This window comes from Arvicanthis niloticus, chromosome X, assembly GCF_011762505.2.
Source record: "Arvicanthis niloticus isolate mArvNil1 chromosome X, mArvNil1.pat.X, whole genome shotgun sequence".
In the NCBI taxonomy this organism is placed as follows: Eukaryota; Metazoa; Chordata; class Mammalia; order Rodentia; family Muridae; genus Arvicanthis; species Arvicanthis niloticus.
Window position 1 is genome coordinate 2,042,092 of NC_047679.1, and position 136,839 is coordinate 2,178,930.

Consider the following 136,839-nt stretch of genomic DNA (forward strand, 5'->3'; position numbering starts at 1 on the left):
TGATTAACTGTTGAAATGTGTGGATTATCTAAAAAAGATGTTTCTAAAAGTCTTTTTGACTTAGTCTTACTGTCTTGGGACTTTTTTTGGGCTTCTTTTAAAAATCTTATTTCATTCTAGGGATAGTCTGAAGTGAAGATTACAGGCTTCTTTGAGTATGCTATGAAGGGAAACATCCATGGATGAGATAGTTGCTACAAGAAGGGGTTCCCAGTGGAGGAGTTAGATAGAAGACTGAAGGAGCAGAAAGGGTTTGTGGCCCCATGAGAAGAGCAACAATACCAACCAACCAGAGCTCCCCAGGGTCTAAACCACCAGCCTGGGAGCACATAGGGAGGGACCCATGACTCCAGCTGTATATGTAGGGGAGGATGGCCTTGTCAGGCATAGGTGGGAAAGGTTATCCTTGGTCCCATGAAGGCTGGATACCCACTGGGGGGGGGGAATTCGAGATTGGGGAGGTGGGAGTGGGGGAGTAGGTGAGGGAACATCCTCATAGAAGCAGGAGGAGAGGGGATGGGGTGGGGGGTTCCTGGGCAGGCGGGGGTGGGGGGGGAATGGGGTAAGGGAATAACATCTGAAATGCAAATATATTATCCAATAAAAAAAATTTAAAAAGGCTATTTACTAATAAAAACTCAAAGTGATAATAAACATTAGTATTTATATATAGCACCATATCATGTAGAAAATTCATTTATACTATGTATTCCTCTAATCTGAGAGGTAGAAAAAGTATAATTACCATTCACAGTTTATAGGGAAAGATAAGAAGGAAAAGAGATACTAATAGATAATAAGAAAGAAACAAACAGATAGACAGGGGTGGGGGAGGGAAAGGGAGAGAATATCCTTAGTTACTAAATCCAAAATCTAAAATGAAACCACATTAAAAACTGTTGAGCTTCAATAAGATGCTACAAGTGTAAGATCCATGCGATGAACCTATTCATACAAAATACTATATAAAATCGCCTTTAGGTTATATGGACAAGGTACATGTAATACATATTAATTTCATGTTTAGACTTGGAATGCATCTAAAAATATTCCTTTATGCATGTGTGAATATTCCAAAATTTAAAAATTCTAAAATCTAAAATGTATCTTGCCTCAAACTTCTCAGATAAGAAATATTCAGGTTGTAATGTTTTATTTTTCAGTTGTTATGGAAATAAATTTCACATTAATGCAAACTCTGGTTGCATGTTCCCTCATTGCAAAAGGTAACTTCCTTCAGTGTTACTGATACAAATGTTGCAAGTTAATTTCACACATTTTTTATATGAAACAACCTCTACCAAGATTGTCATCTAAACCAGTGACTTGGGACATACATACATCCCCTGGTGGTTACTAATCTTATGGAGTACAGATTATTCCCAGTTTATTGTCTTTTTATGTGCTATTTTGAACATGATAATATTTTGAAAGAGTAGTGCTGGCCACTGAAATATGAATTTATCTGTATTAATTTGTCCTGTCTTCCAATGACACAATTTGTATTGAACACCACGTCTTGGTAGTACAGACCTTCAGTCTTAGCACTTGGGAGGCTGAGGCAAGAAAATGGCAAGTTCAAGTACAGCCTCAACCACCTAATGAGCTCCAGTACAGCCTGGGGGTACATGTTGAGACCCCAGTACTTTTTTCTTTAATATATTAAGTACTTTGCTATTATGCCAAGAAATGTCTGAGCCATAGAAAATTTAGAGTGTATTAGAAGTAGACCTGGGTTGTAAAAATTTAGACAATGCTAAGAATTTAGTTTCTCTCAAGACCAACTGTTTTGTGGTAGCAGTGACTGTTTAAGATTTTAAAGCCTTTTCAATTTATTTGAGACAAAAATGTTATCTTTTAATTTGAAAGACTCACATCCAGTGACTTCCAACTTTAGTACAGTAAAAAAAACTGTTCCTATGAGATGTCTAACTCTACCCTGAGATATTCTGATTTTAAATCTGGGCTGATGAATTTGACTTTTTGACAACTTCCTTATCCCCTAACGCAGTGGTTCTCAACCTGTAGGTCGTAACCCTTTTTGCACTATCTCCAAATATATGTGTGTGTGTGTGTGTGTGTGTGTGTGTGTGTATGTATGTATGTATGTATGTAATGATTAATAACAGTTGTCAAGTTATAGTTATTAGGTAGCAACAATTTTATGGTTGGAGTCACCACAGCATGAGGAACTATATTAAAGGGTCACAGCATTAGGAAAGTTGAAAACCACTGCAGTAATTCCATATATTCAGAGAGAATTCATTTGTGAGGTTCACATTATTCTCAGAATGGTTGGCAAGGAAGTGTCCTTTACTTATGGGCCTTGTAGGTCTAGTCATATCCTTTTAGAGGATGGGGGCCCTAAATAGTCCAAATGCCTTGAGTACTATCATTTGGCTGATCAATGAATAACTCCTTTCTATTTACAATGCAATTTTCCATCTTTTCTCTTTTCCCTTTTCTTGATGCACTGCTGTTAGAGATGGAATCCAGGGCCTGAACTCTGAGTTCTCAGCCCTCCATCTGTTTTCTGAATGGATGTGCTATTTGCCTTCCTTAGAGAGATGAAGCGTCTGCCCCACAGCTGGGATCCGTCTGTCCTTTCCTTGCACTTGTTTATGAGGTTCAGATGATGAAGACTTCATAGTCTACTATCTCTTCCTTTTTCCTTTATCTCTTCCTTTTGTTATCTTACATATAAGATATTTGTAGCAAATGTTCGTTTTATTGAATTAAGTGAAGAGAAACTTTAAAAATTAGAAGTGTATGTGCTTTTCTATTTCAAGAATTGCTTGGAACTGCCTAAAGATGATTTACCTCCATTAGGAAGTAATAAACGGAGGGCTCCTAGGAAACGTTCTTTCTACCCTCCAAAGAGGCACATGGAAAACTGCAGCTTTAAAAGACTCCTTCCTATTTTACAGGCTTCTCTTGGGCCTACTTTAACCACAAACTCTTGCTTTTGTTAAAAAAAAAAAAAAAAAAGCCTTTGTGCCAAATTCGTAAGGAGCAGCTAATTTACTGAACCCATATTTTCCAAAACACACTTTCCTCTTGAGTGTAAGTCATTTTTCTGAACCCATTGTAAAGGTTTTTTGGTGAGGTTCCTGCAAAAGTTTCCTGGACTCAGTTTTGAGCATTAAGCACAAACTAACACACACAGCTGCAACAGCTACAAAAATGTCCATGTACACCAGCCCAACACACCACACAAAAACACAGAAGAAAATGAGTTAAATAAAAACACGCAGCAGTGAATGTGTCTGCTGGGAGTGCTTCCTTGTGTTCTACATTATCACAGCTAAACATTAAGTCAGCCCCTTAACTTTATTTTAATGTATTTAAGCAATAACCATCAAGGCACAGGGCATTTTCTGGGAATTAATGAGCAGCAAGAAGGCTTGATGGTCTAAAGTCGAACCAAGGACGGTTAACCCCAGCTGGCTGTTAATTTCCCGGGAAATAGCCAGTACTGAGCTTGGTATTCCGATTTATAAGGCCTTTGTATATGAAGAAAAGAATTACATCTATTCCCCCTGCTGTGCCTTCATTTCACACAGTGCTGTGGGAAAGCAGGGAGCTGAATCACGCTGTTGTTGCCACATCAAGCCTTTTCTACTAAATTAAAAGTAATTACCAAAATGACGGCTTTGGTCTACGATCAGACACATGTAAAAGCCTCTGTATTGCTCTCATCTTCCTTGTCTCCACCAGCAGCAAATTAAAGGGAGGGAGTAATGGAAGCACCTTCCTGGGATGTTTGTTGTTAATGAGATTCAGTGCACATGCAGGAGAGTGCATGAGTATAGTGCGCTCCAGTTTTCAAATACATATATATCCAGATCAAGGTTTAGAACATTTCCAGTACTCCCAAAGCCTTCCTCATTTCCTTTTTTAGGCAGCACCCCATCAAAGAAAATCACAATTATGCTTGAGTTGCCATAGTGTTTTGCCTTTCCCCAAATGTTCTATGAATGAAATCACACAGTACATATTCTTTTGTAATAATTTTTTTTCTCCCCACTCAACATTATATCTGTAAGAAATGCACTAAAGATTTTTAAAAGTCAAGGAAAGCCTGAAAGCTTGAATTTCTAGATGCTGTTCTTGCTGGGAAAGCAAACACATGTTCATGGGTCCTAACACAGCAAAAGCCAACAACACTGTGTGTGAGGGACATAAATAATTCCACCAGCAGACCTGGGCTCAGTGGTAGAGCATGTGTTTACCATGTAAAGAAGGCTGTCAGGTCCATCTCTAACATCAAAAATCAAACAAAAATAGTCTATCTGTGGTAAATTGAGTATGCAGGGCTAGGAATGCAGCTTATTGGTAGAACATTTGCCCATCATGTCCTCAATAACTCAAGAATATTTTAATTGTCCATAAATAAGCATTTATAAAAATGTAGTTAAAGTATCTTCTCTAATCTCCCTTCCCATGCCATCTTGAAAGGAACTGTTATCAAGTGTTATTATGGTAGATTCTTTATTTCTTTCACTCTCACAATACTCCATAAATGTAGGTATTGTTTTATCAGTGTGACCATGGAGAAATGACAAGTCCTGCTCGGCAGTGTGGGAGGGAAGGTGTGACATGGTTTCCTGTCCCTGGAATAGAGCCTGCAGGGCATGGGCTTCCAGGAGTATTGAAGGTTGCTGGGAGTGAGGCTTGTTTATATGCATTTCTTTAGGAAATGTTCTCCCTGCTAAGGTTATTGAGAACTATTCTCCTTACCGAGGTTATCACAATGTCTTCTCTGCCAAAGTTAATGACCCCATGATAATCAGAGACTCAAGGGTGTGTTTAATGTCTCAGCAAAATGGTGAATGCTGAGACCTTCAAGACAGCCCTTAAAGTGGTGAGAAGGAATTATGAAAACATGAGTATATATATATATATATATATATATATATATATATATATATATATGTATGTGTGTGTGTACATATATATACACATATATACATATATGTGTATATATATGTATATATATGTATAATTTCTCAATCATACAAAATATAAGGATGCAGTATGAATTAAATGAGTTTCACAGATTTAGAACAGAAGCAGCTGCACTGGCGAGTCAGTCTGTCAGAAAGATACAAAGGCAGGCAGATACAAAGGCAGGCAGATTCCTGAGTTCAAGGTCAGCCTGGGACAGAATGAAGTTAGTCCCAGGCATGGTAGGAATGGTGATTTCAGAGTGAGATCCCACCCAGCTAGCTTATTGTCTGTGCTTACAAAAGCAGGCAGATCTCTGAATTCATTTGCAATGTTAAGAAAGAAAAAAAGAATGTGCTCCCTGTTGTTTTCTAAGAATCAGGAGGCTGGGGTCTGGGGATGCTGATTCATGGGATAATCAAAAGGGAACCTGGAGTAAATAACAGAATTGACATGCATATAAAAGACTGGGCCTTGGTCTGTGAGAGCTGAGCTATCTGGAGAAGCTGTCTGGAGATCTCCAGACAAAGCTGTCTTGAGTAGAACACAAGCCATTTAACTTTGAGGCATTCTTTTGTCACTCTCAGAAACCTCTTCCTCAGAAGCCCTCTCCAAGCCAAGGCTGTTCCTTGGCAGGAAAACTAGAAACCTAGCTAATTTATGAAGAATATTTGTGGGCATAAGTGACAAGATTAAGACTCATTCATCTTTTTGATTTCAGAACTAAAATGCTTCTATCACACCCATGAGATGAAAGACTTTAGTATGTGTACTTTATGCTTGTCTCATGTAATCCCCATAATCTCCCTCTAAGAAGATAATACTGATGGTCTCATTTTTCAGATGAGAAGACAGAGGTATAAAGTCATTAAGTAGTTCACTTAAAGACATACAACTAAAGGGGAAGGTGTCTGAGTTTAAATGTTGGGTCTGAGCTGCACTGTGCTTATGAATATAGTGCCTTACTACCTAAAGCTAGGTTGGTTGTTTTCTGAAAAGAAATTTGTCTTTGTCTTGTACTTTGCTGCTTGTGATATTAGCTGGCTCTCAAAGTCATTGACTCTTCTGATGTGGATTCATTTGGGGGAATAAGGTCCATGACAGATAACAGCAATCTTACCTCTGAAGCATGTTTGGGGAACACTCTGAGAGCAAAGATTTGTTTTAAAAAAATTTTAAATATAGAATATCTTATATGAGTATAATTAGTAAGCCACATTTGTTGGTTAATATTCTGATTATCTATTTCTATGAAATATATTAGTCATACCTAATAAAAACAATAAACATTTTATTATGTTCATGACTCGATGGATTGGTAAGTCACTCTGATGTATGGGAGTGGTGAAGATAGTTGTAAGTAGAACAATTATATTCTAGAAAGTTCTAAACTTACATGCCTGACACTCAGTCTGAGAGGACTTGGAAATGGAAATGAGCTAGAACGAATAACTGGAACAAATATCCATTGCCACATCATATGACTTGGACCTTCTCAGAACCAGATATCTCATAATATTCTGACAGCTTAGGTGATGGCTAAGAGCCCCAAGAGAGAAAGTTCCTGTAGACAGAGTACAAGCTGTATCACCACTTTGGATCTATTCCTGAAAGCCACATAGAACCACTCCTGATTCTAACAGTTCAATCAATCATTTGCTTGCAAGATCATAAAATTTAAAGGTACCTCTACCTTTAAACAATAAATACAACACAACACATCTATATTAATGGAGGTGCTTAATCGGTCTGGGTGAATTCTCTGGATATCTAAGATACTCATACGCACAAGTTCTTCTGCTTGAGTTAAACAACACATGGATTCATGAACATAGTAGAATATTCATTGCCTTTGCTAGGTTTGCCTTATAATACATTACACAGAAATAGACGATCAGAATATCAACTAACAAATGTGACATCTGACAATGGGAACGTCAAAAAACATTCCGTCCTTTTCTTAAAACTACTAGAGTTAAGGGCCAGAGAGATAGCACAAAGGTTCCAGGAGACTTGAGGTTCCCAGCAAACACATTCAGCAGCTCACATATGCATGTAACTCCAACTCCAGAAGATCTGATCATGGTAATTGTCTGGCTTCTGCAAGTATTACACTTATGTGCACAATCCCTGACCTCCTCATATTCACACATTTTTTTTAAATTACCAAAGTTATTTTTTTACTTAAAACCTTCACTGAGTTTCAGAAAATCTGCACTGTTGAAGAAAGCTAAGACTGTTGGCTTCAACAAGGTAACTGTTATCAACGAGGTAACTGTACCACTGTGGTGCCCAATGATATAAAAGTTTGTTCTCTTTGAACATCTTAGATATTCAGAGAATCTCCCCAGATTAAGTATCTCCATTAATACAGATGTGTTGACTTTTAATTATTTTTCATGAAAGTGGAGACTACTCAACTGACAGCTTCCTCTACCCTGTTTCTTCACCTCTTTCTAAGCATCACCGTAATCGCGTAATTGAAAGTTTTTACATACTTCTTTGGCTGCTGAAAGAAGAGTTTCTTATTTTCTGTGTGAGAAATAAATAAGCCTTGCCCTATAATTTCTTATTGTCCAGGAAGCAGAGATCTAACTAAGGAGATAAATGAGGGGACATTTCTTAGGATAGAGTTGAAGACCCCCATACTCGGGAGACCCTTCCTCAAGCCTCCGGAATCGTGACCACCCAAAGATCACAAGAAACCATACCTGGATGCAATCAGCAGAGGTTTATTAGGGAAAGAGCTGGCAGCCAGCGGTTTGACCAGGTACTCGCGCTGGAGTCAAGGTCCGACCCCCTCGGCCAGTCCTTGGAGGGTTTTAAAGGGAAAAACCACAAACCAGGGGAGTGGGATGGGGTTGTTAAAGATACAAAACATGAAAACAGTGGAACAATTCAGAGGTATTCACTCTAAATGATTAGTGTCATGTGGAAATCGCCCTGCATTCTTCTCAAAAATGTGGTTTTTACCATGCCATTGTGCCCTATCCGGCCATTTCAGATTGCTATCTTTACTTTTTCCGGCTATAGGGCTAGGGCCCCACCTAGGTGGTAGCATCTTTATCTGTAATCAGGAATGTCTTCCTGCCTTGGGCGAGGCTTGAGGAATGTAATCCAGCAAGTGTCCTTCACCTGGAATGTGAAGGCCTGAAATCTTATTTTCAGTTCTGTAAGGCAAAAAATCTACACATATTTCATAAAATGGCCTTTATAATTTTTCACTCTACAGAGTAAATCAATATGTAATGTTACAACCTAGGTTGATAACCTAGCAATAAATGTGACTGGTTATCTAGTAAACAGTTAGGCAGGGTATTTACATTTGCTATCTGGCAGATTTGTCATTTTGTAACCATCTAGCTTACTTTTCTTTTTATTTCTCTTCTTTTTTCTCTTCTGAGACAGGTTGTGACTAAGTAGCTCAGGCTGGCTTCAAACTCGGGATTGTAGTGCCTCAGTTTCTCAAATGTTTGGAATATGGGTCTGTGTCACCTCAAGAGGCCTTCAATTAATCTTTCTGTATGTTTAGTTATTCTAATTTTTCAATTTAATTTTATTTATATTTTTACTTATTCCCTCTACATCCTGCTCATTGACACCCCCCCCCACCCAGTCACCCTCCCCCACAATCCCTCCCACGTCCCTCGTCTTCTGTGAGCGTGTGGGGTACCCTTGGGCATATCCCCACCCTAGCACCCCAGGGAAGAATTCTAACTTCTAATCATAGTGCTCCAAATGTAAAACGGTCCTTGGTATTTATTATCTCAGGTGAAATTCACATAACACTGTCCATAAAAGGCCGGTCTACAATGGCCCCTTACGGCAGAAGAACAAAGAACTTTTCCTTTTGTTTTCTTGAATTCCCTTTCCTTCATTAGATTGAAAGTAAGATTTCTGGTAGGAAGAAAGAACTGGAAGGGTTTTTGGTCTTGGGTGGCACTTTTCTGGGTTTTTAACAAACTGTATTAAGTCTTTTTGCATGGAAATATATTTAGAACAACAGATAGCTTCTGCTTAGAAATCTCTCAAAGGACCCGAGAAGCACCATGGCAAGATTGAGAGGACAAACTCAGCTTTGGGTTTTCTTAAGACTCTTAGGTCTAAGTTTATGGCAGCCTCACATATTCCAAATTTTCCTTAAGCCACTTGATTTTTATTATCTGGAGTAATTGTTGAGTTATGCATCCTCTGATGGATCCTCTACGAAAACAGAATTCTCAACAAACCAACAAGAAAATAACGTGTATGAAAATTCTATGATCAAGATCATACCTAACTGTGGAATGCTGAACACTAATGTCAACAACAAGAACAAAGGAAAGATACCTGCTTTCATCATTTGTATTCAGCATTAAACATTTCTAAGTTGGTTGTGGTAGCACACAGTCAGAATCTATCTAAAGGAATTTGATAGTAGATGGCAGAGGATTGCTGCAAGTTCAAGGCCATCTTGGGCTATATAGTGAAATGTTATCAGATACACACACACACACACACACACACACACACACACACACACTACACACTCCATGCATCTGGTTGTACCTTTTCTATCTAACAAATGACTTCACTTAGCTATCCAACTTGTTTTTATTTCTTATACAAAGTAAAATAAAAGATTTTACTTTATTAAATGAAAACCAACTACATCTTTCTATTTAAAATGATTATTTTAATAGTGTGTATTTTCATTTCTAGGTAGATGGAGTTTATTAAGTTCTCAAGAAGCAAAATCATGGAGCATTATGAACAATCATTTTTACTGATTCTGACAGATAAGTAACTCAAGTAAGGCTAAAGAGCAGATAAAGTATATTTAAAATGAAGCTCCCATATCTAAATAAGCAGGGAAATAACTAAAATACTGTATCAGGGAATTGAGCTCTAAGTGGGAGAGCTGTAGAAAAATTAAAAAAAAAACCCTATTTTCCTAGAGTATGGTAGTGCAGATCTGTATCTCACAAGCTTAGCCCATCATGGTAGTAAAAATGAGTACTTTATCTAGGTCCAGAAAAAGTAAGTCTTACTGCAGTCTGCCTAGAGTGGACATTGCAGCACTTACAAAGGAAGGGACCACCTGCTAAGTTTCATGTGGATACACCAGAGAGCTGCTAAGTGCAGTTCAGGGCCATTTGAGAACATGCTTTTTAAAACCTAGAAAGACAGTAAACCTGGTCATACCACAATGTGGTAACACAGTGTGGTAGCACTAATGGGACTCATGAGTTGCTTACTCTTTTGAGTTCAGAAGTTTTCTGTCTTTTCTTCCTTCCGTTCCTCCTTGCAGGAAGGGACAAGAGCAATAGGACTAAATCTGAACATCTGTTATATGAGCGGGGGGAGTTTTTCACTCTCAGATATTTCCTGGACCAAAAGCCCACAACATTGTCCTGATTATAGCAATATGTTCAAAACAAGATTTGATTTCAAAGATACTCAGAATTTTATGAGAACTGGGATCATAAAATCTTTTTAAAATTGTGGACAATGCATTGCATTTAGGTAAGAGAATGTCATTGTTTTTGGAAGCATCCTCATGATGAGAGCTAATATTATCAACTTATTCTAATGGGGTTCAGCAAACAATCACGAGAAATATATAGATGTACATAAACATACATAGAGAATGGTAAAACAAATCATACAAAAATGTAAGCCATTGTAGATGTCTGTGATAACGTCTAGTGCAGTGGTTCTCAACTTTCCTAATGCTGTGACCTTTTACTACAGTTTCTCATGTTGTGGTGACCCCCAACCATAAAATTACTTTTGTTGCTAATTCATAGCTGTAATTTTGCTACTGTTATGATTGTAATGTAAATATCGGTGTTTCTAATGGTCTTAGGTAACTCCTGTGAAAGGGTTGTTTGACCCTCTCCAAAGGAGTCTCGACCCACAGTTTGAGAACCACTGCTCTGCGTGCCAGCCATGTATGTGGAAAAGGATGGCCTTATTGGGCGTCAGTGGGAGGAGTGGTCCTTGGTCCTGTGGGGATTTGATGCCCCAGTGTAGGGGAATGCCAGGGAGGGAAGGTGAGAGTAGGAGGGTGGGTGGGGGAATACCCTTATAGAGGCAGGGGGAGGTGCAATGGGATAGGGGTTCCCCCCCCCCCAGGGGAGACCTGGAGAGGGGATAATATTTGAAATGTAAATAAAAACTATCCAATAAAAGAAAAAAAGGGAAAAATACGGTATAAATCATGTTTTAGTCAAATTTATAGGTTTTAAATGTATGTATTTATGATGAATGTATGCATATATGAAATAACAGTGAAAAAGAGGCTGTAGATTTGAAAGAGAGTAGGAAAGGGCATATATATGTATATATATATATGTCATATATATACACACACATATATATGCATTTAAAAGGAGGAAAGGCAAAAAGAGAGAGAGGGAGAGAGACACAGAGAGAGAGAGAGAGAGAGAGACAGAGAGTGAGAACAACTGCTCTATTGCCTTTGAGCACACTTCTTAAATATTCATAGGATTAAAGAGTTCTTCTCTACCTAACATCTTCATTCTTTTCCAGTGGGAAGCAATCATGTTTTGTGGGCCCATTTAGCCATACAGATCAAAATTATTTCCAAAATTAATTCCAAATTATTTTTGATGACGTGTTCAATTTTGCTTAACTGAAGAAATGAGCTTTGCTTGGAGCTTCATGGAAAAAAAAAATGTGTTTCTGTGGCTCTGAAAAAGAAAAAGTTACCTGAACTGTCATGAGTTTCAGAAACCTCCAAATGTGACATCAACAGATCATTTAAAACAGTGAATACCAAAAGGGATTATGATTTAGATAGATTTTTGAAATGTTAAATTTTGATATAATTTCAAACTTCAGTGTCATATATGCTTGACTTGGATGTGCTTTTTAGTAAAATCATATATTTTGTCCTGTTTGCTTAGTTTGTTCTCTCTCTCTCATGTGTGTGAGTATGCATGCACATTTGTTTGTTGTTTTTATTACTATTGTTTTCTGAAACATTTTAGATGATCTCATCTGGATGATGAGAACACACAGAAATAATAATTTAACAACTCATCATTGCTAGAGACAACCTTGAATACTAAATTCAGAATTATAGAGTGGAAAGTATGCTGCGCCTTTGGCATAACAAATGAAGGGCATCATGCTCAAAATCTTGTCACATAAAAGTAGCAAAACATGGGGTGAAAGGAAGGAGTATGTCCAAAACTGGTAAAAGTAAATGGGCCCAAATACTGGTACAATGTCTTATAATAAGAAAATTTCCAATAATTTATTTGAATTTTTATATTAAACTCAATGCAGCTCAATTTCCTTCTCCATAATAAAACACATTTTGTTCATACTGGTACTTTCTTTAAAAGATCTGATTGTCCACCAAATTACATATGCAGAATCAAAGAGAACAGAACAGTCATGTTTCTCACTTTAGAAACTGTGGCTTTCTGTGACTTAGCTTCAAACATCATAGACCAGCATTTCTAAATTGTAGGAGTCAAAAAGGTCCAGAAGGAATGTGGCCCACATTCTGAGACAGGGCACACAGTCCATGCCCCTCAAAGGTAGGTCTTATGACCATTTCTAAACTTGTCACACTGCACAATTGTGCCTCAGCATTTCCTTGGGGCCTTCTGTGACCGTAGTCACCACCCATTCAGTCATGTTCTTTGTTACTTCCCATGAACACTTCTCAGATATCCTTTGTGTTAATTTCACAACTAGCAACTTTAAACATGCAGTTATGGCAGTCTGAAATTACTTCAAGACCTTATAGGGCTAAAGTCAAGCTATGGGTAAAGATGTTTCCCTTTGGGGGTTTCCATTTATTGTCTACATTCTTTGGTTCCTAACTCCCTTAGTCTGTCAAGTTGGCTGCATTTCATCTTCAACTAGTTCTACCTCTCTATCTTCCTCTTTTTCTTAAAAGAACCCTTGTAATTACAATGAATCCTCCTAGATGATCTAGTAAAAAACAAGCTTACTATTTTAAAAGCATTGCAAGAGTAATACATTCCTAGGTTGAGGCATGAGATGTGGACATCTTTGGGTTTGTCATTCTACTTTCAGGGTAATGTTTTGAGGAGTGTGGATTGCCTGGCTTTAGAACTTCAGAACTTTCTGGTTATTTTGTACTGCATTTTATAATGGGGGGGGGTGCTTGTGATTTGTTGGCCAAGAAGAAACTCTTAAACAACATAAAATTCTCTTTCTCTCTCTCCTATATCAGTCTTCAGTGTATATATATGTGTACATAGGTCAAAGGGAAGGTGCAGGGAATTGAATGAGCTCAGTTTTACAGGATTGGTGACAAATTCCTTTAACTACTGAGTCATCTCACCAGCCGTGTGTGTGTGTGTGTGTGTGTGTGTGTGTGTCCCCGTGTGTGTGTGTGTACATGCTCGCACACACACACACACACACACACACACACACACACACACACACATGCCCATTAGCACCTTGGAGGTCAGATCCCCAGGACTGGTGGCTGTAAGATTATAAGACACCTGACATAAATAATGGAACCCAACCTCTGGTTCTCTGCAAGAGCATCAGGCATTCTAAATTACTGAGCAATGCCCCATGATTCTTATTAAAAAATTGCATGCTATTATCCTTCCCATGACTATCAGTTTAATTTTGGTTTTAGTATAGCTTGGTACAAATTCGAATTGCCAGGCTTGTGCGAGATCCCTGTTCTGAATTCTTAATTCTTCATAGCAATTTTCTAGGACAATTTTATTTTACAGCTCAGTGCCTGTCACAGAGTAAAATTTCAAATAATGTGTGTTAAATGAGTTAAATCTCTGGATGACTTCCAAAAACATCAGCTATAAATCCCTTTTGGATCAGGTGATGTCTCTATGCTGCAAATAGCAACCTGTAACATGTTTTCTTGAGAAAGTATTTGCTTTCTGTGCACAACCATATGGTTAGTGAAATTGTTGGATGGTGTTTGTTAATACTGATAAATAAACAAAAGAGATTTACGGACAATTGGTGGAAATCAGCCACTGACCTCCTATTGACAGAAAACTGTTTACACTTCTGTGTCACAAATAATAAAACTAGCTGCACATAAGAGGACTTTCCCAAATTTTAGTTTATTTTTTGACAAAGTAAAATATAACAAAATGAAACAGAAACTATCATATCAAAGTTGAACATGGCATCTCAAGAGGAGGATGGAGTCCCAAAGAGCAGGTACAAAGGACAGAGCCCTATTCATCCTCACAGTCAGGAGTCCTTATAAAAATACCAAGCTAATAGCTATAATATATACACAAGGCAACTGGTGTAGACCCACCTAGGCTCTGTGCTTGCTGCTTTAGTCTCAGGGAGCTCATGTGTGCCTTGCTTAGCTGATTCAGAGGGCCTTGTTCTGGTGTCCTCCATCCCCTCTGACTCTTACACTCTTTCTGCCTCCTGTTCTTTAGGATTCCCTGAACTCTGAGGGCAGTGATTTAATGGAGACCTCAAATCAGGAGATACATGCTGGAGTTGGAGGAAGGGAAACAGACAGGAAGGAGGGGAAGGAAGATAGGAGGGGATGGATGTTTGTGAGGTCTATAGGAGATAAGGGCAGTAAGGAAGGAAGGCTGCTGCTGGTTTTCTGTTGAAATTCTAGGTACAGGACTACGGGTTGGGTCTGGGGAAACACATGGAGAGGAGAAGGTCTGTGGACCAGCCTTCCTGGTTTTCTGGAAGGTGTGTTAATTTTTTTTTAAAGGATTGTAGATATCTCATGCCATGGTTCTGATGTGACTTTTGCCAAAACCTCACTGAAATCCTTGACCAGGACAGGCTAGAGTCATTCCTTCTCTTCTGATTTTTGTTTGTCTTTAACTTTCTTTCCAGCAACTAACAATAGTAGACAGTTCCTGTCTCACCTTATGTTGAGCCATGTTGCAGGATTCCATTCCCCCTTTCATATAATAGGGGATAAGTGTAGTACAGAATTACATATAGCTTATAAGTGAGTTACACTTTTCTCGTTGCCATTACACAAAGTTAACAATTCATTTCTCAACAGCCACATGATGGAGGGTTCTGTAGCTATCTATTCCCATTTCCTACTGGAGGGATACATGCAAAAAAAAAGTATTGTTTTCATTATTTTGCCCTTTAGAAAAGTCAGACCCATTTTCTGCCTACATAGAAAAGAAGTTTATTGATTAGTCTATTTCCACTAGAAAGACACAAAACTTAGGCCAAGTTCTTTCTAATAGATGACCCTCTTAAAAGCTAAGAATCCTCTAAGTTTGTGCACATGCACCATATCAAAGGCATGTCTTAAGTTGGTCTACTGTGACTATAAAAATGTCCCATTATTTTGAATACTAAATTTTTAGCAATTGGACAACTGACTACAGAGTGGTGGGGGTATGGCACCACAAAGCTGAATCAACTGTGAGAAGATTTCTCCCAGAAACTTCCAGAACCAGAAACACAAAATGAGAGTTGCTCATAGAAATCCAGTAAGCCACTGGCAACTGAAGTGCAATAAACTGGGAAAAATACAAACATGGGCCTCTGAGAGAAATGGCTTTCATTTTTATCAGATTAACTGAGCCTGTTTGCAAGAGATCATCAAGAGTGGGCATGTTGACTGTCAATGTTTCCACAGTAGTAGGTGGAGATGGAAGGGGCTTTAAACCTTCACCTCAGATTCAAGTTCATCTCTTCTGCATCTCCCAGACATGTTTGTGTAAGTGTGCCCTAATTGTACATGGGCAGTATTTTCTGGAGATGCTGGGGTATATGGACCAAGGGAAGGTAACTGGGGGCGAAGAGTCTTCATCTCTGTGGCTATGAGGAAGCCATCATTCACAGGCGAAAACTTCCCTGTGCAGCAGCCATAGGCAAACCTTTAGCTGTGCTCTTTAAATAAATCCAATAAATTCATAGGTTTCTGAGAGTGAACTTCAGTGGAATAGTACTTTAATTTGTCATTGGGACCTGATAAAAAAGGGATAAACATGGGAACGGGATTCTGAAATAATGTCAGGTCTGGAAGCAAGAGGAGGTACGCAGCTAGGAACCTAAACTACAGAGAGATAGGTAGGAAGGGGAACGGATGGGAAATAGTAAATATGAAACAAGAACTTAGGCCAAGGCAAATTGCTATAACAATAGCTATCATTATCTATGGTTTGCTTATAACTGGGGTCAAGTGTCATGCATAGTGTAGGGTTTGAGTTATTTTTTTTTTCAATGTTAAGGTTATTTTTCACTTGCCTTTCCAAATCATATTTGGACTATTTTCAATTGCAACATTCAAGTCTCCTTATCGTGTGTCTTTTAGTGTTTGTCCAAGGCAAACCCAAGGCAAGGAAGAGATCTGAGAGTAGAAGGGAGAAACACCATAGTGTTTATTTGTTTGCATTTTCATTATATTGGCAGTGATATTCTACTGGAATCCTTGGCCCCTGTCTAGCAGCACCTTCTAGATTATGGGTTCCCATGTTTTCTCTTTCCTCCCCCTCCCTTCCCCTAGACCTAAGAATAATAGCAGCTCCTTTCACACTTAAGGGTTCTGAAGTGCTCACCTTTATTGCTGATCTTCATTTCCACACTTCCACCTGTGTAAAGATTCCTTTGTTAAAGTTTCTCCAGAATTTTATGCACCCCTGTCTTCTGCTTTCTGTTGCTAAAACCCCAAATGGTAGTAAGTGAGATGAATATTTTCTAGATTTGGTGAAAGTTCTAAACATTTCTCAATGGTGTTATGGCCTAGTATATAAACTGTGTTCTGTTCTGTAAGCCATCCTATTGTATAAGGCCTTGTGATTCAGGGAGAAATGCTTTGTATCTGTCTTTAGTGCCTTACAATTAGCCAAGATGACAATAACCACTGAGCATAAAAAATTTTAAAACATCATTGTCTTAGTCAATACTCTATTGCTGTGAAGAGATACCATGACCACCTCAGTGCTTAAAAAAGGAAGGCTTTTTTTTTTTTTTTTTAAATAAAGAATGGGGCTGGCTTACAGTTTCAAAGGTTTATGCCATTATCATCATACTGGGAAGCATGGCATCACACAGGCTCACATGGGAGGGAGAGGTAGCTGAGAGTTCTACATCTGGATGCCCAGGCAGGAAGAGAGAGACATGGGCCTGGCTTGAGCATTTGAGACCTTCCAAAGCCCATCCCCAGTGATGTACTTCCTCTAACAAGGCCACACACATCCAAATCTATGAGCCAATAGGAACCATTCTTTTCCAAACCACCACAACCACAAAGAAATTGCCCTAGTGTTGATTCACTTGGGGCTTAAGGAATATTCTGTTCTAGCAACAGGAGGAAGGAATCACTACTGGATTGATGATCTATTATCATTCTATGACTTTGGAAAGTTGGGTGACGTTTTTCCTCCTCAGCAGACTACGGTAAGAGTCAGCTTACTTACCAGTGTTTACCATCATTACATACACCTTTCCTGAAGCAAGCCCATGTTAGGTCAAGTGCTTCAGAGCATAGACAAGGATGAAAACTAATTTTGGTACAAGGTAATTATGAAGAGTGTGTACGGAAACTAGTAGTCTGGAGAAGCCAATGCTGGTGAGTTTAGGTGGTGTCCCAATCCCTGTCCCATTCACTGGTACATTATTTTCCTGATTCCAGTGTCAAAATATTGGACAGGAGTAATTCCAGGAAGGAGAGGTTTATTTGACGTGTATTTTCAGAAAGACTCCAGTCTATCATAGCAAGGGGGTCCTGGTGGAACAGGGCATGGAAGCTGGAACCTGGGGCTCCTCACATTGTGCTTAACTAGGAAATAGAGACTTCAAGCTAGAACCAGACCTGGGTAGAAGTTTCAAGGGTTGGCCAGCTCCTAGTGGCTGACTACCTACATCAGGTTCCATATCCTAAAGGCCTCATAGCCTCGCCCAATAGAACCACCATCTAGGGAAGAAGCATTCACACACAAACCTATAGGGAATATTTTAAAGTGAAACCTTAGCATTGTTAGAATAGAAACATTAATTTTTACCTGAGTTTGTTTCTCTTGGGATAAAGGTTTGGAGTTTTTCTAATTCTGTACCAGCTACCTATTTCTTAAGTTTCTAAGGACAAGAGGGGGTATAGGTATGAAAATATACCCATCAAGTCTTTCACAGGTTCAGGGAAATGAAGTAGTCCAGTAGCCCAATGGTAGTTCCTCAAAGACAGCTACAGGTGTGGGGTGTTAGGAGCAAAAGAAAAGGTACACAGAACACATAAAGGAACATCTAGGGCAGTGGTTCTCAACCTCTGGGGGTCGAACGACCTTTTCACAGGGGTCTCATATCAAATATTTACATTATGAATTATAACAGTAACAAAATGACAGTTATGAAATTGCAATAAAAATTATTTTACAGTTGGGGGGAGGGAGTCGCCATAACATGAGGAACTGTATTAAAGGGTTGCAGCATTAGAGAAGTTGAGGACCACTAGGCTAGGGGATGTGGCCAGAGCACCAGCAGCAGCCTCCACAAAGCCCTTACTGGAAGCACACTAAAATCTCAGGGAAGAAATCAGTAACGCTTTCTATAAATACCTGTCTCAGGTTCAAGATGTAGCTGCAAGTGACATCCTCTGTCAAAGATGAGTGATAATATTTCAAGATACTAGATGTTCAGAGGATCCTGGTTACCTCACTTCTTGTATCTGAATGGCCACACCATAAACAACTAGTGATAATCTCATGGAAGACCTAGGTCAGGCAGAACCTACCAGTTGTGACTATAGAAACATGTCCAACCTTCTCTCTCATAGCACCCACTGGCTTCCAGAACTGAAACTGAAAACATGCATCCTTATCTGGGAAGAAACTGGGTTTCCATAGGATAAAAAGAAGAGAAGGGAAGGGGGCTTCAGTTATCTTTCAAGTATAGCCATGGCCATCATAATTTAAGACAGTAGGGAATATCTGTTCAAGACATACTTCTGAAAAAGATCTTAGGTACTACGATGGGAGAGGGCACATAGATTCTCCAAGATGCTTAGGCTGGTTTAGGGATTGGACTTTTTTTCCAGATGAAATTGCCAGAGCAAGTGTACTTGCTTCCTTTTCTCTTGCGTAGGAGAGGAGAAAGCTGGTTGACAGTAGTTTAATTTTTTTCAGGTATCATCATGAATTTTATTGCTGTGTTAATAAATTTCCATTTAGCAATAATCCTGTTTAGCCTTTGTTCAAGTTTTATGTGAGCGATGAGTAATAAAACTTCAAATTATATCAATTTTCTATATGAGAAACTATGCCATTTTCATGACATTTTTGTTTTTTAAAAAGGGAATCAAAAGGTGATTCTTGACTACATTTTATAACTTATGTATGGGTTGAAAGACTTTCTTAAGAATGACTTCACTCTGGGGAGGCTGGAAATATTTCAGAGTGAGGGTTTTGAGCTATTGCATTAGAATAAGTTTGGATGCAGGCGTCAATTGCAATTACAAAATCCTTTTGTATTTTCTTTTTCCCTGTGCTAAAATTAAGGTTTTTAAAACTAACTGCATACAGAAAATATTAGTGAATATTAACCATAACCAAATCAAATAAATACTGAATTTAGGGGGCATGCAGGCCTGGTTTCATGGGCCAGAGACCTGTATGCAGTTGCACAAGGGTCCAATTAGAAGGTGCTCTGCACTTAATACTCTGGTATCCTGAAATTCTTAGTGACTTTTTCAGCAAACAACTCTGCTTTTCCATTTTGCCCTGGTCTCTGTACGTTACTTTAAAAACCTTAAGTCTGTCTATTTGGGTGTTTTGTTTTGCTTGTATATGGGTTCTCTCTCTCTCTCTCTCTCTCTCTCTCTCTCTCTCTCTCTCTCTTTTCTCTCTCTTTCCTTCTTTCCTTTTTCTTCAGAGATAAGCTGGCCTTTAACCTACATTGTAGCTCAGAAATAACCTTGAACCCCAGGGCCTCCTGTCTTCATCTCCCAAATGCTGGGATTACAAATATAAACCACCATGCCCCCTCCTTAAAAAAAAAAAAAAAAAAAAAAAAAGTAGGAGTGATTCTTCATTCTGGGCTTATCTAAACTCACTATGTAGCCCAGATTAGCCCCAAACTTGCTTTGGTTTCCCAAGCGTGTTTTTATCTTAATGCATTTTGGGTAATTTTTGTGTAGGACTCAAAAGAAGAGCTAATGTTGGAGCTGTGGATAACACCACCAATGAATAACAGAGGATGACCATGGATAAGAAGACCTGGAGTTCCTGAAGTCTTAAAGATTCCCGACTTCAGTGATGGTGGGCTCCACTTTCCTAGAGGATCCTCTTGCCCTACAAACCTGCCATCTCAATAAAGACTTGCCAAGGCCTCAAGTCGTGGGAGCCTTAATGAAGGAGGTGCCAACCACCACATCTACAGCCTAGACCCAAGGTTAGAGAAGTAAATGTGCACTGGCTTTTCCTGCTTTGTGTTCTGCAGTAAACAGGCCAAGTGAGCAGGTGACTCTGGTCTCTGCATAGGTGAGAGAGATCTCCTACTTAAGTGTTTAGAGCTAGGGTTTAGGTATTTGTTCTGTTCTCTGACAGAATGTCAGCTGCTCCTGTGTTCTTTGAGTCAAAGACTCCCTTCCCCACCTCTGTCACTGAATCACCTGGGTTACAGCACAAAACTGGGAGAAGCCAGATTGTGCAAAAAGAAGGTAGATACTGCTTATTGTTCAGATTTTGTCAGGTAGATCAATACAATATATTCCCAAGTAAGAGCCAGGTGGTCTTGCCGAATTACCTGTAATCCCAGCATTGAGAGGTAGAAACAGGAGGATCAAAAGTTTAAGGTTATCAGCAATATGAGTTGGAAGCCAGTCTGGACCACATGAGTCTCTCTCTCTGTCTCTCTGTCTCTCTCTCTCTGTCTCTCTCTCTCTCTCTCTCTCTCTCTCTCTCTGTCTCTGTCTCTCTCTCTCGCTCTCTCTCGCTCTCTCTCTCTTCCCTCTATCTGTATGCATGCATATATATGAAGAAATATACATATGAAAAGAGTACAAAGTATTCATCATGAATGTTTATTCTTCATCATTATCAAGTCTTTGCTTCAATAAGATAAAATTGGTCAAAAACTAAATTTGCTTTCTTATTAATAAGTGGAGGAAGCCTGAACATTCCTTGGTCTGCCTCAGTGTAACATATGAACTTACTGCATTTGTGTCAGGAGTGGTGAGGTAGTTCAGTGGGTAAAAGTTGTTGCCGCCAACCTTAACAATGTTTGACTGCTGAAACCTATGTGGTGTAGGGAGAGAACTGACTCCCATAAGTTCCCACTGACCTGCACATGTGAACACCCACATATGTACATGCACAAAACAAATGTAATAAAAACTAATGTTTGTACCAGTCAGTATTTCAACAAACATTTACAAATCACCTACAATGTAGCAGACACAACTCTCTGTGCCAGGTCATAGTTATAAACTAAATAGACAAAAGCCCTTTTCTCAGCAAATGGTTATTCTACTGAGAAAGGATGGATGATAAATAGGAATAAGATAAAGGGTATTTGATGGAGATCAATGCTATCAAGAAATATAAAGCAGTGAATGTATTTATTGGATATTGGAGGTTGGTGGGTATGGTTGTTTGAATGAGAAATGTTCCTGAGAGGCTCAGATATTTGAAAGCTTTTTCCTCAGTTGGTGGTACTGTTTGGAGAACATTCTGGAACCTTTGGGAGGTGATTGGCAGTCTCACATAACTTCCTGTTCAGTTTCTTTGCTTACTGCTTGCATCTGCAGATCTGAGCTCTCAGCTTCCTGCTGCCATGCCTGCTGCTTGCTGCCATGCTACCCTGCTATGAAGGAATCTTATCCTTCTGAAATAGTAAGCCTAAACTATTTCTTCTATAAGTTGCTCTGGTCATAGTGTTTTATCATAGCAACAGAAAAGTGATAGGGTAGGGTTGGGGGTTGCAGGTAAGCAATATCTAATAATTGCTGTGCTCTTGGGTGATGTAGAAATTTTGTTGTGTCTCTTCTCTGATATTGAGTATCACTACCCTAAAGCCAGGGAAGGTTTTAAGACCTGGGACCCAATTTCTTCACAGATGGAGTAAGCTTTCTTAACTAGTATTCTGATTGGTTGGTTTAATGGTTGGTGGAATTCATATGCGTGGTAAAGAAGGATTCTTTACTAAAGATACTATATCAAAAGCCCCGAGCACATCCACACACACAGTGGCACATGCTGGTAATCTTAGCCCTTAGGAGGTGGACGAAGTAAGATCAAGAGTTCAAGGTCATTCTTAGTTACATATCAAGTTTGAGGCCATCCTTGACTGTAGAAAACAGTGTCTGAAAAATAAGCAAGTAAACAAACAATCGAACAACCCAAAAAATACATAACCTGTATAACATCATAAGCAGACCACTAAGTTTTGAATTTTTGAAATTTTTCCACGGGCATTATTTTGAAAAAAAACAAGCTAATATCAATTTTATTTTCATTCTACTGCTTTGAATCAATCTGTGGGTAATAGTTGGAATAACTCTGTACATTTTTGTGAGAGTAAATCCAGTTAAATTCCAAATGGTTTCTGACTGTTGCAAAGATTTTCAAAAGTTCTTAAGAGTCTAGGTACTAAGCTGTAACAATGGATGTATAGAGAATTATTTCTGGCTTCTCTTTCTTCAGAGATGTGATACTTTCCAATTCTCCGACCACTTCTGTCTGAAAAGTCACACTATTCATCTTTCAGTGGTGCACACTTATTGCAAGAGCACTTGGTTCTCTTTTATGGGGAATATACAAAAGGGGGTGGTGGGTTTCACATATTGCTTTTTGGATTGTATTGGGGTCTATACCAGGCACACATTTCAAAATGAATTCTCATTAGCAATGGCAGCTCTAACATTTTCTCTTAAAGAAGAGCATAGGACATAGGAGCTGCATGTGAGTGAAGCTAAGAAGTATGGGCCAGCAATGGAGTGTGTGCTTCAAGTTGTATTTGTATATCACATACAGTTATCTAACTTAGATATTTTAGGAGGATAACTGGAGAAGGGGCAAAAGTTGGTGGAGGTTCTAAGAGAAGGTGAAACCACTCCCCGATGCATCAGGACACTATCGTGTCCATAAATGCTAACTTGACTGGAAGGGGTGAAGAAAATGAGGCCCCAAAGAGACCCCTGGCTCCTATGTTACAGTCCCATGTTTCCATCAAAATCAGACAGACCTTGGCCTTTCTGGAGGCTTCTTTTATATAAAGTTCTAGGACTAAATCTTCCTTGGATTTTCTCTCTTTCCCCCCATTTCTTTGTCTTTCAGCCATGTATCTTCTATGGTTAAAATAATGCTGTCTCCCCCCAAAATCCATGTTTAAGAACTTTAGGAGGGCTGGGCAATGGTGGCACACCGCTTTAATCCCAGCACTTGTGAGGCAGAGGCAGGCAGATTTCTGAGTTCTGAGTTCGAGGCCAGCCTGGTCTACAGAGTGAGTTCCAGGACAGCCAGGACTACACAGAGAAACCCTGTCTCAAAAAAACAAAACAAAACAAAACAAAAAAGAACTTTAGGAGGTAATTAAGCCAGAAGACCTATGCTCTCATGGATGGGCATAGTATCTTATAAAAGGGGCCTGGAGTTGTTACTTAGTTGAAAGAATACCTAGCATACGTGATGCCTGATCCCAAGCACCACACACACAAAACCCCAGAAATGATGGTACACACCTGAAATCCCAGAATTTGGGAGGTGTAGGCATGGTGATCATGAGTTCAAAGTCATCCTCAGCTTGGCTGGGAGTTCAAGGCCAGCCTGAGCTGGAGACCCTGTCTCAAAGGGGAAGGGTGCTCTAGAGAGCTAGTTAGGTTCTTCCTCATGGAAAGACACACAAGGTTTTGCATGTGGAAAGGGCCCTCACTAGATACCTAATTTGTCAGCACTTTGATTTGGAGCGTTTTACTTCCTAGAACAAAGGAGGAAAGAAGCCAGGTTCTTACAAATGAGTCAGTCTCAGGTATTTTGTTATTGCAGCATGAACAGACTACGGCCCTATCCTTCTGTCTGGTTCTTCCTAGTCTTGGCTTTTTAGCTAATCTGGCAGATATTTATGGAAGAGACATTATGTACTAAGTCTCTTTTCTTAAGAATTGAGAAACTTTTGGTCTTCAGTAGTCCCAAACTAAAATGTCAATAAATCTGGAAGATTTCCCAGGATAACTAACACCAATTTGCAAATTAAGCAGTCCTTGGTTCATCATTATATCTCCTGTTGCCTAGAAAAGAGGCTATCACAATTCATTAACTAGAGGTGGAATTGAATCAGTAGGGTGTACTTTGGGTATTACACACTCTGGGAAGAGAACCTCATTCTATGTCCTTTAAAGTCATAAGCCCTGCTATGTGTCTCAAAAGAAGAGAAAAATCTCTTAAATCCTTTAAATATGCTAAGACTCTGTGATTCTAAGATTCTAACGAAGTCTCAGTTTGGAACAGCCACTAGATAAAAACTCTCAAGATTCACGTTCTGGATGATTTAACCCTGTCGCTGTTCCTTGTGAGCAAAATTGACTCGGTGACTTATCCTTTTCTATGTGTGCTCAGTGTATACACATGTGTGCACATATGAATGCCAGGGTCTCAATCAGCTGCCTTCCTTTATTGCTCATAGCTTTGTTTTTAAATATCCACCCCTTCATTCATTAGTTTGATCAATTATTCATGTGTTTATGTGTCTGTGCAAGTATATGTGCACAATATGCTCATGATTGGGTGTCCTCCTCTGTCACTCTTTCCTTATTTATATTTAGGCATGGTCTCTCCCTAAACCTGAGTTCTCATTTTGAGTAGGCTGAAAGACAGCAAGCCTCCCTTGGACCTAGAGTCACAGGATTTGCAGATACCACACTTATTTCATGAGTATTGGGAAGCTCATAACCACTCAACCATCTGTACAACACCTTTAGTTTTGAAAAAGGGTTCTTTCATTTAATCTAGCTCTCACCAACTCAGCAAGATTATCTAGCCAGTGAGCCCCAAGAATTCTTGTCTCTGCATCCCCAGACCCAGAATTATAGGTGCATGCACGTCACAAAATTTTTTATGTAGATACCATGGATTCACACTTAGGTCCATATATTCATAAAAAGTCCACCCACTTTACTAACGGAGTCAACCTTCCAGTAGTTTGGCCATCTCATCCCTTAAATGTGCTACCCTTGAACATGTACTGCAAACTGGATATAGATGATGGACAGGCATTACCAAAAGTTAGTTGATGATGATTTCCTGATGTACTGGTTCCTGAGGGCTACAAAGTACTTCAAACTGGGTGGCTAAACCTAGCAAAATGTATTGTTTGACAGTTCTGGTAACTGGAAGTCTTAAATCAAGGTGCTATCAGAGTTGTGTACCCCTTAAAGGCTCTGTAAAAGGAATATCACTTCTTGTTTGTCTGATTGCTGGTTATCTGGGACTTTACTTGACTTGTGGCATTTTAATTGCAGTCTCTAGTGTTTCTCTGACTAGACATAGGAAATTTCATTCTGTTGCCTCTTTTTATAAGAGCCACCAGTAAAATTGAGTTAAAGGACCATTTTATACCATTGTGACTTTGGCCATAATCATATCTTCAATGATCCTCTCTCTAAATAACATCACATTCTAACATACCATAGAATACAATTCCAGCTTATCTTTGTGAGTGACAAAATTTGAAATGCAACATTTATGGAGCAACAATATTTTTGTCAACCACGAGAAAGAATAAAGCATAACTGTTCACAAAGGAAAAGAATCGTAAGTTCATTGTAAGTTCATTAAACCGATAGTCTTTATACATGTAACCACAGTGTCACATGACTTTTCCTAAGACACATGAATAAACATGTATAAGTGTCTTTTCACTTCAGAGAAGACATCCTCTTGTCCTTCACAATAGACCAAAATTACAATTACACCTAAGTCTAGGTTGCTGAAGCAACAAATTCATTGATGTTACTTATGGTAGCATGCAAGTGGGCTTAATTACAGGAGACTCAAAGGTAGCTTTATCATCAAAATGTTTTCCCCCTGAATTTTAAGTACCTCCCCAAAAGATCTTTCCTTGGACAGCGGGTAGAGCAGGTGTTCCCCATCCTGAGTTGTTTACCACTAATATAACTTCGGTGGGGGGCATCTTATTCTTGTTACTTCTGGAGCTTCTAAATCTTGGGAGTTTCCTTAACAACATGAGCCTTTTGACCTTCCTATCTCCTTCCAGGAGGTGATGTATTAATTTGTAGTAAACCACTATACAATAAACAGTAGCTCTTATTGGTCTCTTTCCTTTTCTTTGATTCCTTCCTTCCTTCCTTCCTCCCTCCCTTCCTTCCTTCCATTCATTTTCTTCAAAGCGAGGAATGATACAGTTAAATGGTGGTGAATGTAAGGGGTCTAGATTTTTTAAAAAAATGCTTTCATGTGAATAAGATAAATAGTGCTGTTTTCTTTAATTTGCCATGTGCATCAGAAATAACCATTAACAAAGAGGAGAAGGAAGAGGAGGGGGAGCAAGAGGAAGGAGGGAAAAAATAGCTTACCAAAGGTTTTTATAGGTGAAGGATTTGTTACAAGTATTCAAATTTGCATTTAGCTATGCTTTATTTATATATACACCCACTCACATGCACATATTCATATTTTTACTTAAAAGTTTTGAATTTAGTTTTTGAGAATTTTATATGTAAGTACTATAATTATATTATTTTCAACAGTCCATCCTCTGTTTCCAACTCTTCTCATGCTCCCACTTGCTTTTCAAATTCATTACCTCAAGCTGGCCATGATATCGAATATCACATACCTTTAATTACAGCACTAGGGAAGCAGAGACAGGAGGATCATTGTTGTGGGAGATATTTAAAATGGTGGCACCCAGTCTGGCTTGCTCTTAATGAGCTGCCATCTTCCCGACTATACAAGACCTGTGGCCACGAGTGGTGGAGGCCAGAGATATGGCCCTGCCACCCACGAGATGCCAGCGTGGTAGATGGCTCTGCCAATCTTTATAAGTTTGATAATGGTCAATTAACAAGATGCTCACAAAATTAGAGGTGTGTTCCAAATATCTATCCATGATATAAGTTGTTACCCAGGACTGCTCTCAATACATGTGTGGTCCTCCATGCCTCCTACATCTCTCCTCCTTAGCTCTTCCTCTTCCTACTCCTCTTCCTCTCTTCTTCCTTCTGTTCTTCCTCTCCTCTTCCTCTCCTTACTCCTCCCACCTTAGCTCCTCCTAACTTTCAGGGAAACTTTCCCCACTACAGATCATTATGAGTTCAAGCCGTTTGGCGTACAAGTTGAGTTCCAAGAGGGCCAAGAGCACATATAGTAAAACCCTGTCTTCAAAAAAAACTTGCAAAATTAAAGCAAAATTTATGACCTCTTCTTTTATAAATTACAACACAGCCGCGCACATGCGCACGTACACACAATAGTGACTGTAGCTCTTCATCTCGGGGTGGCTATTGTGAGATTTCCTCCATCCATCCATGTTTGAATGTCAACTGGTGCCATCATTGTGTAGATCTTGCTTAGGAGACTATATTGTTGAAATTTCATGGGTGCAGCTTCCCTGTCACGTATATAAGACACTATCGGGCAGCAGATTTCCCAGTCCCTTAGTTCTTTCTGCCCCACAACTTCTAAGAGCCTTGAATACAGGGATTGTGCTGTAGTTCTATCAGTTGGGGATGGGGACCTCCATGGCCACTTCTCCACATTTTGACCAGTTGTGGATCTCTGTAGAAGTCTCCATCTGCTGCTAAAAGAAGCTTCTTTGATGAGGACTGAGGGCTACAGTTACCTATGAGTATAAGGATATGTATTTAGAATCCAGTTACAGATTATACTGGTTTAAGAAATGTCAGTAGTAGGTTCTCTTCTAGGGTCTATGACCTCAGCAACCCTTAGGTTTACATTGACAGGCATGAATTCCTTCCAAATGAGTGAGCCTTAGTTGGCCTTAGGCTGTTTTTAAGTTACTTAAAAGCAGTAACATTTCAATTTTAGAATTAGATGGGTTGTGTTGTCTCTATCTTCATTGTCTTTTGCGAGAACTGCTGACTTATTTCCCTAACAAAAGAAGGAGACCAATTAAAGTAATTGCCATTCTGCAAATTTAAATCAATGATGTTGGCCACCAATCCTAATCACCCAAAGTAAAGAAATTTAGTTCTTTTACTCAGAGTCAAAGAGGCAAATGACAAAAAAAAGCTGTCCCATTGCAGCCTCGTAAATCAATTCTCAATTACAGGGGAAAGTGGGGAATTTTTATTATGTTCAGGCTCACAGCTTAAATGACAAATGGACAAAATTTGCTAAAATAATTATCACCTGACATCTTCTAAAGTGGGGAAAGCTAACACACTTGGAAACTTTTTGCTGCTGTGAGAACTGGAATGAGAGGACATCAGTGGGATGAAATTTTCAAAGCAACAGCTCATGCCTTGTTTCAATCCCTTGTTTTGAACAGTGACTGCAAGTAGAGCTCTCTTTCCAGGGCTCTATGTGGGATGTACACATCTGTCCTCACCTATGTTGCAGGCATTTCAAAAAAAAACTTCTGAAACCAAATGGAGGGTAGCATAGGATTCCTTGAGGACTGTGGAGGTGAGTGTCTAATATACATTCTTACTTAAAAGCCAACAAAATTGAACTGCACAGGAATTAAATAAGAGATGTAATGGTGCTTAGTTAGTGGGGCAAAGGATTTCTCCTAGTGGAAGAAAACACAGGAAAATATATTTGAATTTGTACCCATTACATATCATAAGGTCTTAGCTTGATTTTGGCCAGAACACAAGGGATTTGCTGCTGTATTTTTTTTTTTTTTACCTTGTTTCCTTTAATTCAAATGGTCACGCCCTCCTGGTTTTGAGAAATTCAACTGTTACCTCTTAGAACTATGCTTGAAGTACTCTTTCCCGATTTACCTGCTTAATCATGCTGATTTTTTTTTAAACCAAAGAACTAAAACTTAAAAGACAAAGATAATTGTCAAGTGAGCTATACAGATCAGGGGGTAATTCTTGGAGATTCAATGGAAAGAGTGTAGACAAATATATAATAAGGTAGACAGAAAGAAGTGAAATGCATTTCTGGAGAATAGACAGGGCCACACTGCAACTCATTATAGAAGCAGCCAATGAGCAATTGAGAGCCAGTATCTGATATGTATCTTAAGATCCAAAGGTCACTTAACATTAATTTTTCAGCAACCCACATCCAACCAAAGAATTTGACTTGCAGTTGCTATTAGTTTTATCTTAGCTGCTTTTATTTCTTACAAGTGTTTCTTTGGAGGCAGAAATAAATGTTAGAACAAAACTGAATTTATCAGAGGCATTTTACTTGGATTAATTAGGTAATAAAAGCCGTTTCAAATTGCTAATTTACTAAGCAATGTCACTAGAATGCCGAATTACTTTATTTTTATTATGATGATCAAAAGAGATAAACGCAGGCCTAGCTCAAACTGGAAGAGAGAAGAGGGAAGAGGCAACAGTCGCTGTTTGCATAATCACTGGCATTTGTCATGCTTTCCACAAAAAGGGGAGCATCAGTTTTCCTAAAGACTGTGTTCTTCACTTCAGCATCTCTTCCTTAGGACCATTAATCACTCACATGGTCCCGAGTTGTCCAGAAACATGTATAGTAATAATATATGTTTCATTCATCAATTTAATGAATTTAATTGGGGTTCACAGTGTTAATTTAAAAGTGTGCACTTCATTCTTATAAGGAGGAAACTTAAAAAAGCAAAAGCAAAAGCAAAAACAAAAACAAAAAAACAAACCAATTCTTGGTTCTCTCAGGAGCAGGAGAACCCAGAGTTCAAAGCCAGGATGGGCTATACAGTCAAATCCTGTCTCAAAACAATTAGAACAGAAAACCCTTCATCCCCAAGAATTAGGTTAAATGAATGAGGAAAGTCGGGTTGGAAATTCAGCAACATGAAATTCAGATGGATGTTATTAGTGAATGATCATGAGTTTTCCCATCTTGTTTAAGAACACAAATGCTCAAAAACCATGTTGTGTTTGAGGAAAATTTTTTGGGGGGAGGGGACACAAGAGAAAAAAAGAAAGGACGTTTGTCTGAAGGAGCAAGAATTAAAGGAAAAGCTACCAGGTCAGCTATTCCAGCATGAGAAAATTAGTAGGAGTCTTAGTGTTTTTTTGGCTTTAAAAACAATCCATGCTTTGCCAGATCTAAACATACAATTAACCTGGAAGAAAAAGGACTCATTTTCCTATATAACTACATTTAGTAATTTCCAGGAAACAGACATTTTAGAACTAAAGATGAAATCTAATCTCAAAATTCTGAGACTGTTTAAGAAAATACTTCAAACATATACTTTAAATCAAACCAATTAATATAATTATAGTGGGTTTAAATAACACATATGCATTAGTTCTGTTTCTGTAAAACATAGTTGTTCTGTTATTTATATTTTGTTTTTTAATAAGAAACGTGGGATATGTAATACCTATAAGAAATGCAACTTTTAAAAAAGGAGCCTGTTGTCTTCTACCATCGCACGTGCACGTGTACACACACACACACACACACACACACACACACACACACAAAGAGGGGGGAATATGGAGGGAACCCCAAACCAATTAGTATGGAAATCTTTAGATTGATCCCTCTGAACATTACTGGGGCTGTAAGGAGGACAGCTTCATATCCAGGTAGTTAATGTAACAGAAACAGGATGCAGGCTGCAACTTGCATACATCCCCTGGCAGTTGACAGGGTTATTTCTTTGGCTCCTCTCACAGGCTCATTCTACTCCGCTTTACTTGATCTCCACCCCCCCACCCCCCACACACACCCGCGCGCCACTCTCCGCTCGTGTCCAGCTTCCCACAAAGCGCGAGGCAGTAACCCTCAGCGGTGGAAGGTGCCCGGCTGCGAGTGAAGAGATTGCGGAAGAACAGGGCAGAGCATGCAGTGCCCACAGCCTAGGCTGCCCGATGGGTACTGGAAGGTTAGGAGGGTGGGGGTTCGGGCGATCCCAGGGCCGCCCCGAGTCTTCCCTGGAGCCTAGGACCCTGGAACTGCACCACGAGGCTCAGGCTAAGCAGCTGGGGGCCAGCCCCCGCAGCTATGGGCGGGCGGCCGGGGGCGGAGCGCAGAGCTGTGCTGCGCGGGTGGCGGGAAAGGGGCGGGGATGAAGGCTCCAGTTGGGCGAGTCGCGGGACCCAAGAACAGAAGCTGCGTGTGAGAGCTAGGTGAAGGACCGGTCCTCTAGCTCTAGGGAAGCTCTACCCACTCTCTGAGGAAGCGAGGCGGCGTGAGGGGTCCCGTAGCCCGCCCGTCATTGCATTATCCAGCTGCAGGAGACAGCGCACCGGAGGGCGCACACTGCGTTCAGGTAGGTCCCCTCTCCCCCGCCTAGTAACAGTGGCGCCTTGCCCGCTTCTGGGGTCGCCGCAGCCTGGGAAGCAGGGCTGCTATGGCCAACAGGGTTAAGGGCTGGCCAGATCCCATTGCCAAAGGAGCCTGTTCCTCCTTGGCAGGAGAGGCGCGGGAGGCTGTAGGTAGGGGAGAGGTGCCGGAGGACTACCTCCTGTAGGATTCACTCCTTCTGGTCTCTTGGGGTTGTCCTCACCGCGGGACTGAGCACCCACGCGGCTTCTGGAGACTGTGAACCTTTTACCCACTAGCGATCTTTGTGGTAGTTGCCTGTCGCCCCAATCTTCCTGATCCCCACCCAGCAGTCACTCGGACGCCCCTGCTCCTGGCCAGCAGGAACCAGAGGGACTGGGTGCGGAGAAACTATTGGCATGATTGGCTAGGGAGTGGGGGAAAGGCTAGAGTTGCTGGAGTATTGTCTGCCAGCGCCATGCCACACCCGGGGGCTCCCTCTTGCTGTCCGAGCTGGGGTGGGGGCTGGGACGGTGGGTGTGCAGAACTTCTCTCCGCGGGCTGGCTGTGCACACAAGCCTTGGGCGCGCTTGTGCACGTTTGCACGAGGGCTTCTTGGAGTCACGTTATTGGTGGGTACTTAAAGACCTTCTTTGGGATGGCTCAGTGCACGTCCGGGATTGGGAAGGAAGGGGAGAAGGTTTTTGGTCGTGTGTGAGTGCGTGTGTGTGTGTGTGTGTGTGTGTGTGTGTGTGTGTATACGTCCTACAAAGGAGGAGGCGAGTGTCTCTAGGAGACTTGGTTTTCCAGGATTTGCATAGTTCCTTAAAACAAAACAAGCTTTCAGGCTTTAAAGTAAATTATGGGTAAGTGGGATGCATTTAGGTAAAAAAGCATGGGCTCTGCGGGGTAGTGAGCCAGGCTGGTTTGGTAGGGTCTCATGCTGTCTACAAGCGGTGGGCGCGGGAAGTGCTTCTAGTGTCTTTGGTTTAATGCTTTGGAGCCAGGGAGGAGGTGGCCACTTGTCCTGGGAAGACTGTGGCGATCAGATGAGATGAGATGAGGTCTAGTTGTGCAACGCAGCGAATTCAATTAACTCCAGAATTTCAAGGTTTGTCTTTATCTTTCTTTCCGACACACAAACCTTTCTTTTATCGTACGGGCCCCTTGGACTCTGGTAATTGCTTATGTATATTTCCCCTGTTCTTTCTGTGACTTTTTTTAAGGAAAAAAAAAAGAAGGGATCTACCTGTATTTTAATCAATAGGATGTAGAGAAGATCTTTTAGGATTTGTATTCAAACCAGGGGCAGAGCACTATGATACAGACAACCCACCAAAAATTGCTTTTGATTGAACTAAGCTATGTTCAGACTGGAATTATAATTTCTAAATAGGATCTTATGACCTTTTGATAAAACAACCCTATCATGGGTCTGTTATCTCTTTTTATTTGGTTAATTTATGGAATTCTTTATTCTCAGATTATCATGCTGGACAAGTTGTTTTGTGATTTTTAAAAGGTAGGTCTTGAAATGACTGTTAAGTTATGGTGGCATATTCTCTCTCTCTCTCTCTCTCTCTCTCTCTCTCTCTCTCTCTCTCTCCTTATTCTTCTTCCCCTCCCTTGCTCTCTCCATTTCAACCCCATCTTCTTCCTACTCTCCCTCTTTTTTTGTTTCTTCCTAGGCTAGCCTGGAACCCGATAAGTAACCCAAGATGGTCTCAAATATTTGATCATTTTCCTTCTCAACCTTCCTGAATGCTCTCTCTCTCTCTTTTTAATGAACTGAGGATAAGGCCATTTGGTTGATGACCCGGGATTTAGGTACGTTTCGGTTTCTAAGCAACTACTTTATCAAACCATTGTGGACAGAAATGGCTTAGGTATGTTGCATTGAGAGAAAGAACACTTTGGTCTTTTGAAGCAAGTATTTATTTTTTCATGTTCCCTCCCGTTTTCTCTGTTAGATGCCCAGGAAAAATCCATTGCTGATGAATAATACAGGATTTATTTCTCTTTTATGTCTACAGGTGGCAGTGTTGAAGCCAAAAGCTTCCAGAAGTGGTTTCTGAAAAATAAGAATTGAATGTATATGAGTAAGCAAACACAGGAATCCAAGAAACCACAGGTATGTAGGACGATTAATCCATCGATCTGGCTTTATGATTATTTCATTCCAATAGTGCTAACCCATTTGCTTTTATGCTAAATATTTTGGCATTTCTATACTTTTTTTTGAAGTGAAACATATTTCAAGGTGCTTTCAGAGGAGAAAGTAAGACTAATTATCTATTTCAGATAGTGCATTTAAATAAAAATATGCAGCATGCCAGATTATCCCAGTTTACTGTAAAAGATAAGTGTTGTTTTTCCATTGTGTCCACATGATATATTTTAAGGAGTGGTCTGATCATTTCTTTTTAAAACGTTTATCTGCCAGCTGCTCCAATTTTTTAAAAAATTTACACTTCTGACTTGTCTTGTTGAACCAATATAAAAACTGCTGCTGTTAATTCTATATCACATTGATCAGAATACGGCTGTGTCACGATGCTTCCTTGTACTATACCCATTCCCTGCCTCTGCCTCCCAAGTGCTGACATTATAGGTGTGTGCAACCTCTCCTGCTTTATGCTGGGGCATTGTACATGTTAGGTAAACACTCTACCAGTTAGCCCAGCCTAAGTAGTTTCTTTAACACTAGCTTCTCTGTGTTTAGAACCTTCTCATTGCTTTGCAATTATTACCAGGCTGCGTTTCCAGCCCAGCAATTCACCCCTTTGACTAAAATACAGGCATGTTATATGCAATGCAAAGGCAATCAAGTTTGCAAAATTGTAACAGCGGAAGGATTTGACTCTGATTATTATTATAGTGTAAGATTTTTCATATGAAGCTCTTTAATATGCACATCAGTATTAATGGCAGGAGCCAGGGGAGATGGAGAAGACATTACCATTTTTTTTTTCTTTTCTGAAGGAAGAGCTGTTGTTTCCTGTGTTAACTGACTGTTTACAGTCAGGCAATAAAATATCCCTTTAAAAAAAGAATGAAGGTTTCTCTTCTTAGATGAGTAGATGGCGGGTAGAAAGGATAGGTATGGGAAGGATGCCATACATCTATCAAATACTGGAGTATGATAACACTGGAACATGACTGGCAGAATTGAAGATATTCTAGAGAGACAATGTGGGTCTCAATCTGATTGTGAAACTATTGAAAGAATGGACACTGAAGAAATGGAAACTTCCCCAGGAATTTCATGGTGGGAGAAGAAAAAGCCATCAGCCAGAGGGGGAGATAGTCTCTGTGAAAAAGATTTCACACAGTTACAGCTACTTGTCAGAGCACCTTTTAGTCAGGATCATGATGGATCATTGGTAAATAGGACCATACCTTAACCAGGACTGCTTAGATATGTAAATCCTTGGGCCTATATTTAAACTTTGATTTCACATTAGGACTTTGACTGGCTTGGGGGTACTGAGTCTCTTTGTCCCTATTCCCATTGTGGCTACATTGGATCCATTTCCCCTTTCTGTTTTCCACTTTTAATTTGGCTCTTTTAACTGGCTTTTGAGGGTAGGTGGCAGGACCTGACTTGGCATAGGTATGAATCCCCCCAAAGTCTGATAACACCTTATGATCCCGCTACCCCCCACATGCATGCACGCACACACACACACACACACACACACACACACACACACACACACACACTTTTGGGGGATGAGGTGCTGCTAGGAATGGAACCCAAGGCCTTGAATACATACCAGGTAAGTGTTCTAACCCCGACCATCTCCAGTCCTACATTGTGATTTTTTGACATTATGTTTTTCTCATTGGGCGAAGCTGGGCATGAGCCAACAGGAACCTAAAATAAAATCCTGTAATGTTTTTGAAAATTAAAAAGGCCATGACTGTCATGGTGGTGTATGATTTTAATCCTAGCTCTCAGGAAACAGTAGCAGGTGAAATCTGTGATATGTACTGAAACCCTGTCTCAAAACAAAACAAAACAAAACAAAACAAAACAAAACAAAGCAGCAGGTCCAAACCTAGAAAAGGAAAAAGATTAAAGTTGCAATTGGTTGACTTTTGAATCAGAAATTCCCAATTAAAAGACCTGAGATGTTTCACACATAATTTACCTTTGAGGTATATAGCAAACATGTAGTAAAAGAACAAAGGGCATTAGTCCTAAGTGTACTGCTCATTTAATGTTTTCTGTGACTATGCAGCCCGTGACAGATGAAGCCTAGTACATTTCCAGCACTTCAGAAGAGTTTGCGACAGATCTATTCACTATTCATCTTGACTCCATCATGAAGGTAAACTAAATTGCCATTAAAACAACAATAAAACTCAATTCACTGTTTTGATCTGGTTAAAAGATCCATATAAATAATACCACACAATAGGAACTCTCTGGTGTATGTCTTCTTTCACAGGTTATGCGATTAGTGGATCCCTTGAATAAATTGAGTGATAATTTATTTGTTTCCTGTTACATCTTTGGGTAGTATCCAGGTTTTGGCTAAAATGAATAAAGCATCTTTGAACATTCTTGCTTGTTTCCTTTGGTGCACATTTCTACCCAGTTCTCCCAACATAAACATAGAAAAGAGTCTGGTACTAATAGCATTGAGCTTTAGAAGATGTTGCCAACAGTTTTCCAAGGTAGTTGTATCAACTGAAATTCTACTAGTGGCGTGTAAAAATTCCGGTTGCTTTCTACATTTTAAGTGATACTTTTTTAAAGACATGCTCTCTCTGTATTCTCTGTTGCTAAGACTATTCTATAATGCCTGAGCTAAAACAATCCTTGACTTCCCAAACGGGAAACTATAGTCTTGCATAATTTTTATTTGAATTTTACTTATTTTTGATAAGGGCACAGTTGTATTTTTGTAGGTTGAAAAACACATACTTTAAAATTGTGGTTAAAAATATACATACATAGTGGTCAAGGTCATCTGTAATGCCCTGTTTTAGAAAAGAAGAATCAACCAGAATGTTTATGGGTGGTGTGGTGTTTGTTATATCAGTATTCAGTTACATTGTGGTATTTAAATATAATAAAAGTAGTAGCTGTGTGTGGGGCGATACATACATGTGAATTATTATTTAACCTATTTTCCAATATATAGTTAGTAATATTAGGTTTGTTTCCATTGTTACGTAAGTATTTCTACTATTCACAAGAAATCTTAAAAAAAAAAAAAACCAAAGTTCTGATAAAATACAATGCCTTATTCCCCCTTGCTAATATGGCAACTAACCTGCTAGTTTCTCTCTATGAATTTAGCACTGTAGGTGCTTCGTGAGTAGAATCTTAAAGTTCTCTGGGTTGTTGTCATCTTATTTCAGTTAGAATACTGTTTCAAGGTATGCCCACATTGGAATTCTTATACACTGTGTGTGTATGTGAAATACTATCCATTTACTTTTCCACAGTCTTTTGACTAGTGCCACCTTTTGGCTGTTGTGAATAGTGCTACTGTACACAAAAAACCTCCTTAAGAATCTATTTTCAGAAAAGAATCTATTTTCAGTTCTTTCAATACACACATGCACACACACACACACACACACACACACACACTCACACACACACAGACAGAGAGGGAGAGACAGAGACAGAAACAGAGAAACAGAGAAACAGAGAAACAGAGAGAGACAAAGTAGAGTATCTGGAAGAATGTATTTTTATTGTTTTAAGGAACTACTATACACGTTGTGTAGTGTTTTAGATCATTTACACAGCTAACAGTAGCATGAAGGTTCTGATTTCTCTACAGCCTGATCAAAACGTGTTAATTTCTCTCCGCCACCTCAATAGTACCCATTCTAATTACTGTGAGGTGATCCTTGTGAGTTTAAAATCCATTCTTTTTGAGTAGTCATTCTGAATGCTATAGATACCACTGACATTTGTGTATCCTGAGTGCCTGTTTAAATCTTCTGCTCTTTTCTTTTGTTTGTTTTTAAGGCAGTAGCTCCGGCTGGCCCTGCACTTGGTATATAGCTCAGGTTGGCCACCAACTGTTCAACTGGTGATTTTCTTGTCCCAGGCTCTCAAGTGCTGAAATTAAAGGCATGAAGCACCGTGCCCAACTCTTTACTCACTTTTGACTCCCCCTCCCCATTTTATCAGTAGAAATATCCTATTCTTCACGTGAGTCCTTTGCCAGGTGTATATGCATCAGTATTTCTAAGTTTGCTTGTAGTCACCTGCAATTCTATCACTCAGGAGATGGTGGTTGAAATATTGTTAGTTCAAGTACAGCCTGAGCCACTAGTGATACCCTGTTTTAGACATAAAACCAAAACGAAAACCAAAACCAAAAACAACCCACCTCTTTTCTTCCAACCTGTGGTTTGCCTTTTCATTCTTACCATGTCTTTTGATATTTTTAATACAGTCCACTTGCTTTTTTTCCTTTTTTTTTCTTTTATGGCTATTGCCTTTTTGTTCTACCTAGAAAATCTTTGCCTACTTCAGAGTATTTTATTTTTAAATTTTATTTTTTGAAACAAAGACTGACAGTATAGTCCAGAGCTGGCTTTTAACTTGAGTTGATTCTTCTGCCCGAGTTTCCTGAATGCTAGGTTTACAAGCAAGCGTCACCATGATGGACTTGTATTGCTTTTAAAGGATTTCATTAGCTATGACCACCTGTGGTAGGAGGCTCTGGATGTCAGCTGGCAGATCATCAAGAGGAATTCTTTGTTTAGCATTGAGATCCCTCGAGTGGAGTTTTTGGATGAACAGGTGATAATCCTCAGAAGTGACAAGTTTGTTCCAGCAGAGTGTGCCCCCATTACTAGTCCCTGCCACACAGAGGCTGCACCCCCTAAGTCTGGTTTTGTTTATTTGCTTATTTGTTTGGATTTGTTTTGAATTGGTCCCATCAGGGTCAGGCTATTGGCCCTAAAACACCCAGGGCTTTTTATTTGTAAGTTCTTTTTTAATTGCAAAGGGCACATGAAGATAATTTATTCGATAGATGTCTTAGGCTAGCTACAGAGTTAAGTAGATCTTTATCTGAGATGCTTGAGTCCAGAAGTACATTGGATATTTTAGGTTTTAGAATATTTGTCCCTACCTAAGGGGACCCGAGTTTAAGCATGGACCTCATTTATATTTATATAAATTATCCATACTGCTTGGTTGTGATTTTAAATATTTTTTTTTACTTTGTCTTTGTTTTGACTGTGTCATGATGTGAGGTCAGGCATGAAACTTTTCAGAGTTTGTAGCATTCAGATATTGTAGCATCCATAGATTGGGGCTGTTGAACTTATACAAGCACATTTTAAGTATGTGCCACAAATATCAAAGCTGATAGCCATTTCTGTAGTAGGTGCATAAAAGTGTTTTTAAAAGTTGTATGTGCCCCACTCCCTTCCTTGGTCTTTTGAGTGTATTTCTAATCTCAGTGCTCGTGAGGAACACACAGGAGGGTTAGCCCAAGGTTGAGGCCAGCCTGGTCTAATGTGTGAGGCTCTATCTCAAAAATCAAAGTAAAACTATTTAAAATGACCAATATTCTGCCTGGACATAAACACTGTTACTCATGTAGTCTGCATTACTGCCATTGATATATTCAGGTCCTGGTTAGAGTGGGAGCAACCCATGGGGATGACTGACAGCTACAGAAGAAAATGAGCAAAGTAGATGCCTCAAGGCTTCCTTCTGTTTCCAGTCACCATCACTGACATTTAGAGTTACTTTTCTTTAGCCCTTGAGATTTTAATTGGCCCTCCTACCCCAGGATTTTGCCATCCTTTAGGATTTTGTTTCCTGGCTCTTTATCTTTCCCTGAATATTCTGCATTCACACTTTCACTCATATTTTAAACTGTCCCTTTTTCCAATGTTCTTAAGATAACCCCCCAAATTCTAACACTAAAGAGGTCAAGGCAGGCAAATCAGAAGTTTCAGGCCAGCCTGAGCTGTATAATGAGACCCTATCACTCACTGTAGACCAGGCTGGCCTCAAACTTAGAGATCCACCTGCTTTTTTCCCTCCCGAGAGTGTTGGGATTAAAGGCAATGTGACACCTCTACCTGGCTGAGACCCTGTCTTTAAAAAAAAAACAAAACAGTAAAATTCAATAATGCAACATAACCAAAAGATGCCCTACTATCTGTTTCCCTACTCCAGGACTGGATGTGGATCATTCATTAATGACCTCTTGTCTGTTTCTCTGGGATGTGCCACATACAAGTCCTTTGTTAGGAAAGAAACATGGGCATTCCCTTTAGTCTACTCTTCTGTTCTTCCTTAATTAATGTGCTTACCATGCTTCTATGGTTCCAAAGTAGAGACTTGCCATTGTTCCTTATCTTCCCACACACCTTTCTTCACCTTCCCAGCCCATACTTAGTTGTCAAGTCTCAAACTTTGCTCATCTCTCAAGCATCTTATAAAAACATCTTCTTACCCTTGCTCACTGACCCTTTTTGAATGTAGTAACTGCTTTCTAGCTGCCCCCTACCCAAATTGGACTCTGTCCTTTAATCCATCTTCTACTTGTCATCAGTTTTCTTAAAACAGGTCTAATTATTCCAGTTATTCCTTTAGGACAATTTGTAGCACTCAAGTCTTAAAGAGGGACTCAAATTCCACAGCAAGATGTATGGCCCTTCAGGATTTGCCTTCCATCTGGTTTCCTGCTCCATCATCTGCCATCTCCTCTTTATACCCCATCTGTTCTAAACCGTTTGCCATTCCTAGAACATTCCTTGAGTTCTTTCTTGTATCTTTGCTCTGCATCTCTGTTTTTGTTCTCACTCTTTCTTCTACTTTGTCTTCCTTTCCTTCTGCTAGGGAAGGAATCCAGATTGTTCGCTAGGAAAATATTCTAAAAAGTACCAGTGTCCTTGTCAAACTTGTGTTTGGCTTTTTAAAACCTCCTCACATGGGGCCTCTTTTTGAAGTGAAGGTCTCACCTAGAATGTAGCTCATCCTGGCCTTGAACTCATCATCTTTCTGCCTCTCTCAAGTGCTATAATTATAAATGTGTAATGCCACACCACTGTAATATGGTCTTTTTGGACCATTTAGTCCTCCTAAGTAGATCTTGTTACTACTAACTATTTGTGTAGTTAGAGGAAATGACTGGAATTGCAAACTGTTCTGTGTTAATCCCCAGTAACCATCTGGTCAGTCCCTGAATTATTGAAGGCCTAATTCATATTTTGATGACGATTCCATTTTTTTATGATCAGAGTTAGATTTTACTGCTTAACAGACCATCAAACTACTTAGTTTAGTTAGGGATTTTAAATCACTTAATTAGATCTTGATTTTAGGAGTGGGCAATTTGAGCAGGCTGCAGAGGCTGGGGGGGGGGTGTTGGAGCTGGGTCTATCTTTTGATCTTCATTTGTGACTTGAGTGGTTTGGAAGATGGCTGTTCTTGCCCCAACTACTTGTTCTACATGCTTTCCAGTCTACCAGGTAGGTCAAGCTTGTTCACACTCAAGGTTTTAAGATCATACTAAGACATACAAGACTTTTTTGGACATGAAATCTAGACTTGAAAGAGATTACTGCTGTCTGAATGAAGTCTGTTAGCCAAAGGTAGTGCTGATAAAAGTGGGAAAATAGATTGACTCTCCCGATGAAGGGGTCGGCAATCCTGTTGCAAGAAAGCTGTAATCAATCTCAGGAGTAAGACTAAGAGATTAGACCAGGCTGGGGCCAAATGTTTTACTTCACTATTTTGCTAGCATGGTGGGTGACCTGGCCTATGGGTTTAATTGTGCCTAAGGGGAGCTCAAGATGGCGTTATGGTTGGCCTTACTTTCAAATTCTTATCTTTTGATGTGAAACATATATAAAAACATACCTTTTGGCCTTAATGTCCTGGGATGAAGTGGAAGTACCATTAATACTATGGTATGGGGAAGGAGTTCCTTAATACGGCATAAAGGAGCAGCAGTTTTCTTCTTGCCTCTACATTCTGGAAGCTAGTGGGCAGCCCAGAGGGAAGAGAACTTTGCTGTGGTGGAGTGCCCTCTAATACTGGCCATTGATTGGTTTTCTTGAATTTGATTTAAAAGTCATCTCCTAGGAGAATGTCAGAGAAAGGTTTACCTGTATGAAAATATCTGCTGATGTTAGTGGTTTGGTTTACTGATCTTAAACTTTCGTGTGTTTTCTAGACTTTAGAAACTGTTGAAACATGAATGTTCCTGATTTGCCTGATCCCCATTCAAGAATCTTTTTGAGGACTAGGATAAGTCTGCATAGATCTACAATACAAGCATAATATGCTAAAGTATACATGAAGTGACTCTAGTCTTGCAGAAATTAAACTACCCCTGGATAGTTTCTTCTAGGAGTTGGCTTCTGTAGCCATCTTTATACGGCAGTAGAATTATTGGAAGTAGTTTAAGAAAGCAGATACTGGACTGGGATATAGCTCAATAGTACAGGACTACCTTGCATGTGAGAATGCTGTTGATTCAACCTGTATTACAGATAAAAGACTGGGTATGGTGGTACATGACAATAATTCAAACAATAGGTTGGTAGACATGGTTTTGTGGTCAGCCTAGGCTACATAGAGAAATACTGTCTCAGAAAAATGAAAACAAAACTCATGTATAACATTTATATCATCCACACCCATTTCTACAAATTGTAGAGATGTAGATGGACATCATCAAAAGTCATAAAAGAACGAGAGGCACATAGAAGGAGGGCTATTAGCCTTTTTGGCAGTAGGTAGTGACTCCACTACTCACCATTGGCACAGCAGGAGCCAAAATAATCCACAACCTATAAATTCTACCCAAATCACAGACTGTGTTGCTTGTGGATGCATGTGGAATTTTAATCATGGCATGAGGGTATGACTGGGTAATCCTAGAATTCTGGAGGTGGAGGCAGGAGAGTGATAAGTCCAGTTTAAGTTATAGTGAGACTTTGTCACACATACCAAAAAAAGAAAAAAAGAATTATAACTTACATTAACAAAATAAGTTTTGCTTTCAAGACAGGATCTCAGTTCTCAGCTGGCCTCAGACTTTGCTATGTAGCTTATGATGACTTTGAACTCATTCTTTCCTGTGCCAACCTCCTGAGTGCTGCTATTGTAAGCAGGCATCATTATGGTTAGTTTATATGTGCTGTATATCTAACCCAGGGCTTTGTGCATGCAAATTAGGCAAGCAGTCTATTAAATGAACTGCATCCCAACCTTCGTAATTTTTTCATGTTTTATGCTTTTAATTTTATTTTTCCAGAGAACAAAAATTTACAGAATTTTATGTCTCCCCACGCCAATTTAGAGAATCACAACAATTCAGCTGAAAGATCAATATTTTAGTTGATAAATCAAAGTAGTTTTTATAGACTGGAAAATAGGGTATTAATTGACATAGTATTTGTGGATACTCACGTTTTATTTTTCTGAAAGAGCACTTTAACAGGTTACATAATAAAAACTCTTTTTAAGTTATATTTGTTGACATGCATACATGGTGTATATGTACCCATTGACACTTACTTGTGTGGTCTGTAGGTGCACATATATATATGTACAGTACAAAGATGATTGTGTTTGTATAGTTTTTATCTTTACATCATTTTTTTGTAATTGGTGCCTTATGTTTCCTAGAGGTGGGGATATATAAGGAAATGTTTGTTCACCACAGAAAGGGCATCAATAGAATGTGTTTTATGAGGCTGAAAAAAATAATGGCAGTTACTTCATAGGTAACCAGTCAAACACACACACACACACACACACACACACACACACACACACACACACACACACATCTGTTAGTGTTGTCCCACCCTCAGTTAACCTTCTACACCCCCCTTACATATTCATATATACCCCAAGATCAGATACAAGCTAGTGTGGGTAGGATGGAGTGTTGAAAGGAGTCTTAGTGGAGGGTCAGGTTATTCATTTGTCATAACCATAAATATGGCTATCACTATATGCTACTAGTTTCATTGCCATGAGTTTGAGGCCAAGCCCTTTTGTCGGTCACCACAACAGTCTCTTCCTGCATGGTAGCAGTGATCATGTTATGCCTCTAAGATAGCTATCCCACAGCAGTAATCAATATTCTAGCAATAGCTATGAGAAAATGGAAAGCTATTTGTTGGTCCACACAGAGAGAACCAGGACTGAATTTTACCAGAGATTAACAATTTAGTTGTATCATTAGTAGTCTCTTATCTACCACAGTCTTCCTTAAGGGTAAATATAGGAGACAAGGAATGAGTTTACTAGATGAAGGTGGTAGATCCCGAAGGCACCTTTGTTAATACTGAGGAACATAGTGGACATACTGTTGGTTCTTACATAGAGATTTAAAAATACACACTTAAGATGGAGTACATGCCAATCACTCCTATAATTTGAACACTACATTAGGCAACATTAAGGATGATTTGCATGTTTTGTACTTCTATTTCTGATTAATGATGCTTGCAGTATGTTTCATCCCCTCCATTGGTGCTGTGGCATTATCCATGTGATGGTTTTCTGGGCATAGGTTTAGTTCTGATGCTGTTATCTGTGGCTATTGAGCTGGCTTGTCTACCAGCAGCCCAGCTGTGTGTGCAGGAGGCTCTTGCATTATAATTTGGCAATAACAACAAAACCAAAACCTAGCAGTTATTTGTCCAGGAAAATAAGAGCAGAGGAAGACAATGGAGTCTTAATGAATTTGCTCTAGAGGAAAGGTTTGGTGACTTCATCCAGTGCCAAAGCTTCAGATTTGTGTAGGATAGAAGGGACAGATGCTATCTACCCCTGGATCAGCTGTGTAAGGTTAACTGCTGTGTACACCAAGGGAACAGCTTGTGTCCTAATATCAGGATCCACACAAGACAGGGTTATTGGTTGTCCTTTCCTTTCATGATGGCAGAAATAACTTCACTATTGGAGTGCAAATGATAGTCTCAGACTTGACTGTTGTCTACGTCTTGACACAAGTTTCTTTGCCTGTGAAAACCAGGTATAGTCTTCTATGTTTAAACATACCACACCCAGGACAAAGGAGGTTCATAGGAATTAAAGAGCTAGGGCTTCCTGCTCTCTTTCCCCCAGAAAACTCTCACAGTGTGTATTTGTTTGCACATGTGTTTTCTTAAGTGACAGAGCATGATATCTATGTGATTAGGGTGAATAAGTTCCTAAGGTGTTTTGTTTTGCATCAGTGGAAGATCATATATGTTTGTAGAAATGTTTTCCTGGGAACTTGGATCTTGGGGTGGGGAGGAGATGATCATAGATTTGTCTGGTGTTGGATTCGGGGGACAGCTGGTCTAGAAGTCAGGAGCCTGCCAGGATGCTTCCCAGTCAGTTCCTAAGTGGCTCCGTTGGCTGAGCGTCACTTTTCTTGCTCTGGGCTTTGGTATTACCATTTCTCACACGCAGTTATATTCTGATCTCCAAAGTCTCTCCTGATTCTAAAAAAAAAAAAATGTTCATTTTAATGCTATGTTTTTAACATGTCAGCATAAAATGATTACTGGGATTCTGAACCTGTTTATAGGGTAGATAACCTCAGTTTTTAAATGGTCGTGCTGAGATAAGGACCTGAGCTGATTACTAGGACTCATGTTTAAAAAAAAAACAAAAAACCTTGTCTCAAAGTTTAATCCCAATGCCAGCATCATAAATAAATATTAGTTATATTTCATTATATTTCTGATGCATTTTACACTAACACAAACATTGTTTCTAAAGGAACCAATCTCTTGTCCCACCTTCCCCCTTCCCCAGATCAGCTCTTAGTTTGTTTCAAATAAACAAGCCTCCACCAAACAGGGCCTAACAAGATACAATAAGACTAGGCACAAACCCACATATTAAGGCTTGATGAGGCAACTCAGTAGGAGATAAAGGGTCACTGGTTCAGACAAAAGAGTCAGTGATACTCGATACTCCTCACTTTCACAGGAACACCAAGTTACACAGCCATAAGGTATTATGCAGAGGACCTAGCTCATCCCCATACAGGCTGCATATTTGCTGCTTCACTGTGAGCCCCTATATGAGTCTTGCTTAGTTGATTCTGTTGACTGTGTTCTCGTGATGTCCCCATCCCCTCTGTCTCCTATAGTCCTTCCTCCTTCTCTTTTCCAGGGTTCCCCTGGTTCCACCCAGTGTTTAACTGTGGGAAACAGAGTCTCTTACTGGCCTAGAGCTTGCTAAGTTGACTAGACAGTGAACCCCAGGGATCTGTCCATTTCCACATACTCTCACACCTTAAAAAAAGGACAGGGTTCTAGGGGTTAAATTCCTGTCCCCATGCTTGCAAAGCAGCACTTTGAAAATGGTCAGCTGTCTCCCTAGCACCTCACCTTAGCCCCTGTTGTAAACCATGAAGTTTCATTCATTCTCCTTCTTACTGCAAATCCTCCCTTTTCTTGTCAGACAGCAGTGTGAACCTGGAGTTCCCATATGCTGGGAAGAAAGGAAATGGGATTATCTGGTAGCCTCAGAAGAGTTTTTTTTTTTTTTTTTAAAGCAAAGCAAAACAAAACAAAACAACAAAACAAAACAAAACAAAGCTGGTATTTGTGTCTTTGGGTGCCTCAGTAATTTCATGTCAACCTTATAGGATTTTCCTGCATAAACTGTCAGGTGGGATATGCAGTTTCCTAATATATGCTGTTTGCATGTTCTTATCTGTCCCTGAGTCTTCTGTTTAAATACTAAACAGTTTCTAGCTTCGTGATAAAATGTAATTTTGGTGGGTAAGCACCTGCTGACTCATTACAGTATTTCCAAAGGAGGAAAATGGGACTAATTAGACGGTATGCTTCTCTTCAAAATATTTTCCTACATGCTTTTCAGTTTCCCAGCTTTAATTTGTTTAGAAAAGCCTTTTAGGTAGACGATGGTAATGAAGGCACTTTTGGCTGATGTATTTCTTATCACATACATTTACTTCTCCTTGTAGTAAAATGAGGCAATAAACCCTCCCTTTTGAGAGGTGAATTTGCTCCTGAGAATGAGTACCACTAATAGGCAATGTGTGCAAAGTCAAGCATATGCCCCTCAGATAACTTAAATTTAAATCCTTTCATTGTTGAGGAGCAATTATTATTACTTTCTGTCTTAAGGCGGGGTCTTGCTGTGTAGTCCTGGCTAGGATCAAACTGGAGATCTTTCTGTTTCAGCTAGAACACAGAGCACCATACCTGGCTGTTAAGAAGCATTTCAGTATTTTATTTGAGACTGGATAAGAGTTAGCCAGGGTAAGAAATGTTCAGAATTGGTGTAGGTTCTGTGTTCGAGGCTTTTGGCTCTGCTTCCCATAAGCCTTTTTACCTGAAAGGGGCTGTTGCTGCTTCAAGATGATACACACCCATACATTTGACGATTTATGAAGTAAATTCTGAGAAATATGTCATTAGGATACTTTAGTCATTTTTGTAAACATCATAAGTTGCCTTATATAAAGCAAGGTGATGTAGCCGAGTATGGTATTGTACATAGATGTGTACACTGTACTTTTAGACTGTCTGTCAGAGTGTTGTTTACAGTTGTATTGCCACACCTGTGAGTAATGCATTGTGTTAATCTGAAGATTGGAAGGAGTTTTTGGCTTCTGTTTTTGATATACACTTCCTTGTAGGTCAAATGACTGGTTGATTCCTAATTCTGGCTTAGCCCTTCAGATTTCAGTGAACCGTGTATCACTTGGAAATTAAGGGTGTCTTGAGATTTCAAGAAAATATATTGTCAGTATCAAATCGGAGAATATTAGTATACAGACTTCTTTAATTCATTTAAATTTTCTGAGACATCAGTGGGGAACAAGGCAGGGTATGTAGATGTCTAATGAATTTTGAGTATTCAGATTCAAGTCCTGGGCTTTTCATTCATCTGCTGTGGGATCTTGGGCAAATCCTCTACTCTTTTTTATTTTTGTCTATTTTATTTTCTGTCTGGGTGTTTTGCCTGCATGTTTACCACATGTGTGCCTGGTGCCTGCTGAAGGCCAGAAGAGGGCCTGGTCAGAGTCTCTGGAAGTAGAGTTACAGACTCTTGTGAGCTGCCATGTAGATGTTGGGAATCCAACTTGGGCCATGGAAGAGCAAGTGCTGTTAACTGCCGACCCAGTTCACCAGCCCCTATCCTCAGCTTCTAGAAGCCTTAGCTTCTTCAATTGGACAAGGGGTGGACTAGTTATAACGGTCTTTTATTTCAGTGCTGCTGTGGGGATCAAGTAGAACCACATCATGTGTGAAGTCTCTAAGTAGAAAGCTGTTAAAACATTAATTATCATTAAGTTTAATGATGCAGTCCTTGTCAGCAGCAGCCATCTGTTTGTTGTGGCTGTCACTGTCAAAAGCAAGATGTGAAAATGGCCCAAGGGTATTTCAATTATATATATATACCTTGACTTTCATTCACACCTTAAGGAATTTGTTGTTTTTGTTTTGGTAGTCCAGCTGACAAGATTCAAATTACGAGCTGTCTCTTGAAAACCACTGAAATAGAGGGACAGAAGGGAGAGTGAAGTCATATTTTTCAATTTTTTTCTCTTCAAAGATGCAGCTTAGGAAGTCTAACTGACTTACAAAGGTAGCATTGCTGCTTCAAGGCACAGTCACCACTAAGGCACTAGTAGCTTCCGTTCTTAGTTGAAACCCTGATTTGTGTAGTGACTTAATAGTTTTTTGTTTCATTTAAGATAGCATCTACAGAACTCAGAGTTGCTTAAACGCATGGACCTCATGCCTTAGCATCCCAGGAGTTTTAGGATTTATAGACATGTACAACACACAGTTTTGATCAAGGATTCCTTCCCCCAAATTCTTTAGTGTTAAAATATTAGGGTTCTCTTCCTTTCTTTCTTTATTCTCTCTCTCTCTCTCTCTCTCTCTCTCTCTCTCTCTCTCTCTCTCTCTCTCTCTCTCTTTCTCATTTCTCAAGACAGGGTTTCTCTGTGTAGTCCTGGCCATCTTGGAACCCACTCTGTAGACCAGGCTGGCCTCGAACTCAGAAATCTGCCTGCCTCTGCCTCCCATGTGCTGGGATTAAAGGCGTGCGCCACCACTGCCTGGCTCTTCCTTTCTACCTTATGGCCCTTTTCCCATTTTGATAACAGCACTTCTCTCTCCCTAAAGAAGACTGACTTCTCCCTTTTAAACACCATTATCCTAGATACCCTACATGGGCTCAGTGTAATTATAGGGGTTTTTAAAAGCTGTCTGTGCTTTCCCAGCCCTCCTGTCTGACTGTAAGAACTGCTGAGGAGCTTAAATTGCTTTGACTATTATCCCTAGTTAATGCCCCATTGATGTCCTTCCTTTAAGAGATATGATTACATTTGTTTTCTCTGATATTAGCTATCATGAAAGAAAGCTTATGAGTCAGGTGCTTTTTCTATATTGCCTTGTTTAAAGTGCTAAATGGATCAAGAAGTAGATAGTAAATCCTTTTATGGATGAGGAAACGCTACAGAGTAGTTAGCTTCCACAAGGTCAAGCTGCTAGTAACCAGTGACCCTGAGGTTTTATTGCACAATAAAGAGGAAAATTCTGAGGTGTGGTATTTGCACTTTTGCCAAGGCATGCTCACAGTTTAATGTGGTTTAACGTTGTATTTTACAAAATGTTCCACACTGCATTTTGAAAGTTGAAGACAAACGTGTATGTAATTGAAACAGTATGACTCTAATACACTTAGAAGAAGGGACAAAATAAGATTAATTCCAGCAAATTCTTGACTCTATTTCATAATCTGTTTTACTGTTCTGTGGTTGTTGTTATGTTGTAGTTTCCCATAGCTGTAATCAGTGGACTGCATTTTAAATTTTACATTGTGTATTTCCTTGTGTTGTTAGGTGTCTCTGTAATTATTATTAGAGTTTTATCTTGTAAAAGTAGTACTGAACAAAAAGCCGTCTGAGATATGCCATTTGGCCACAAAAAAAAAAAAAAAAAAAAAAGAGGAAGTCAGGAAGATCCAATTTAAATCAGGAAACTTAGTAGTTGAACTAATAACTTCATCTGCTACCTGGGAAAGTGGGGGATACAGTAATCAGAGGCAGAAAATCAAAATGTATGAGTGATATCTGAGAGTGTAGTAGCATGCATCTATAATATCAATACTTAGGGTGATAAAGCAGGAGGATGGCGAGTTCATGGCTAGTCTGAACTACATAGCAAAACTACCCTTCAAAATTAGAAGTAAGGGAAAGCAAGATGACTTAGCAGTAAAGTTGCTGGCCATGAAAGCCTGGAGACTTGAGTTTGATCCTTGAAATTATGTAAAGGACTAGGAAGGGGGTGACTCCCCAAGGTTTTCCTCTGGCCTCTACTCATAGACCACCATGTACTCACATATACATATCCTACTAATAATAAATAAAATGCAAATTGAGGCCTAGCAAATGTCTTCTCACTAAAATGATTGCTCTGTAACCACCACCTCCAGTATCCACATAACAAGCTGGATGTGGAGACACATGCCTGTGATCTTCATATTAGAGAACAGATTAAAGAGGCATGCTAGCAAACCAGCCTAGCTGTATTTTCAAGTTCTTACAGTTAGTGAGAGACCCTGTCTGAAAAGATAAGAAGTAATTGGACTCAGGAAAACACTAAACACTGACATCTAGCCACTACACATTTGTTTGAGTGTATAAGCACACAGAACGATGAATAGGTATACACACATACAGTAACCAGTACAAAATAAGCTGTCCAGTTGGTTTGTGCTTTGAGGCAAGGTCTTAATGCATCACCACGGGTTGGCTTTAAGTTCCTAGGCTTAAGGTGATGCTTCTGGCTCAGCTGCCCCATCACTAACCTGGACTTTAGGTGCTTACATCACACCTGGTCCAGACTGGTTGGTTTTGAATCCAGATTCTGACCTTGCTGCCTCTGAAATGGAGGGAACACTGTGTGGGAAGTGTGCACTTTGCCTGCCATACTGTGATAGGCAGACTGCTAGCAAATGCTGGTTCCCTCCAGAGATGTAATTTTGCCATGTAATTGAGTGTGTTATTTTGGTGCTATTTGGATGAAACTTGACTGTTTTAGGTTTTTAACTCAAGTATACATAGTGCAGTAAATTTTTTAATTGTTAAAGAAAAGATGGGCTGAATTTGTGGATTACAGTCACTAAATCCTTTTTATTTCGCTGTGTTTTTGGAAATGACCTAGTGTCTCATGCTGCTATGTAAGCCTTCAACCACTGAACTACACACTCTTAGCATAAACCCTTCTATAAAGCAAATAATAATTATTTGGGAGCTTATCTGAAATCCCTGGCTCCGGGTTCTAAAAACTGCTAACAAAATACTGAATGCTGGGATGGTAGAGACAGGTAGATCCCTGGAACTCTGTTGTCCAGACAGCTTAGCTGAACTGGAGAAGTCCAGGTTCAGTGAGAGACCCCGTCTCAAAAACTACAGTACAAAACAATTGAGAAAGATATTTGTTGTTTTACCTTTGTTCCACATGCACATACACACAGATGTGAACAAACACAGATACACACACATACACTCCCCCTCCCCCCCCCACACGTGCACATAGACAAATGAGAATACTGGAAATTTGTAAATAATAAAAAATGATGGAAATTTACAGTCAAGGTACTGATTGATAAATTATCTGGTGAGGCATGTTCTTTTGCTCCTTAGTTGGTGCCCTCTCTCTTCATCCTCACATGGCTACAAACAGAAAGCACCCACAGCTGCCCAGGGATGATGATAGTCCTAATGGCCTAGTCACCTCACTAGTATCTATTTCTGGATTCTATTTTTATTTTGGTCAAAGTTTGGAGGGACACAGCATTGAAATGACTTCAGATTATTATTACAGAGTCTCTGTTATTTAAAGGGTAGTCTAGGAACCAGATTCTCCCAGGAAGTTGTTAGCTTTTTTGTTTGGTTATTTTTGTGTTTGGACCCCCATCTCAAGAATGTGATTTTCTGCATTTTAACATTCCGAATAGCATTATCCTAATAGCATTATATGCACATCAACTTTGGATAGCATGGTTATAGGTGGTCCTTAGAAAACATTTTAATTTTCTGGTGTAGGACTTTGAACCTAGGCCTTAGATTAACAAACATTTTGGTTGTGATTTAATGTGTAATTGCATTTAATAGACCTGTCTCTTGCTGCAATAGCCTTGACTGGCTTGGAACTTGCTGTATAGCCTACACAGATCTCAAAGTCACCCGTAGCCACTTACATGCTGGGATTACAGATGGGTCATTATCTGCCTCTTTTAATATGACTGAAATAAATGCTATAGTTAATGTTATAAGAACTTAATATGGGCAACATTTAGAATTAGGCATAGTTAGAACAGTAAGAATTTAGAAACAGTTTTTAAAAAAAGGTTTTAAGAAAGTGTTACTTAGAAGGTTTAATTTGGAATTCATACTGGTAGTCTGTGGCATTGTTTAGTTTACTGGAACACTTCATTTTATAATAGCAGACTCAGCCATCAAAGCAACTTAACACATGATGCTCTGAGTCTTTGAAGCAGGTCTCTTCAGTTTTGAGCTGGGGAATACGGTTTTTCTTGTATTTGTTCTTTATCTTTGATAGTAATCTTGTTCTTGGTTTCTCTGTGTTGATCTAGGTTAGTGGACCTAACTCACAGAGGACAGTATGGGCACTGAATGAAGTATAATTTAAAAATTCTTTACAAATTTTCAGATATGCAAGGAACCTAAGGTATTTGTTTGGTTTTAAGGTAAACTGTGGTATGTGGGGCCAAACTGTTATGTGTTTGGAAGCAGCTGCCTATAGGTTTGTCTGCTCTACAAAGACAGAACTTCCCAGGTACCAATAATGATAGGTGACATTTTGTAGGTATACATGTATAGTTGAGAAAAGAACTCTATACATCTTGATTTTATTTTTCTTTAAAAGGAGTCTATCTAACATTTTGCCAAATTATGTTTGTATTAAGGCCCTAGCCATTGGTTAAATGACATTTGCTGCTTTGTGCATCTATTTTAATTCTTCCAACCAACCAATCCTTTGCACCAGATACAGGTTTTATTGTATAAATGTGTACCGTTAGCAGTCAACTGTGTGTTGTTTTCCCTTTTTATTTCCACGTCACTAGGAATTGAACCTAGAGGCCTCGCATATGCTAGGGGTGTACTGTACTCAGGGGCATATTTTCATTTTAAATCTCATGGACACGCGATACTTCCCTGCAATACAGCCTATTTAGTGTTTTCCTAGAGAACTCTCTAACCTCAGACTCTTTCCTGGGGTGCCTCCTTGTGGTGGGTTGTGAGATCTTCACAGAAAAACAGTACAGATTCCATATTGAATGCTAACCCTGCCCAGAAGTCCTATCTTATAAAGATAGCTACGAATAGCTACAAGCTCATGGATCATTAGACTGGGAACCTATTGATGGATACAACTTGGGAAAAGGCTCTTGCCAGACTGGTTGGCAGCCTTCTTTTTTCACCCTTTACTGTCACTAGACTTGAGTGAACATTAAAAGAGGAATAAATAAGTCACAGAAGTTTGGGAGACATTTAGCCATAGTTTACAGTTTGGGTCATTCACTATTCAGTTTGTCTGCCTGTATATGTTTTAGAATATATGCATGGATCTGAGTGTCTAATGTGCTCACACATGTGAATATGTAACTCATTTCTGGTAAGTCTCATTCCTGAAGGAGTTCATGAACAGGGACAGCTATTGTTTCTTTATTAGCACTTTCTGTATTTGAGACTCTCACCAAACTGACCAGTTTTCTTTTTAGACAGGCAATAATCTTTACCTAAAGAGTCACATCCATTTTCTTGATTTTCCACTTAAATTATTTCTGGGTGGAATATGCTAGTATAGCAAACTATCTACAAAGAGACTATTGGAGTAGCTGTTACAGCAATAGGTGAGTTCTTTTCTAAAGATACTCCCAAAACCCAAATAAGGATTATACTATGTATTTATAATTGTTGTTAGGTGATAAAAACAAACACCAAATAATCAGCCTTTAGGTGTAAAAGCAGGGAATTAGTGTTGTTAGCTTCAAAATCCAAGAATAATGAGCCCATTTATCATGCTAACTGCTGGAGCCTTCTGTAGTCTTTTTGAATGAGGATAAATAGGTGTATTACTCTTAAGAATTGACAGATCTAGGATACATACTGCACAAATAGTACTTCAGAGACATTGAGAACTGTGGTATTCAGCTAACTGGTCCCATAGTTTTAAGATATATTCATTCTCTAGATGTTGCCAAGGATTCTCATGTTGTGAGCTTCTTGAAACAGATTTATGTAGTTGTTATGTGCAAAAAAACTAGAACAAATGAGTGGGAAATTATCCCTGGGTAGGAAAATATTGTTATAGTAACAACTTATTTTCTACAGGAGAAATTTGGAAAATAAAGCAAGCAATGAGACTTGAGGATAAATGTATTTTGCACAAAAATAAGGGAAACAAAACTTATGTGTTTGATTCCTTCCTTCCTTCCTTCCTGCTTGCCTGCCTGCCTGCCTGCCTGCCTGCCTGCCTGCCTTTCTTCCTTTCTGAGACAGTATTGTATAGCTCAGTCTAACCTCAAACTCACAAGGTAGCAGAGGATGCCTTTGAACTTCTTAAGTTTTGTTTTTCTTCACCTCCTAGTGATGGGATTATAGTCATGCACCACCATGACTGTGTCACTAGGGATGGGGTCCAGGATTTCGGGTATGCTAGATAATAACTCTTCCAACTGAGCAACAATCCCCAGCTCCTGATACTGCTTTTTATTAAGGGTAACTTAAAGTCTTACATCTTGAGTGATTTTTGCATTATAGAATTTTGATAAGACCACTAAAGAAGTTATAAATCTCTGAGAGAAAGCAATGCCATTCCATTTCTCTTCATAACACGTCAGTTCCATAGAATGGTCTTTACATGAAATACAGCATGAACTGTTTTCTTTTCATTTGCTTATATCAAGTAACATTTCTGGGAGCTGGAGATTTGCAGGGTCTTGCACACGCAAGACAAGCAGCACTAATCTACAGCCTCATCCTTCAAATAATTCTTGTTCAGAAGATTCTGTAAGACAAACAAACCAAAATCAACCTGAATTTTGGGTTGTCTTGCACCTGATTTTTCTTTCTCTATGTTTTTGACCTTTATTCTTTAGACCCCTGCCAGTGTGATCCATGATAGGCACCATCTACGGTCTTTCCTTGGCTAGCATCTCCACTTAAGGCTTGCCAGGGTCACACCGCCATAGGCCTCTTTGTTTGTTTGTTTTTTCCTCTTTCTTGTACTTCTGGGGCAGTGCTTTATATGAATTATATAGTGGCAACAGGTATTATTTCATTGATATTGAGGCAGAGCCAAAGTAGGAAGAATCATAGCATATATATATATATATATATATATATATATATATATATATATATCAGAAAACAAATTTTACTTCTCTAGTTTGTCTTTACAATAGAGTATAGTTTATGGATGAGTGTGCAAATCACAAACTAAGCAAATGCATTTCCTGTCTTGTTCATGACTTTACATAGCTGAATAATAAAATACATCTGGAGAAATCTGCTAGGGAGCATGTGTGTGAATCATTGTGAATCCCTGAGCTACTGGGAAACTGACTTCTGTAGTACTTGTCTTGTGATCTCTAGGCTAGGATACAGAAATGTACACCACATTGCTGTTATAGGAGTAACAGCATTGAGCAGTGCAATGCATCCCCTTATGTAATGATTTTAATCATGAAAGGTTGAAATTTGAAGCTCTAGCAAGCAATTTGAGGTCTTGAGAAGGAAGGCCTGAGTGAGTTTGCTCTGCTTTCTTGCCCCACCAGCCCAAGTTCGTTCTTACCAGTCTTCTTTCCTTAGAGTAACTTGTATAACTCAGAGGAATGGATGATGGATTAGTGTTCAGAGTAATTAGAAAGTAGAGAGAGGTGTGGTAGAGGGGGAACCCAAGCTGGAGGCAGTAAAAATGTAGGACCGAAGCTAAGAATATTTGACCCATCCTCCCTCTCTATCTGTATGTGAATGAGTGACTTACATTGCTGCCTTTGTTATAATAGCCACAGTGTTTAGTTTCCAAGACTGTCTTGTCCTTTTGCTAAAAGCCACATTTGATTTAGAAGCCAATTTAGCATACCATGCATACCATTTGGGAAGGATGTCCCACGCAGTAGTTTCAAGTGTCTTATGATGATCTGTTTTGAGTCTTCAAAGCAACTTATTTCTCACTGTTTCATTTTTCAAAGACATCAACTAAATATCTTTTATTTTTAAATATCAAAATGTTGAACTGTAGGTTTAGTGATGGAGAACAAAGGTGGTACTTTGTATTTTTTGTTCCATGACAGAAACAGAAAAGGTTCAATTTGTCATCTAAACTATGCTGAATGCATTCTATTGTAATGCTTTGGCTTCACCTTGATGTGTTATGGAACTCTATAACTTTTTTCTTGGAAAATCAAATATGTACTTTAAACAAAGCCCCTTCCTTCAACCCCCTGGCAACCACATTCTACTTTGATATCTACTTTAGATTTCCCATTATAAGTGGAATCATGCTTATTTGTCTGTTTCTGACTTACTTGTTTTAATTGGCATGATGTCCTCCAGATTCATCGATGTTACTGAAAATCATGAGCTTTCTGTCTTTTTAAGGTTGAGTGCATATTCCCTCACACATAACCTACTTGTGTGTGTGTGTGTGTGTGTGTGCGCGCGCGCGCGCGCGCGCGCACATGTGCAAACAAGCACATATTCTAAATTTCTTTCTATAGTTACTGTTACTTTTTGCCAATTTTTTTCTGGAAGCTTTTTTTTTTTTAGAGGTAAAGCAAGGTAAAACAACCAAACCTCAAACAAAGAAACATCAAATAAGAGTCACACGTGATAAGAAATGGAATTTCTACATGTGATATTTAATGTCAGACATTCATACTTGGAAAATATGGAAGACACTCAGCTGAAATCCTAGTATAAGTGGTTTAGGTTCACACTGCTCGCATAGCCAACTCCACACGTGCCCATTGGGTTCTACTTAGAAATACATTTTTTCCAGACTGTCCCCTGGAGGGGGCAGCAGATGAAAGCAGTTCAGTTGCTCACATGAGAAATGATGGCCTTTTCTTTTCAAGTCATCTGGGCTTCCATAGTGTTTTGCGGGCAAATGGGGTGAAGGGGCAGGGCAGGAATGGGGCTGTTGTAGCCAGGAGAGGATGGATGACCTATGAGCTCATTGGGGTTAGTACTGGGTTTTCCCATTGGGTGCTGTGGGGTTTTCTCACTCATCTATATGGATTTTAGCTGTAACTCAGAGATGAGGTGCCCCTGCCTCCCATGAAAGTGCATGCATGGGTAATAAACTCTGTGACCTGGCTTGAAGCTTGAGAAGTGCTGGTACAGAGTCAAGGACAAGGTACTTCAAGGAAGAATTGGAAGGCTGTAGTGTTACTTTCACTATTTCTTCACTTTGTTGCAAATTGGCTAGGCAGGCTCCTCTAGCAACTGGAGTTGGTGTTTGCCCAGGTGCTTCAGTGTCTACCCAATAGAATCTGTGAGAAAAATCCCCTTTTCTCCTTCTCTGTCCCTCTGATGTTTGGGGATGCACATTTGGAGTTACCAAGCACTGGAAGCCCATTTTTTTCCTTGTGCCTTGCCACTTAATGGAGTACCTCTGAGCTGTGACTGTGCTAGTGCTGAGAATGCCTCCCTCCTGCCTGGTCTGCTCTGCCTTCTCCTGTCTTGTCTTTGATGTCTTCCTAGGAAAACAAGTCAGGCTTCCACCAAGTCTGTGAGAAAGGAGGGAAGCAGTAAAAGGTGTCCAGTGTTGAGAGGTACACATATAGGGTCTAGCTTTGGCACAATGGAAAGAAAAGGCGATGTTGTCACACCAAGAGCTACATTCTGTTCTCATGACGCCTGATTTGGTCCTGCCTCAGTTGACCGCAAGGAGGAGGAGGAAATACCTTCTTAAAGCCCTGACAGAATATAGGATGGTCAGTTAGTTGATTCTTATTCTTTAAGTCAGGTGAGGATTATGACCAATCAATCATCCTCCAAAGTGAGAGAGATGAATGAGAGCCCTGGGCCTGACTTAACAATGCCAACATGTATTCTAGAACAATTTTTGAGACAATGTCTCATTATATAATTTAGGCTGGCTGTGACCTCTCAGAAATCATCCTACCTCAGCTCCCAAGTGTTGAAATTACAGGGATGAGATACTATGCCCAGCTCAAAAGATAAAGAAACATTTCTTTTAAGGCAAAGTCTCACAATGTAGCCTAGACTGGCCTCAGACTTGACTTCTGTGGGTCCCCTTCCTAAGTGCTGGGAGTACAAGTGTGTGCCATCTGTCCTGGTTTAAAGAGGTCTATACCAAGTCCTTTTGTATTGTATTTTATTCCTGTGTCTGTCTTTCTGACTCCCCTCCCTCCCTCCCTCCCTCCCTCCCTCCCTCCCTCCCTCCCTCCCTCCCTTTCTCCCTCCTTCTGTCCCTCCCTGAGGCCCTCCCTTCCTTTCTTTCTTTCTTTCAAGACTGTTTTGCTGTGTAGCTCTGCCCGTCCTGAAACTCAATCTGTAAACCAGGCTGGCCTCAAATTCAGAGATCCACCTGTCTCTGCCTTAAGGTGTCCACTGTCACATCTGGATATGTATACGTATTTTTTTTAAAAAAAACTACATTTGTATGGTTGTTCTTTCCCCGAATATTGTAAACCTTTTCCAAAGTTGAAAGAATTTTATGAGTACAAATATGCCCCACCTAGATGACTGTCGTCTTATTACACTTGTTTTAACAAATGCCTGTATATCTCACTGGATTTTCCACCTTTCTTCATTATCTTAAAACTGACTCTTATTTTGGCCCTTATTCCAGAAAAGAGACTAGCAGTTAATTGATTATTTTTCCAGGGTTCATCTGAAAGGACGTGTTGCTTTTGCCTTTTGCAATTTTTTTTTTGTTTGTTTTAAGGGCTATGGCAAGTAAGGAGAAGCTGTCCTGTCATAGAATTTCATAACATGTAAAAATCCTCCTTTGGTTCAATATAACACTTTTCTAAAGCCCAATTTACAATTCCTGGGCAGTTAATGGTAGCATTTATTCATGTGGGATTAAATGGTTTCCATGCAATAGCAGACTACCTTAGTATTATAAACGTTAGAAAAATGTGGAGTTCTTAACAGTACCTTTTGTTTATTACTGCTTTTATTGGAGAATGTTCATTGCCTCATTTGTTTTAATTGTTACACCTTTTCTGTGCCAGGCTACTTGAATGATGGGGAAGGAATAAGGAATGTTATTCCAGGTGAAGAAGCTGCTCCCAGTCTCTATGCTCTAAGGGAAGGTGGGGGTTGGAGGAGATTTGGTTTTGTATATAGTATGTATACCCGAATGCTAGATTCTGAGAGTAAAATATCTAACCTTAAGGATGGGGTGTCCAGAAAGAAACAAGATAGGCCCCTTAGGAAGAGATGATACAAGGCTTTATAAGTTTGGTATTGCTCAATCAGAGGTGTAACCTACTACCCAACTTAGATATATCAACTATCTTTGACTGGTGGACATGCGTGAACATCTGCCTCCCTGTCTCCCCCCTCTTTCTCTCTTTCATCACCTAGCTTCTCCTCTCCTTCTTCTCTTCCTCTCCTTACTCCTTCTCTTCCTCTCAGTACTCCTCCCACCTTAGCTCCTCCTACATATCACCCTTCCTGTTAAAATAAAACTTTTCTCTCAAAATACAATTAGAGCATGCATAATTATGCCAGTTTGTACCAGTGAAGCCTTTGATTAACATTTTTAAAAAGTGTATAAATGCAAAAAGGAAAAGGGGGCATGGGATAAGGGTTTCCTAAGGGGGGGGGGAATGGGGAAAGGGGATGGCATCCGAAGTGTAAATAAAATATCCAATAAAAAAAGGAAGAGATGATCCTGGTGCAGGATGGGTTAGGAGAGCAGGGAAGCTGGTAGGTAACCTCCAAGGTTAGGGGAGTTTTCTTTCACATTACTGTTTCTGGTGGAGCATCTGCTTTGAAGTGTATATTCCAGAGAAGGGGTACCCTTAAGGTCTCTGATAGTTATTCATAGTCAGAGCCTTTTTCTTTCAGTCTAGTAAGCTGGCTATGGATCAGATGGCAGATTTGGGGAAAGCTGTGCTGATGTAAAGATAATTAGGAGCTGATTTTGTAGGTCTTTATTTGACAGAAAAATTTAACAACAGTAAAAACCCGTATGTGGGATCATTTTCCATTCCTAGAATAGGCCTATCTTTTCCTCCTGTTGGAAGAATGGTACCCAAGTGCTTATTAAGTGAAGTTATTTTATTTATTTATTTATTTATTTATTTATTTATTTATTTTTGTTTTTTTGGTTTGGTTTGATTTTTCGAGACAGGGTTTCTCTGTGTAGCCCTGGCTGTCCTGGAACTCACTCTGTAGACCAGGCTGGCCTGGAACTCAGAAATCCACCTGCCTCTGCCTCCCAAGTGCTGGGACTAAAGGCGTGCCCCACCACCGCCTGGCGCGAAGGAAGTTATAAATAGTTTGAATATATAAGCTGTTGCTAATAAGGTTAAAAAATCCAAAGACCGAACAAGACACTTGAAATAGAATCTTCAACCTGAATGTTATTCCCTAAAATCCAGGTGTCCCTCTTTTCCTGGAGAAGCAATGTGGCTGTGAAAAGTTGCATTTCTTACATTAATAGGGGTTAGGTTGATGTTTAGACCACAGAGAGACAAGAAAAGCCCAGCAGTGTTTCTTGGGTATAGTTACTCATCCTCTCAAATGTTGCAAAATACCAGAAGGAAAGGAAAAGCCGAAAGGGGAGGGGATGGTTGGTGGTTTAAAAAACTGGTGACTAACCAACTTGTGCTGACTAATACTGGTGAACTCATAATGAGTAACACTAATGAATTTAGAAGGGCTATAACTAGAAGGGACCTATTTAAAGGTTGCTTCTATATAAAAGGCAGCCAAACAGTTGGTCACAAGAAATTCTCTTTGGGGAAATTAGGAGTAATTCTTTTCTTCTCCACAGCCAACTTGTTTCCTTTGAAATTTATACAAGGATAGAAATTGTGATTCTTCTGCTTCATTCTTATGAGTGGAGCATAGCCTTGTACCAATTTTCCCAACTTTCAGTTCATTTCTTAAAAACTATTTTATGTAAGCGTGCTTTGCTTCCATGTGTACATGTGCATCATGTACATGTCTGGTACCCTGGGAGGCCAGATCTCCTTGAACTGGACTTACAGCTGTTTGTGAGGTGCTATTTGGGTGCTTGGAATAAAACCTGGTACTATGGAAAAGCGGATTGTTTTCAATCCCCAGTTCATTTTTAAGAACTGCAACAGCATTTTCTGTAAAATTAAGAGATTGAGTGCTTTCCTGTTTCATCCAAGTTTAGGTCTTTGAAAATAGGGAGATGAGAGGTGGGGGTGTTTACATTTTGATTGTGATACCCTGGGATGTTTGGATTCATTTATTAAAACTATTTTGTGTAGTAAAGATCATTTTTGGCAGGGAGAGGTGGCCTGCATCTAAGAGACCTGTAACAAGGAGGAGAGAACCTGTTTACTGCTTTACCTGGAATTGCTGCCTGGATGGAATAGGATTTTGAAGTCTGTAGGAGGACTAAAAGTTCCCATGTTGATAAACATAAAAAGGAATGAGTTTCTTCAGATCATACAAAAGTTGGTAGCACAAAAGAATGTTTAATGTGTTGTGTGTTTGGATCGATAAACCTCATCTTAGCATTTTGGAATGAGAATGAAGTTTGAGCCGGGCAGTGGTGGCGCACGTCTTTAATCCCAGCACTTGGGAGGCAGAGGCAGGCGGATTTCTGAGTTTGAGGCCAGCCTGATCTACAGAGTGAGTTCCAGGACAGCCAGGACTACACAAAGAAACCCTGTCTAGAAAAACAAAAACAAAAAAACAAACAAACAAAAAAAAACAAAATAGAGAGAGAGAGAGAGAGAGAGAGAGAGAGAGAGAGAGAGAGAAGAGAGAAGAGAGAAGAGAGAAGAGAGAATGAAGTTTGAATCCTGAAAGAAGATATTTCTAGGAAATCAAGCAGAAACATATTTTGTATAGTCAATGAAGCCATATAATCTATTGTATAAAGAAATGTGCCTGTTTAATCTGCCAAGAATAAGGTAGAGAAAAAAACATTTCTATTTAGATGGATGAAGGCCTTGGTCATTGAAGAAAACAGACTGCCATCTAGTGGAGTCATTTCACTCATGTGCATTGCAGTGAAAAGATTTAGGTTTTTTGTTTTGTTTTCCAAGAGTTTCACTGTTTATTTAGCTCTTGGTTTCAATTCCCTATATAGACGAAACTGGCCTTGAACCTGCAACAGTCTTCTGTCTTTGCCTCTAGAATATTAGGAATACATGCATGTAGTTCTACACTGCCACATGATTTGGGTTCTTAGTATAGTATGGGATTTTTTATTTTTTTTCTCTTGCAGTGTTCAGTTTTAAAGATTGCTTAGTTCGAACTGATTGTACACTGGCAGAAGAGTTAAGGAAATAGTGGAGAGTTTCTAGCTCCCTCATTTAACCGTGACATACACACGTATCACAACCAGGAAATTAAACATGGTGCAAAAGTTCCAACTTCCAGACTCCATGTAGACTCAGGAGTTTTTCCACTTTGGTCCTTTTTCCATTCCAGGATCCAATCCAGGATGTCACAGTGCTTTTTACTCCTTAGGCTCCAGAATCTGAAACAGTTATTCATCAGTTTAAAGGCTCTTTACTAAAACTACTTCTTGGGATTATAGCTGCTTTCAGATTCATTTGAAAATAGCCAAGACTTAGATAGGTATGAAAGTATAGTAATGAAACAAGATTTTGATGTAAAAATATTTATCCTATTTGTATGCACCTCTCATAAATAGCTTTTTATACGTTTGCAATGGGCTTTCTAGGTTTTGCTTGCCTTGAAAGGTTAAGTCACTCATCTTTGATAATTTTATCATGTTACTTAAAAAGAAAATTGAGCCTTTGGCAGAGTTTCACATTTTTTCCTTTTGGCCACTGGTCTCACGTCTACCAGCAGGTTAAAAAAAAAAAAAGAAGAAGACATCACAAACCATTGTAAAGTAAACCTCAGTTGGTTAATAGGTTTTGTTTTGGTGGTAATCAAAATTTGAAAATATAAAAGAAATCTAAAACTGGCAATTCATCAAACAATTCATCAAATTGTTTCTTTTTAAATTTAGGTTTATTTTCTTTTATTTTATGTGTGAGTGTTTTGCCTGTATGTAGCTCTACCACTTGTGTACTTGGTGCCTGTGGAGGTCAGAAAAGGGTATTAGATCTCCTGGAACTAGAGCTATAGATGGTTGTGAGGCATTGTGTGAGCACTGGAAATTAAACTCAGGACCTCTGGAAGAGCAGCCAGCACTCTGAACCACTGAATCATCTCTCCAGCCCTCAAATATTTTTAAATACTAAGGTATATTTTTCAGATAACTCAAATACTTGTAACATTTAAGCATATATGTTGATCTAGTTATTACATAGTTTGGTCCATCTACTCCAATTGTTCTAACCTTTTATTACCTCATATATTAAAACTTTTTCATTACAATTTTTATTAAACGTTAGAAATGACTTTTGATCATTACCTGTTTTTGTTGTCCCCAGGCTGTATTTCAGAAAATAGACTAGTAAATCAGGTAAAATACAGCTTTGCAGTCATTTCGTGGTTTGTGGCTTCATTCGTCACAATCCCACATTTTGTAAGCCTTTAAATCTCCACTGATGATAATGACCGTAGTGAAGTCTCATGTACCTGAAAGCTGGGAAAGGCCTGGTATTTCCCGAGGAGATACTGATTCCCTTTATTGTTCCTTACCCACCTTAACAAAATCATTTCCATTAAAGGTTATGTATGAAGTGAAACTGCCTCCCAGATAAAGAATGGCTCAGGAGAGGCCTCTGCTAGCAGAGACAAATTTGGAAAGCTTGCCATCAGTTAATGACTGTGAGGAGAAGGATGGATGCTCTCTGGCCCAAGATGCCAACAGGCCTGGAGCTCTGAGCAGCCAGGCTGTGGGGGCAGAGGGTTTTTGGCAGTTCTCATGCCTGCTTTCTCTGAATGTTTTTCTTGACTGGGAAAATGCAAATGTGTTGTCTTTTGGAACTGCGTTTTTTTTTTCTTAGTATGTTTTTAATTTGTCTTAACCTGTACATATAAGAACAAAAAATACTAGGGGTGAACAGTTAGACCTCTCTGGAAATGTCCTCAGATATGTATCTTGTAAGAGATTTAAGTCTAGCCAAGTAAAGAATGCCAATCCAACAATAGGACTCTCCTCTCCACCTTTTCATTCTCCTGTCTCTGTCTCTAATTTCGTTTTTACCCAAGCAACCCAAGTAAGCTAAGTTTCTTGCCACTTGCTTTTATCTTTGTTGGTATTTGTGACTGTTAACTATTAGTTCTATAAACTAAGATGGAAGTTCACTGAGGCCTTGAGATCGTTCTGCGCAGGCTTTAGTCTAGTGTCACCCCATAGGCTTTTACATAAGTACCCTGTTTGCTGTTGCTCCTTGTATCAGGATTGACCTCTGGTAGTGCTTCCTAAGCACACAAATTTATTACAAATAAAATTACAAATTATAAAAATGGCCTCTTGGGACATAGGAAGCAAGCATTATTTTTTTTTTTCAGGCCTGTGTGTGAAATACAGCCTCCCAAGTAAATCTATTCATGCATATTACATCTTCTTTGCTATAAGAACATTCTGAAGAAATAAAATAAATAAAAGTCTGTCTGCTGTGCTTTTTAAAAAATTTTTCTGTTTTAAAAATTTTAAAATTTATTTTATTTTTTACTAATTAGTTAATTAATTTATTTAAAATAGATTTCAGATTTTATCCCCTCACTCAATTCCCACCACCACCCAGGAATCCCCTATTCTGTCCCCCCTCCTGCCTCCACAAGGGTGTGCCCCCACCTATCCCCCACCCCCCTCCCCACCCTCGAATTCCTCCCCGATCGGTGTTCAGCCTTCATGGGACCAGGGATCTCCTCTCCCACCCATGCCCGACAAGGCCATCCTCCCCTAAGTATACAGCTAAAGTCATGGGTGCCTCCCTTTGTGTCTGCTGTGCTTTATCCTGATCGAACGTTTAAATGTTTGCTTGAGTCTGGATTCTAAGGAAGATCACTTGAAGTAATGGTCCACAGGGATGTGATTATTTTTCATAAATCTCTATTTTATTTTGACAGTTGAAGTTTATAATTAGGCATTTCGATAACATTTTGGCCCCCTATATATATTTCTCCTTTTTTTTCCGTAAGTGGAAATTTTTATTAGCTTTTCTTGTCGTTGTCTCTGTAATTAAAAATGGCTTCATGTTTTTCTAGGATAACCTTTTCAAAATGGTGTAAGTTAGACATTCAAGGGACAGTGTTGAGGATCTAAGTCATGAGTTAGATTATGAAAATGAGTTTTTCTTTCTCCTCTAGAAATTTAAAACGTAAAGTTTGGTATGTTAATGTAACTTCTCCTAATTAAGTTTCTTTTGTTAACTCTCAATGTGGGTGTTTTATTAACCTTTGGTTATAGTTCTTTTTCTCCACTTTTAAATGGACCCTTATCACCACAAAGCAAGAGCATCATAGAGCAAAACTGTTAGATGGAGTTAGCTGCTCTCAAGACTGCTTGTTTTGATGTGCTTTTTTTTGGATGTTTTTGTTTTATAAGACATCTATAAGTCACATCATTGCTGTTCCTTGCAGTTCTTAGTACTTAATAAATGTTAAATACTCTATGACTAAGTTGATTTCTCTAAGCATACAATATTAAGTTTCAGACCTATGGGATGAATTCATACAGTATTTGGCAAATCCTAATATTTTCTCTAAATTACAGATTGATCTATTATAAAAAATTGTTTTTTCTTTAGGTACTATGAATCTGTTTTTCTTATTGACTAAAAAGTACCTCTACATTAAAAATAGAATGGTTTTGGCTATATTTGGTTTTCATGACCTTCCTTTATTATTGGAAAATGTTCTAGAACAGGATGTTTGTTGGTTTGGTGGTTTAGTTCTAATTTGCATATATCATAAACACATGAATTGCTTATCAATACAAAGTGATTCTGTAAATCCTCATACTCCTTTTGTCTATATTTTACATTCCTTGGTATGGGCTGAGCAAAGCTGTTTATAAGCTCTGGGTTTCTTTCTTTTTTTTTTTTTTCGAGACAGGGTTTCTCTGTATAGCCTTGGCTGTCCTGGAACTCACTCAGTAGACCAGGCTGGCCTCGAACTCAGAAATCCGCCTGAGAAATCCACCCAGCTCTGGGTTTCTTTTATATCATCTGTAATATGAAGCTATCACACTGTTGGTATACTTACCTTAATTGATCATAACAACTACATACTCAGCAAGAAAGTTACAACCTGTAACTAGACTCATTCTAAGACACTTTGCTAATCGAACAAGTTGTTTAGTGCACATGAGAAATGGAGTTAGTAGACATTCTGTTGAAAGGAGGAGTGGCTATGGTAATTGACTGTCCTATTTAGGGTGAACAAAGCATTTAGAAGAAGCTCCTTTTGAACATGGATTATTTATTGTATATAATTTTAAAACCTGTTCCTTCTCAGAAACTATGTATTTAAGGATAACCACATTTGATAATAAAATATCTGGCTTATGGAAGATATCAGTGTTTCCTAGCTAGCTAGATCCATCCCTGTCTGCTTCTTGACAAAAAGATGGAGAAACTGAGTCCTAAAAGGTTTTATCCCAGAGAATTAAGTAGTAATTGTTTTTCTTTCTAAGGCTGATAGATGCCAGTTTACCCCAGTTTGTAGTATGGTTTAGAAGAGTCTAGGAATTTCTCTTTGAGTGGTTGCCTTAGCCACCTTGTGGGTAACTTGATTTTTTTTTTCATAATTGTGTACCAAGTTTTGTTTTTCTGTTAATACTTGTGGTTAACAAAGCTGGACCTCCTTTTTTGTTTTGAGGCAGGGTCTCTTGTAGTTCATTTTGGCCTCCTTCTCTCTGTAGCAGTGGGTGATCTTAAATTCTTCCTAATTTCTCTCTCTCTCTCTGGAGAACTGCGATTAAAGGCCTGAGCTACCACACACATCTTTGGGCTGTTTGTTGTACTAGAATTATGGTTTATGGACTGCAACCTGAGGTCTTGTTTTCTTAAAGTCTTCCTTGTGGTAATTTGCCATATATAAATCTTCAGTGTCAGCTACTTGGATCTCAGATTTCAGATTCTATGATGGTTTTGTTCCTTAAAAGCTTAGGGGAACATGAGAGAGAGAATGTTTTCCACTGGGAGAAGGCCAGTTGCCCCTCTAGGGGAAATAGCTGTTAAATCTAGGTAGAAAATTTCCATTACAAGTGCTAATTATATTAGTTGTTTAGCTAAAAATGAGATGCTTTATCTGAGCACATTTCACCATGTCCTCTTTTTGCTCTTCAGTTCTCTTAAGTAGAGAACTGTCCCTTTTGTCTGGACTGTTGTCTTGCTGGTGGCTGGGCCCTGTTCTCAGGCCTTCTTAGCTCCAAGATTGCCTATTCAGCAGTATCAGCCCATAGTTGGTCTTGGTCTTAAAACCTTGTTCATGTCTAGAGTCATTACTTCTTTGGATGGTCATTGTTTTGGGTCTAGCTCCTTTTTATACCACTTCAAGGCTCTCCTTTCAGATTATGCTTTATATATGGGGCAGAAGTATTCAGTGGAGTATAGATTTTTAGATAGAATGATTTCCTACTTGACCACTAAAACAAAGGTTATATGTGTTCATTTCCCAAAGCAACTTCTTGGTTGGGATCACTATGCCTGTGTTGGTGGTGCTCAGCTAGGTTTTTTGGAAGATTTGTTTGGGTAATTTATTTGCTCTCTACATCTCTCCTTAACAACTAACACTCATTTCCTTCTTAGTTTTCTGTGTGGCATTGTGTAGTAATTTGATATGTGTATTCACTAAAATTCAAATTCTATGGTAGGAGCATTCTTCCCCCATAGCATATTGCTTCATATTTACTAGCTTTCCTATCAATGCTTGCTTTTATTTGTAGTATAAAGGGTCCTGTACTGAGACCCTGGAACTTGGGTTCAATCTCGTTTCTACCTCAACAAGGTATGCAGCTTTGGACTAATCACTTCCTGTAGCTAAACCACAGTCTCCTCATCTGTGAAGTAAGGGCATGGTCAAAGAGATTTATGAGGTTGCTTGCAACTTTATGAGTCTCTGTTTGTGTCTGACTAAGTGAGAGCTGTAGCCAGTCAGTTGGCTACCATGATTTTATTTCCAAACCTCAGCTGACTCTATACAAGTCCCTGCCTTGGGTTGAAAATGGCTGGCTTGTAGCTTTCCTGAGGAAGTTATGCCATAATTTCAAGTTACCTCCTTTTGGATATCTGAGAGCAGTGCTTTTCAAACTTCTATAGCAGTTGAATTCCCTTCCAAGGAATAAAGAATACAATAAGTTGCTTGGTATGTATAGACAAAAACTATGGTAATAGCTGGAGAGTTGATACATGGATGATCAAATAATTCCAAGAAAGTCCCAGAAGATGGTTTAGAAAAAACAGTTTCTCTGATGTGAGAAGGTATTGAGAGAATTCCTTGGCCTTCTCAGCCTGCTTTGTTCTTAGAACTGGTAGTACTTCTAGCATAATCCATTCTTGTCTCTACTTCCAGCCACACAGATTCCTGTTCACTATATAAAATATTTCCAATACCCTGTAGGGATTTAGTTAGCCATAGTAATAATCACAGTACTTTCTCTACCCTAACCCACCCCACTGTTGGATAGCTATTAAAAGACTGGAAACTTTTCATTGATAATTAAGAAGATACCAGGTTAGGAAATATCTTCTTTAACTCATGTGGATCTTGTGACTGTTTCTTGAAGTTCCTTCTGATGAAATAGTGTCAAAATTAGTGTTATTATCATGGTGATTAAATACCTGACAAGCAACTTCAGGAAACAAAGGTTCACTTTGGCTCATCAGTTGTCCAGTATCATGTAGGGACCAGGACAATATACTGCCAACAGGACACAAGGCCAGTGTTATACTTTCTCCAACCAAATTCCACCTTGTCGAGTCCTATCACCTCCCAATAGCCTACATGGATTTTAAATCCATTAACAGGTTAAACCATTGGGTCAATTACAAAAGCCTCTGTATAGATGTACTCACAGACTCTCCAAGAACTGTGCTTTGGTTTAATCTTATAGATGTTTCTCAATTCAGCCAAGTTGGTTAGCAATCCGAATTAATTATTGCAAATAGTTAACATGAAGAACTGTAGCCCTGAGTGGATTCATGGTTAAAAATCCCTCAAAAATTGGATTTTCCAATCTTGATGTTGGGATTGACTAGTGAAAACATTTAAGGAATCAAGAACACCTATTTTAGATAGTCTCATATAAAAGAAGAGGGAAAATGTTCCTACTTATTTTGTAAGGGCTGAAGTAACCTGACCCTGGTGCTTTAAAAAGAATACACAGAAGACCAATACCTCTCATGAACATAAAAAATAAACCATCAAACAGTCTTAGTGAAATATGTAGAGTTGTTCATAGTATTCCATTTTTAGTATCTAGAGATCTTTAATGATATTCTCTCTTCGTTCTTGGTATTAATAGGTTGTGAGGTGAGGTGAGGTGAGGTAAAGTGAGGTGTGTGTGTGTGTGTGTCCCTGTCCTTTCTTTCAATAGAAAGATCTAATGATGTAAATTTCCCTGTAGGCACAATTTTAGCTGCATCACATTGTGATGTGTTATATTTTTATTTTGTTCCATTCAAAACAGTGGGTTTTTTTGACCCATAGGTTAGAAGTATGTTTAACTTCCAAACAATTTTACATTTCCCTTTTGTTTTTCTGCTATGGATTTCTAGTTTAAGTTCATCTTGAACACAAGACATGCTTTGTATTACTTTTATTAGGCATCTTCAGAGGATAGTCCATCTAGATAAGGATTTTGTTTTCCTTTTAAATAATGCATATTCTGCCTTTATTTAGAATATTTTGTAATTATTTAGGTTCAATTAATTGGTATATTTCTGTATATTACTGACTAGAATATTCATTTGTTCAGATAGAGATGTGCAACATAAAACTATCAGTTGTTTACCTCATCTAATTTTCAACCTGAATTTCTTTGGGATTATTCTAGATGAGTTTCAATCAGCTTTTGAGATTACTCTGCATAAGGTTGATTTCTACTTTTTGAAATTACAGGTTTCCATAGACAGTGAAATATATGTTTTTAGCCAATATGTTGTCAACTTTTTCTCCTTGAACAGTATCATTTCTCTCCATCATTCTCCCATGCAACATGGCAGACCTTCTGTTACTATTTTCTTGACATCTGAGGCTCTATTTTGCTTTGTTTTAGATCTTTTATCTCTTCACTGTTCAAACGAGCTAACATTTGGCTCTATCTCCAAGTTGTTTGTTTGGTTGTTAAGTTCTCAGATTTCTAACAGTTCTTTATATCTTTCTTACATTTTTGATTAGCCATTTTTGTGTTGCCATGTGTTATCTTTTCATGTTGAGTAATACTGATTATATCTCTGGGATATTTTAAACATTATGTTATGAGACTAAATCTTATTTAAATCTATGGAGAATTGTGTTTTTATTTTACCCTGCAGTTGACAGGGTTAGACCCAGTGAACAATGACTATTTTACCTTCAGTAAGCTGTGGTTGCGGTGCCATCCATTGCCAGTGCCATTTGTGTATCTTCTCCAGATGGTCAATCTGGAGTCTCAGCACTTTCAGTGCCAATTCTTTGTAGGTTGTTTCTGATGAAATTTATGTGTCCAAGCCTGAGATGTAAGCCTGAGAGTTTATAAACAATTAGGGGGTATATTTGTTTCCTAAGCTCCTTTCAATTTTTTCTTTTGAGATCTTTCTGGTTCTATGGGACTTCTGGTTTTGGTCATTTGGCCAGGAAACTTGGACATTAGTTAATGTCTTGTCATGAATTGTATAGCAATGCCTAAGTTTCTGCAGCCAAATGACTGGTCAGCAAGCCATCATGGATTCAGCCCCACCTTCTCAGAACCACCTTCTGATGAACCCAGAGGGAGCTTTGGTTTTAGCTTTGCAAGTTTCTCTTGCTGCTGGCTGCCATATACACCACTGAGATACTTGGGCATGGTAGCTTGAAATAACAGGGAGATGGAAGGAAATGGAGGCTTACACACACACACACACACACACACACACACACACACACACACACACCACACAGAGGTCTCCAAGCATCAGAAGTTCTCTTTCATGGCTGGAGCCAGAGCTATGGACATCTCCTGCTTCTCTGCTAGCAGCTGGTGTCTGATAACTGTGTGTTAAGCCCAGATTTGGGCACACTGGATGAGACCCACTGCCAGTTTTCTGGTATTGCAAGTTCTGGTTGTCTTTCCTAGGCTGTCTGCTACTATTGACTTTGCAGAGTCTTCATGTAACTGCTCTGGGTTTTATAATTATAAATCCTAGTTAAGATAAGAGACGGAGTGTGAAGACTCCATCTGTGTCTGATTGTGAATTTGATGATGAGGAGGGTAAATGATAGGGGCATGCTTCTTGACTGTAGCTTTTCCAAGCTTTACATACTTGCTTGAAAAAAGATTTCTACAATCCACATTAAAAATTTTGGAGAAATATGTGGGTACTTTTGTCACTGAACAGTCCTAGTCCTATCAGCTCATAAACAAAACCTTAATAACCACATTGGAATGGGGAGATTTATTAATTTTTTTAATGTTATTTCCCTTATTATTAAGGCAAAGGGACTGGGAGTATACCTCAGTAATAGAGATTTTGCCTAACATGCAAACAAATCTTTTACTCCATCCTAAGCGAACACACACACACACACACACACACACACACACACATGCACACACACACAGTGGGGGGAGAGGGAGAGGGAGAGGGAGAAGGAGAGAGGGAGCTGACTTTTTATAAAGAAAAAATATACAGAGATTTTTTCCCTCTCTCCCTTTCTTCTATCCTTAGGCTTCATTGAAGATTGAACCACTGAACTATATGCCTACCGCTGTTTTTTACTTTTTGTTGTGAGATATGATCCTACTCACTCTGTAGCCCAGGCAGCTTTTGAACTTAGAGTCATTCTTTTCAGCCTTCCAAGTAGCTGGAATTATAGGCATGCACAATCAGGCCCAGGCAAACTCAAGAATTTAGAAATCTTTTCATTCCATCTTAGAAAAAAGACCATGGAGAAAATGCTTCTGTGACCAATACAGCAGATTCACTCTCGGCTGAATGAACAGGTACCCCTTTCATGAGAAGAGTTTTGTTTTGTGTATTTCATAGGGTCACATCTGGAATTTAGAGTGTTAAATATGTTTATAATGCCTAGAAAAGTGGTTATTGTGGCTGTAGTGGTTAGTGAGGCTCTGGGAACAAGCTTCTCTGAAAATTTCCAGTAAGATGGAGATGCCTCTCTTGACAGGGACTGATGGAATGGTTTAAGGTGTTCCCAGGGTGGTAAAGATATTCAAAGACCTGTTGTTCTTGAGCGGTGGGGAGCAGGAAGCCCTGTTGTAGGATTGAGAATAGAAGGTTTTAGGGAGCAGGGCTTTGCACTTCCAGGAGCAGGGCGGGCTACACAGCGAGAAGGTCTGGCTCCAACTTGAGCCCACTCACAGGATGTCAGGGGAAGTGTGACTAAGGTCATGGCCACGCCATGTAGCAGGCCAGCTGGATTCAAAGCAGGGGCCTCTGGCCACACATCCTGAGTTTCCATGGTCTAATGTAGTAGGCTTGAAAGAAAGGGTGGATGCAGGACGCTGGCAGCGGCTGTGCAATGCGTGGGCAGTAAGTCTTAAGTGGCAGTGGGTGGAGATCACAGCATTTCATATACTTTTTCTTTGACGCCTCTTAAAGTTATAATGGACAGTATGCAAGGGCATATGCCAATGTCTGCTTACAGGGATCTTTCAGACCTCTTTGGTGGCTTGTAGGAGAACAAGGGAAATTTGTGTATTTTGGGTGCCACTTATAACACATATAGATATGTAAATTTAGATTGAGAATTTGTGGTCCTGTTCACATTTATCAATTTTATTGAAAATTGTTTTGAAACCCTTTTGTAATTTTCAGATGTGGAAGGCTATAAAGGATACATTAGATTTCTTTCAACTTTTCCTCGGAGAAGGGCTGTTCAGAATGTTTAGCAGGTTAGGTTTCAGAACTTCAGCAGCTTTACGGTCTTGTCATGCACTTTGACAGATTGAATTTGCACCTTGAAAAAATGGAATGTATTTTTAATCACGGGAATATATTGTACCCAGGGAACATAGGAGAGTATATGTCAGATTTCAGCAGTAATTAATATTTCCCTGGTGACTTTCCAACTTCATGGCATGCTTAAACTTGGCTTTCACTTGAACAATTTCTAGTGTTTCCTGAGTGTAAAATGTGAAGAGTCTTAGAAAAGCATCCTAGGGTTCATACCCATCCTTTATTCATTTAGGATCTTTTAGAGGTCTCTGGCCTAAAGTCTCAATGTGAAGAGAAAAATTTATTATGAAAAGCTATAAATGTTCAGTATTTTATGTATCCCCAATAAATTATACATTATGCTAGGAGGAATGAGGGAGAGAAGTGAGAATCACCATAGAAACTTGGGTGGGAGGTTATAAGTACTGGGGGTATATGAGCTGCTATTATTAGACATCCTTGTGGCGGGTGCTGTGTTTTTATGACTGCCTGGGAGGGTTCATTGAAGTGGAAAAAGCACTTGAAGTATTTATTTAGTTCAAGTTCTTCCTAAAACTTAAGACTCCTTTCTATGGTGAGAGATGATAGGAGGGAGCAGCATGGTCTTTAGTTGTACTTATTTTGGATACAGTGTCATTTTAAAAATGTATGAGCTTGAATTGGAAATCAGGTGCCTGGAAGAGACACCTAGAAGAATAGAAACTGAAGTTCACTACCATTAAGGATTTAGGTGTAAGTTCCCTTTAAAAATTTTTTCATGTGTAGGATACACTTATTCGATTTTCATCATCATTTGGGTATCTTCCATTTTGCCTGGAGCTCTTTGTCATGGAGGTGATAATGAGTTGATGGTCAGGTCTGTATATACTATGTAGGTATGTAAAGGCCACTATTAAATTGCCTCTGAGCCTTAAGTAACATAAATCACTGAGGAGCACTGCATTGGATTAGCAGTAAGGAGATTGTGGGTAAGCATAAAAACCAGTGGGATGACAAAGACAACTGTATCATATTGTAAAGACACTGTTTTGTAAGTGTCACATGATATTAATATATGCCAGTTGTTAAGATCTCTTTTTAAAAGATTTATGTTTTTCATTTTTATTTGAGTATGTGTGGCTCATGTAACATTATGTGCACCATGTGTGTAGGTGCTCATAGAGAACAGCAGAGAGTGTTGGATCTCCTGGAACTGGTGCTATAGATGGTTGTATACTGCCTGCTGTGGGTGTTGGAAATTAAAAGTAGGTCCTCCGGAAGAGAAGCAAGGGCTCTTAACTACCAAGCCACCTCTCCAGCCCCACAAAATTCCGTTTTAAGTGTTTAGATTGTACCTTGGCTTGCAAGGCCACTGCAGTTTAGAGGTCCTATGTGCTCACCTGCCCCCACAACACTTTCTTTTGTATAGTATCTTAAGTATCCACAGCTGTAAAAAAAAAAACCTAACCATGAACTCTGGTACAATCTTTTCATTATTAGACATTTCCGAATACTTACCCCAAGTTTAAATCTCACTGAAGAGGTGGGGCAGAGCTTATAGGAGAGGAGAACTGTAGAAATCAAAGGTAAGGTTTGTGACCAATGGCACAGTAGGGAAGAGGCTCACATAGATTAATGGTGGTTTGTCCTGCATATTAGAAGTATCTTTCAAGCCGGGCAGCGTGCCTTTAATCCCAGCACTTGGGAGGCAGAGGCAGGCGGATTTCTGAGTTCGAGGCCAGCCTGGTCTACAGAGTGAGCTCCAGGACAGCCAGGGCTACACAGAGAAACCCTGTCTCGAAAAACCATCAAAAAAAAAAAAAAAAAAAAAAAGTGTCTTTCAGCACAGGAGAGTACAGATGCTGCAGATTAGGAACTCAGGAGCATTTTGATAGAAGTTCAGAATGTTAAGAAAGTAATTATGTTTTATACAACATGAAGTTGTTTCTTAATGTTACAAACTGTTCATGCCATATTTATGTTGTCTAAAAACATAAATATGTTTTATAAACATAAAAACAAAGTCATCTAAAACTGTTAGCCAAGACAAGGGAATGAACATGGATTTTCTGAAGCCCCTGTACTATTCAATGTAGGGACTTTGAGCATCAGAAGAACTACTCTCTGCAGCATACTATAGACACGTCATCATCCTCCTTGGGTAAGAGGAGGGACTGTCACTGCTGCATAAGAAGTGGTTAGTAGATAGGGAGTTAGGAACTTTAAGGGCAGTGACATGGAGTAAACAAAGGATGGAATTTAATTAGAACTGAAGGCTGCTGGCTATACAAAGGATATATGTTATTCTAGTCCTTGGAAGAAGAAATGGTAACTCTTTTTAAAATTATGGCATCTGCTTTGATATCTGAAAAAATGATCTGTGCTCTCTTTGAATTATATTTAAAGAAGATACCAACGTGACTCTACAAAACATATAAGCAACAAAAGCATATAGGAAATAGAAAAGAACTCAAATAAAAATAAATTTTCATATCTTTTCAAAAAAATGCGGAAAATGGACCTAGAGATTAATGATGCAGTTAATTATATTAACTTTAATCTGGTAATAATTTAACTTTAACCATAAGAAAAAAGCAAAGACTCCAGAAAATTATCTTAAAATTATATCAAGATGATGAGTTGGCTTCTGCCTTACAATCTGATTTTGATCCCCAGACCCACATGCTAGAAGGCCAGAACCAATTCCCACACTCATGCCATGGCATATGTCCCCACATATGTTACACAATAAGGAAATGCCAATTAAAAAATAAAAATATTTTACTGGATGTGATGACTATAGCCTATAACCCGAACAGCTATGGGGTAAAGCAAGAGTAGTGCCATGAATTTGAGGCCAGCCTGAGCTACATAGTGAGTTCTAGGCTAGCCTAGGCCATTGCATGCGACTCTGAGAAACAAAAGTCAAACAAAACAAACAGTAAACAAAATCTACTTGTTGACTTGAGAAAGGTTTACATATTAACTTGCTTATTTATTTTCCTATTGCTATATTTTTTTAACCATCTGAAGGCAGATTGTTGTAATTGTTATTAGTATACAAAAAAAGAAAGAAAGAAAGAAAGAAAGAAAGAAAGAAAGAAAGAAAGAAAGAAAGAAACAAATTTATTTAGGGACAGCTGTACCTTATATACTATTCTCTTAACTTTTGTATGTAATTTGAAGTTTTCTACCATAAACTGTTTTTAAAAGAAGAAGCAGCAGCCAGGCAGTGGTGGCTAACACATTTAATCCCAGCACTCAAGAGGCAGAGGTAGGTGGATCTCTATGAGGTCAAAGCCTGTCTGAGCTATAAAAAGATGTCATCTCAGAGATAGAAAAAGATACATTGTAGATAACCTATTGATCTTTGAGAGGTAGGGGGGAAAGATCTGAATATAACTTGAGGTATACTTGCAGTAGCTTGCACCATGTAGAACTGGTTCAATATCTATGGCAGGCATGGAAAATGAAGTGAGGGAATTATGATTCACCTTGACCTTGCTGCTAGAAATTCTCCACTGAATGAGCTTGTCTTATGTAGCCTATCCCTAGTTCATCTCTTTCAGCCCCATTATTTTCCTGTCCTCTAAAGTTTAGCTTACATTGGTCATTGCTCTGCTGTAGCATAAACTCCATAGTTGTGTGGATTTTAAATTAAAAAAAAAAAAAGACTATTTGGTCTTCGGTTTTCTAGCATCTGCTCATTTCAGGGATGTTGGTCTTTGTGGAAAGCTCCAATTAAGGTTCTCACTTAATGGTTAGAGTCACTGTCTTTAATGTTTTTAAATTTTTACTTTTATATGTATGAATATTTGCATTTATGTTTGTCCACGAACCAAGTGTGTGCCTGATTCTTGCAGAGGCCAATAGAGGACATCAGATCCCATGGATCCTATGTTTATAGCTTTATTCTGCTATCTGGATGCTGGGAATCAAACTCTTGTTCTCCAAAAGCCCAACAAAGGTCTTAACCACAGAGCCATCTCTCCAGTTCCAAGGAGTCAGTTTCTTAATACCTTCAGAGATTTGTTTCCTTCCCACTTATAGGAGTCCCCCATTTGATAGAAGTGTCACTCAGTTCAACTCAGTAACCTTGAAATGTTGGCTGGGAAGCTGGCTCAGTTGGTAAAGTTCTTGTAACTTAAGCATAAGAACCAGAGGCTGGATCTGCAGTACCTGTGCAAAAGCTGGGCAAATCAGCACACATCTGATGTTAGGGAGACAGAGACAGGTGAATCCCTGGGGCTTGCTGGCCAGCCAGGCTAGATGAATTAATGTGTTCCAGGTTCAGTGAGATACCCTGTCTCAGAAATAAGATAGAAAGAAGTTTCTAGGAAGACACTTGACCTCAAACTCTGGCCTTCACCCACATGTGCACTTGCATGCCCCAATAATGCAAGAGCACATTCTTAGCTGTTTTCTATGAGAATCCTCATTCTGAAAGACAGAAGGCACACTAGCCAACATTTTCGCACTCCTGTAAGACTAGAGACACATGCCATACTCCATCACCTTGACTTAAAACTGTATAAATATTCCTCATTGACAGCATGGAGTTGGTTTTGTTGGTGGTGATGATTGCTTGTTTGTTTAGTTGTAGCACACAATGCTCCTGTTGGAATCCTAGTCTTTGTATATGCTAGGCAGAACTCTGCTACTGATATATACCTCCAGTTATCTTGCTGGAGGAAAAAATGAAAGGCATTGGCATATAATTGGCCCCCTAATGTAATATCTGGCTTGTTGACTGATTTTATGTTACATTTTTGAGCTCATACATATGTTAAACCATGGGCAAGAAGGTATGAGCAGTGAACGAGCTCTACATGTTATTTAACTCTATATACTTAGAAATGCTGTAATATATTTCTTGGATGAAAAACTTGGAAATTGGACCTGGTGTGATGGCATGTACCTTTAGTCTCAGCATTCAGGAGGCAGAGGCAGGAAGATCTCTGTGAGTTCCAGGCTGTCCAGACATTGAGAGACCCTGTCTCAAAACAAAACAAAACAAAACAAAACAAAACAAAACAAAACAAAACAAAACAAATAATCCCCCTTATCCCCAGTTTGGGAAATGGGGCTTCTTGGACCTGTGTCCCCATATGGCTAAGTTAGGAAGATGGGGCTCTGGAGAATTGTTTTTCCTGGTAAACAGAGTCTATGTACCATTGATCTCCCTGTTTCTCAAGCTTTTTCTCACAGAGAACTTTCTGTGGGATGAAGTATCTTGGGTGAGAGCTGGGTCAGGACACTGGCTTGAGATGGGGAGCAGGACTCCCTCCTTGTAGGTAATGCCCGAGATCAGCTCTTTACGGAGGCTCATTGGCCACACTTGCAGATCTTTGTTCTCTTTAGGAATAGAAGCGTAGGCACAAAGACTAAGTCATTTTGGCTGGTGGGGTACTTCACACCTGTAAATGCAGCACGTGAGAGAGGTTGAAATGGAGGAGCATAATGTTCAAGGATAGCCTAGGTTATAGAGATGATCTGTCTTTAGAAGGGGATGTGGGGAGAAGGAAATAACGAAAGGAAAGAAAGTGGTAGTACAGGCCCTTGAGGCTTGTATCCCTGCCAGTCATGTTCTTTTACTTTCCAGGCCCTCCTGCAGTATTATACCCAGCTCACCCTTGTGTCTTGGGTGCTCATTTGAGTGTTGTTCATCTTAGTCAGCACACACTTGAGAATTTTGGAGGCTGAGAACTGTGGAAGTTTGAGGCTAGGGCAGACAGCAAAGAATCGAGTTGCCAGCAGGGCTCTTCTAGCTTCTGGCAGGAAGTATGCCTTGGTCCAGGTTACCATGTTGGGCTACCCCTCCCACCCCCACCCCCCACTCCCCATCCCTTAGGTCATTTGAAGAAAGCATAGAGAAGCTGAAGGTGTTCTTTCTGTTTCTTTGGATTCCACATGCTTCTTTAGATGATGTACAGTCTTCCCCTGATTTGTTTGCTGTGGTGGTAGGGATAGAGCCTAGGGCTTTTGTACATAATATACCATTATACGTACTGGACCAGGGCTACTTACCCTGTCTGATCTTTCCTCAGTTTTGTCTAAGTCTCTATGAATCATGAATTCTGAAGGACAAGATCTCCATCATTTATGTTTCTCCCGTCCCAGATCCTAGCCATGGGACTGCAAATTGTATGGTTAAGAGAAAATTATCTTTGTCAAGAACAAAGTATTTCTGTGGCCTTCAAAGCACATCATGTATAGGTGATACAAGTACACAGTTTCATATTCTGGGACATCATTTCCCTTTGTTAGGGCATATCTGTTCTTTGTTCAGTAGTAGAGTTTTGAAAATGGAAACCAGTTCACATCATCATGTTCTATTTAGCATCTAACACCAGTTTCTTTCCATCTGAGGTAGAACAGGTGGGAACAGGCATGGCTGGGTTATCACTGGGAGTTCTTAGTCACCTGAGATGGGTAAGGCAGGGAGGGCTGTTATGTTGACGAGGTTTTGTGTAGAGATCACACTCCTCTTAGAATTCTCAGATTATGGGGATGAGGATATAGTTCAGTGGTCAGACAGCAACGCTATAGACACACACCTCAAAACCCACAAAAGCAAATTAGTGAACCAAACAATAGAAAGAAGAGAAATAAGAGGAAAGATCCTGTATTTATACAGCGACAAAGCTTCACTAGGTAAGCTGTATGTCACTTCAAGGGGCTCCAAATCCCATGATAAGGTACAAAGATGACAAAATTGAGTTGGTGGCCTTGCTTCACTTGTTAAACCCACTCCTTGTTCTTGCTGAGCTTGCTTACATCTGTTTCTTTTCATAGTGGAGAGACTTCAAAGGACCATTTCCCTGCAGGGTACAATCTCTTCAGTAGTTCAGTAGACAGTGTTTTTATACCATTGTCCCTCTGGAGTTCCAGAAGAGAGCCTCCGAGGTGACAAGGACAAAAGGGGCCTGAGGCAAGCATACAATCTATTTCTAGTCTCTCCCTCCTGAAATGTGAATTGTATGCTTCCAATCTTCACTACAGCTGTGTTGGCATGTTGAAACAATCTAAAAGTTAGTTTTGCATCTTAAGATTTTTTGCCCTCAAATTTTATAGTACAGTTGATGTCCTAAGAATGTGTAACAGTCTACTGCTCTGTTTTTGTGGTTTTCCTGAAAGGTTCTTATGCTAATTCTTGCTAATTCCAAGGTTACACAACCTGTACCCTGTAGAGTTGGATAGGGTTGGCATTTGACCTGGATAATCTGTGTTCTGAACCCCATTTGCCTGTCCTTATTTGGCATAAACTAATTCAGGTACCCCAGCTTTTTGTGAATATATCCTTGATAACACCCTAAAAATTTTGATGCCGCTGTTCACAGGCAACAGGAATATAGAATTCTTGCAATCAGTAAATGGTAATTTCATGTGCAGTTATGTTCTATCTAGTCCTCAAGATGTTGGATAGTAGGATTTTATGTGCTCAGTTCCCAAGAATTCAGATTTTGTTGTATGGCTACAGATAAACACTATATAGTACTTGCCAACTCTCTGGGAAATACCCCATGGTGCTGTTCCTGCTTATTGGAGCCATTGAAGTCATTCATGGAGACATGTTCAATCTTCAGTTCAGACAGAGACAGATCTGAATACGCTGTATTACTTAGGTGTTTCCAAGCAATGTGTGCTGCTACAGCTGTTGTGGCTTTGGAGTAGTATTGTAAACTAGTGTTTAGAATTCTAAAGTATTGATGTACTTTTGCTCAGAGTTTATGTTTCTTAACAACAACAACAAAAAGCTAAACGCCATTGATTACTCACAGCTCTGCTGAGCACTCGGAGTTGAAGGTTTGCTAGATACTCCAGTCTGTAGCCACACACTATTAGATCATTCTGGGGGTATATTATCAACTAAATCTTTTGTTTAATTGCCTTAATAAAGATGGATTGAGGCTATGGGCTTCTTTTGACCAGTGTAGCAGCAGCAACAATAAGTAGCCAGACAAGAGATCAAAGTAACTCAAGTTTGAAGAGAAGGTCTTAAACTTATGACTTGGAAGAAAACCAAGTGTGTTGTACCAATATACCTGCATGGGTGCTCTGAGTTACCTATTTTGCTTTACTGGAGTGAAGGCTGGCCTCATTAGGCTCCTGCAATTGATCTGTGTTTTCTTGTCATCTGTTCTACCACCAAACACCCATTTCTTTCTTGAAGCCATGTGTCATTTCTCTTTGGCTGAGTTGTTTCTTAGGACTGCCTGGCATCCCTCTTCTCCTGTGCTCTATAGTTAAAAATGGTGCTCCTTCTTCCCCTGTCAAGAGCACCTAGAACTTTCACAGTTGAAATTCAGTGTGATGTACTGGTCCTAGTGTTCATCAGTTTGCCAGCTGATCAGATGCTCTTCACTTTGATTCCTGATGCCATTGACTCCCTGAAGGGTATTCCTTGCCACTTCCTTTTGTACCTTTTGTATTAGTTAGGGTTTTTTTTTTTCATGTGATGAAACATTATGACCAAAAGCAAGTGAGAGAGGAAGGGGTTTATTTGGCTTACACTTCCATGTGCATCCTTGAGGGAAATCAGGACAAGAACTTAAGCAGGTAGGAACATGGAGGCAGAATCTGATGCAGAGACCATGAAGAGTGCTGCTTAATTGTTTGCTTTCAAAGGTTTGCTCACCCCACTTTCTTATAGAACTCAGGACCACCAGTCCACAGATGGCACCACCCACCATGGACTGGGCCTTTTCACCCATTGATCACTAATTAAGAAAATACCTTAGAGCTGAATCCTGTGGGGGGCATTTCTTCAACTTAGGCTCTTTCCTTTCAGATGACTCTAGCTTGTGTCAAGTTGTCATTAAAACTAGCCAGTATACCTTTGTTGAGCTCTCTATTGTTGCCCTGACCCCTTCATGTTCAAGGGCCTCAGTCCTCCACCTACCATTTATTTCTCTGACAGCCCTCACTCTCAGCACAGACCTAAAGAAATGGAACAAACCAGTTGTGGCTGAAAACCTCTAAGTTGTGAGCCAAATGAAAACCTCTATGTAAGTTATATCAGATGGTTTTCCATAGTAACCAAAACAAGGCTGTTGTAAAACACCCTCCAAAGGTCCTTGGATAACTCACTCTCATGGTCAAAAACTTTCTATTTTTTTTTTTTTGAGCTAAGGATTGGTAACTGTTATGACTAATCCAGGAGGCCCCATATAACCTGCTTCCCTGTGCCTGTCCAGCCTAAGCAGACTCATTTCTCTCTTCTTGTTGAGATTGGCTTAAGGAAAACTCTATTCAGACAGCTGTAAGGTTGCTTCTTTTGAAAAAGCTCTAGGCTCCTAAGGTAAGAGGACATGACAAAGAGGTCTGGAGTTTCCAGCATCCAGTTTTTGACCTGTGGTGACATCTCTCACAACTGTTAGTTGCTGTGGCTTTGAATAGATTTATCTCATTTCTTCTAATGACTTGCTAGGGTGCAGTAGATAGGAAAGGGTAGTTTGGTCATAGCCAGTAGCTACATCACATTAGAATATTTCCTGACTTTGAGGTCAGACTAGAGATAGATATTATTGTCACAACATGCTCCAGCTACTCAGGCTGATATGGGAGAATTATTTGATCCTAGAGTGAAAGACCCTGTCTCAAATGAAAATTAAACCTACAGAAGGAAAGTTTGATTTTGGCTCATGGTGTCATTGTGTGTATTGCTGACACAGCAGGAGCTGAAGGCAGTTGGTCACATTTCATCCAGAGGCAAATGCTCAGTTCACTTTTGCTTTTGCTTTTGTTTTGGTTAGGACTCCAGTTGATGTGGTGGTACTCACATTCAGGGTAGTCCTTCCCTCTTCATTTGAACATCTCTGAAAACATCCTCAGAGCTGTGTCTTCTAGGTGCTGATTTCACATTCAGTCAAGCTGGCAGTGAAGATTACTGTATCTCATACATACGGGGACCTTGGTTCTATACCTAGTCCTTCAAAACCAGGGTGATATTCTGCCCCCCCCCTTTCATGCAACAGGCAGGGCCCTCTGCGCCATCTACCACAAGTACATCTTTAATCTTGTGGTAGTTTCAGTTTGCAACACTATCCTGCTAGTTGTCTTTCCACAGGTCCTGGTAGTTTGGTTATATGCTAGATAAGGAGGAATTAGGGTAAATTAGGAGGTGGGTGGAAAGGTACATTACAAGAAAATAGAAAGTGGGGATTTAATAGGTTCAAGATTAGGAACTAATCTTTATTATTAAAATGGAGTTCTTCAAATAAGGTAAAACCTTCCTTTTCATGTTTTCTTTTTCCATTTTTACTATATTTTTAATTGAAATAGAAATACACCCCTTTCCCTACTCCCTTTCCCCCAGCTACCCTCTCATGCCCCTTTATAGGCTGATAGTCTTTTTTTCTTTTATTATCATTACATATATGTTTCTGTGTATGCACAAATATTTGTAAATAACATTTGCCAAGTCAGTTTTTGTTGATTGTGTGTATATGACTGCAAGGCTGGAAAACCAATGAGGGGCCTCATTCCTGGGTGAGGCTGATTCTCCTCATAGCATTCATTAGTTACCTGTAGTTCTTTGTCTAGGGCTGGAACATCCCCCTTCTATTTTAACATGTCCATTGTTAATGGAATTGTTCTTGCCATTTCTAGACAAACTTTTCACAGCAAGCTTCCTGGTATTCTGGCTCTTAGAATCTTTCCACCTCCTTGTCCTCTATGTTTCTTGAGCTGTAGATGCAGGAGGTACAATGTATTCATGTCCACTGTATTCATGTCCATTTCTGTAAGTATCCAGCTGTAATTTTCTTTGATGGTCTCCATTTTCTATAAAGAAAGGCTTCTTTGATGAAAAGTGGTAGCTACACTTATTTGTGGGTATAAAGATAAGATTTAGAATGCAGTAAGGAATCATACTGGAAGTGGCTTGACAGAAGGTCAAAATAAACTCAGTCAGCTTCCAGTACTGAAATTTCTTTCCAGTACTGAAATTTCTAGCACCGAGAATAATTTTCCTCCTGTTGTGTGGGGGCATAAGTCCAATTAGACAACCGTTGATTGCCACCAATATGTGATTGCCACCCACTGAACCTTTATGCATATGTACCCCATGCATAGATGTCACTACTCAACAGTACCATTAATTGCTTCCATCCCTTGTCTATGAAGCTCCCTTTTTTATTTTGATTCATTCCCTACTCTGTTTCATTTGTGTTTTCTGGCATTACATTGTTCTCTACCCATCACAGCCAGATTTCTAGAGTAGCTGTGGTCTGTTTGGTGAGAGGCGTTGGTATGCTGCCCTCCCTACTCATCACTTTTTGCTTTGTGCTTCTACTGACTACTTTGTCAACTCCCAACAAAGATTACCACTCTATCTCTGTACATCCACTGTCCTTGACCAGATTCATGCTCTCTAGAGCATGCCTTTATTTTTCATCTCTTATTGTATATTTTGTGATCAAATATAGTCTGGAATTTACTTCCACTTAAAATCTATGATGCCTCTGAAACCTGTGATTTTTCAAAGAATGCTTGGCAACCCCTATACCCACCCTGGCTTCCACTCTGAATGCTTAGTGTAGTAGAAAAGAGAAAATACCTAAGCTGAGTGGTCAATGACTCTTCTGCTTAGGGTGCTTTTACTTTGGGGATTGATGAGATCTGTTTTGATTTTTATTCTCACTGTTTTCCCCTTGAGTTAATATTTAGAAGATTTGCATGTGTGTTTATGTGTGTGCAGGTGGAGGCCAGGGGTGGACTTGTCTATCTCTTTATTCTTTTCTTCTTTTCCTTTCCTTTCCTTTCCTTTCCCCTTTCCTTTCCTTTCCTTTCCTTTCCTTTCCTTTCCTTTCCTTTCCTTTCCTTTCCTTTCCTTCCCCTTTCTTTCCTTTCCTTTCTCTTTTCTTTTCTTTTTTCTTTTCTTTTCTTTTCTTTTTGATACAGGGCCTGTCACTAGCCTGCAGTTCACTAAGTAGGCTAGACCAGGCTGTCCAGTGCACCCTAGGGAGCCAGTTGTTCTGGCTTATCCAGCACTGGGATTACAGATTTATGCAACCTTTTTTTTTTTTTTTTAAACAGGGACTCTAATGATTGACATTAGACCGCTGTGCTTGCAAATGAAGTATTTTCCAACTGATCCATATAGAACCCTTTTCTTCTTCTTCTTAGAGAGAGGGAAGAAGGAGGAGGAGAAAGAGGGAGGGAGAGAATGAACACTAGAATATGAATTGAAAATTTCTTTTATCCATTTACAGCAGGCACAGAACAGGATGTGGCAAAATTGGGCTTGAGAGTATTGTTTCTGTTATGTAGGAAATTTGAGATTACGAGTTTGGAGAATGCTGACTGAAAAATAAGTCATATAAGCTTGGCAGAGAACTTGAAGGCTGAGGGTGTAGATAGCTATGTCGCTGAGTCTGAGAACAGATGTGGCTTATTTTATATAAACCCAACACTGATAGACAGTATATCTTGACTAAGATTTGTTACTGTTATTCAGACAGATTTGCAGATAGGTAAACTTGGGTGTACAAATTGTCATCCACAAAGAACTCATTGTTACTAATTAAAATTTCTAAATCGAGGAATACAAAGAACCCAAGAAACTTAAAAGCCTTGGCATATTCAAAGTTGTCTTGAAATAATTTATTAGAGACTCCATTAAGGGTACTACTATAAAACTACTATACTATAAATAGAAATGAACTTTTGAAAACCCAACAATATGATAAAAGCACTGTCCTCTTTGATCTTTGTGGATCGTTCTGTAAGGAACTGGATTTGTACAAAACACTGTCTTGTTAGCACCATTGTTTAGCAAAAACAACAAGCATAGCTAAGTGGTAGAGCACTTGGCTAGCATGCCTGAGTACCTGGGTTCCACATTCAACACTGTCAAGGGGAAGGAAGGCCCCTTTAACTCCTTATTTATATTTGCACAAGAGCAGATGATACTAATTTGGTTGGTTAAAAGCTTTTCCTCTAAGTTAGCCACTTTTTGTTTAACAAAGGGTCTCACTGTACATGCATGGGTTGGCCTTGAACTCAGCAATCCACCTGCCATTGTGTCCAGGTACTGGAAGGTGTGGGCTTGCAGAGGGATGATCCTATTCTACATAATACCCCTGTGTATTTCTAATAGATTGATCTGTATTTGATTTGGGTCTACTCTTTTTCTAATTATTCCTAGTAAATACATGAATCCATGAGTCCTGAGAATTAGATGTTTGAGTCTAAGGTTCATGTGATAACTTTCTTCTTACTACAAACTATTAGGACAGAGATGCCCAATTTCTCCTGAGTGTTTGTCCCACTAATGTAGTCATCATTTCCAGTGGGATCCTTTTGAGAGGTTAAAGTCATTTTCTGAGTAATTGATCTTACAGTTCTGTATTTTATCCTGATCTCTACCTAGTATTACCCTTGTGTGTTTGTCACTAACCTTCAAAGGCCAAAGACTGTCTCATAGTAGGCTATGAAGTACGTCTTGTTTCTGAAATATATGTGCAAAAGGAATTTTATTCTTTTTAGAGAAGAGAGTTATAATCGAGTTGAAACTTGAGGGATCTTTGTCAAGGATTATATTGATTAACAAGTGCTTTTGCATCTTTTGGACAGCTTGTGAGAAAGCAGTAATTGTAGTTAATTTTTAGTGAGTGTTACATAGTTGATAATTGCTCTGATTCATGATATTATTATATTTTCTTTCCTTCACCCACAGCAAAACAAGCTTAATTTGATTTATATCCTTAGGAAGAAGAAAAAAATCCCTAAGATTACTCACATGGCATGATTCAGCTTTTGGCTCTTTTCTCTTTCCCTTCTCCTCCTCCTCTTTTTCCTCCTTTTCCTCTTCCTCCTCGTCCTCCTCCTCTTCTCCTACCCTGCCCACTCCTGTATTTACTCCCACCCACGATGTTGTTGTCATCAAAGAACTGAGTCAGTTCGTTCTTTTAAATGGGTGGGGACAGGAGACAAGTAATAAAAAATTTTTCTGAGCGAAGTATTCAGCTTCTGTGTGAAATCACTGCAAGAAGACAGGCAGCTACTTCTGTGAGATGAAAAGCTTAGAGCACAATCCAGTCCTCATAAAGACATATACCCAGTGTCCTACATAAATCTGCATGTAGTTTGTGTGCATGTTTGTCAAGGCATTCATGTAGCCCAGCCATGGAGGCATATTCCTAATTCTGATACTGGGAATTTTATGTAAACTATACATTAAGTTAATGTGCTCTGAAAGTAGAATACTTTACTAAATAAGACATGTTTTTTTTTTTTTTTTGATATTTTGTAGCCAGGATCTCACTCTGTGGCTCAGAGTGAACTTGTATTCCTCCTGTCTCTGCTTCCAAAGGCAGAGAATTATAGACATTTATTGTCACACTTGACATTCTCCAGATTTTTGATTGTTACAAAATACAACTGACGAAGTCATTTTATTTGCTCGAATGAACTATATGACATGGAAGCTTGAGACTGTTCTTGCCTCCCTTGGAATGGAAGAGAACTATTGGGGGTAGCTGCTCAGCCTTGGTAATGTGGTGGGCACTACTGAAGCAGAGATTTTTGGTTTTTCCTTGTATTTTTTGTTTATGTCTATTATCCAGGTGATGAAAAACAGAAAGGAAGTGACTCTCTCACATTCCTTCAGGCAATACCATCCCGGGGCCAGTACTGGATCTTAGGCTGTTTGTGTTCACCTTGTCCTATAATTGGGGCTTCTAGAACTGAAAAAGTCAGATTGTTTAGTCTTTTGAGTTTCTGGAAAAGAAAGAACTCTGTGTTGTCTCTCCATACAGCCTTTTAGCTCAAGGTTGAACAGGATCTGTACCTCTGACCCAAGCTCCCGCCAAAAAGGAGGAGTTTTGGAGCCTTTCAGGCCACTACCATCTCTCCATTTGCATCATGTCTTACCCCCATGATGTTAAAGGCATGGTTGATCAGTTGTTCACCCTTTGCCCTTCAGCAGAGCACAGTATTTGAGGATCTGCATATTTATAAAGTGTACTTGTACCTCAGAGATGTCTGCCTGCTGTCTTCTTTTTTTAAATCATCTGTCAACTATGTCACATGTTGACTGGAAACTATTAGCTTTTGTTACTAGAGTGCTTGTGGGATGGTTGAGCTGCTTCATATAGCTTTCAGATGGAACCAGAGCTTCATGTACTTAGAGGAAGTAGAATTTCTTAATGAATGATATTCTAACAGAGAACATATACTGAGGTTCTTCACCCAACTGCCTGGGCTTCCCTTAGGGTACATGTCTTAGGGTTTTATGTGGCGGCCTGATGGGGGAAAACAAAACAAAAGAATAGATCATGGGTCTACTCTGGGTCTGTACTCTTTATCCCTTTGATTTGGAGCTGTTTGGAGGTACTCTGCACTTCACCCAGAACACTGCTCTAACCTGAACAGCGCTATAATGTTACTCCAATTTTTTTGATTCATTCATCTTTTCCTGGCTGGTAACAGTTCTAATGTCTTGACCTATCTGGGCCAACTAGAAGGATAGTTTTGTTTTGTTTTGTTATTGTTGTTTTATTTTTTGTTTTATTTTAATTTTGAGTCAGGCTTTCACCTAGGCTGGCCTTATCCTCTTGCCACAATCCTATACAACCTTTCATGTTCCTGTACGTGCAGGAAGGCAGGCTTTTTGTCACAATGGTTGGGCTACTATGGGAGTTTCTGAATGTCTTTTCTGACTGGCTCCAACTGATCATAGCTCCTTTCTGCACTGACTTTAAGGATACTCCAGAAAATGTAATGGGAAAAGCCCAAACAGCTTCTGAAATGCTCTACAGAAATGATGGCTTGGTCAGGTGTTTGTCATCACTAATAAAGTAGTTTTAAATGTTGTTTTTAAGTGATAGAATAACTGCTGTGTGTGACTCAAACACCATATCAACCCTTTTTAGTTCAAGCGCAAAGCTAGGAGTAGAGGAACCGGGATTGAAACATCAGCCATTCTCCAGACTTTTAAGAGATGTTATAGGTTTCTTCAGATGCCAGAGTTTTGGCTTTTTGGTTTTTATTAAAGTCTGCTTTCATACTCTGTGTTAATTTCCATTGAAAGCTAAGTAATTATAGACTTGATGTTCTCTGTGTACCATGGGAAGGTAACTGCCTTTAAGCCAATAAAGCTCTACTCGGAAAATGTCAGCAGCTAGATTAATATATCCCTGTTGAAATATGAACAGGTTTTAATAACTAGTTGAGAAATATGTGCATGTACTTAAAATAGAAAGACTTAAAGTATAATTTGGAAATGCACTTCCAAGTAGTTTTTAAATTTAATTTCTGAAAACTGATTCTTTATGAAAATTTAGAGTGATGTTTATTCCAGTAAAAGAAAACCCATTATATATTTATAAAGTGATCAACTTCCAAACTAGTTGTTTTAAATAATACTTCCATGTGTGTATCTTTTCGGTGTCTTCATCTGTGAGTTGGAACATTAACTATTTGCCTTGTGTTTTAAAAATAGATGGTATGTCTTACATTGTAACATAACTAGTTATCCATCAAGGCTTAATCACAGCAAAAGCCCTCGTCAAAGCAGTTGCTGGCTTTGTTCAAGGTTAAAGGAAGTATGCTGAAAAGAGATAACTGTAGTTTGCTTGCCTGAGCCGTTCAGATTTTGTATGTGCATGTGGTGGGGGGATTGCACTTATTATTCCATTTCTTCCTATCTGTCAAATACCTGAGAATAATTCCACAAATGTAATGCCATTCTCGTGGTAGTTTAGCATCATACTGAAGAGGAGACTTGGAAGCAGTTTATTTGATTGGGATTTCCCCAGAGACTATTTGGTGATTTTTAAGGCTTTTGTCTTCAGCTATTAAACACGTTGACATCAAAAGACTATTGAGATGTTGGGGTGGGGCAGGGCCATTGTCGAATTTGTGATTTTCTGCAAGTGACTCAGGTTGAAGTGCAAATTGCAGTACATGCAAAAGTGAAAGCCTGTTACACTCGACTCTCATGTCCCTGACCACTTCCTGAAGAGCCTGCCACATGGGCCCCAACAAGAAATGTAAAACCGGGTTCCTCCCATGATAAAGACACGAGGCAGACCTGCATGTAGAAAACCTTATCCCCACTGTGGTGTGAACTTTGATTTTCAGTGACCTTCATCATAAAATTTATAGCATGTGGTTCTGAAACATTCCATATTAGAAAGTGGGGCCAGAGCTAAGCTAAGGCTTAAAATACAGTCTCGGAGCTTTCTTGTTTACATGATTAAATGCTTTGAAACCTATTAGAACTTGCATTCTGATCCTTAAATGTATGAGCTAGAAAGGAAAGGAAAAAATGGGAGTTTGTCAGATCAACTACAACCACCAGTCTCATAAAACTGAGTCACATCCAAATGGGCTGTACTTACACTACCCTCCCATTCTGGGGAAAATGTGGCCGGGGGAGGCAGCGTGAGTCATTATCTGGTTTGTTTGACATATGCTTCCTTCCATAAATTGGGAATGGCAAGCAGCACAGTGCTCTGGGCTTGCCTTGGAGAAAGAGCGATTGCAGCTTTGCCTGAGCACAATTCGGCGTCTGGTTTGGAAAGAAGAGTTTGAGCCTGTGTTTTGACTTTCACTGTTGGGAGAGGGGGAGAAGAAATGGACAGATCCAAACAAGGAACCATTTTCAGAGAATGAAGAAAGGGTAAGGGTGTTTGTGGTTGAATTTTTTTCTGAGGCATAAGTGGTATTTAAGAAAAATTGGGGGTATTAAAAATAAACTGGCAGCTACTTCATGAAATAGGCTGGTTTACTTAACAAGAGCGTTCTTGATAGGAATAAATGAAAATAAAAGGGGGCATGATTTGTAGTTAGCATAAAGATTTGTCCCAAAGATGGTTAAATTTGCTTAATTTTTACAATTGTTTTTTTTTAAAAGAAATGTGTTTGACTTAGGAATCCTCTCTTGGTGCTCTTTGTGGGAAGGAAAGAGAAGCTTAAGCACCTCTCTCATCTCCTTAGAGTGGCTCTGCGAGCCTTTGTGGAGCTGTGCAGAATGAAGCGTAGAATGTGAAATTGTCCGGGAGACCGTCAGAAGCGGGATGAGAAATTCATTTATATCTGAACTGAGTTTTTAAACTTAGCCTCTGCTTTGGGATTCTTTTTAAATACATGCCAGACATTCTTCTGATTCCCATCCTGGCTGGGTCTCAGCTCCTTCTTTGTCTGGGTGAGGCTAGGGTGTTACTTGTTTTAAAGCTCGAGTTGTCACAGCCGGGACATTTTCTGTTTCGGCTTATGACCCCCCTTTTCCTGAATGAGTGTCCTTTGTATAACCCCAGTAATTCAGAAATTCTACAGGCATAGGGACTGCCCTATCATGTGACTTAGGTACTAGGTGCTGGTTGCGATTGGTCAGCAACTAATTGTCAGGTCCCTATAAGTCCGGGGTTAGGTAACTGACTGTCCACTCTCCACTCTGCCTCTGGCTGCTGCTCATCAGGAGCAGGATGGGGGTGGGGACTGTCCAGTGATTCCTCCGTGTGACAGATGACCAAGTGACTGCAGCCATGGGGTCTACACACCAGTGCAGGACAGTGAGATTGCTTGTAGCTGATCTGACCAAACTCTGGCTTCCTAAACTGGTAACTGTCACTTTAATGCAGCTTACTGATTAAACTGAGAAAAATGTAGCTGAAAATGTGTGCCAAGAACTTGTGTGGACTTATTCCCTGTCCCCCTTTTCCCTTTTGTCTGATTCATTTTGTCACAGGAATGAAATGCAGATAACTCGTTAGCAAACTTTTGTGGGGAAAAGTGCCTTGTGTGATCAGAACAAAGCCGTTTTATAATCAGATTTACCAAGCTGAGAAGAGAGAGTTTCAGCAAATGGAAGCCTCAGCGTTCTGTCACCAGGAAACACTACGTTATCCAGAGTCGGTAAGTGAAAAGTGGCATTGTCCCTAATAGATATCATATGGTGTGTGGGAGAATTGCAAAATTGTTCACAGACCCCTAACAAGTGTGTAGAACAGAGAACATAAAACAAAGGTAGGAATTTTTAAAGCAGGCAGCCCCACAGTATAGCATAAAAGCTTGGAAGGAACCAAGTAATTAACAAAGCGAGCTGGGTGTTACTTACTAGTTCAAGTAAACATATGTAATAGAACTAGATCTTAACGTTTTGAACATGGTTTCCTTTTCAGTGGGGCAAAGCATGAAATCAAAATGGGTTGTTTGCTTGAATTGCTACATGAATTTTCCATGGATAGAGATTTGCATTCAGTCTGACTAGCAAGTTGAAATGTGAAGAGATACTTTCAGAATTATTAGGCTCCTTTCCTTCCCCAGCGTGTCGTATTTTATCTAGATCTTTACAAAATGAAAGTTGAAGCAGCGCACGCAAAACATCTGATTGTGAACGGCAGATTATGGTGGTCATAGAATTTGTTTTGCATTCATGTCATGGTTTTAAGATTGTTCTGTTTGATTACATTAGTAAAGCAAAAGGGTGCTCATTTCCATACAGTGCATAACATTTTCAAGATGGTAATGAGCAACTAACTCTTAGTGTGTCTGCCTGCTTCCTTTCTCTGAAACCTGAAATTCAGTTTTCTGATTTTGAATCTGAGCTGTTCCTATTCCAGAAAAAAAAAAAAAAAAAAAAAAAAAAAAACAAAAAAAACAAAAAAACAAAACAGTAAGGCTGTGAATATCTGTGTTCCAAAGGACACTGAGATAGCAGTTTTATATTAGTATGAATGTTTGACTTCTTGACTTTGCTGAAATAAGATTTCATAAAGGTTGACCTAACAAGTAGATTAGGATAGTAGGTGGCTGCTTGATTTTTGTGTTTCTTATTGGTCAGTAGAAGTAATCATGTGATATATACTTACAAAGTATTAGATAGAAATTTTCAAGTGTCAGTAATGATATAGGTATTCTAGGCAATCTCCATTTATGAGTGTAAACATGTAATTATGACATAAACAGAATTGGGCTTCGAATTATAAAGGGTGTCAGATTATTTATTTTTCTTTAAGTAGCCCCAACTGAATTAAAAGTAGAAGGTACGTTCTTGACTTCTGGCTCTCATTCTGTTCCTTTTGAAATCCTAAAATCCTCAGCTTAAAAGAAGAAAGCCATAACAGGAAAGCAATGCTGTTAGTTTCTGTTAGTTGAGTGGGCTGCAGATGGGAAGAATATGTTGGAATCTGTAAATTATTTCCCCAACACGTTAAGGTTTTGAAAATATTTTTTCTTAGGCCAATAGTTCCCAAGGCTTAAATTTTAATGAAAAGACAAACATGAGCTGTGAGATGCAGATTCAGCTGTACATCAGTACACTGGTGTTGCAAATTTTTTCGAATGTCACATGTCATTTGGCTTAATTAAGGTGTGCCCTCCTGCCACACATGCATTTAAATGTTTGAGAAGGAGAAAGAAAATGGTGAGAAAGCGTGATAGTATTTCTAGCTAATTTATATCCTACTGCTAGTGTGTATTCAGTGACTAGTACTTATTTTCACCTCTGTATTTCACATAAATGCTTGGATAAAAAATATGGTAATTTAATATTGGGCTTAGTACATGCAGGATAAGAAAAAGACTATATAAAACTTCAGATGTTCTTCAGACACTTAGAAGCCATTGTCTTGAGTGATTAAAAATGGGATATAATATAAATTGAAATAGTAAATGTTAGAAAGTATGTCCCAGAAGATTCTCCAATATCTTCATCTTTAAAATTCAGTTTGTCATTCTTTCTTCTGAGTTTATTATTTTTAAATATACATCTAAAAACATTGCTCTGAATTTTCTTCCAGAGTTACTGAAGGTATTGGTATTTTGGTATATTTGGTCTTTGTGAGTTTGCAAAACAGCAAAGTGAAAGGAAGCCATTTGAGAGACATACCTCAATCATTTCTACCCAATAGTATTTGATAATGTACTGTATACCTTCAAATATTAGTGTGTGTGTGTGTGTGTGTGTGTGTGTGTGTGTGTGTGAGCTTACTTTGAAGGGGAGGCCTTAAATCAATAATAGCTATCTGCTAAAACCCAGCTAAGCCTCAAAATGTTGTTCTGTGACAGCTGAGTAGTTAGGTATTGAAATATAGCTTTAATTTTTAGTTCATAAATGTCATTCAGACCTCCTGCTACAGTCTCACTGAGTAGAAGGATACTAAGAGGGAGAAAACCATGTGGCATTATAATGATCTCCTTTCCTTTCAGGTCTTCTTGGCTTGCCTTTGTATACAGGATCAGCATGAAAGTGGGAAGCATAGGCCTAGAAGGAAGCCATACTTTAATACAAAATTAGTATGTGAAAAATTGGGAGAGATAAGTACCAACATATGGAGCAATGAGTAAAAGTCAGCTTCCATGAGGTTATGCACACCCTTTATCCAGTGCTAACCAGCCGTGAGAAGAACATCTTGAACCAATTATTGTAGGCTCTTGAAGAGCTGCAAATATTTCCTTCAAATGCAATGTGGAGAGAATTTCTTTGGTAACAGCAGAATGGTTTACCAGTTTGGTATAGCATTTATTTCTCTCCCCACAAGGATGACTACAGAGGCTTCCATGTTCTTATGAGACACATGCTTTCCAATCAACTGATCATTTGCCATTTCCAATGGAATTCTTTTTCCTATTGAATAAATAGGAGTGTATTTTTAAGCAGTCATAAGCCCTAAGCATTTTATCTTACATTCAAAAATTACTTTTAACATTCTTTAAAAGAGACTTTGAGAGGTGTTTGTGGAATAAATTGTCAGGCTGAGAATCTAGGAAACACTGTATCAAAACAAGAGACTGTTTAGACTAATATGTATCATACATTAATTATGCTCTCTTGCATTTTTCCATGCCTGAAGGTATTTTCTATTCTGCAATCATTTTAGCAATTTATTTTGTCATTCATACCTTGAGAATTAGTGAGGAAAAGATTTCAGTTGAAAGTTGTCCCTTACTTAATAAATAATACCAATTCTTCTAAAGTCCAAAAGATTCTAACAAATTAAAAAAAATCATGTCACAAACTGGTGGCAAGTCCTGACCTGAGCTTATGTGAGTCTTTATTTAGCTCACTAAGTCTGTATTTTTTATCAGAGATATATTCACATACTTGATTCTGGAATAGAGTACCAGGCCTCCCCTGAAGTTATGTATGTATGTATGTATGTATGTATGTATGTATGTATGTAAGTAAGAATGTATGTATGTATGTATGTATGTACGTGTTGGAGTGCCAGATAAGGCTTTTTGACTCTTGAATTACCATTTATCAAACTCATGGTATGTGTTAGATAGTTTTCTAAATATATCCCTGGCATCTAGTTCAGTGCTGACCAGTTCTTGATAGTTACACAGGAGATAGATCTTAGTATAAAACACTTTACATGTATTAACTGAAAAGTCAGTATGATTGTTACTCAGTTTTACTGTAGAGAAAGCAGTGCACAGAGAAATGAAGCCAATTGCCCAAAATGACATAGGAAGGAAATAATGGAGCTAGGATTTGCAAGCACTGAAACTTGGCTGAGTCAGAGGGGTGTGTCACCTGCTTCCTGCATTCCTGCTTGTCCTACGCCTAGTGTCATGTGAAGGTGATGGTGATATCACCACTCTGGTCATTAACAGGGTCCCCTCCTCCTCCGTGTGAAATGTTTGTTCACAGGTCTGTGGTGGAATGGACTTTGGGAGTTTCAGGGATCCTTCTTGGTGAGTCAACCTGGCTTTTTTTTTTTTTTTAATCGGATATTCTATCTATTTACGTTTCAGATGTTATTTCCTTTCCTCATCCCCCCCCCCAGGAACTCCCTATCCTGTCCCCCCTCCCAGTGCTTCTAAGAGAGTGTGCCCCCACTCTTCTCCCCTCCCCCACACTCCCTCCCCTCCCTTTATTTTAAATGGGAAGAATTAAGACAAAAGAAATGACATTTTGTTTTTAACTCCAAAGAATTTCCATATACAATTACAGAAAGTCCTTTTATATTTATTTTCTGGAACTTTTTACCCAGAAGGTCTAGGCAGTTAAGGGAGAAAGAGACACCTTAGAGGGAATGATACTTTGGCACAGGAGTCATGCTGGGCATAGTAAGTGCCTTTGGAAAACCAAGCAGGTCTAGGAAATTGAACTGCATGATTGAATCTTGAAAGGAAGACTTCTAAAAGTGCTTTTCAAAAAAAAAAAAAAAAAACAACAACAAAAAAAACCATGTACAAGGTGACTCTCTTGTCCCTATGTTTCTAGTCATTAAAAATAAGCTCTTTCTAAACCTCCCTGTTTTATGTCCCTGTGCCTCCTTCCTTGCTTAATGTTTCAGCACCTACTTCCTGTTGGCATGTTATGCTTACCATTTTAGTAAACTACTTCTGGTATTGTTGGCTTTGAACACACTTAAAGATTTCTGGATCTATATTTTTATCTCTGTCTTCAACTTAATTTCCATATGTTTAAAAATGCTATTGACAAGAAAAAAGTTGGTGACTAAGTTTTTTTTTACTGTTACATACTGTTTTTTATATTAATAGGTTTGAAAACTTATTTATGCTAAAAAATTGTTTAGATTACATGATCGAAATTTGGAGGATAGGAGTTTTTACTCAGAAGGAAAAACCAAACTAGTTTTAAATGGATTTACTATATATATAATTTAAATGATTGTCTGTTTATTTTCTTGATAGCAGGAAGAATAAGAGTGGAGGGTATGCAAAGTAATGCCATTTTATTAACTCTTTTCAAAGATGAGCAGTTGAGTTAGAACATATATTTCATATAAAATATCTTGTACTTACCTAGTAAACTACCCTATTTTTTTTGAAAAATGATCAATATAAAACAATTGCTATATAGACTACATATATAAAATGTCAGTAATTTAATCTTAGCATCTGCTAGCTTAACTTCTTAGGGTTCCAAGCTATAACTTCTTCTCTTACTTCCCATGTATTACAATTTATACATTCTAAAATATGTAGGTTAATCTAAGACATAACACACAGTAAATGTGCTATTAGGTGTAAACTGTGTTATGTGAATACACTGCTACAGCTCATTTTCTTTAGTTTTTCTGAAGGAACACATTTGATGCATTCAAAAGTTGGATTTGATGTCTTTGTCAGTATAACAATCAAAACATTTGCTTTTCTTAGCTATTGTAAATAGCTATTATAAATAGCACATATTTTGTTTGAAATCACTTTAAAATATTAATCTAAATATAGTGATAACTTTGTATGTAAAAGTAATGTAGCTCCTCTGAGGTACAGGTTGGAATCGTCTGTAATAAAGGCCAGGCTAAGGTTTCATTTTAAAGCATATCCCCTTCTTGCCATGAAAAAAAAATTGATTTCCTGAAGATTTGTCCTGCTGGAGACCTTGACCTTGCTAATGATATTAGAATTTTTCTGCCTTCAACATTTTTAAATGAAAAAAACATATTTAAAAAGAGAATCTATTGGCATCTCCACAACACACACACACACACACACACACACACACACACACACCACTAGAGTTCTTAACTAAGAAAAATGGGTTGAATTTATATAGCCCGAGCCATGCTTTGCTGCTTGCATTCATAGATCTGATTACCTGCATACAACATCATCTCCAAATCTGAACTATTTATTCTGTAAGAGGCCCAAGCTTAGGGAACAAGTGGGCTTATGTTTTGAGCTCACTTTGCCCCTTGGTAGTCAAGTAAGTGTTGGTTTCTCTAAATCACACAACCTGGATAGTGAGTTATGTGCCCTTACACTTGATCCTACATAAAAAAAAAAAAAAAAAAAAAAAAAAAAAAAAAAAAAAGCATGTTAGGGAACTTGGAGTAATGGTTCTCTACTCACTTGTATTCCCCAAACCCCTTCAGTTTAGCTCCAGGCATATGTGTTTATGGTAAACTGTATGTGACTGTTGGCATGGCAGATCAACTAAAATAGCAAAAATTTTTGGCTACTATTCATTGTAGATTTAGTGTGGTTTGGGTAGCTGCTATTGTAGGTAGTCTACTGGCATTGATCTATGGGATCCTCATAGCAAGTTGTTGGTACTATTGTGTTGTGTCTATTTCATAGGTGAGGGGCCTAAGCACAGAGAAACAAAGGAACGTACTTCCAGCCATTTGTCTGCTGTAGAAACAGAATCTGAACCCAAATAAGCTGTTGGCATCACAGATGGGAAGAAATTTGTGTCGAAATGCAGAGTAAAAGTTGGCTGAAGCCGAAAGTTTCAGTAGTGATTGTCTCGATTCTGTTGTGGAGAGTGTAACATCTTTCAGACCTGGGCCTCTCAATATTGAAATACACAGTTGACTTTTTCTGCTTCTTAGTTTACAAATCAGTGGGAACCGTCTTAGTCACTGGTGTTTTATGAGTTTGAATTAGGCCACTGAAATCCACAAGGGGGAATTCCTTGTTTTCAGTTGATATAAAGCACTAATAAATTTACTCATCTAACTTCCCCTATTTTTTTTCCTCTCAAGTTTTCACTTGAAGGTGGGGGTGAAGAGAAGTGTGTGAGCACTTAACTCGGGCGAACTTTTGGTAGAAAGGTACAGGGAGGAGGAGTCTGTGTTTATAAATATGTTTTCTTTGCCTCCATCCAGTTCTGAAGGCTTTCTATAGGAACAGCTTAGAAGCAGCCACCGATCGATCCCCAGGAAAAACAAAACTTCTTGTTTGTACCAGGAAGTTTTAGCTTATGGAAATGCAGCTTGAAGACTGACAAAGTCCTCTAGCTGTAAATGCTAAGAATTTGGGGTAGAAGGCAGGTGAGGGCAGCCCACCCAAGGCCATGGGTTTAAAGGACTTGGAAATCTAAAAATTTTTCATTGTTCTTGAACTGATACTGCCTCTAGGAGGACATGCTAATAAGCCTTCCCTTCATTCCATCATTTTTTTTCCTGTTGGTTCATTCATCCTTATTTTCACTCCTTCAAGCACTTCCTACAGACACAAGAAAGATAAAAAAGGGGTAGGATAAAAGTCTATAAAATGGGGTTGGAGAGAAGAGTAAGCTATAAACTTACTTTGTCCCTTTTCCCTCAGTAAAGGTCTTTTGCTTGATACTTGTCTTTTGTGGGCCACTATACCTCTTACAGACAGACACACAGTATTTAAACATCTTCTTAAAGGTTTAGAAGGAAAAACTATGCAGCAAAAATGGCTGGTTGGCTGAACCGATTGACTTTCTTTTCATGGCCAAATTATAAATATTATTTCATACTACTTAAACTTTCAAACCATTTCTATATAGAACAGTAAATGTTAACAGAAGTCTCCCCAAAGATATCTTAGAAAATAATTTAAAATGGACTTAAACTCTGATTCTGACCTCAGTTAAGCTTGAGGCTGTCTTGTTTGGTTGTTTGATTTCCTGTTGTTGTTGTTGTTGTTGATTTGTTTTCAATCTTCAAGTAAACCTGTGAAAAGTAAGGAGGAATGCTTTTCTCCAAGTGGGGAGAGGAAGATGTTTTACTCCTAACACTCCAGAGCAAGTGGTACTTGTTACTACACTGCAGTCAGGAATACTCTTCTTGAAGACAGGGTTTACCTTGTAATTCAGTAGTATGCTCAACCTGGATTTCACTGCCCACAGATTCTTTTTTAATAATCATTCAAATTTTCTTCAGTGAAGGCTGACCTGCATCTTTTAGCCACAAAGACATTGAAAAGACTTAAATGTATCAGTGTGAATTGTGAAGTCTGCGTTCCTAGGAAGCACATGGTTCTAGGAAGCACATGTAGATTACAGGTAAGTAAACAAATTAGTCAACACTGGGTTTCTTACTTTCCCACATTCTGTTTGGCACCCATACATTAATAGCTAAAAGTTCAGAATTTTTTGGTAAGGTGTTAATAAAAGTTGTCTCAGGTGCCAACTAAACTTGATAGCTATGTGGGAGAATTAATAGGCAAAGATACCACATGAATCAAAGGTTCTTTTTAATGTCTGAGTCTGAGAATGCAGCAGTGGACAAAGTCCTTGCTCACATGACATATGGAAACTAATAAATACATGGCAGGTGTTAGTAAATGTTATGGCAGAAAACGTAACCAACCCACTCAGAGAGGGAGCAGTGTAAGGTTAGGATACAGCTGCTTATCTACAGCTGATTGGAATGCCTCTTGGATATAATGACATTTATGCAGAGAAACCTAGAGGGTGGGCACAGGGGGAGGGAGTGCCATGGTGATAGCTGGAAGAAGAGAATTCTGGGAGGAAAAAGAACTGCAGTGGACACTGGACACGTAAAGATGGATCATTTAGGAATCTGCTTTTCATAGTAAGATGCTTCTGGAGGGTAGGAGGTAGTTATTAACTAGGAGAAGAGGGATATTTTCAAGGATGCATGTGATTTTCATAGGTAACCTAGAGAGGTGAACCCCATTACACTGTATAAGCTCAGGGTGGGTACAAATTGTAGGAGGTTTTCTTTTGGTAAAATCCTAGTTTCATGTTTCTAGTTATGATGATTATTATGAAGCTCCTAGTAAACAAAGATGAAGGAGTTCAATGTAGGTAGTTCTTCCTGTCCAGTGTACTCAGAGAGGTGAATAGCTTGAGTATTTAACAGTAGCATGTTTTGGATTGAGTTATGTTTCCCTGTGATGCTCTTCTCAATCAGCATGTCTTTGCATATTTTGTTTAGAACTTGAAGCAGCTTATGTTTTTCACTAATTCTGTTTTGTATTCAGCTCCTTGTATATATGTTAGGAATTGTTAACACATGCTGACTTTACAACTGGAGACAAAAAGGGAACCTAAGAAAATAAATTCGGTTGGGAAGGATGTGAATTCATATAGCTTTTCTCTTAACGTTGTTTTGAGCAAACAAGTACTTGCCATTCCTGAAAGGTAGAGAGGTGACTCCTTATTGTTCTTTTTGTATTTTGATACTGAAAGTCTCGATTTCTGCATAAAGTATATGCAGTTACTATCATCTGGTAGTTTGGATGTTAAAAGACATGGCATGGGTGAGAGCAGACATAAAACATATACACACCATTATATAGGCAACTAGAGTAGATCAGGCCTGACAACAAATAGGGCTTGATAGCTATTCATAGATCTTATCTGAGTGGATGTTATTTCATGATAACTTCCAAACGTATCCAAACTTACTATCATCTGGCCTGACTAGTTAGTCATGCATTCCTGTTAACCTTTCTTTATATTCTTGTTTAGCAAGGGACTCATCTGCATAAAAGAGTTACTGCTTTTGTGATTTATGGTTTGGTTCAGCTGGGCTGGATAGCATCATTGCTTCAGGCTGAAACTGAGTAATCTGTTTCACTTGTGGGTAAGGAGAAATGAATACTTTGGGAACAGTGTGGTATGGGGGAGAAAGGGCACATTTGCTGCCTTTCATTCTTCTCTGATCTGACTCGGGATCTTAGTGTGGAAACAGGGGAAGGCTTGGGACTTAATGAGCACATCTATTTCCTTGGATGAGTTGCATATGGAGCCAAGAAGAAGATGGAGAAATGGACAGTGTAGGAAGTAGGGAGGTCTAGGGGAGTCAAGAAACCACTGCTTCCAAGCTCAGGTGGCAGCCCTTCATTCGTCCTAGTGTCTGGGACATACTGTCTCTCCCTGCTTCCATCCTATAAAGCAAGGGAGTGCTTGGGACTGAGAATCACTTTGCTAACGAACTGAGGAGGATGGGGAATTCAAGAATGGCCTTTTAAGGCACCATTTTGTATGAATCATTGTGTGTACATCTCTCCACTGAATCTACTTCTAGAAATAGAGAGCTGCCTTCTTGCCTTGAAACAACAGCACAGATTCTATCTGTAAGCATTGTGTTGTGCTCAGTCCTTCCTCCGAGGCCTAGTCTCCTGGCCTTGGCCCCTCTTGTTTGTTCCCTGTGCCCTGGGATTTCCCCCTCCTGCCATGTAAATCCAGACAACTTTCTGCCTGTATTCTGAAACCTTGGTGTTTCCGCCTTTGACTTGAGTCTCTTCGAAACGATTGTGTGGTGGCTGGGCACTGCAAAATGAGTCAGTTCCTGAAGTTTGGTTACAAGTTCTCAAAAAGTATTTCAGAATGTGGATGTGGTCAGCAGAGTCATTTTCCAGGCATCTAAAAGGAAACCCACATCAACTGTAACAATTGAGCTCCAACCCGATGGTGCCATACAACAGAACCAAGTCCTATTTTCCCTTAGAGAAATGCCTAGAACCATCCACACATTTAGCTGCTCCTAACACATCTTTGATGGGAAGTTTTGTTCTTGTTTGCAGGTCACATTCTATTTGACACCATTTGCACAAACAATGTGACACAGATGTTAACCTTATTTACTTTTGGATGTTGGTCTGAGTTTGAATAGGAAAAAGTATCAATTATTTTTTTTGTAAAATAGAATCAGTGAGACTAGAGTATGATTAGGAGATGATTTGAAGTGTGACATATGAATGGAAAATTGGGTAATTTTTCTGAGGAATAGCCAAGGGGCACTTTTAGATATCATGTAGTACATAGGATTACCTCGTTTACTAATTATGTTCTGGATCTTACCGCAGTGGTTATATAAATAACTAAATTCTTTTCAGGCTTTGAAAGAGTTTCAAGCTCATCAAAACCAGAATATTTTAGCTCAGCATGGGCTTTAGGAAAATCTTTTGTGGCTATTTATTTGTGTACCATAAGTTCTGTAAAATCTGATTGAGTTTACTTCCAGTCTTCAACCACTCATGAAAACTGATGACATTTCAATAATAAAAAAAACCCAATAAGATTAAGCCACAAGCAAAAGATCTCCAAAGACCCTTCACTGAAGAAGACACCCACATTGTAGATAAGTGCATGAGCGTGTTCTATCTACATCATTAGTCATTCGGGAAATATAAGTAATAACTACATACTATTTGAATGGCTGAAATGTAAAAAGGCTGACTATCAAGTGGAAGTTGAGGATGCAGGGATTTAGAGCTCTCCCTGACATTTAGGAAGAAATGTGAAATGGTGGAAATATTTTAGAAGACAAATTTAGCAATTTCTTAAAATGTCAAACTCACACTTACCATGTGACCCAGATGTCCCATTCAGAGAGACAAGAAAGCAATGTTGTATATGAATGCCCATAGCAATTTTATTAATTGTAGTCAAGAACTAGAAAAGCACAAATATCCAACTGCAAGTTAATGGGCAAACAAATCAACAGTGCTATCTCAACGAATACTGCTCAATAATGGAATAAAAGGAGGAGCCCTTATTTATGAGAACATGCTCTGTGTAATTCTGTTTACATCTATTTCTAGAAATTCTTAGTGGCAGAAATTACAAGAGTGATTTATGAAATGGCCAACAGAGGGGTGGATAGCAAGAGGAAACCAGATCTAGTAGATAATTTCACTTTATTATTTATGTTGATGTTTCATGGGTGATTCTGTTTTGCAAACTTCCAAATCATCCAATTTAATTACGTGTGCTTTATTGCATGTTGGTTATTCCTCAATTTTAGAAAAATCTGAAGAAAACAAGTTATCATTACTACAATAGATGGAGGGTTTGGAAATATCCCTGTGTGGTAAAATCAAGTTTACCCTGTCTTAGGGAAGGGAAACCTGATAGAGTCCTAATGCTTTTGATATTAAAATATACAATTTCTAGTAAAGATGAACAATCAAAGTTGAACAGTGAATGTAGTCTATAGCTGTCCTGTCTCTCACTACCCCTTGTCATTTAAATTAGTGCCATTTTTCAGGAAGTGTTTCTTTCCCCCAACATTGGTAGGACAGCCATCTGCTGGTGTTATAAACATGAACTTACATACCACTGTAGCAAAACTGCAGCTTCTGAAGATAACCTCAGGTGATACAGTAGCTACCTTATTGTGTACAAGCCTTTCTTTGCTCACAAGAATCATTATTGTTTCCTTTGCTTGAAGAGTAAAGGGACTCAAAGGCAAAGCTGTTTCCTGAATCGCAGGAACCCTTGTGTCTCTTTCTCTGGTGAGAACTGTCTCCATTCCCTCTTGCTACTTGCTACATACACCTTGTTACTTTCCCAAACTTGTATCAGTGACTATTTGATCAAGACTCTTATCTCACTGATCTTGAGGAGTTTTTTTATATATGTAAAAAGCCCTAAAAAGACCCCTTGTAAGCCCCAGTCTCCCCATCTGTAAACAGATAATAATACAACTGCTTAGTTTTCTAAGTTTCTTATAAGAGTCAGAAACCCAGAGAAAACCCAGCTCTGTGTACCCCAGAATTGCCTGTGTGATTACTCACATCATATCTGTATTACTGGTATAGTACTGAGACTAGAGTGGACCCTCTGGGACATTGAAAGTAAGGGACATTGAAATGGTAGTCTTCCATTTGATGCCCTATGGCTTCATTCAAAACTGGAATATAACATAGTGAATAAAATCCTGCAATTATTTCCAGTTCTTCCTAAAAGGACACTAAATAATAAATAATTGGTTGACAATGACTCACAAAACCATAGGTAAAGGCAGGGGCTGTTGAGTTTTTCTCCTGGAAGATTGGTCCATGCATAGGTATCCTCCTTTCTCACCTGGAGTATGTTGATAGCATATTTCTTCTCCAGATACCTGTCACTTTCAGTGTCCCTCACTATCTGTCTTACTTTTTCCCCTATTTGGTTTTGAGGAAATTGCCTCCAGAGCACTCCTTACATAATTTTCCACCCAGCTCATTTGTCATCAGCTCATGTATTGAACTATACAGGGACCAAGTATAGCCTCCAGTACTTGGAGATGGTACTTAACAAACATGTATTGATGGAACATGAGAACAGTTCTATGCACAGTAAATTTAAGAAACTCTGAGAGGAAAACGATAAAATAGTCTGCCTGCCTGTTAGGTTTCTCAGAACCTTTTATATTTAGAGGGAAATAGTACTGTGATAGAGTCAAAGAACTGTGGGGTTGTTTTTTTTTGTTTGTTTGTTTTTGTTTTGTGGCTTGCATCCTGGTTGAAAGCTCCAGTAGACATACTGTTTTCTCACTTGTTTGGTGTATTGGTAAATGACAGTTTTCTTAAGAGCTTTCTGTCTGTCCCTATTTGCATGTTGACAACAAAAGACATCTTATTTTTTTTAGATCTTGAGAAATCTTGTCTCTAAATGTTGTGTCCATGGTTGAAGAATCACTCAGCTGTATTTTAGCTTTTAAAAACATTAGGGGATATAGTAAAAAAGGTGAACAAAGAATGTAAGATTCTGTCTAGAAATGAAACTCAGTCAATGAAAAGTCTGTTTCTTTGTTTCATTTTGGCCAAATCATATGCTACTGCTCTTTTATCATTTATGATTCTGCTCTTTGCCAGTTTGAATAGGAACAGGAAGAAATGTGGTGGACATGGCAGCTCCCTCGAATCTGTGCTGGGTTTTCTTATTAGTGCTACCACTGTTAAAGTGGGAAAGTAAAAGAATAGCCATGTCCGGGACTTTTTTCCACTTTGTTTCCAAAACTACGAAAAGTTTGATCATCTGAATAAGGTTTACAAGAGAGATCGTGTCAGAAAATGAACAGTAATTTCCAATAGAACCAGAGACAGTCTTTATACCATAGGAAGCAGGAGAATAAACATGGACTTTGGGGCCTGGAGCCTAGATTTCACCCACCAAAAAATGCAGAGCTTTCTGTTGGGGGAAGAGTGGCTTGATATAGATGCCAGGGCCTCACATGTGATAGGTAGACAATGCCACTGAGCTACATCCCATCCCTCTTAATGTCTCTCCTTTTTACCTGGGGCATATTGGCATCCTCCCCACCCCGCCTCACTTTCAGCTAAGTCTTTCAAAACATACCTCTCCTGACCCCTTCTTCCCCTCAAAGAAAGAGGAACCAGATTTCCCCTGTGTTACTTACCATCAATATAAACAGCAATTTTATTCCTGTCATTTCCCCTTTCAATCTAGTAATGAAGTTGGCCACTGTTTCTCTGCACAGGAAGAAAGACTGCCTTCCTTCATCTCTTGTTTTCCTTCAAGCTTAGGGATAATCTTTGCTTTCTTGTGGATTCTGGATTCTAACTTTTCCTAACTTTTAAAATTAAGCCCACAAAAAATTACTTTTTTCCCTTCCCAACCTTTCAGATTTTCTCTACCAGTTAAACCTCATCTTCTACACAGCCATCCAAGAAACTGATGTCTCTACTGAGGAGTGGCAGGGTTCCTGTCTTCTACCTATGTTTCTAATTTTGCTGTGGTGGCTGACATCCCTTGTAGTTTGTCACTAGTAGTGACCCTTTTTAGTATCCTTTCTTTCTATATTATATAGTATAAGAATAGATGATCTCTAGTTGAAAGCAGACCTACTGATTTTTTTTTAATGTTTTTCTATCTTGTGTGTGGTGCATAGGCCAGAGGTCAACCACCAGTGTTGTCTTTGGGTGCTGTCCACCTTGTTTTAAGACCTTGTCTTGTTGGAACTCATCAGTTAGAGGAGGCTCACTGGTTAGCAAGCCCTAGTAATCCACCTGTCTTCATCTCCCTCTTCATTGCTAGGATTATAATCGAACACCACATCATACCTTACATTGTTGTTTGTTTTTCCAACTTTGGTTCTGCTGACCAAATTTACATCCTCCTGCTTTTAGGGCAAGTCCTTTAGAGGCTTTTTAAATATGTTCCCAGCCTTACCTTTCTCAATTGTTAATTTTTGAGTTTTAACTGGCTTGGTGGTGTTTCTCTTAGTATTTGTTTTTGCTTTCCAGACCAGCCGTACACTGGGAAAACCCGCCCAGTGTCAGTATGGGCACAGTCCAGCATCTACAACAAAACTGAGGCCAGAAGAAGAAGGCTGTTGTCAGGATGTGGTATGGTCCTTGGTTTGTACTAAGCTGTTTCCAACAAAATACATGTTCTTAGAGCCAGTTGAAGAAGTAAATTCATTTTCACTGCATGGCAACTAGCCTCAACCCATTTGGCAGCAAATACTTGATTGTAGGTAAGAACTATATACTGCTGTCTTTCTCACATTCTCTAAAGGTTATATAAAACAACTAGTATCTCCACTGTCTTTTATTCAGTATAGTTCAGTCCACTAAGTCTTACTTACCTTTTCCATTTTCTCCTTGTTATACTAGTAGAATCCAGGTTTTTCTTCCCTCTTCCTCTTTGCTGAGCATTGCATGTTGTAGCTGGCAGCTTTATCAAATAGAGTCTGTAAGTATAATGCTATACATTTGGCCTTTTACCCTTTTTTAAATGATTGCAATTTGGTGCTTCCAAATCTTCACACTATTTGTTAGCTTGTCTTTCCTTCTTTTCCTTTGTGGTATGAGCATTTGTATAGTCTTGGTTAAAAATAAATTGCCATACAACCACAGAACTCTATCAGTTGGTACACAGTGTGGTTTGGTTTATGGTAGACTTCCATGGTTTTGAGGCAAGGCAAGCTGTATTGAAGGTTAAAAGTCTTCCTGAGAGTGCCCCTTGTCCTACATCAGGACCCTTCTTTTGTGCTGTTAAGTGGATAAAGACATACACAGGTACAATCCTAACTGGAGATAGAGATGTTTGTTGGAGTTTCGTGTGTGTGTGTGTGTGTGTGTGTGTGTGTGTGTGTGTGTGTGTTAAAGTATATTATCTTAGGTGCCTGGACATTTTACAATTCATTGACCTGTGGTTGATTTAGGTGACCATTGTTTACTAGATGTTGCTGACACCTCGGGTACCAAGAGTGAGACTTGATTATCACCTCAAAGCACCTATATTTTTACACATTTCTAAATCAGCAGTGTCACAGCAGTGTTACCTTGTTTCTAACCAACACAGACTAAGCCATCACAGGGACAGCTCCAAAGAAATATCCTTCTGACCAGCAATTTATAGGTTCAGGAAACAATTATTTGATATTCTTATTTTCTTATCATTAATGGGATGCAAATAATTTTATTTCCCTTTTTTAAGGACTGGAGTTCTTCCCTGCCTCACACACTGTTGACATTATATCTAGAAACTGCCTTACATATTTCTTCCAGAGAGGAGGTAGAGGCTCCAGAGAAGAGGAGAAAAATGGATTTAAGACAATTTATTTCTAGAATTTGTCCACAAAAGACTGTGTGTCGCTCAGGTGAAAGCTATCCTTTTTTTTCTCTGAGTGTATTTAGTAAGCAAAAATGGCTTATGCTCTCATCCAGTAATTATTTTAAAAATGATTTTTTTTTCATTTAGGAGGATTAAAGGCATGTATCTAATTGCTAAATATTATTTTCCAAAACTAGTCTGAGTCTGTCTTTATTAGTTGGAAGAGGTTTCACCTTCAGAAGCCTGTTTTAGAATCTTGTGCCAACCGGATTCCTTTCCAGACCTGTTCAGGCTAGACTTCTTTGGCAGAAAATGTCTTTTTAAAAGTGTCTTGAACAGGAATGCCCTAGAAAATGTTCACCTCAAACTTCAAGTTGACTTGTAGAACAGTTTACTAAATAGAGAGCTGTGAGGATCAAGTGACCATCAGCTGGTATAAATGTTTTTGGTCAATATAGTCACAGGACTTCAGGTATGCAAGAGTTAGACAGGCTGCCATCACGTGCCTGGTTATGGTGATAGTCTGATTCATTCAAGTGCTCTAACGTAATGCAGAAGGAATCCAAGTTCACCGGAATGTACTTCAATTAGACACCTGTATTTAAAAGGTTGGTTTCTCCAGCATAATTTAACTCTGTGCACTCTGTGTGTACATGAATGCATTATTTTCCTAGTCTATATTTACTGTTAATTAGACTTTTTATTCTTCACCATTTGAGAGGCATGTATGTGTGATTTTTTAAAAATAGCTTTATTGAAGTATGATAAACAAAAACAGTGCATACTCCAGGTGGACAGTTTGATGAGTTTGGCTATCTGTAAACATCTGTGATGATGTCATAATTCCATCACCCATGATCAAGGTAATCACTGGTTTAGTGTCTCCCAAATTTTGTTTTGCTCCCTGTCTCCCCGACTCTGTCCCTTCAGGCATATGTTTACATTTTAAAAGAATATTTAACATGAAGCCTACCTAGTGGGAGATGTTCTTATTTAAATTAATGATGACTTTGTTAAAGTTATGGACAGATCCATAAATATGTTTGTGACAGAAGTTGACTGCATTCTTTAGTTAATTCACACACTTGAAAGTCCCTTAAAATACTAAACAGAAAGCTATAATATGTATGCAGAGGACCTGGTACACACCCATGTAGGCCCTGTGATTGCTACTTCAATCTCTGTAAGCTCATATGAGCCTTGATTAGTTGATTTAGAGGGCCTTGTTCTCCTGGTATCCTCCATCCCATCTGTCTCTTACACATTTTCTGCCTTTTCTTCTGCAGGTGTCTCTGAGCTCTGAGGGGAGGAATTTGATAGAGACGACCCATTTAGAGCTGTGTGTTTCGAGGTCTCTCTTCATGTGTAATGTCTGGCTGTGGATCTTTGCATTTGTTTCTGGCTACTGCAGGAAGAAGCATCTCTGATAATGGCCCAATAAGAAAGGCACTGATCTATGAGTATAGCAGAATGGCATCAGGAGTCATTTTGTCATAATTCTTTTTCTAGTAGTATTTTTAGACCAGTGGTATTTGGTTTTATCTTAGGTCTCTAGGCTATATAAGTCTACGGTTCTGGTCATTCAAGTAGTGTTGGGTTTGGGTTCCATCTTGTGGAGTAGGTCTTAAGTCAAATCAGACATTGGTTGGTTACTCCCACAAGGTATGTGCCACCTAGCATATTTTGCAGGCAGGACAGATGGCAGACCAAAGGTTTTATGGCTGGGTTGATGTCTATGTTTTTTTTTTGGTAGTCTGCAGAATAATGTTCTGTGTCATAGACACTAGAACATGGGGGTGATGGCTCTATGTAGGTATCAGCTTTACCTCTCTATGATCAATGAGTTGTGTGGGTATTGTCTTCAGTAATGGGGCCTTGCCATCTGTTTGTGAGCAACACATATTCTTGGCAAAAGCCTGGATTTTTTTATATGAGGTTTGTATTTTCATGGGACACCTTTGGCCAACAACTCAATTAGATGTAACCTGATCCCAGTACTGAAATCTTTGTTTGGTGACAAGAGATGGCCACTTGGGACTCCATCTCCCCCATTATTTGGAAACTCCATTCAGATTGCCATACCACCCCTCAAATGCTCCTCAATTTAAGCTGTTTCTTTACCCATATTTTGTCCCTCAACTCTGCATCCTGTTTCCCTCCCCACCTTATCCTCCTTGTTCCTGCCCCCTCACACCCAGACCATCCATTGAATTTATTCTATATTCCCCTCCTACGGAGATCCACATGTCACCATTAGACCTTTCCACCATACCTAACCTCTGTGGGTCTACAGACTGTAGCTAAGATGAACTGAGATTTATAAATGACCATCTGTTTAACCGTGGTATTAGAACTAGCAAAACTAAACCTATGTCTCACTTGGTTAGCTTTGTCTGTAAAAGACGATTTAGGCATAGTTATAGAGTGTTGGGAGATATGCATTTGTGTGCTCTACAAATGCTTTATTTTATTTTTTTACTGGTTATTTTATTTACATTTCAGATATTATCCCCTTTCCCCATTTTCCCCCACACCTTGGAACCCCCTATCATATCCTCCCTCCCCCTGCTTCTATGAGGATGTGCCCCCACCCACCCACTCCCACTTCCACACCCTCGAATTCCCCCATACTGGGGCATCCAGCCTTCATGGGACCAAGGATCTCCTCTCTCACCTATGCCTGACAAGGCCATCCTCCTCTACATACACAGCTGGAGCCATGGATCCCTCCCTATGTGCTCCCAAGTTGGTGCTCAGGTTGGTTGGTATTGTTGCTCTCCCCGTGGGGCCCCCAAATCCTTTCAGCTCCTTCAGTCTTCTCTCTAACTCTTCCATTGAGAAACCCTTGATCAGATCAGTGGTTAGCTGTGAGCATCGGCCTCTGTATATGTCAGGCTCTGGAAGACCTTTAGGGAGACAGCTATATCAGGCTCCTGTCAGCATGCACTTCCTGGCATCCACATCAGCGTCTACCTTTGGTGACTGCACATGGGATAGTACCCAGGTAGAACAGTCTCCAGATGACCCCTCCTTCAGTTTCTGTCTCACACTTTGTCTCCATATTTGCTTCCATGAGTATTTTGTTACTCCTTCTAAGAAGGACCGAAGCACCCACACTTTGGTTTTCTTTCTTCCTGAGCTCCATGTGGTCTGTGAGTTTTATCTTGGGTATTGCGAGCTTTTGGGCTAATACCCAATTATCAGTGAGTGTATGCATTGTGTTCTTTTGTGATTGGGTTACCTCACTCAGGATGATATTTCTAGTTCCATCCATTTGACTAAGAATTTCACGAAGCTTTATTTTATAGTAAGGGTAGAAGCTTGCCAAACCTGACCAAATTCTCTCCCTGCCCCATCTCATTATGCATGCTGTTTTGTAAAAAGAGAATGTTAAAATATAGATAAGGTTAGTTTATAACTGCTAAAGAGGGGGAACAATTAAACGAAAGCCTATTTCCTTTGTCAGTCCCACTTCTATTCTCCCGCAAAGAGCCAAGCATACTGTGACTCCCACAAAGTTGCTTATGTTTCCTTATCGCTAACAATTTTGTCCTGGGCCACTTTTCTTTGTAGTATACATACATTTGATTATCACTGTATGGTCTAGCTGCCAGTCCAATGAGCTTGTACTGTTTGAAAGTTGTGAGCCTTTCAGTGCTTTCTTCCTGATGATAAACCTCCTAATTTTTTTTAAGTGAATGTTGAAGAATTTTAAACCATAAGAAGGCAGAACCCTAAGGTATGTGTGCTTGGAGCAAAGTCACATGGTTATTTATATTATAATTATAAAATGATCCTAAATGTAGAGGGGGAAAGCCATTGCCCATGGTGGGGAAATGTCAAGATAGAGTTTCTTACTTCAAATCATTGGACGTTATCTTGCTTTGGTTTTTGACAGTTGCCTCATTCACTCCCCTAGGGTCCTTTCTCTCCCCCAGGTATATGTATGCTTCCTGCATACTGAATGAATATCAGATCTTCAGTCACACATTCCCCAACTACCTTTAAAACAGTACTAATATTTTCAACTATTTATTATGCTACGGAATGACTCATGCCTGCTGGATTAATTTCTTGTTTTTCCCTAACCTCTGTGTCATCTCTGATTCTCAGTTCCAAGAGTCAGGGGACTTTGCTCAGTGTTGTATTCTCCAGGCCTGGACTAAGATACAGAAAAATGTTCCAGTAAGTATTTTTAAGTATTTCTAGAAAAACTGAGTGACTGGATCAACAAGAATGTTACCTAACTAATGATTTAGACCGGTATTGTTTTTTAGGGGAAAACTTAGAACTGACAAACTAATGAAGTGCTACTTTGAATAGTTTTGTAAAGGTTACCTTTTAATAATCTTCTGTGTTTTAGACATTTAATAAGTGAATCTAAAGTTAGTTAAGATATACATATATTTTGAACCCAAGAAAAATATGCAACTGAAAACTCTTAGTATTGTTTTCTTAATTTCTGTAATTGACATCTTTTCTTTTCCTTCCAGAGCTTCTCCTCAGAAGGCTACCAATTGTGTAGCTCTCAGAAGGATTAAGGTGCCCTCAGTGGCTCAGTAGCCAGTGTAGATCCTGTCTTTGGTAATCAGCAGCTACATCTGGCTACTGGGTCTCTGGTGGCATCATCTACCTTCAGTTATGGTACCCATAACAAGAGTATTGAAATAATAGCTTTATCTAGAGCAACACACACATGCATGCATAGGCACACACACAGTTTTCAGATCTAATCGTCCATTATTCATTTTGTTTTGGAAGTCATCCACTGTTTGATGAATGGTGAGGTCTCTGTGCTTAACACTACAGAGGCTACTTGAGCCATTGGTTGATTTTTCTTCTTGTCCTCCTCTTTAACACCCCCATGAAGATATCATTTTCTATCTAGCTGTCTAAGGATCATCTTCCTAAATGATATCTATCATTTCACTATCTGTACTTCCATACATCTCTTAACCTTTAAAGGCCATTTTAAAAATAGCACAATGAATGACTACCAATAGACTTATTTGAGGAAATTTCATCTATTAGTAAGTTGCAGCAAGTGTGACTTCAGTTTTTTTTTTTCTTCATGGTAAATAAGACACATAACAACTTTGACATGTTAATCTGTGTGGATGATTTGCAGGCTGACCATCCAGGTCTGTGGCATGAACCTGGCATACAATGTAGATTTCTGTGTTTGTTAAGCAACAGCTACATTGTCTGCTGGGTTTCAGGCTACCTGGAAGCATTTCTCCATTGGCCTACTTATCAATGTTTTATCTCTAACATTTCTGGGTCAGCTTTTCTAGGAGCCATAAATGAGTGTGACTTATCTCATTCTAAAGAACAAAAGAAGGACCTCTATGAAGCTGATCACCTTATCAATTAATGGTCTCACTATGATTTCATCCAAAACAGTCTCACATGCCAGACATGTCAACTGAAGAAACAGAAGAGAAGATGTAATATCATCCTTCCTCTTCTTGTCTCAACTTTCAAAGACAGGTCATAGTGTTATAAAATGTTTGTTTTTGCTATTTGTTACTGTTGACAGGAAGTAAAGCATCTTTGCGTAGTGCCCCCTACCTCAGCATCCCTCCTTACTTTGGCTTCTCTTCCACCTGCAGGAGCATGGTCTGTTTCTGTTCTCCTTCCATCATTGTCCCAAAACTTACATGAAGAGTTCTCCAGTCTCCGTAGATTCTGAATATTATATTATGTTGCAACATCTCACAACACTCTTTGTTTGCTGAAAGCATACCCTAAAATTTAATGGACTGTCCACTACTGCTGATCACTGCTTAGGAAAACAGAGGAGCAGCTGTGTGATGGAATGACAAGGAGCTTATAAAGAGCTCAAGATTGGCTTTCTATCATGAGAAGAAGAAAATGGAAATTGCTTCAAGGAAACACAAGTTTTATAATGTGGGTTGTCTACTCTTTTGGTAAATAAATGGAAACTTAGAAATAATTTTAGAACGTAGCAATTCAGGATAAAATTTTCAGTGGGGGAATTTCAAGGAGGAATTTACTATTTGTTATGTTATATAAACTAGAGACTTTCATTAAGAAATTAAGCATTTTACATTAATGTGACTTAACAGATATAAAAGGAGAAAAGCAATAAAAGTGATGCAAAGATCAATGCCTGTATATAAATAATTGGTTAATATCCAATGATCATAATGTAATGAGATTTTGTCACCTCATGCTGAATTTAATGAAAATAAAGTAAATGAGTTAGAATTTTTAAAACATTATACTGTCTGTTCTGTATGAGTTTTTGTTTCCTACCAGTTCATTCTACCCCCTATTTTGTGCCCAAGCCACTGTTCTTATAAAAAGGCCCATATAATTCATGTATTTGACTACCTTTTAAGTGTGGGAGATGGCTCTATACATCGTGGGTATATTTAATTAAACTCATAGCTATTAAGAGAACAGTGATTTCTTTCTTTCATCTCTACACTCATGAAGTTCTTTGAATTCCTTTGCCTATCACAAACAAGTGTTTATTGTACAGCCAGATATAAGGAGATATCCAAGGTTTCATTTCCTTCTTCAAAGTGACATAGCAATACTTTATGGATCTTCAAAGCATGACCAAATATAGTGATATAACAGGAAATACACATACAGACTTCATATATAGTCCCCAAGACCCTCGTACTTCACTGAGGGACAGGGATGTAAGAGCATTTTTTTGTTGCATTCAGTTCATTCCTGATACAAGAGCATCCAAAAACACTAGAGCCTAGAATATTGAGTCAATCTTTTTGTATGTTAATGAATGAGTGGTGGGGGAGACTAGATGCCAAAGGACTAGAAGGAGACTAGATGCCAAAGTCACCAAGATATGGTTGGGTTAGAGCCTCATGCCCTCTGCTCTTCAGACTAAGTAGGTAACATTATTTTCCATATTTGTAGTATTGGGTATGTAACACAGACATGTTTCTAAAGAACATTGAGCAACTATTATAACCTCCCAGTGCAGTAATCATTTAGTCCATTTCTGTACAACTTAACAAAATATCTGAGACTTGAAATTATTGAACAAAAATTATTTTCTAACAACAGTGGAGGATATGTCCAAGTTTAAGACATTGATGTACATTGTCTGGTAACCACTTTCTTAGTGTCTACTCATGTGGTAAAAGGGTAAAAGTGAGTTGAACACTTGTTCTCACATAAAGAATCCTATCCATCAAACCCTAATCACGTCTAGTCTATGAGCATGGCGTGCTTGCAACATAGTACACCTTCTATCCTACAGAAGTATTTTGCATTGAGTTTCAACATGAATATTTAAAAGGTGCATATTTATTCTTCTGTCCACATCCCTCATTCATGTCCTTTTTATTTGTGAAATACAATTAATTTGCTTCAGTAGCTCCTGAAGTCTTGTTCCAACAAATCCAGTCACTTCTTTAAAACCTTACTTATTACTATTACACTTTTATCACAATTTCACTATGAATGGGAGAAGTACATTCAGATAACAGCAACCAATCATTAGTGCCTGATTAACCATGAATATAATGGAAATTCCTCCAACTATGACGTTCAGTAATCCTTCAATTACTAAATGGATATGGTACTGAGCATGTGGCCTAGGGTGGGAATGAAAGCAAACATCTTAACACATATGTGACTTTGGTGGACTCTTCCTCACTTTGATCCATTAAGATAAATGAGGAATGGTAAGTAAACTTCCCTGGGTTGTGTGAGCTATGTAACAACTTCCCCAGCATGAGGGGTTCAAGGAACTCCTGATACATATATAGGTGGACAGGCAAGTCTAAATGACAATAAGCAATTGGAATTTGAAGTAGGACTTCTTGTGAGATTGAGCTCTTCTACAGTATGAAGGTACCAAAAGTGACACCCAACTGATGTCATTAAACTCGACATTTGGAACATTTATCAGAATGGTGTAAGTGAAAACAGGACTGAAGGGTACAAATAATCAGGGACTCACTTTTTCCTAACTTTCTCCTCTTGTCTTTCTGAGACACGTGGGAAAATAGACCAGTGTTTAATGGCTTTGTCTAGAAGTGAGAAGCACAGCAACCTGAAGATAGAAACATACATGTATGACTAGAAAATGTATTGTGAAATATAATTATGAAATAGTTGTAAAATGGTAGGAGGAACTTAAAATGGTATACCTTTGCCAAAGTGGTGATAAGTTACAGTCACCACTTCTAGGTATATGCCCAAAAGAATTGAAAGCAAATTCAAACACATGTATGCATATTTTTAACAGTGCTGTTAGTATTTACAATACCAAGTGATAGAAACAACTCCAATGCCCATCAACTGAAATATTTAGTCATAAAAGATGTGGGTCTGATAGGAGTAGGGAGTGGAGATAAATAGATGAGTTCAAGGGCAGCCTCATGAGCACAAGACTCCCATGTTGGAAAACAAAAAAGAACAGAAATTCAGAAGACAATATAGATGAACTTCAAAAAGAAGCCACACACTGTACAATTCTGTTGACAAGAAATGGCCATAATATGTAACTATTAGGCACATAAGGATTACCAGGAGCTGGAGATAGAAAGGAGTGAGGGGAGCTGCTTTTTGGAATGATGGAAACTGTAATTAATGTTCTGCGATGGTTGTAACACTGTAAATATCTTGACATCTCTCTCTCTGTCTCTGTCTGTCTTTCCATGTGTTTCTGGCTTGTCTGGAACTTAGCAGACCTCCTGCCTCAGCCTCTTAGTGATAGAGAATTGTGCATTTAGAGCTGGAGAAATTCATACTTTGTTACTTATACCAAAACTTTTAGAATGGATATTTCGTATATGTTCTGAATCCTCCAGCTGTGTACATTATAGAAAGCGAAATTAACATGGAGATGCTATGCTTTGTCTATGCTCGTTTCACTTGTCCTACTTGTCCTGATTCCATTTTAGAATTTCATCTGTAGCCCCACTGTTAGTTTCCACATCTCTAGTCTTTAACTTACAAGAGGTTTTCAACCTTTTTTTTGTCTGTCATGGCTGACATTTTGGAAGAATAGAGGACAGTTATTTCATAGACTACCCCTTATTTTGCATTGCTCAGGACTCCTGCTTAGTTTTGGGTTATACATTTGGCAGTACCACAGAAGCTATGCCCTTAAGTGAATCATATATGCAGGTACATGTATATGAATGTGTCCAACCAGCGGTGGTAACCTTGACCATTTGCTTATGGTGATGTCTGTTTGATACTGGCTTCTTCCATCATAACCTCCCTTTCTGCTTCCCTTTTGTGGTGGTCCTGGGATTTGAACTAAGTCCTCATATGCTGGGCAACTCTACTAGTAGTTATATCCTAAATTACATTATTTTACTGTTCTGAATAGAACTTTGAGTCTTACAGTTACTACATGTGAACTAATAGTTCTATCCAATTTTTCTTTTATTTACCACTCTTATTTCTATTTCCTTCACCCTTCAAAATGTGTACCATTCAGTTTCTGAGTGTTCTTTAAAATGTACCTTATCCAGATGTTAAATTTACATGAGTTGTACTATGTTAGAACTCTCTCATTCTGTTTCTTTTGTTTGTTTGTTTGTTTGTTTGTTTGTTTTGGTTTTTCGAGACAGGGTTTCTCTGTGTATCCCTGGCTGTCCTGGAACTCACTTTGTAGACCAGGCTGGTCTCGAACTCAGAAATCCACCTGCCTCTGCCTTCCAAGTGCTGGGATTAAAAGCATGCACCACCACTGCCTGGCTCATTCTGTTTCTTACATTTGTACAAATTAAGCACTGCTTTTAATGTTTATTCATTTTGCTTCAAATTCTCTATTGAAGTCCACGAAGTGCTGCTACCACATTCTACCCATGCCATTTCAAAGGATGGAGACTAAACCTTATTCATTGTATGATAAACAGCATTACAGTGAACATTCAAACACATGTCTATTTATGGCTCTGTGTTTGGTTTGGAGTTAACTTAATGAGGGATGAAGTTGTTGGATTACCAGATTATCCTGCCTTTCCATGGCCCTCCCTACTATGGCCTGTCTAGTTTGTGTTCCCAACACTAGTGAAACTTCCAGTGACTGATACATAAATTGATGGTGTTTAAAACTCAACCTTTATGGGAACTCCCAAGTAACTGCCATCCTGAGTTCTAGAATTAAGACTGTTAGTGAAGTTTCTGGAAGTAGAATTATATAATCTTTTTTTGTTGTTGTTGTTGAACTTATTTTGCTGTAAAACATTTGTGAAATGGGCACTATGGTGGAAGCCTATCATCTTAGTTACTTGAGAAAGTAAGGCAGGAAGATTGCAAGTTGAAGGCCAGTTTGGGAGCCTTAGTGAGACCCTGTTCCAAAAAAGAAAGTAAGGGCTAGTAATTTAGCTCAATTTGTAGAATACTTGCCTAGCATACACAAAGGCCTGGGTTGTATCCCCTAGAACTGCATAAAAATAGGCTTGACAGCTCACTCTTGTAATCCTAGAACTAAGGAAGTTGAGGCAGAAGGACCAAAAGTTGAAGGTCTTATGCTAATTAGGTTTCTGAGGTTGAAAAGTAAGTAAATCTTACTCAGCTGTGAAACATGCAAGCTGCAATAACAATATAACAGACAAGATGTGTACACTAGTACAATAGTGGCATGGTTGTTATAGGGATCACAAATAGCCAATGTTCAGATCTGAGGCCCACTCCCTAAAATACTTCAGGCCTGAGTCTTTAAACTTGGCCAAGAGCTCATGGCTTAGGAAGTCGTCGTCCCTACAGTGGCACCTACTACCATGGTTTCTAGTTAAAGTGCAGAAAATAAATAATGCTGGAGAGTTTGGGCCTGAATGAGACATCCATATCTCCTCTATCAAGGCTCAGTGGACACATCGGAAGAGGGGTTAGGAAAAAATGTAAGAGCCAAAGGATTGGGGAATTATACAGACCACTATGTCTTCTAGACATGGCATAGGTATTGCACTCTGAACTCCTTGCATCTGTGGTGGTCCCAGGAAGAAAGTGGGGGCAGGATCAGGTGTGGAAGGAGACATGGGGGGGGGGAGAGAAGTACAGAATGTCAGGAAATTGAATGGAGGTATGTAGCAGTGCGGAATGGGGAACTGGGAATAACCACTAGAAAGTCCCAGGTGACAGAAAAGCAAGAGGTTCCCAGGATTCAAAGGGGATGACATTAGCTGAAATACCCAACAAAGGGGAGAGAGAACCTGTAGAGACCATATCCAGAGGCTAGGCACGGCCCCTTTTAGACAGAATTGCTTCTGTCTAAAGGAAATACAGGGACAAAGAATGGGAGCAGAGTCTGAAGGAAAGGTCATCCAGAGACTGCCCCACCTAGGGATCCATCCCATCTGCAGACATCAAACCCAAACACTATTGCTGATTCCAAGAAGCACTTACTGACAGGAGCCTGGTATAACTGTCACCTGAGAGACTCTGTCAGAGCCTGACCAATACAGATGTGAGTGGATGATGCTCACAGCCAAACATCGAACTGAGCACATGGACTACAATGGAGAAGTTAGGGCAAGGACTGAAGGAGCTGAAAGGGTTTGCAACCCCATGGGAAGAACAACAATAACAACCAACCAGACCCCCTAAAGCTCCCAGGGACTAAACCACCAACCAAAGAGTACACATGGAGGGACCCATGGCTCCAGCTGCGTATGTAGCAGAGGATGGCCTTGTCTGGCATCAATGGGAGGGGAGGCTCTCGGTCCTGGCGAGGCTTGATGCTCCAGCAGAGGGGAATGCTAGGGCGGTGAGGCAGGAGTGGAGCACCCTCATAGAAGCAGGGGGTGGGGTCATGGGGGTTTGCAGAGCAGAAACCGGGAAGGGGCATAACATTTCAAATGTAAATAAAATAATCAATAAAATATAGCTTCGGGGAAAAAATAAAATTTCCTCATTCATGGAGAAGGTCCCAAGAGGCCCCACTCCTCCCTGAGAGACTGCTGATTGTTAATGGTTGTTCAGTGAGGGGAATTATTTTATTTTGTGATGTAGGTACAGATTAGTTTGCTATGTTCCAGGAAATAACCTCAGGCAAATAACTCTAATTAAATCAATGTGTCATACAAAAATAAGATGTGTAAGTAGGAAGGGGACTTACTGAGAAGAAAAGTTTCAGTAAGAGAACAAGAGGATAAGAGAGGAGATTGAGGGGGTATAAACAACAAAAATTTATTACATACATATATGCAACTGTCAATAAAAAAGAGAAAAAATAAATTAATGATCATTCTTGATTATCATCAATGATCAGCCTGAATTTCATGAGATTCTGTTATGAAAGAATGGATAAATAAGTAAATAAATAAATAAGGGAGGAGAAAAATGTAAAGAAGGTTGTGGATGGAAATCTGTGGCCAAGCATGTGTCTAGAATGCCCAAAGCCCTGAGCTTAATTCCCAAGAGCCATAAAAATCATTTTAATTTAGAGGTATCTGTGAGCTTTATTCATATTGTGTATAAGTATAGCTTCCTCTTTTTCATGTCTTCATTTTAATCCATATCAGCAAACTTTCTGGAAGTGCTGGAGATTGAATGCATCACACACAGAATAGGCAACTCTATCACTGAGCTAAATCCACAGCCCTGTATTATTAGGAAGTTTATGTTTTCAGTCATATGCTTCCTCCTCCTCCTCCTCCTCCTCCTCCTCCTCCTCCTCCTCCTCCTCCTCCTCCTCCTCCTCTTCCTCCTCCTACTCTTTCTCCTCTTTCTCCTCCTCCTTCTCCTTCTCCTCTTCCTCCTCTTCCTTCTCCTCTTCCTCTTCCTCTTTCTCCTCTTCTCCTTCTCCTCCTCTTCCTCTTCCTCCTCCTACTCTTTCTCCTCTTCCTCCTCCTCCTCTTCCTCTTTCTCCTCTTCTCCTCCTTCTCCTCTTCCTCCTCCTCCTCCTACTCGTCTCCTCTTCCTCTTTCTCCTCATCCTCTTCCTACTCTTTCTCTTCTTTCTCCTCTTCCTCCTCCTTCTCCTCCTCTTCTTCCTCCTCCTCCTCCTTCTCCTCCTCCTCCTCCTCCTACTCTTTCTCCTCTTCCTCCTCCTCCTTCTCCTCTTCCTCCTCTTCCTTCTCCTCTTCCTCTTTCTCCTCTTCTCCTTCTCCTCCTCCTCCTCTTCCTCCTCCTACTCTTTCTCCTTTTCCTCCTCCTCCTCCTCCTTCTCCTCTTCCTCCTCTTCCTTCTCCTCTTCCTCTTCCTCCTCCTACTCTTTCTCCTCTTCCTCCTCCTCCTCTTCCTCTTTCTCCTCTTCTCCTCCTTCTCCTCTTCCTCTTTCTCCTCCTCCTCCTACTCTTTCTCCTCTTCCTCTTTCTCCTCATCCTTCTCTTCCTACTCTTTCTCTTTTTTCTCCTCTTCTTCCTCCTTCTCCTCCTCTTCTTCCTCCTCCTCCTCCTTCTCCTACTCTTTCTCCTTTTCCTCTTTCTCCTCATCCTTCTCTTTCTACTCTTTCTCCTCCTCCTCCTCCTCTTTCTCCTCCTCCTCCTTCTTCTCCTCTTTCTCCTCCTCCTCCTTCTCCTCCTCTTTCTCCTCCTCCTCCTTTCTCCTCCTCCTCCTCCTCTTCCTCCTCCTCCTCCTCTTTCTTCTTCTTCTTCCTCTTCTTTGAGTAACCTTGATGCAAATATGTTTTCAGTTGATACTTGATGGCATGTGTGCACTCATTGTCTTGCATTATACCTAGAGGCAGAATTATTAGGTTATAGACTATGGAGAAATCAGCCTTAGTATATAATTCCATAGTTTTTTCATAATGATAGTTCTATTTCTCACTCTCAGATGCTGTGTGTGGGAGTTCCTATTGCTCTGTATCCTTATCAGCACTTAATATTGCAAATATTTTTGAGTTCTTTCAATGTGTGTATTGGCCATTTAAATATTCACTGTGGTGATTTGTTTGTTTAATTCATGCTCATTTTTTTATATTGGGTAGAGTTGTTATATAGGGATTATTCATAAATTCTCTAGATATAAGCCTTTGTTATTTTATTGTGAGTATCTTTATTAATTCTCTTTTATTTTTCTAAATAGTTTCAATTACCAGACATTTCCCATTTAAATTTAGTCTATTCTATCAACCCTTTAATAATAAATACTAGTTTAGTGTGTATCCTACTAAAATCTTTCCTTACTTCAAAAGTTTTATTATGTTTGAACCTAGAATGTTCTTGGAACTGATCTTTTTAAATCAGGCATGGAATTTAATGTAGAAATTTAATTAAAATTTTGTTGAAAAGATTTCACCTACTGCTTTGTACTACAACTTTCATAATTAATTGGATGCTTTTAGATGTTTATATCAATTTCTGAGATACCCATTCTATCTTCCTGATCTACTTGGTTTTCTTATATCAAATACCACATTCTATTTATTACCAGAACTACATAAGTTTTGACAGCTACTCTGCAATGTTGTCTGACATTGCTTTGAATATGCTAGGCTCTTTGTACCCATACTACAAATTTGAAACTCCATTGTCAATTTTAATAAGAAAGTTGTTGGGATTTTAATTGGAAATTCAGTAATATTAAGAAAATTGGTATTCAGTTTTATTGAATTCCTGATATGCTATTATTAGGATCTCTTTATTGGTGTAGTGTAAATATCTCTCTCTCTCTCTCTCTCTCTCTCTCTCTCTCTCTTCAGTTTTCTGTGTAGAGTTCTTATACCTCATTCATTAAATTTTAAGGTATTTACTCTTTTGTGATGCTGCTGTAAAGGGCATTTACTTAAAATTTCACTTCTATGAATTTTTCTGGTCTATGAAAATACTGGGATGGGGGTTAAATTTGTATCACTATTGATAAATTTACTTGTAAAATGAACTAGAACTTTTCTACAAACACAAATATATAAGTTTTACTTCTTCTGTTCTAGTCATGTTTATTTTCTTTCCTAATGGCACTGATATTCACATGTAGTACATTAAATGAACGATTAGGCTGAAGATTGGGCATTAGTCTTCAAGGGACATAAACATTTCACTAGTGGGATTTTTGCTGTAGGGTCTTCGTAAAACAGAATTTTCAGTGTAGTTTATTTTTCTTCTGAGGCTGATAATTTTTACTATGAATCAATAGTTAATTTTGTCTAATGTTGTTTCTGTATTGCTGAAATACCATCTGGTTTGGGCTCCTTTGTTTTGTTAATGTAATGAATTACATTGATTTTTTTTTTAAAGAGAATCAACTTTATTAAGGTATATTTTGCATATATTAAAGTATAGCCATTTAAGGTATATGATTTAAAAAGTTTGATAAACCATTATCACAATCAATATACAAAGCATTTTGTCATCCTGGAAAAAGCCCTTGTGCTCTTTTTAGGTCCATTTCCTCTCCCTACCTGCATCCCTACCCCAGAGTACATACACAATCATGTACAAGACACACTGGTCTGAACCCTATGATTTGTCTAGCATTTTATGTAAATGCAGTTTTACAATATGTAAGTTTTTAAATTAAGCTGCATTGACTTGACATTTTTTTTTTTTGAGATTCATTCATGTAACTTGTGTCTGCAGTTAATTCATTCTTCTTGTTGAATGGGACTATGTCTTTGTCTCTATCACAACTGGTTCATTCATTCCTATTCCAGGAGACATTTTGGTTGTTTCAAGGTTTGATTATATGAAGCTTTCATGAGCATTCACTGTGTTTGGACATATATTTCCTTTCTTTCTGAGAAACTGCCTGTGAGTCATAAGCAGGTAGCTTCTCTTAAATTTTATAAGAAATTGTTCAACAGTTTCCAAAGTGACTGTTCCATTATGTTCTCATCTATACTTTATGAGCAATTTGTTTTACATTAATACTAAACCTGAGGTATTGACAATCATTTTTGGTTTTATCTGTACTGGTGACCATGAGTAGTTTTTCTTTTTAAGAAGCCTTAAAAAAAAAAAAAAAAAGTTAGCCGGGCGGTGGTTTTTAAGAAGCCTTAAAAAAAAAAAAAAAAAAAAAGTTAGCTGGGCGGTGGTGGCGCACATCTTTAATCCCAGCACTTGGGAGGCAGAGGCAGGTGGATTTCTGAGTTCAAGGGCAGCCTGGTCTACAGAGTGAGTCCCAGGACAGCCAGGGCTACACAGAGAAACCCTGTCTCAAAAAACCTAAAAAAAAAAAAGAAGTTATTATTTTTTATCTTATGTGTGTGGGTATTTGCTTGCATGTATACTTATGCATTATGCAAGGTCCATGGCCACAAAGACCAGAAAGGGCATTGGATCCTCTGGAATTAGAATTCCTGATGATTGTTGGCCATCATGTGGGTTCTCAAACTTAAACTTGGTTCCTCTTGTAAGAACAATAAGATTTCTTAATGGATGCCCCTCCATTTCATCCTTTTGATGTGATTTTAAGATACATTTCTCTCATAATTGAGGTCACTGACTTTCTACTATTATCTATTTATGTAGCTTTCGTGTTCATTTATATCTTTTTCCCATTTCTAATTAAATTGTTCCTCCTCTCATTGTGTTCTTCAGGAGCTGGAGATACAAACATGCACAGAACCGTGGGTTACATCCTTAGTACCACAAAAATGTGTATACCTGTGGTTACAGTACTTAGAGAACTAAAGCAGAAAGATTGAGAGCTCAAAACCAGCCTGAGTGACATAACAACACTCTACTTCAAAAAACAAAACAAAACAAAACAAAGCAAAACAAAACAAAACACCCAAAGCCCAAGAGCTAGGAATTCAGCTCACAAAGCACCTGTGTGATATGAACACAGTTTTGAGTTCAGTTGCTAATATTACAAACAGAGGAAAAACACATCTTCATATGTTGGGAATAGAGATACTTTAATTTACATATGTGTTTTCCTTAGTTGGAGTTACCTTTCTTTACTTTTCCTTTCATCTTTTCTTTTTATTTTATGCAACATCTTACTTTGTAACCTAGGCTGGCCTCTAACCCATGTCCCTTCTGCCTCAGCTTTCTATCTATTTTTTTATTTTCCTTAACAATCTTCAAAGAACGGACTTTGTACATTTTTTTGTATCAGATTTGTTCAGTTTTACTTTCATTTCTTAGATTTTTTAAGTTTTGTTTTTAGTTGACAAACAGTAACTAATATATTTGTAAGGCACAATGTGGAATGATTAAATCTGGCTGATTAACAAATCATTTGTTTCACATATCTATCTTTTTGCTGTAAAAATACTTTAAAATTTCACTTTTAGTGTTTTTTAAACACATACTATGTTATTTTAATATACCCGATAGTCTGCTCAGTTGATTTGTGTCCTTTGATCAAAACCTCTGCTTTTCCCAGCCTGCCTCGTCTGCTAGCCTCTACTATCATCCTACTAGGCTTCCATGAGTTCAGTGATTTGTAGTTCACATGTGAATGAAGCCCTGTGTATATTTTATAGCTGTGTATTTCACTTTGACCGTGCCCTCCTGGTTCATTTCTGTTGTTAAAAGCCAACAGCCCTCTTTTAAGTTTGAAAGGTATTTTATGGTGTACACATGGCACATTTTCTTTGTAAGTCCACTTATTTTAACATTTTTTGGTGTCCTATTAAAGAAATAACTTCTTATACTTAATTTTAAAATACTTTTTAGGTGTTTGTGTCAAGATTTTTTGAGATTATAATATAGTTACATTTCTTCCTTTCTTTTCTTCCCTTGAAACCCTCCACTATACCCCTCCTTGCTCTTTTTCAAGTTAATGGTCTTCTTCTTTCATTGTTATTGCATGTAAATATGTATATATAGATGGTAGTTTGAATAAGAATTGTCCCCATAGCCTCATGATATGAATGTGTGGTCACCTAAGAGTGATATTATTTGAAAGGATTAGGAGGTGTGGAGGAAGTGTATCACTGGAGGTAGGATTTCAGGTTTCAAAATGCCCATTTCAAGCCCAGAGTCTCTGTTTTTCTGATGCCTACGATCCAGATGTACAACTCTCATCTAGATGTAAAACTCTCAGCTATTTCTCCAGTACAACGTGTGCCTATATGCCACAATGTTCCCAGCCATGATGACAATTGATGAAACCTCAGAAACTGTAAGCCAATCCCAATTAAATGCTTTCTTTTATAAGAGTTACTATGGTCACAAGGTTTTTCATAGCAATAAAATACTACTAAGACTATATATATATATATATATATATATATATATATATATATATTCCTAAATATAATCTACCCTGTCTGTATGCTAATCTGTTAATTATATTCTTTCAGAACTGACCATTTGGTACTGTATAAGCAATTGTTGAGTTACTCCCTGGAGAACAGTATTTCTCAAACATTCATTGGTTGCCTGTGGATTTTTGTGTAATGTTTGAAAGTATCATGGACTTTCTCCACTTTGGGATGTCTATTGGTAGTGTTTTTGTTGAGCTCATGTTTAGGCAGTCAATAAAATAATTTTGTGTTTGGTATGAATAAGGACTGATGCTCTTTTAAAATATATTTTAACTTATTGTCTGGGAATTCACACCTGTATTCTTTTTATTTCCACTGAGTTTTCAAATTCTCTGAACAATATTGTATTTTTTTTTGTTGTTTTGTTGGATATTATATTTACATTTCAGACTTTATATTCTTACCCCATTCCCCACACGACCCAGGAACCCTCTACCCTAACTCCCCTCCTCCTGCTTCTATGAGGATGTGTCCCCCCTACCCCCCCCCCCACTCCCAACTCCCCACCATCAAATTTTACCCCCACTCGGTGTTCAGCCTTCATGGAACCAAGAATCTCCTCTAGTACCTATGCCTGACAAGGCCATCCTCCCCTACATATACAGAAGGAGTCATGGGTCCCTCCCTATGTGCTCCCAGGCTGGTGGTTTAGACCCTGGGGAGCTCTGGTTGGTTGGTATTATTGCTCTTCTCATGGGGTCACAAACCCTTTCAGCTCCTTCAGTCTTATCTCTAACTCCTCCATTGGGAACCCCTTAATAAGATCAAAGTTTAGCTATCAGCATCTGCCTCTGAATATGTCAGACTCTGGCAGACCTCTAAGGAGACAGCTATATCAGGCTTTTGTCAACATGCACTTCCTGACATCCACATCAGCATCTACCTTTGGTGACTGCACATGGGATGGATACCCAGGTGGAATGGTCCCCAGAGAGCCCCTCCTTCAGTTTCTGTCTCACACTTTGTCTCCATATTTGCTCCCTTGAGTATTTTGTTACTCCTTCTAAGTAGGACCAAAGCATCCACACTTGGTCTTCCTTCTTCTTGAGCTTCATGTGGTCTGTGAGTTGAATCTTGGCTATTTCAAGCTTTTGGGGGTAATATCCACTTATCAGTGAGTAAATACCATATGTGTTCTTTGGTGATTGGGTTGACTCACTCAGGGTATTTTTTAGTTCTATCCATTTACCTAAGAATTTCTTGATTTCATGATTTTTAATAGCTGAGTAATACTGCATTGTGTAAATGTACCACATTTTTTTTTTTTATCCATTCCTCTGTTGAAGGACATCTGGATTCTTTCCAGGTACTGGCTATTATAAATAAGGCTGCTGTGAACATACTGGAGCATATTTCCTTGTTATATGTTGGAGCATCTTCTGGGTATATGCCCAGGAGTGGTATAGCTGGGTCCTCAGGTAATACTAAGTCCAATTTTCTGAGAAACAGCCAGACTGATTTCCAGAGTGGTTGTACCAACTTGCAACCGCACCAACAATGAAGCACTGTTCCTCTTTCTTCACATCCTTGCCAGCATCTACTATCACCTGAGTTTTTGATCTTAGCCATTCTGACTGATGTGAGGTGGTATCTCAGGGTTGTTTTGAATTGCATTTCCCTGATGACTAAGGATGTTGACTACTTCTTACGGTGCTTCTTGGCCATTTGAGTTTCCTTAGTTGAGAATTTTTTGTTTAGCTCTGTACCCCATTTTTTAATAGGGTTATTTGGTTGTCTGGAGTCTAATTTCTTGAGTTCTTTCTATATATTGGATATTAGCCCTCTATCAGATGTAGGATTGGTAATGATCTTTTCACAATCTGTTGGTTGTTGTTTTGTCCTATTGACAGTGTCCTTTGCCTTACAGAAGATTTGCAATTTTATGAGGTCCCATTTTTCAATTCCTGATCTTAGAGCATAAGCCATTGGTCTTCTGTTCAGGAACTTTTCCCCTGTGCCTATGTATTTGAGGGTCTTCCCCACCTTCTCTTCTATTAGTTCTAGTGTATCTGGTTTTATGTGAAGGTCCTTTATCCACTTGGACTTGAGCTTTGTACAAGGGTATAAGAATGGATTGATTTGTATTCTTCTACATGCTGACCTCCAGTTGAACCAGCACCATTTGTTGAAAATGCTGTCCTTTTTCCACTGGATGGTTTTAGCTCCTTTGTCAAAGATCAAGTGACCATAGGTGTGTGAGTTCATTTCTGGATCTTCAGTTCTATTCCATTGATCTTCCTGACTGTCTCTGTACCAATACCATGCAGTTTTTATAACTATTGCTGTGTAGTACAGTTTGAGGTCAGGGATGGTGATTCCCCAGAAGTTATTTTATTGTTGAGAATAGTTCTCACTATCCTGGGTTTTTTGTTATTCCAAATGAATTAGCAAATTGCTCTTTCTATCTCTATGAAGAATTGATTTGGGATTTTGATGGGGATTGCATTGAACCTGTAGATTACTTTTGGCAAGATGGCCATTTTAACTAAATTAATCCTGGCAATCCAGGAGCATGGGAGATCTTTCCATTTTCTGAGATCTTCTTCTATTTCTTTCTTCATAGATTTGAAGTTCTTGTCATACAGATCTTTTACTTGCTTGGTTAGATTCACTCCAAGATATTTTATATTATTTGTGACTATTGTGAAGGGTGTCATTTCCCTAATTTCTTTCTCAGCCTGTTTATCCTTTGAGTAGAGAAAGGCCACTGATTTGTTTGAGTTGATTTTATATCCAGCCACTTTGATGAAGTTGTTTATCAGGTTTAGGAGTTCTCTGGTGAAAGTTTTAGAGTCACTTATGTATACTATCATATAACCTATAAATAGTGAAATTTTGACTTCTTCTTTTCCTATTTGTATCCATTTGACTCTCTTTTGTTGTCTAACTGCTCTAGCTAGGACTTCCAGTACTATATTGAATAGGTAAGGTGAGAGTGTGCAGCCTTGTCTAGTCCCTGATCTTAGTGGGATTGCTTCAAGTTTCTCTCCATTTAGTTTGATGCTGGCTACTGGCTTGCTGTATATTGCTTTTACTATGTTTAGGTATGGGCCTTGAATTCCTGATCTTTCCAAGAATTTTAAAGTGAAAGGATGTTGAATTTTGTCAAATGCTTTCTCAGCATCTAGTTAGGTGATTATGTTTTTTTTTTTCCTTTGAGTTAGTTTATATAGTGGATTACATTGATGGATTTCTGAATATTGAACCATCCCTGCATTGCTGGGATAAAGGCTGCTTGATCATGATGGATGATTGTTTTGATGGGTTCTTGGGTTCAGTTTGCGATAATTCTATTCAGTATTTTTGCATCAATATTCATAAGAGAGATTGGTCTGAAGCTCTCTTTTCTTTGTTGGGTCTTTGTGAGGTTTAGATCTGAGTGTAATTGTAACTTCATAGAACGAATTGGGTAGTATTCTTTCTGTTTCTATCCTGTGGAATATTTTGAAGAGAACTGGTATTAGGTCTTCCTTGAAGGTCTGATAGAATTCTGTACTAAAACCATCTGGTCATGAACTTTTTTTTGGTGGGGAGACTTTTAATGACTGCTTCTATTTGTTTAGGAATTATGAGACTGTTTAGATGGTTTGTCTGCTCCTGATTTAACTTTGGTACCTGATATCTGTCTAGAAAATTGTCCACTTCATCCAGATTTCCCAATTTTGTTGAGTATAGGTCTTTGTAGTAGGATCTGGTGATTTTTTTTAAATTTCCTCAGTTTCTGTTGTTATTTCTCCCTTTTCAGTTCTGATTTTATTAATTTGGATACTGTCTCTGTTGCCTTTGGATAGTCTGCTAAGGGTTTCCCTATCTTGTTGATGTTCTTAAAGAACCAGCTCCTGGTTTTGTTGATATTTTGTATAGTTCTTTCTGTTTCTACTTGGTTGATTTCAGCCCTGAGTTTGATTATTTCCTGAAGTGTACTCCTTTTGGGTGTATTTGCTTCTTTTTGTTCTAAAGCTTTCAGGTGTGCTATCAAGTTGTTATTGTATACTCTCTCCAGTTTCTTTTTGTAGGCACTTAGAGCTATGAGTTTTCCTCTTAGTACTGCTTTCATGGAATCCCACAAGTTTTGGTATGATGTGTCCTCATTTTCATTAAATTCTAAAAAGTCTTTAATTGTTTTCTTTATTTCTGCCTTGACCAAGTAATCATTGAGTTTTGAGCATTGTTCAGTTTCCACATGTATGTGGACTTTTCATTGTTTTTTTTATTATTAAAGAGCATCCTTAGTCCATGGTGATCCGATAGGGTGCAAGGGATTATCTCAATATTTTTGTATCTGTTGAGGCCTGTTTTGTGACCAATTATATGGTCTATTTTGGAAAAGGTACCATGAGGTGCTGAGAAAAAGTTATATTCTTTTGTTTTAGGATGACGTGTTCTTTAGATATCAGTTAAATCCATTTGGTTCATAACTTTTGTTAGTTTAATTGTGTCTCTGTTTAGTTTTGTTTCCATGATCAGTCCATTGCTGAGAGTAGGAGGTTGAAATCCCCCATATCATTGTGTGAGGTGCAATGTATGCTTTGAGTTTTAGTAAAGTTTCTTTTATGTGTGTGGGTGTCCATGCATTTGGGGAATAGGTGTTCAGAATTGAGAGTTCATCTTGACAGATTTTTTCCTTTGATGAGTATGAAGTGTCCTTCCTTATCTTTTTATTACTTTTGGTTGAAAGTCGATTTTGTTCGATATTAGAATTGCTACTTCAGCTTGTTTCTTGGGACCATTTGCTTGAAAGATTGTTTTCTATCCTTTTACTCTGAGGTAGTGTCTGTCTTTTTCACAGAGGTGCATTTCCTGTATGCAGCAAAATTCTGGGTCCTGTTTATGTATCCAGTCTGAGAGTCTACATCTTCTTATTGGAGAATTGAGTCCATTGATATTAAGATATATTAAGGAAAAATGATTGTTATTTCCTGTATTTTTTGTTATTAGTGGTAGAATTATGTTTGTGTAACTATCTTCTTTTGGGGTTGTTGGAAGATTACTTTCTTGCTTTTTCTATGGTGTAGTTTTTCTCTTTGTTTTGGAGTTTTCCATCAGTTATCCTTTGAAGTGCTGGATTTGTGGAAAGATATTGTGTAAATTTGGTTTTGTCATGTCATCTTGGTTTCTCCATCAATTTTTGATTGAGAGTTTTGCTGGGTATAGTATTCTGGGCTGGCATTTGTGTTCTTTTAGGGTCTGTATGATATCAGTCCAGGATCTTCTGGCTTTTATAGTCTCTGGTGAGAAGCATGGTGTAATTCTGATAGGTCTGCCTTTATATGTTACTTTGCCTTTTTCCCTTACTGCTTTTAGTATTTTTTCTTTGTTTTGTACATTTGCTGTTTTGATTAATATGTGATGGGAGGTGTTTCTTTTCTGGTTTAGTCTATTTGGAGTTCTGTAGGTTTCTTGTATATTCATGGACATCTCTTTCTTTAGGTTAGGGAAGTTTTCTTGTATAATTTTGTTGAAGATATTTACTGGCCTTTTAAGTTGGGAATCTTTACCCTCATCTATACCTATTATCCTTAGGTTTGGCCTTCTCATTGTGTCCTGGATTTCCTGAGTGTTTTTGGTTAGGATCTTTTTGCATTTTACATTTTCTTTGACAGTTCTGTCAATGTTTTCTATGGTATCTTCTGCACATGAGATTCTCTCTTCTATCTCTTGTATTCTGTTGATGATGCTTGCAAGTATGACTCCTGATCTCTTTCCTAGGTTTTCTATCTCTAGGGTAGTTTCCCTTTTAGATTTCCTTATTGTTTCTACTTTCATTTTTAGATCCTGGATGGTTTGGATTAATTCCTTCACCTGTTTGGTTGTGTTTTCTTACAATTCTTTAAGGACTTCTACCTGTTTACCTGTGTTCTCTTCTTTAAGGGAGTTATTTATGTCCTTCCTAAAGTCCTTTATCATCATCATGAGAAGTGATTTTAATTCTGAATCCTGTTTTCTGGTGTGATGGGGTGTCCAGGGCTTGCTATGTTCGGGGAACTGGGTTCTGATGATGCTAAGTAACGTTGGCTTCTGTTGCTTATGTTCTTGTGCTTGACTTTCACCATCTGGTTGACTCTAGTGCTACCTGCACTAACTGTCTCTGACTGGAGCGTGTCTTTCCAGTTATCTTGCTTCTGTTAGAACTCCTCAGGGTCCAGATGTCTCTGTAATCCTATGATCCTGAGCTCCAACTGCTCTAAGTTTAGTGGCTCCTCTAGGATGTCTCAGGATATGGTGTCTTCACAGCAGCAGACCCTGAACAATATTTTTTAATAAAGACTATTCTTACTCTCTTTGTGTGTATGTGTTGGTATGTGTGTGTCTGTGTGTGCATTGGTGTGTGTTGTATGTGTTGTTGTTGTTGGTGGTGGTTTTGTGTGTTGATTTCTCAGTGTCATCATCACCATGATATTCATTAACATATTTCTAAGATGGGGGTCTCTCATTAAACTAGAACCTGACAAGTAAGCTATCTGATTGGACAATGATCCCCAAGGATCCATCTATCTACCTTCCCAGTGCTGGGATTATACTATGTGCCATGATGTCCAATTTTTTTTAATGCAAGTTCTGTGCATGCCAGCACTTTACTGAGCTATCTTTCTATTTTCCTTACCCTCTTTTACAATATATCAGTTAACCATATTGGTACATGTCTATTTCTTTGCCTTCTATTATATTCTATGAATGGTGTGGCTATATTCAAGCCAATATCTCATATCCTTGAGTACTGAAAACTCATCATACAACTTGAAATTTGTAGTCTAAATCTGTAAACATAATTCTCTTTCAAAATCTATTCATTTTATTTTATGTTTTGATTGAAAACTTATTAGATACACTACATTTGTACTTTATTTTGTAAGATTTAAATTAGTAATTAGTAAAAATGTATTTATAGAAAAACATCTACAATATTAAGGTAGTAATATGCATACAAATCATTTGCAAGTATTAGATAAACTGCCGAAATGTTGAATTATTTAAAGTTCATTCACACAGTTATTTAATCAAGGTGATCCTGTGCTATTAAGTGACTAAATTTTCTTAAACCTGACAAGGGCTGAAGAAATGGCTTAGTGATTTAGAGCACTGGGTACTATTCCAGAGGACCTGAGTTAAATTCCTAGAACCTACATGGAAGCTCACAACCATGTGTAATTTCAGTCACAGGGGATATGACATTCTCTTTTGGTGCCTGTGGGCATTGCATGCATGCAGTGCATAGACATATATGCACACAAAACACCTGTACACATAAAATAAAATGTCAAAAACAAATTAAAACTGAGAACAGTTCAAGATTTCAAATGTACTAATATTGAGAAGTACATGCAATAATACCTTATAAAACTATTCGGTCTAAAAGTGTTTGAAAAAAGGTCAGATTATTATTTTTTTTTTTTGCCTTACAGATACTTTTATGAATGCCATTGTCTCTGTACTTTCTGTCTCATTCAAAGTTAGTTGTGCAAATTGATGAGGCAAAAACAGAACAAAAGAATGACAAGCGCTATGAGAGAGTCTACACCTCAGTTACAAAACCCACAGTAAGAGTCTTTGCAGTAGGTATTACTGATATGAGGTAGGGCAGAAGTTAGATATGAGACAACTAAGAAAAACTAAGTTACGTTTTGATAGCTATGTCTCCCGATGATAAGGATAACTTTTTGTGGTTACGCATCCTTGAAGCTACAGTTAGATTATTCTCACTCAAGAAAGTAAGGCAACAAAGCATTCTCCCAGACATGTGCACTAATATAGGATGTTCATCCTCAGAAGACCTGATGTCATTATAATATCACTTGCATTGTAGTTTTGACATCTGCATTTTGGAAGCATCAGGAGAAAAATTGCCATAAAAGGGAGACCTGGCTCATCATGATTTGGAAGGGAAAAATGGGTTTCCTTACTTACTCCATAAATATGCCACCAACCTCATAAATATTCATAAATGCTTCTATGAAATCCGCAGCCCAGCCCAGTGGGTGGCTTCCCACTCTGTTTAGAGATTTGATTAGCTTAACTTTGCTAAATAAACTGATAAAATTTTATGCCTTTTGACTAAATTCTTGCCTTCAATACAAGAACTTCAACATCACTACACAACTAGTCAAGAGTAAATATAGCTGAGCGGCAGAATATACCTCCATTGCCCATTACATCCACACTTCCTGGAAGAACTACATTAGCAAGCATGGGTTATAGAAATGGCATTAAAAAGCAAAGACAGAAACAAGGAAGAAGATTGCAAGCTCTATATTCCTAGCCGACATTACTTTTGAATGCTGAGGTTACTTCTAACGACGCAACCAAAGCCAGGTGTTTAGTAGCCAGAAGGCTACAGTAATTGAGTACATGACCATTTTCCTTTTGGCTCGTTCTTTGTTCTCCTCTTCTAGATGTTGCAATCGCCTATTCAGCTTGAGTATCTGTCGTCTCAATGAAGCTGCATCCACAGCAGTAATCTCCTCTGAACTTGCTTCCACTGCTGAGTCGAAACTGGAAGTTCTGTGTCTTGTGTTGTCATGTCGAGGAGGAGAGATGTCACACAATGCAGCTCTGTAATTTTGACCTAACACACCCATGATCTGGCGGTAAGCCATGTTAGTGGAAGACTGGAGAACTGACAAAAAGCCTTGAGCAGAGGAAAGATTGGCTCTATCATCAGGTAACATTTGGAGAAGATGGATGGGAGCCTGGCTCTGGCAGTACTGGTTCAAGCGACAGAACTGAAACCTAGGTATACATTTTGTGAAACATAGTCTTTACCTTGGCAGCTGCATGAATTTCTTCATTGTGGGAAGTTAGGAATGTTTTAAATCTTGTGAGGCTTCTCCTAACCCAACGACAAGTAGTTGTAGTGCCAAGGTTTGGATGTACTTGACTGAGCCTGCTGGTCTTGAAATGGAATAGCCTGACATACTTCTTGCCATGACAACCCTCTCTGGAACCTGTGTCATCACACTTATACTTGGAACTCTTTGGAATTCTTGTTCCAGGCCCCTTTAATTCTCCTGAGACCCTCTTAGGCTGACTAATAACAACATTGTACTCTATTTTTATCATCACTTTGACTAGTTTCTGCCATCTCAGAGAAGTATAAGAAGGAAGTGCTATCCCACTTCCCAGTTATGGACCAGCACCTACTTGTTGATCTATGTCTGCTTTTATCCTCTACCTTGAATTTTGTAACTTGCTTCAGTGTAAACACTTAGTTTAGAGTAAGTATCTTTATTCCACTCTACCTGTGGAGTGGAGATGAATGTTCTCCAGTTTTATAGACTGGCTAAGGTACTGTGACAAAATAAAGCACCCGGTACGCTGATGTGAAGCAGGCTAGGAAAGTCATATATGGTCATTTTATTATTATTTTTGTATGTATGTTTGTGTGAATGGTGCATGTGAGTGTGAATGTGGAGGTCTGAGGACAACCTCCAGTGTTGTTTCTCTGGTACCAACCATCTTGGTTTTGAGCCAGGATCACTCCTTACTTGCAGTCTTATTACTTGGCTTACCAGTGAACTCCAGGGATCTGCTTGTCTCTGCTGTTTCAGAGCTGGGATTACAAGTGTGTGGTGCCATGACAGACTTTCCCCCCATGGATTCTGGGAACTGAACTTTTGTTTATGTAAGGCAAACATTTTACTGACTGAGCTATCACAACAGATTTTATTTTATTTTATTTTATTTTATTTTATTTTTTGGTGTGACTATTTTAGATCCTATTCGTTTTTGTGTTTACTTTAAAATCAAAGTTTCCAATTCTATAAGCGAATTTAGTGGGATTTTGTAAATAGAAGCTATAGCTACTAGGTGCTCACCCCCTTTTCCCCTCTGCTCACTTGACATTTTTTCTCATTATTGGGAATAAATATCTTTCTTCCTTTTTTTTTACTTATTTAATTTTTGTTTTCTATGTGCCTAAAACTGCCACACCCCAGTCTCTTTTCTATCCTTTCCCAAACAGGTTTAAATGATTGGATATCCCATCAGTTGCCCCCTCCCCCGCTTATAAAGAAATGTCCTTCAAGATTTCTGATTGAGTACAGACAGCTTTTTACCATAGACTTTCTGAATGCCATCATCAAGTGGATTCTCTCCATCACCATTTCAGGCATTCATCTTTGCCTTGTGATAGTTGATAGCAGATCTTGTTATGTAGCTCAGGTACATATGAACAAATTATGTGCCCCATATTGCTCTCCAATGTGCTATTGTTGCTCTGGCTGCCTTTGAAATCACTGTTGTGCCTAGGCTGGTCTCAAACTCATAAGCCTTTTAACAGCTGCCAGAAGGCCAGGGCCACAGATTTAACTATTTCCTTCTTCCTGGCTCTCCAATTGTGTCTTTTTTATTTGCTTTACTATTTTTTTGTATGTGTGAATACAGAACCCAGTCATTTTCCAAGAAATGGACAAAGAAAGCAAAAATTTCAAGTGTGTCAACATCTTTACCTTGTTCTCATATTTAATACGTAGTTTCATTGTATGTAAAGCCTAGGTTGAAAATTAACTTTTGAAAAGATAATATTGTTGATACATGTGTGTGTATCTGCATGTGTGTTCACATCCATTCAGGTTCTCAAAGAGTCTTGAAGAGTATGTTAGATCCCCTGGAGCTTGGGTCACAGGCAGTTGTGAATCTCTTGATATGGGTACTGATACCTAAACTTTGCTTCTCTGAAAGAGCACCAAGCACTCTTAACCATCTCTCTATCCACCCTCTCAAGTTTTGCTTGTATTGAGTACTGTTTTGGAAATATTAGTGAGGAAAATTAGAATATCACAATGGTCTGTGATTCTTTATATTAGAGCTATTTGTTCTTTGTGATGCTTTTCAGGTCTTTCTCTGAGAAGAATTTTTCTTTGTGTGATCTGATGAATCTTGACATGGATCTGTTTTCTTCCTTTGTGATAAGCTTTTGCAAACAGAAGACTCCAGTTTTCCATTATGGAGAATGGTTCTGGAATTGTTTTATTAGTGATATTTACAATGTCTTACTCTTCTCCTACTTTGTGTTTAGAGAATACAGAATCAGGACCGTGGGACAGCTGTTGCTCTTCCACTAAATTTTAATAACTTGTCTTTTAAACTGTCTGTATCCCATTATAATGTCAAGTAACCAAAGTATAAATAAGAGAAAAGATGACTGTTTTTCAAAGGGACAAGTGGTTTAAGATATTTTAGTTTCCTTATACAAAATTAACACAAATTGTTCATATCTAGATCATCTAAATCAATCTTCTTCCTCACTATATTTAATCCCTGATGCTTTTGGT

General features: G+C 38.8%; 1 long non-coding RNA gene across 5 annotated transcripts; it reads left to right on the forward strand.

The window, feature by feature from the left end:
- The first annotated feature begins 31,127 nt into the window (after positions 1-31,127).
- LOC117695457 (uncharacterized) lies at positions 31,128-113,831 on the forward strand. Of its 5 annotated transcripts, XR_004604608.2 has the most exons (7): positions 31,128-31,302; positions 32,779-33,426; positions 35,540-35,629; positions 91,202-91,368; positions 106,132-110,203; positions 111,560-111,631; positions 112,850-113,831. It is a non-coding gene; the product is annotated as an uncharacterized LOC117695457 (long non-coding RNA). The 5 variants fall into 5 exon arrangements; XR_013106092.1 differs by lacking the exons at positions 31,128-31,302; positions 32,779-33,426; positions 35,540-35,629 and adding an exon at positions 89,929-90,133; XR_013106089.1 differs by lacking the exons at positions 31,128-31,302; positions 32,779-33,426; positions 35,540-35,629 and adding an exon at positions 90,914-91,073.
- Positions 113,832-136,839: the final 23,008 nt, after the last annotated feature.